Source organism: Trachurus trachurus (genome assembly GCF_905171665.1).
Source record: "Trachurus trachurus genome assembly, chromosome: 9".
NCBI classification, from domain to species: domain Eukaryota; kingdom Metazoa; phylum Chordata; class Actinopteri; order Carangiformes; family Carangidae; genus Trachurus; species Trachurus trachurus.
The window spans coordinates 28,910,659-29,039,783 of record NC_139895.1 but is presented as its reverse complement, the minus strand read 5'-3'; the positions used below and the strand labels follow the sequence as shown (position 1 = coordinate 29,039,783).

The window sequence follows — 129,125 nt, the reverse complement described above, 5'->3', positions numbered from 1 at the left end:
TAATGTCACAAGTAAAATCTCTCACCTGTACCTTGAATAAGACAATTAAAAAATAAAATTATAATACTTTGAAAAGTGTATATTATTATTATTATTATTATTATTATTATTATTATTATTATTATTATTATTATTATTATTATTATTATTATATAGTATAATTTTTTTTTTACGGGATTAAAGTGAGTTAAATGTAGGCTAAAAATGTAGATTACACGTTCTACGTTGTCTAAAGTTACTGATTGGTCACGTGTTTCCGCCGTGGGTCACACACTCGTTATAAATTGTACCTGCAGATGCTCCTCTTGTTCGATTGCTCATGCCTGCATCATCTCTTCACCTGACGTTCTCAGTAGGCTAATTGCCGCCAACATGTCAATATTGACTCCAATAGTGTTATTTTATTATAAGAAACCAAATGAACTTCAACACACCACCACCACCATCCGCCATATTGGCAGTGTACCCTGGTGAAAAAAAAGTGTACTTTATTGTATTTCAAGTATATTCGTATTTTGAATAGTATATTGAAAATGTAATTATACAAATTGTACTTTATATAAATATATAAAAATTACACTAACATCACACTTTCACGCTAACACTTTTAACACACTTGAAAATAATTATACTATATTACACTTTATAGAAATATTAAACTAAAATATACTTAAAGTGAAATTTATGTGTAATTTCTAAAGTGTACTTATTTGAAATTTGTTTTCACACATACTTTTGATATATTTTAAAATGTATGCTAAAATTGTCATTGTAAAATACAATGATAACATATTTTGAAAGTATACATTTTAATATCAACACTGTAATATTAAGTTTGAGTGTATTTTAAGTTACATTTGAGTTTAATTATAAAGTGAAGTTATTTATGCTTGTAGCCTACTTCAGGACATTTTGGAAAGTGGTATTAGCCTATGCACCTAAACCCGTTTATTAAATTTTGTGCTGTGTGTTTGGCAAAAAAAAAAAAAGATAGGCTACAACCTTACACGCATGAAATCACATGAAACAATACACTTAATTAACACTTAACAATCATCCACAAGAGCGTTGTAGAGTTGTTGGATTGTGTGTTTGATAGTCTCCGTAGCGGTAGCTGAGCAGCTCATGTCTCTGCCCCGCCGATCTAAAAACAGCTTGTAGGTTACCGTCAATTACAGTAAAAGTAACGAACCCTATCCCTAAGACTAGGGATTAACGGGCAAATCTGCCAAAATGTTGAAATATCCCTTTAAGCACATTGTTTTAATGTTATAATGTCTGTTGTAACCAAGGTTAAAAGTCTGTATTAAAAATTAGTTGATTGCATATTAAAACAGCTGAATTCATATTTAAAAAGTTAATTAATAAATACTAAGTTATGTTAATAATTAAAAACAGATACTTACCTATAAAAAGAAATTGAACAGTGATAAAATATTTTTGTATACGTTTATTTTGAAAGAGATTGGCTGGAGATGAGCTGTCAGCCAATCGGGAAGAAGCTCCCGCCCCTTGACCTGCTCAGAACAAGGTTCACTTCCTCCGGAGCCGTTGTCAGGAGAGCGAGCAGCCCCGCATCGAGCACGACACTTAGCTTGTGAAGAGGAGTCGGAGACACTAGTAAAAGTTGATAAAAGTGATTAAAAACTACGGGATAACTCCGGTGACGCCCTGGACCTGTGAGAGTGAAGCTAGAGGGACCCGACATCTCCACCAAGAAGAAAACGCATCGGTGAGAAATCGTTTTTTCCATGCTAAATGCTAACCGCCAGTGCTAATCAGTGCTAATACCAGAGACCTTATAGTAAGGGCATTTTAGCAGATATTTGACCAATCTGGGAACTAAATCCTTACCAAGAAATTTCTTCACAGTTGTCTTTAGGAACATGCGTAGTATGACGTCTTAAAATGTTGAAATTCAACTCCCGTGGGAAACCCCCTAAAAGACGACTCAAAGTTGGGGTACCCGTAACTGGATTTTTGAACATTCCAAAATGTTAAATTTGGCCTTGAGTAACTTGTGAGGGGTCAAACTAGGGGTTTTTCATGATTCTGAGTTGATCGCAAACATTAGTTTTACACCCAAAACACTCCTTGGTGGAGAAAAAAACAGCCACACCCACTTTTCTTGTTCATCGGAACCCCCATCACCACCACCAATAGAATGTATTGCAGAGAAGCCATTCCTTATCATTGCAGAGGTTGTGTTACATAATACTACTAAATACTCAATATAACTTTCTACCCTTTTTTCTATTTTTTTTTTCTATTATATTTCTACAGACCCTCCAGGATTTTGTGGTGTCGCTAAATTTATTAAAAAAGTTATTATAGATGTAATTTATTATGCAGATCGGTAGCAAGCAGCGAGAGAGAAAAGACAGTGGACATGCACTAGATTTCACATACCAGCAACAACTGAAACAAGTTTGTTCGAAATGAAGATGGGAAAAGTACAAAAAATACACAGTGGTGCTACATTGATTGCAAACATGGTAATGTTAATCTGCACACACACTGAGCATCAATCTCCATCGAGCATCCAGGCTCTAAGAGGTCGTTTTTGAAGAATGGAAAAAGATGTTGCAGTGTGTCACAAACTTGTTCATTCCAGCTTGGGCCTATTGCTTGGTCATGGCCGTGGTAGTTGTTGTAGTGTATTATGGGATTTGTAATGTGAGTAATGTGAATGCTATATTGGTGGGCCATTATTAACATAATAGGGCCATATAAAAGTGTCGCAGGACAGATCTGGCCCCGAGGTTTTTGACATGACATTGACGTGTGTGCTAGATTAATGTCCAACAATGTAAAACGGTAGAATATAAGTTATATTAAATATTCAGTAGTAATAGAAGTTTTTTTGTGACATTAAAGAAAACCTCTGTCATACACAGGAATAGCTGATCTCTAATGTATTCTATTGAGTATAGTAGATCACCTTTATTATAATAGCCTAAACCGTTCTGCAAAAATCCTTGCGAATAGGCCTACGCCATGTTTTCCTAGCTTGATAGCTAATGGAGTAGTCAGCTAGCATTTAGGAAAATAAAATGGTCAGAGATGGTCATCAGATTCAGTCGCACATAGGAGTTGGCTAACTAACCATATTATTTACTGTTATTTACCAACTAACAGCCATTTTGGTAAGACTTTGACGCCTATCTCTATAATGCATTATAACCATACTTATAATGAGTTATAATGTGGTTATAGCATTGTATAACTATAATTATAAACATTCATAAATTATCACAAGGCTTTATAACAATAATCATAACACACTATAAAACATTTTATAATGACTTATAAGGTCAGGTATAATAATACGTTATAATTGTTAGTAACTGGCTGACAATGCCCACGTCGATAATACATCGTAAATATAGTTATAATGTGTTATAATTGGCTTATAAAAGTGTATAACCATCATTATAAATACTCATAAATGATCATAAGGCTTTATAACAATAAGCATAACACATCATAGAGCATTTTATAATGGCTTAAGGTCAAGTATTACAATAGAGTTATAATGGTCTATAATATGTTATGCTTATTGTTATAAAGCCTTATGGTAATTTATGAGTGTTTATTATGATAGTTATACACAACTATAAGCCAATTGTAACACATTATAACTATATTTTAATGCATTATCAATGTGGGCATTGTCAGTGAGTTCCTAATAGTTATAATATATTAATACCTGACCTTATAAGACAAGATAAAATGCTTTATAGTGTGTTATGATTATTGTTATAAAGCATTATAATCATTTATGAGTGTTTATAACCATAGTTATACAGTGCTATAACTGCATTATAACTTTTATTATTATAACCCATTATAAGTATGACAATAATGCATTATAGAGATAGGCATCAAATAAAGTGTTACCACAATTTTTAAGTTTCTTATGCATGTTATCAACGCAATGACATGACATATTTCAAGTTCTTATGCTCTCACATAAGGTGTAAAAAGTGTCTGTCAATGATCTAAGGTTGTATATGGCTTCAACATGTCTAGCACTAGCTAACTCCAAAATTCCTCACTTTTAATGCTAACCAACTACAACTACCACTAAACAATACTTAGGCCGATTTACCATGGCAATAAATAAAAAGTAGAAGAAAGCAACCTTTTAATGTACATGTACCCAATAGTGAGAAGTGTGTGTCTGTGTGTAGGCTATGTGTATGTTTCCGTTTTTACTGGTATGTGAAATCTGGTGTGCACCTCATGTCTTTCCTTCTCTCTCGCTCCCGATCCGCATACAACTTAATGTTATAACTAGTTATAACTAGTAATAAAAACACAGACATGCAAAAAAACGTAATGGAAACACTGTGGCCACAGCGGTCTATGATAGCAAATTTGCAGAAAAGTTGCAGTGGTAAGGCCAAAGAATTCATGATTGAATTTGCATTAAAGTAACATTGCGGAGTTTTTCGGCCTTAAAATAATGTTTCCAGACTCATTGCAATGGTAGAAAAATGGTTAATAGGATGAATGGTGCTGCCGCTGCAGCCTGAGCCGGGTCGCGTCGGCTGAAACTGCACTATGGAACTTCCCTGCACCAACATTCTATTGGTGGTGGTGATGGGGGTTCCGATGAACAAGAAAAGTGGGTGTGGCTGTTTTTTTCTCCACCAAGGAGTGTTTTGGGTGTAAAACTAATGTTTGCAATCAACTCAGAATCATGAAAAACCCCTAGTTTGACCCCTCACAAGTTACTCAAGGCCAAATTTAACATTTCGGAATGTTCAAAAATCCAGTTACGGGTACCCCAACTTTGAGTCGTTTTTTAGGGGGTTTCCCACGGGAGTTGAATTTCAACATTTTAAGACGTCATACTACGCATGTTCCTAAAGACAACTGTGAAGAAATTTCTTGGTAAGGATTTAGTTCCCAGATTTTCATATGTTGCCCTTACTATTACCCACTCGTGTGAATCACTAGCGTTAAAGCTAGCACTAGCTTCATTTTGAAGGTGCAATATGAGACGTTTTGAGAATTTGTTGCACACTGAACTGTAAAATCTGATGATTTAGCATAGTATCTGCGTTTTTAGCACGCCGAGTCACTATTTTATGCTAAGACATGGCAGAAGGTGCACACTGTACGTCTTCTTACTGGTATTAATGTTATATTTGCATGCTTATTACTATGTGAAGACGTTATTTTTATATTATTGATGTGGAGAAGTTATTTTAATAACTTAATCTCTGATATTTTGAGAATGTTGCTATGATATTATTGGGTGTGGTGTCACATTACAATGTTTATTCAGTTAGAAATATTCTCTGTGAATTGAGTGGATTTAACATGATTTATATATTGTATTTCATGATTGAGAGTTGAGAGAATTAAGAGAATGTTCTGACATTACTCATCATAGGTCAGGTTTTCCTGTTGGATCCTTTGAACCTTGGACCTACCCGGATGTTGGAGCCTGGATCGAGACGTTTGATGGCGAACCACAGCCTGGAGGACAACTAGAGATATGGTGCCCGCAAAGAATCAAGAACCTGGATCCTTTCATCACTTCATTACACACACACACACATATCCAACACATTCAACCATGCGGTAGGATAGATCCTCTTCACTTCCTCAGTGGACTGAACATTTCATACTGGGAGTGACTGAAAAAAGAGGTGACTTGAACTTTCAAACATAGCTGCAATTTTTTTTTTTTTTATGTTCCTACTTACCTGGGTAAGAATTGTGTTACACTGTGTATGTACATGTGTTTTGCTTATCCTTCTTTAAAGGACAATTCCAGGCAAATTCAACTTGAGGGTGTATGTTCTTATCATTTTAAGTCTAAAAGAAGGAATGTGAAGATTTTCAGTTTAACGTCTCCTGTTTTGCGGTAGCTGCGTCTGTCCCCGCATCGCCACGGCAGCAATGAATGGGAGTGGATGCAAGTTCCGCTGGTTAGGCTGTTTACATCCCTCAAAGCCGCAATTTTTTTCCACAGACAGCGTCAGATGGTTACTCAAACATGCACTGAGAAGTTTCTTTACTTCAAGCAAGCCGACATGCTTGTAAAACTAGATCTAAATTCAAAGTCTCACGCGAGACCCTGTTGCCGTGCTCGGTGCATTCAGGGGTAGTCAGAAAGCTACCGTTTGTGTCATAAACACAGGAATATCAACTCTTGACTTGCTTCAAGTAAAAAACACGTATCGGCGCATGTTTGAGTCGCCACCTGACGCTGTCTGTTGAAAAAAATGTACACTTCAAGCAAGTAAAGAGTCGATATTCCTGTGTTTATGACACAAAAGGTAGCTCCTACTGCACCTGAATGCACCGAGCACGGCAGCAGGGTCTCGCACAAGACTTTGAATTAGATCTAGTTTTACAAGCATGTCGGCTTGCTTGAAGTAAATAAACTTCTCGGTACATGTTTGAGTCGCCATCTGACGCTGTCTGTGGAAAAAAATGCGGCTTTGAGGGATGTAAACAGGCTAACCAGCGGAACTTGCATCCACTCCCATTCATTGCTGCCGTAGCGATGCGGGGACAGACCAAGCTACCGCAAAACAGGAGCGATTAAACTGAAAATCTTCACATTCCTTCTTTTAGACCCAAAATGATAGGAACATACACCCCCAAGTTGAATTCACCTGGAATTGTCCTTAAAGGTTTATTTGTAATGTTTAGGTCTGCTGCCTGAAATAAACCTATTTCTATTTTCTATTTCCTATGTACGAAAGAAGCAATATTTGAAAATGTGTTATTAAAGTTTTCCTTTGAAAATGTTTAAAAGCCATATGTAAATGTTTATACATTTAGAGATAGTACAAGTTTCTGTATTATTTGCAATGTATTATTATAATTTGGATGTGGTTTAAATACATTAAAGTAGGTTTTTTTACCTGGAAGTAGTCCCACAAGTCTTTCAGCCTTTAGTATACTTGTAACACATTTGCATGAAGGTAGAAAGTAGTATACCAAAAGTATAATTAAGTATATATTTTAATACACTAACATCTAATTTTTAATGTACTTATAATACAAACAAAGTACACTTTAATTTAACTAATTAGGCATATATTAGTACATGAAATGTCATGTACTTAAAGTGCACTAAATATACTTTAAGTTGTTCCACTTTAGTACACAAAAGTACACTAAATACACTTTAAGTTGAGCTTTTCTACAACTTAATTACAACTTAAATATACTTAACACAAAATTAGTTGTTCCAATTTAGCACTCTTCAAGTTAACTAATCTTAAACACACTTGAAATATAATGATGATTAGTGCGGCTTGAAGTACACAAAAGTATGCTAAATTTTAGTACACTTAGTACATTAATTTTTCACCAGGGTATCTCAGCAGCAGCTGTCCAAGAAATGCCATACACCTGGCCCAGGTGATCTTCAGAGTGTACAGAGGTGAGCTACAAGCTGGGCCTAAATGTGTGTGTTGGTCTTTTACATTGTTGTTAATCGTAGTGGTGCTGTGCAGAAACGAGGGGAACGCGCCAGAATGGGCCTTGTATAGGCTAATATAATAGTCCTCAGTTTTGAAGTTAGGTATAGAGAAAACTGGCCTACACCAGCGGCCACTGGCGTTATCTGATCTGAAGCTGAAGAGGGAATCCTTCCTTGTGTTTGGTTAGATCACCCTCTATTGGTCAAAATATTCCTCTGAGCTCAGCTGCACTGTAGATCAATGCACAGCTAGTTCTGACCTTCTGAAGTCCAAAGCCAGGTTCTGTTCAGGTATAGACATGTATTATATAGACAGGTTGTGGCTTGGCCAAATGTATAATAGTAAATGCGAGAATACCCAGGGTGCTGCCCATGGGTGCCTATGTCCAGCTAATGAGCAATGTGGCTTAAAAAAAAACAAAAAAAAACAAACAAATGTAACCACTGTAAGTAAACCTTTAACTAGATAGTCCCAGTCACATTTTAACTGATCTGTGTCCATCAGGACCCATCACATCCATCCAGAGAGGCTGCTGCTGGAAAACACTATACAGGAGTTCCATTTGGTGCATATGCTTAAATGTGATGTTGTTTGTTGTTCATAGCTGCAGTTTAGATTTCACTTGAACTTTTGTCAGACACAAAATCAGAGAGCAGAGACATGGAAGTGGCTGATGAGACAGAGACAGACCAAGAGACAACCTATTGTTCCAATCCTGACACTCACTCTCTCGTGAGCAGAACAGCAGCTTCACTTCATCTTATCATCAAAGATTGCCAGCTACTCTCACATGGAGGGAGGTGGATCACTTGATTTATTAGTGGTGCTCTACACACAGCCTGTGTAGTGAGCGTGTACCACCCTCAAGGGCCCTCTGGCGGCCACAAGGGCCCAAAGCAGGAGCTTAGTTTGCTCACATCTCAGGCTGGTTCTAATGTTCAGCACTATCAAAAGTTTAAGGGGTATAATGAGAGAGATGTGTTTATGAAATCACAACACAGATGTGGAAAAATATGTTCACTAAGAGGCTAATGACTAGGGACGTGTTGTAGAGACCACAAAGAGCCACTGGAGGGCAGTACAAGACCAGAGCCACCCTGCTACTGACAATATGACCTGACAGCTGCTGGCTGACAACTCAGAGACACAAAATCATATTAATTGGCTGGAAAGTAAATTTATTTTGATGGTTATTATCATGTTTGGTGGCTCAGGTGGAAACAGAGAACAGTCGTAGATATTCTATCTGTAGCTCATGGGTGAATTTGTGTTTTAGTGAGAGAAAGGAGCTGATGATGATGATGATGATGATGATGATGATGATGATGATGATGATGATGATGATGATGATGATGATGATGATGGTGGTGGTGGTGATCAGAGCTGTCCCTCTTCTCAGACTGTGCTGTCCTCTGCATCACTGGATCCTGTGTAGAAAAAACTGACTGCAGTGTGTGTGCAGTCGTTGAATAATGATGTTTGTTTTTAACTTTGTAAAACGTTGTTGCATGCCGTGCGTGTTGCTGACATGTGACACAAACATAGAATTGCAGTGAACAGAATAGATCGCTGTCATGGATCAGCACCGTTAACTGATACCTTGTCTAGCTATATGTGGGCCGATATCTGATCTTAAAGGAGACATATCATGCCCCTTTTCCACAAATTAAAATAGTTCCCAGGTGTCTTAAAGACATGTCTGTGACATGCTTTGGTCAAAATACCCCAAGGATCAAACATCACAGCTCTTTTCATCCTCTCAAAACAGCCCTGTTCAGAACGGCTGGTTTCAGTGCCTGTCCCTTTAAATGCAAATGAACCACTGCTTGCCCCGCCCCTTCTACCGGTCCCAGGTAGGGGTGGTATTATGCAAAACTAGTTACATCACTGAAAAACAACTGATGGAACAGCTCATAAAACCACATGGATTTCAACCTAGGGACCCTGAAAATTACAGATTTCTTTTGTCAGTTCTCACATTTTGGGGGCCGGAAGGCAAGACAAACACCCAGATATACTAGATTAAAAAGCCTTCAAAAAGTGATATTTCCATAATATGTCCCCTTTAATATCGGACCGGTGCATCCCTAAATTAAAGGAGTTTGTGACAGTGATCATAGAGACAAGAAATATGTGGCTTTTGATCTAATTTGTGAAGCAAATTAGCAGTCAGCATTGTTTTATCATTTCATTCCACTAAATGGAGACATTGCAGGTGTGCACCCCTTAATTTCCACAGAAAACCAGTGTTACATGCCACATTCTTTGAGAAGTCTCCTGTAGGATCAAACAAGACATTCAGATGTGACTCCTACTCTTAGGTCTCTGTGTGATTGATTAGTGATTGGCTGCACCACCAGAGTCAGTAATGATTGTGTTAAAGGGCATCGTGGGTAATTCAGTGCTCCTGCAGGTGGATATGATTAAGTGGAGTCTTGTATAGGAGTAAAAATATTTAGCCCTGTGTTCCAGTGTTTCTCAGTGTTGAGAGATTAGCAGGTGAAGTGCCATTGATAGACCAGGATAAAACACTGATCTTTTATTGATCTGGAGAAATTCAGATTGAACTCGTCCGCAGCAGCAACAGTCAGGTGACAGGTAAACCCAGACGACGCCTCCTGAGCCATAGGACAAAGTCATTATACTGCTCAGAATAAAAAAAGGCTAAATAAATTATTGAAGAGTTGCTACCCTTGCACCGAGAAGCAACTAATTAGCTTGTCATCATTAGTGAGAGGTGGTCAGTGTGACAGTTGCGAGGCCATTGATTGCACCCGGCGATTTGGTCGACAATCCCTGGAGGTTAATCATTGACAGGATGGAGGGGTCAGCCTCTCCATGGCTCGAGGCGCACGGGGTCGGTCGATAACCCTTCATCTGGAACTCCCTGAGAATTTGTCTCGAGAGCCGCTGCTCCTCAAATCACCGATAGCTTCAACTTTATGAAGAGATTAGAGACACGGAGGGCCCTTGGAGGATGAGGAGGCAGCAGAGTCAGGTGAGCAGCACGCTCTCTGAAAACCACCGAGACAATGGAGACAATGGATTATATGACATTATTAAACAGTGCTACCGCAGAGGGACAGGAGCCATGTTAGATATGTTGATGAACATGCATATGGACTAGAGACATTGGGAATAGATAAATAGATATATACATAAATGCATAATTAAATGATGAAATGCATTAAATAAGTCTATTCTAGTGATGAAATATGGTACTTGTTCTTGTTCTTGTACTTGTTACTGTGTTCCTGCAAATTATTTTACTGTAGTAATTTATTCCTTTCTAGAAATGTTTTTAATCATCATCATCATCATCATTCATCAACCTTTATTTAACCAGGCAAAATTGCTAAGAAGGCATTCATATTTAGGCAATGGCCTGGTAATTGTGGTTATAAGTATTTCTACATTGATTTTATTTATTAATTCTTGTAGGCTATGTAATTGTTTTTGTGACCACATGTTAATTAAGTGAGCCGTCCTTTCTCAGTCTAAAGCCAGACTGCTTATGGTGGTGTGATTGATTGGATGGATCTGCTGCTACTGCTAACATGACTGGTACACAGGAGCTTTTTCTGTCACTGTCACTGCCAGCTCGGTTCTGACTTCAGCTTTACTGTAGCTAATTCATGTTGGTTTATAGTAGGCCTACTCCTCATTTAAAGTAGACAAACAGAGATTAACTCTGTTGTCATAACAAAACCCACCTCTTCTCCTTGGCTTTCAACTTTGCTTGAATGTGTGCATTTCTATTGTGTATGTGTGTGTGTGGAACTGGAGCATGAATGTGTGTTTGTGCATGTCGGAATTGTTTTAATTCTGTTTTAATTGCTTTGTCTGATCAGGCCTGTACAGCACTCTGTGGTTGTTTTTAAATGTGCTATACAAACTGACAAGACTGGTCTCAGAACCCAAATGCACAACTCAAAACTCAGTTTCAAAATGAACAGTCTTTTTTTTTTGGACAAGGTGCGAACAAAACAGAACCAGACCAGCAAGGGAACACAAGACACCTGAAACGAGAGGAGAGGTACAGTACATTTCAAAATAAAACAGGAAACCACAAGACAACGTAGACAAAAGAAAACAGCCTTAACATGACTGGAGTCTCTGCACATGACACAAATACACTTGACTTGACTCTATATTATAGTTGGTGTGGTGGCGGTTTAGTTCATCTGTGAGTTTGTTTTCATGTCGAAATCCAGTAGTTTTAACTGGTTCAATATGAGCAATATTTAAAATCCACCTGTGCCCAACCTGCACTGACCCCTGTGGATAAAGGTGGTTTAGTAACCTTATTCAGATCACACCTAGCATTAATACATTACTATGTCATCAAGGATTCATCTTGAACCACCATATCCAGTACTGTACCAGGTGATAGTTGTGGTGTAGCAGCACACTGACCTGCATGTTGTCTCTACGTCCTCACTGTGTTTATTGAGCAAACACCTTTACATTATCCTCTTCAAAGCTGACGTCAGTCACCTGAACAGGTTTGTCTGGGGTTTGGAACCACAAACATTTAAAACTGTCCATTTGATTCACTACTTACTTCAGTGTGTGATGTGCTGTACTGATCTACAGCAGAGAATGGAGGCAGGTCATGATGAGTGAGGATGCACCTTCCTCCTCAAGTCTACAGGCCCCGTGTTTTTATGTTTCCAAGTAACTGATCAATATCACACTGATCATTATTGAACTCACATCTGCTCTGCTTTTTCCTCCCCCTGTCCGCCCCCCTCCCCCAGGAAAGCTGAGCGTGGGACTGAACCCTTGCTGTGTTGGAGGTGGTGGCGTCTGCAGAATGGAGAGTGAGCGGACAGAAACCACACCACAGTGAGTGTAAAGACAAACTGCCACAGCTTCATGTGATGCACAGTATTCATTGACTGATTTACTTTGTTTGTATATTGTCTTTCAGTGTCTCGTTTTAACATGCTTTACACGCTTTACATAACATCATAACAACGTCCTCTACCCAAAAAACTCCATAGAAAACCCTTTTAACATGGAAAAATTTGGAGAAACCTCAGGGTGAGCAACAGAGGAGGGATCCCTCACCCAGGACGGGCAGACGTGCAATAGATGTTGTATATAGTTTATAACATAGAATATGCAAAAAACATGGAAATGATTAACAAGAATGAAGGCAGCTTCTGGTGGGAGGGAGGCAGGGAGGGCAGGCCAGCTCAATGGGAGGACTGGATGGTAGACTGGTTCATGGGAAGGGAGGGCAGGCCGGTTTAACAGCAGAGGAAAGGAGGTGATGAAGGCGGCGGTTGGTGGAACTCTGGAGAAATCTGTGGAAACAGAGAGAGTGTGAGACACCAAGGCCAAACTACAAGGTGCAACAGGTAATGACAGTTAAAAATGTAGGAGAGGAGAGGAGAGGAGAGGAGAGGAGAGGAGAGGAGAGGAGAGGAGAGGAGAGGAGAGGGCTACATGTAACCTGATGTGTCCCCCATCAATCTAAAACCATGGCAGCGTAACTATAAAATGGTTCAGGGCTACCTGGACCAGCCCTAACTAAAAGCATAATTCGCACAAGTATGAGAAATAGAAATGATATTTAGAAATAGATATAATTAGAACTGTCAAGAGTTTCTTTTGTATTGCAGTCATGAGATCATTTATAATGTATCTTGCGGAATCTTCTTATCAGGACAATGTTAGGTTCAGATTAGCCAGATAACTAGAGTTAAACCTAGGTGTGCTGAACTGGCTTTGTTGTACTGTACAGTCCTCTGCCTCAGCAGGGGCTGGAGCTCAGCTGCTCCTGTGCAGTCCTCTGGACAGCCACTAGGGGACGATGTTCTACAGCACACTGTGTCATAACCATGTTCACCTGCTACAGGACAACTGTAAAGTTAAAACACTCTGTAAAGACACACATGAACTTATAGCGCATTCCTGCATTAGTCAGGTGTTCTCTGGTTGACAGTGGCTGATAACCAGCCTCAGGTGAGACTGGTGAAGGTCCTGTATCTGTCACAGGGCTCAATCAGAACAGCAGAGGACACTCCTGACTTCACTAAAAGATTTTCTCATCATGTTCAGATTCTGACTAAGATGAAGCAACAACATTGGTCCTTGGCTGAGACCAGAATGAACATGGTCCAACTCAAAGAAACCCCTGATAAATACACATGCTGATTTTAAAAATGGATGATTTAAATACAGCTCTTAGGTTTTTTCATGGAGTCACAGAGAGGATAATATCTTGAGATATTGTTCTCCACAGACACGTATTAAAGACAATATATAGTATATCTATGTTTTTCATTTGTTGTGTAATGTACAGAACAGGAGGATACACAGTGAAAAAGAGACAGCTGTAACCAAACAACGGACAACTCATACTCATACTCAAAGTCAAAGTCTTTCTTTCTTTCTTTCTTTCTTTCTTTCTTTCTTTCTTTCTTTCTTTCTTTCTTTCTTTCTTTCTTTCCCTCCCTTCTCCTAGTAACACACTCTCTTCGGTAAATGACAACAACATTGAGTCATAATTGGAGAGCCATTGTTGTGAATTTATTTCACTCTGTGTTTAATATGATTTAATGGAGCTACCAAACAGTGGAAGCAGTCTGTAAGCAGTAAGCAGTGGAGCAGGTGGACGTTGTTATGGTGGAGCCGCTTGCAGTGAAGGTGGTGTTTCTGTTGTCCCAGGTCCAGATCATACGCTGACATGAGTGCAGCAGGAGACCTTGGTGTAAGCACTGAGGACTACATCTGTGTACAGTTCTTCTCAGCTGCTTAGATAGATTGAACATTCTCACAGCTCCTAATGCAGCTCTCTGAACAGTGGACCTTTTGTAGATGTCTATTGTATGCACATGGTTCACTACTGAAGATGTTTTCTCATTGTGTTGTGTGCTGTGATGCATTTCTCATCTGACTGTGACAGCTCATAAAAGTCGTACACACAGTGTACACACAGTGTACACACACACACACACACACACATTTCCATAGTGACAATACTGATCTGCTAAGATGTTCACAGTGCAGTAAACACCAGTGCAGTCGAAAAATGTCACTGTTGTATGTGTTGAAAATTGTTGTATATTAACATTTTTTACTTAGTAAGATTTTTTTTTAAAAAGAAAAAAAAGAAAGAAAGACAGAAAAAGAAAATCCGGTGTTGGAGTTGTGAGGCTCTGTTGTGAGAATTGTGAGAATGATTGTTGTGATGTGTGAATTGTATCAAACCAAGTGAGAAGAATTGTAATGAGAAGTGAAGTGAACCCTAAAGATCTAGTTAGACATGTGAGGGTGTGAGAGTTGTTAGGAGCCGAGTGGGGCTCGCTGAAGAGAGATTCTTGAAAACAGAGGGGGACGGTCTGGACTGACACTGTCCTGTGTTACAGGTCTGGTGAGGACAGACCTCGGTCACTGAGAAGGCTGAATGGTGAAGTTCAAGTAGATGGTGCAGACCCTGAAGTGTCTGCATGGCATGTGACCTTTTATTACTGATGAACACAAAGACCTGTAGGTTATATATTTATCACACCACACTCAAACACAGCTGGTGCAATGAGCAGCGACTTTATATGAACAGTTGATTTGATGTTATTTTTAATGATATTTTTACATTAGTGATGAATAAATAAACGTGAAAGAATATAGCCTACATATGACAGTGTAAACCTAATCCACAAAGAAATAAAACATCAGGATGTCATGTAAAAAGAATTAGGCTAGAATCAAAACAGCTAAATTGTCATTGTATATAGATATAGATGGGCACTCGAATATCAAATACCATGTTATAAATTAATTAGCCTAATTTAATGAGATAAAGTGTCGCAAATGAGCAGATCGCTGACGGAGGGGTGGTGGTCTCCATGGAGCCGGGTCTCCGCTCTCAGCTGCTCCGTATTGACGCGGGCAGCGGCAGCAGGGGGCTGATCTCTGCCTCCAGAGGTCATCCTCTCCACTGTTACCACTTGTTGCCAAAAGCAGCTCGAGGCTCCGCCGTTCAACACCAAACACACTTCAGCTACTAACTCAGACCGCTGCCCGGACCTGGATGCTGCATGCGGAGAGACCCTGACCCAGGACTGAAACAAGACTCTGATCCCTCTGAGAAATCATCTCGCGCGCCCGACGGACAGAAGCATGGTTGATAACACGAGTATAGCAACTAAATCTGCGTTGGTAAGCGACCACCACTTCTTATTTCTCCCGGACTGGGCTGACTGTGTGTGAGCGCTTGGCTCTACTTGTGTTACACACTCAGTGTGTGTGTGTGTGTAAGTGTGTCAGAGTGTGTGTAGGGACAGTTTAACTGTTATATGTGCTTGGTAGAAGTTTTCACCTCTGCCTGTGTGTTGTGTGAGCTGTTTCAGAACCAGAGTCAGACTCAGGTACCGACCCTGGGTCAGTGTGTGTGTGCGCGTGTGTGATCAGGAGCACAGGTAGACATTGTATGTTTTCATGGTAAAGTGCCGGTGAGTGGTTACCGACCGTCCTGTGTCCTCCCCCCGCAGCAAGGCTCCTTCTCGTCCGCCGGCAGCCTTCCCCTCCCGGCTCCCTCCGCCTCCTCCCACAGCCCGTTCCCGGGCGCCCTGACCCACCCGGTCGGCAGCGGCGGCATGAAGCTGGAGGCGGTCATGGAGAACCTGCAGCGGCAGCAGGCAGCCCGGCTGGCTCTGGAGGAGAAGCTCCGGCAGGCGGAGAAAGAGAAGGACCTGAGGTCCATGGTGGAGTCCCAGATCCACCAACAAGCCTTGGCGTTCCGCCACTACCACGCGGCGATGCGCGGCGCCCTGGCCGCCGGAGTGGCCGCCTCGTCCCCCGTGGCGCCGCTGCCACACATGGAGGTCCGCAGGCTGGACGGGGACGGGGCCGGGGCCGGGGGCGCCTCCAGACCGGGCAGCGAGAAGGAGCGGGACGAGGACGCAGAGGACGCGGAGGAGCAGGAGGTCCTGGACGAAGAGGAGGAGGATGAGGACGACGTCGGGCTGAACCACTACCAGCACCGACAGTCCTCTCTCCAGGGAGCCTGTCTGTCTCCGCAGGGCGGCCCCATGCACCTCATGAGCCGGGTCCCGGCGGCTCCGGCCCGCCGCGCCGAGTCTCCGTCTGCGCAGCCCCAGTCCCAGCACCACGAGTGGACGTACGAGGAGCAGTTCAAACAGGTAGGACCCACTGACCACATGAAGCTGATGCTAATTAGACTGAGGTTTTATAAAGGCTATATATTTTTTAATGTTCTAATTCATGATGTGGGTAATCAGAGTATTAAATAAAAACTTTAAAACTGTCACCTTATTAAAATCCCTCTGACATCCATCCCTCTGGATGGTAAATCCACTGTAGAGGGTCTGGATTAAAACCCAGGTCACAAACATTTTAGTGGAATGAGAAAAGTGTATGTAAAGACATCAACAATAAGAACAGTTGTCACTGTCAGGGTGTTTGGTTAGGTTATAATGCAGTATGATTTTGGTTGAAACTCTCTCAGAAGGTGAAAGGTCACACGGTTCAATTATTTATTAATTATAATTAAAGGTTGATAATTGATCTGTGAAGCCTGAGCGATTTGTTAACTATTAATAAAGCCTTTATAAAGTTTAGGTTTAGGTTCTACTGAAGGCTGCTCCTCATGGTTAATGTTCCTGGTGACTGACGGTCAGTTATGTCCGTCTGTCCGTTTCCCGCCGGCAGCGGCAGATCTATACTCTCTGATGCTCCATGTCATCTCTTATTTATGATGGATCATTTACAGACTTCCCTAAATGTGATGTGTACATTAGTGACTGCATTAGCGCTGCACATTAAAGCAACCCAATGCATGGAAATGCAATTTAAATAGGGGCTGAAACCAATAGCCTCAGTGCAGAGACAGTAATGTGTGGAGGATGGTGAGACGAGTCTGTAGAGCGTCCAGCTCTGTCTTGATTAGAGGTGTATTAATAATTATTCTTGCTGTAACGTCAGTGTGTATCTCATCAGTTCTCCTTGTTCAGCCTCAGACAGATTTAAAACACTCCTCTTACCGTCATTATGAAGATTTCCCTGAAATCTGAAAACACTTTTATTTTCATTACGGCTGGCTTCCTGTGGCCGAGCTGCGTGCTCCGTGTAAAATCAGCCTGTATGCTTCAAAGATTCCTCAGGATGTGCCATTATTGTGGGGGTCATTTGTATGTAGTCATTCAGTGTAATGGTCATGGGACAATAAAAGGATGCTTATGGCTGCTAGGCAGACAGAGTGGAGCCAGCATACTAAGCATGCCCAAAGCTGCAAAACAAAACCACATTTGAAGGCAGTAAATGCATCTTTGGAAATAGGAACAAGATGTGGGCTAAATATAAAAAGGCCCCAGTGAGGCGGACCTGGTTTAATCTGATCTCAACCAAAAAAGGGACCGGTCTGTGTTTACAGTGGCTCCTGAAGAACTTCTGTGAGGCTCACAGATGTGAGAGTCAGAGCTGGAGGAAGCTAAAAATAGATTTAACCTGCTTTTTGTTTTTTTTTTATTTTACATCAAGTGTTTGTTTGACACATGAGTCAGGTATTGAGCGACAGGCTGCAGCGTTCAGTGGAACCTGAAGAACACCAGAGTGTTAAGAAATAACATAAAAGAAATTCCTGTGGTGACAGAAAAAGATGCTGAGAGGAGACGACACAAAGACCTGAGGCTCGGGGAGGGAGGGGGGGAGCGGCTGTATGGAGTTTTGGCAGCAGATCAGGAAATGCAGGAAACTGGACCTGGTGGTATTCCCGCCTGGCTCACACCCAAAAATCCTGGGATCTCCCTGTCTGGCAGCGTGTGTGTGTGTGCAGCTGGGAGTCGGCTTTGTGCCAGACGATTACGACAGAAAGAAAACGGTGCGTTACACACTCACGCCGTGTTTCCTCTCTCTGAAACACGCGTTATTTACAGGCGTGCTGGCAGGGATGTGTGAGCCTGCATGCGTCTGAAGGACACTCAGCCGTTCCCACTCGGCCTGCTCTGCGTTTTATCTGCGGCTGCTGAGTCGTCCACATTTCTGCAGCAAGTCTCTTTTTTTTTTTTTTTTTTTTTTTACAGCCGCCGTCTGATGTTTAAAAGGCCGCTGGTGAAAATACTTTGAACTTTTTTAGTGTTGTCACATTCTGTCGGTTGATTTTCAGCTGACAAAGACTATAGAAAACTGTGGAAAACAAATCAAATAAACAGAGGGGATTCTGGACTGATCCTGAAATATCCAATAACCCTTTCTAGGCGTCACATCACGGTTATTTTCTGAATGATTATAGTAATGATCATTTCATCAGTGCAACACAACATGCACCTTTCCTTTTAAAAGGACCCGTGTGCAGGTTTAAACACAAATGTCAGCGTCCGACGCTCCACACCAGACTGTAGCCTGGAGCTATACAACATGTTGGACTGTGTCAGAGGTGGAGGGATCAATCCTCAACTCATCCCGAGTCCAAGACACAAAGACACACACCATGTTAATGTGTGACAGTCAGAAACATTACACAACATGTCTCCAAACACACACTCTGCATCAGAGTTCAGTATCAGTTATAATAGGAGACCGTATCAAAAGTCCACAGGGTGTTTAATGAAGAACTGTTTCCATCAGATTCCTTTAGAATCGGATGATATTTTATTTTTTAAATCTTTTGCTTAGAGGGAACCACCTGCGGTCAGAGTCACAATCTGGACTCAAGTGATTGGACCAGTGTGTGTGTGTGTGTGTGTGTGTGTGTGTGTGTGTGTGTGTGTGTGTGTGTGTGTGTTTAATCACTTAATTATTATAGGAATGATTTTCCACAACATGAACTTGATGAATTTCCCACAGTAAAGCTCTGTGACCCTGTTCTATCTGACCGTGTGTTTCTGGAAGCTTCCTGAGTTTGAACAGGAGGTGACTTGTCACAGTCTGTTGCAGCTCTTTGAAAACTGGCTCTGGTGCTGAAATGTAACCAAGCAGCTTTGTGTTACTGCTGGAAATCTTCAGGGACAGAGACATGACGCCCCCCTCCTCCTCCCTCCCTCCTTCCCTCCTTGAGCGAATAATTTCACAAACATATCGGAGTGTGTGTGTGTGCTGTGCTGCTGTGCTGTGCGTGTTTGTGGAGCCGCTCCTTCTCGTGGATTGTGCCTCTTCCAGCTTGTTTTTCTAACAACTATAGAAAAGTGTCGGAGGAGGAGCTGCGGCTCTGCTGGTGTATGATTTCGCCCCCTCCCCCTGCCACTCAAATCATCCACACTGCAAAAATATCCATCTCCACACATCATGCAGCGCAGCGGCGTGCTCTGTAACACATGTTGGTGAAGCACTGACGCAAAGTAAAATGAAAATCACCGAATGTGAATTCAGATTTTACCAGTGCAGCAGATTTATTGAGTTCAGATGTTAAGAACAGAGTGATGTTGTTGTTTTTTCTAGTTTTTTTTTCCCAAATGAAACATCAAAATCAAAATTTTGCTCCTCTTCATCAGTGAGACTGTGAGGCCGAGGCTGACCATGATATCTGAGCCATTTGTTTTTAATAATAATGAAAATGATCAATGATGATGATAAGAGCACTGCTCTGACTTTTAATCATTTTTAACATGCAAACACACATTTCCTTTCATGTTTCTGTTCCTATTGAAATCCATATCAAACATTGATCTTTGATATCACAGAGAAATGAATGGAAGTGAAATCACACATATACCACCAGGTTCTGTTGGCTGTAAAATGCTCTGTACAGTAAAGTGCAACTAAACCTCTGAATATCTACTCAGTGTTTTTCAGCCGTTTATTCAAAGGTCCCTCTTGAAAAACAATCAGCCCTCTAATCTGACCCCTCCCCCTCCACCCCTGCACCACCCACTTTAATGTGACCATAAAACTAAGGCGGGGAGACCCGGGCTGGAAAACACACACACACACACACACATGCCGCTGCAGCACAACTCCCGTGTCAACAGTGTGTCAGCGACGTGAAGCCATGAAGCTTCTGTAAAACATGATGAAGAACTCTTCTTAAAAAAAATATTTATCTACTTATTTTTTGATCAGCCAGCACAGTGAGCTGGAGCAGTGCGTGGGGCCCCGGCCCCCCCGCTAGGATCTGTGGCTCCTCGTATTCATCTAACAGCTGCAGCACACTTTAAAATCTGCTCCGTCACTGGAAATGTTTTAATGGCATTCCTGGATTCTTTCAGTGTGTGCCATTACAGTTATATGGAGGGAGGGGGTGGAGGGTGGGGGACTGTAGGGGGAAAAACAGATGAAATGATAGAGGAAAGACCTGAAGTGTGTGTGTGTATAAGACCTGGGTGCTCTGTACAGTAGTTTTATAATACCTCACCTGGATTAATAAGCAGGTAATGCATCGACCCCAGACAGTTTATTGTTTCTGATCAGCTCAGCTCTACGTGACGTCACCACAGGTCTGTGTGTGTGACGGTGTCTCTTCACACACCAGCCTGGCTGCACACTCTCCCAAACTCACCCCATCATTCAGCTTTTAGTTGTTCATGTATTTGTACCTTCATCACGATGTCGACTTAACCTTCGTTTTGTGTCAGCTTTCTGTTACCTTCTCTTGTGTGAGGGTCGGTTTTGACCCGTGTCTTAAATCAGCTGTAAAAACATTTTTTTTCATCCAATTTGTTTTTCATCTTGGTTACATTGTTAGGCTTCCTTATCCATGAAGATGTTGGTTTTGATATTTTTGGTGTGGGCCCCATTGGCTTTTTTGTCTTAAAGCAGAAGTAAGCGGAATGTTTGTGTTAATATAAGTCTTAAATAGTTATATCTTCCGATGGCAATCACTTAGAAGTGTTTGGTCTGAAACACGCGTCTGTCAGTCACTCTGCTCTGCTGTAAGCGGAGGAGAAAACTTTCCTTGTATCCTACAACCTTTATCCAATGAGGAGAGAGAACGGCATAAAGGGGCGGTCCTCTCTGTGTGTGCAGCCAAAGGATGCGCGTGAATGTGGTGACGTAGGGACGAGGGCGGGGACTGCTAACTCCATCGGCTGACCTGAAGTTAGCCAAAACGACCGGTTCGCTTACTTCTGCTTTAAATTAAACTTTCCTCTTGTCAGCTTTCTGCTACCATCTCCTGTGTTGGGTCAGTTTTGACCCGAGTCTTAAATCAGCTGTAAAACACAGTAAAAACAATGAATTATCATTCCATTTGTTTCTCATCTCTTGGTCATGTTGTTAGGCTTCCTGATCCATGAAAAGGTTGGTTTTGCACTTATGATTTTAGTTTTAACTCAATTTTTTGTTTTTATCGTCATGTGTCAAAACCGACCCTAACAACATAAAATAATTTTAACCAGAGCATTTTTGAATTTTGTGAGAAGAATGTTTTTGTTTTATTTTGTTTAAATATAGGTTCCTGACAAAGTCAAAAAGCCTTGATGCAATAAATACATGTGTGGTACTTTTTTATGCATTTAAAACCTAAAAACGGGTCGCTGCTGACCCTAACACAAGAGGAAGGTTAACCAGGTCCTGATGGTGTGGCCGACGCAACATCTGCCAAAAGCAATCACAATCCGATCTTCTCTGCATGTGGTTCGGCCCCTCAGCTGCAGCAGGAGGACAGGCTCACGGAGTCATTTGACTAACATTTGATTTTATTATAAACACCGATTTTTAATGCTTTAGTTCCAGAGTTCTTTTTTTTAAGTGGTTGGAAGTTAAAGGAAATCTCTGGTCAGTAATTGCTTTTGCTTTAACATCAGTGATAGATTAAATTATCTCATTATCTCGCTGTTGTTTTCTGTCTAACACAGAAACGTGCTTGTTTTGCTGTTGTGGCATTTGAAAGGATAAATCCATAGTTGGAGATGTTCACAGTGTGATAGTTTGAGACGGATGAAATCATTTCAACATCTTTCAGCAGCGTTTACAGCATCTTTAGTTCCTTCTTCTCTCCCTCCCACTCTCACACACACACACACCGGCCCCTAAGACACACCCACAGCCTGGTTCCTCTGCGGAGCCCCATGATGACAGTGCGATGGCACCGGCTCTTCTCCCCCTGTGTGTGTGTCTGTGTCTGTGTGCAGGGAGCTGGCATGCAGTGAAAACTGGGCTCGGCACAATTGCTCCATTGAGAAATAGCTGTTTTTACTGCAGAAGGCTCCTCTCTTTTCATTAAAACAGAGGCAGGGTCAGCTTGTTCAAACACCTTCCCCACCCTCAATGTGGGTGTTACTTTTTAATCGCAGCAGCCTGGAATTTCTGCAGCTGCTTGCAAAAAGCCCCCCCACCCCTCCCCTTCTATTTACGAGATTTGACTGTTGGGCAAACATTGCCTCACCGCTGCTTCTCCGACCCGCTTTTTCCACAGTGGTGGGGCCCCCAGGGTTACCATGACAATGTGTTATCTTTGCATTAAATACACGTGTGTGCTAGTATGTAGCTTTGTTGTAAATGTGTTGTAAGACAATATAATGATGCAGGACTTCATGGCAGCAGTTATGGGCCCCCGAGAGGCCCTTAAAGGTGGAGTTATTGACCTGGGAGCGGGCCCTCTGTGAGGGGATGATGTCAGAAAAATTAAAGGGCATAAATTAATGGGAGGATGTGATGAAATGTTTCAAGCTTTATGTCAGCGCTGAAATTTAGCCTTGTTGTAGCTCTGCCCCTCCTCCACGCCTTGGGGCTTGTGTGTGCTATAGGTTAGAGAGCAGAGCTTTAGATGTATTCATTCTACATCATCCATACAGCCATTGTTTCCCATATTCATTTTAGTGATGAAAGTCAACCTGCAGAGACTTGTAATGCCTGATTTTTGTTTTTACCACAAGCATCTCCGTCGGGGGGTTCAACGTACGGCCTACGGGCCAAAACCAGCCCTCTAGAGAGTCCAATCTGGCCCGTGGGATGAATTTGCCAAGTGTGAAAATTACATAAAATGCAGAAGAGGCATAATATTGTTGAAATTGCACGTATTTTTATCAAGAAATTTCAAGTTGTTCATAAAGGATAGATCATTAACTGTAAAAATCTTAGTGTACTGTTTTGAACTAAAACGTAGGGGGGAAAAAATAGAGTTCTCGTTATTTCTAGGTTACAATGCTGTTATTTCACTGGTCCGGCCCACCTCAGTTCAAATCAGAGATCAAATTGTTGCTGTATGTGGCCACCAAACTGAAATGAGTTGGACACCCCTGATCAGCGTTGTCAGGAAACTAAAGAAATGAACCAACAGTCATCTGAAGGGTCTACCATCAGAACCGGGGAGCCAGTATCTACAGTCCACAAACTAGGAGGCCGTCCACACGAATATGGATTCTTTGAATCCCTATAAGTATTTTATCTTTTTGGCCTCTTGTCCAGATGGATATGGTGTTTTCAGGGGGTGAAAACTGTATTTTTTGGAAATGGCGCTACAGTCTATGGACATAACGTGACAACAACAACAATGGCCGACTAGCTACTGTCGGGTCGCTCAGACACTGCTGAATCTTGCCCGTAAAATCATCACCGATCGTCATATTTGCACTGACACGACTCTCAGTCGACATTTAATCCACTTATAATGTTTGGAGTTTAAAGTGGGGAACTCTCTGTATTCTTCTCTCTTTTCTTGTGTTTCTGTTACATGCTCCACACAGGCCTGGAGTATGTTTTCAGTGAAGCTGCGTTTTCGTGTGGATAGGGCCTCGGTTAGATCGTGGTTCCTTTAATTAAGGTTCCACTTTCCTGTAAAGGCCCCTGTGTCCCTGGAAAGTAGTAGCAGTATCAGGGTTAGTGTGGGGATGCACTGTAGAAAGGAAGAAACATAAATTGTGCATCCTCCTTTTCCTGCTGGTCCCACACTCTGTCTGCTCTCTCGCTGTAGCTACATCATCCATTTTACCACATGCAGCTGAGTTAAGCAGATGTTTTTTGTACTTTATTTATTGTCATGCTGCACTTCTCTGAAGATACCTGGCGCCCCCCTCAGAGAAGTGCAGCTCACAGGCGTGAAGTTGGTAAAACATGCATCCAGACAGCCAATTGTTCAGTCGTCCAGTCCCTTCCTCTGCAGTGTTATCAGTGTGGTGTTTTCCTGTGACTGAAGCCTGAACACACTGCACACAGATCAGAGCCGGCCTCAGAGGCCACAGATAACAAACCTAGGGGGCAGAAAATCCACTGAATCTTCAATATATGTGACCTTCAGCCTCATTTGCATTCACTATAATGACCATTCAGCATTTTTCTGACCCAGTGTATGTAATGAAACGCTGTACAGTCAATGGCTGCGCATTTGCATGTGCCACCTGGGTAGCTGCCGTGTGCTAACAAGATTGAGTAATCATTGATAGGCAAACGCCAAGCTAGCAGATTAGACACCTGCCATAAAAGTCTGTGTTTTTGTGTCAAGGTCTCTGCGGTGTAGTGAGAGGATCTGTCAGTGCTGCTGAATTGTTTCTTGTGTAATGAGTCCTGTGAGGCGTTCACTGCCGCCCTGTCACAGTGGTAGAGCTTACAACATGTGTATATGTTTGTAAAAGACAGATGATAATTGTGATGCACACACGTTCACATTATCAGACAATATCTGATGCGATATCCATCCAACATTTACTGATTGACACGAGCTCTTTGAGGAAAGAGGAAATTGAATGATAATTATATTGATTATTGTAATATTTTTCACATTATTGATTGCACACGCCTGAAACACAAACTACAATAATATAATGATATAGTTTTGTTTTAAAAATGTGATAAAATTGTAAAATCATATATCTGGACTGGACTGTATTGAGATATTTATTTATTTATTCACCCAAGCCCAGTATTAAAGGGATAGTTCAACATTTTGGCAAATTTGCCCATTGCCATAATTCCTATAGTCATAGCAGTAGGTTCGTTACCTTTAATTGTCGGTGCAAGCAGTCGAACTGCTCAGAGCTACGCTACGGAGGCTAATGGGATTTCTTAATTTCCCTCATCAAACTCATCAGATACACAATGCAACCACTCCAAAACGCTCTGGTGGACAAGTTGTGACCTGCACATTCACCACGCTTTGAGATAATAAGGGAACATTACGAGACAGAGTTGTTTTAGAGGCAAATGCAGAGACTGCTTGCCGAAAAACTGCCCCTGACAGGAATGCGCATCAGCTGTTTTGCATGAATTTACCTCAAAAACGCAGCTTGCGGCTCGGCTTGGCCCGGCCGTTTTAAAAATAGCTCGCACCGACAAATAAAGGTAGCGAACCTAGGTTTGGGGCCAATTTGCCAAAATGTTGAACTATCCCTTTAAGAGTATTTCAGTGGTCATTATTACAGTAAGTCCAACATGACATGCAGCTGGTGAGATTTAACTCCACAGCTCTTGGCTTTGTTGAAAAATGATCCCTGTCGCAACAAATGGAGGCAAAGACAGCCTGTTGTTGAGTAAGGTTGTGTATTTATTTTTGTAAAGAGTGTTATGGTTGCTTTGACTGGTTTGGACCATGCCTATGATACAGTAGGATACAGTATGTGGTAGAATTTAGATACTTGCATCACTATCTGTGTCCCAGCTCTGGGTCTCATCCTTACATGACTCTGGTGTGACTCTGACCCATTTCAAAGACTCCATCAAATGTGTCCATCTTTTCCTGGTCCATCTTATCCCAAGACTGACTGAACCGTACTGTACACACACACACACACACACACACACACACACACACACACACACACACACACACACACACACACACACACACACACACACATTGTGTACTTGCCATTGTATTTCTTTTTTATATTACGGTATGTATGTATTTATTGCACTGTGTGGGCTGAGCACCCCATAATTTCATTGTACCCTGTACAATGACAATAAAGCCTATTCTATTCTATTCTGAATCTTGGGACATGTTAGGGCACAGAGGGTCCACCTGGATCCTTCACACATGAAAGGAAGGAGGACACATTTGAAGGAGCCTTCAATGGCACCACCATGGAGCACTTAGTCTTCCAACAGCCTCTGGAGGATGAGACACCGGGTCACAGCAGATGACTGCATGACATTAGTTTGTGTTGTTTGTTGAGAAGTGTCCAGATAAAGTGCAGTGTTCACACGGATCAAGCAGGCTGGATTCGGGGTCAAGTGGACAGATCCAGGCCCGGCCCCTGAGACTCTGGATGAGGCTCTCCAAGTCTGGATCAAGCCTCGGACCTTGAGCTTACACTGAGGTTTTCTGTTTTCTGAGCTCACTTGAAACCCAGGAAGGATTGAAATGTGAACTGAATGTATTTTCGAAGGAGGGAGGGGGTGTTCATGCAAAAGAGGTGACTGGCTGACAGAAACAGATACACACACCAGTACCATCTGTTGTACCTCCTGTCATAGATTAATGTGTTTGTGCAGGTGTGTGTGTGTGCACATAATGCATGCCATTCCATTACAGTCCTATTCAAGCCTGAGGGGCCTCTCTGTATCAGTGCTCCGACACACACTCACATGTTAGATAGTGAAGCAAGTGTGTGTGTATGTGTGTGTATGTGTATGTGTGTGTGTCCCTCTGAAGCGGCTCCAGATTGAGGATAATCTGGATCTGCTCAGGTCAATGGGCCACAGAGATCAGGTGTAAGTTAATTAACCTCTGTGTTAATCCTGCTCACTGAGCTTTTCATAAAGCCTCAACACAGTTTAACAGATGCATCTGGTAAAACAGGAGCAGAACCAGTAAATGCTGACGTCATATAGCTTCTTTACATATGGAGCAGGTTTTTTTTGTATTTTATAGTATACTATAGTATAGTATAGTAAATCATGATGATGTTTCAGACATTTTAAACTTTCTTAAATGAATAGAAACTTTGATTTTCAAAACTTTGTAGTGAGCTGCTGCCGCTGTGAGCTCACCTCTTTTGTGACATCAGAGCTCACCTGAGAGGTGTGCCTCTGATCCTTTCATATGGAGAGAGTAGAATATTTCTCCAGCTGGTGTGAAAGAAGACATCCTGACGTGTTTGGACTGATCACTGAACTTTCCAATAAGATGGGTTCAACTGTCACTGATAAGTCAGTTCCTCTTTAAAGGGACCTGATGTCTGAATTCACACATGAACAAATGTAAATATAAAATCAGCTGATGTGAAGATGTTTCCACTTCTGTGACATGTGAAACCTTCATACTATAAATACTGTTGGAGCGTCTCTGCTGCTGCTGCAGCTGCTCAGCACAGTGATGCACTGATGAGTGTCTGTGTGTCTCTCTGTATCATCATGACCAATGTCGAACCTGACAGCTCGTAGATGGTCGCTGTAACAGAAGAGGAGTTAAAGCGGGAAGATCATCCGAGATGGGTCAAAATGATAGTGTAAATAAAGATGGACGCCGCCCGTGTGGTGTCACCCACAGGTTCCAGAAATGCAGTCTAGAAGCTCAGAGACTAAAAATGGGCAAAGAGACCCTTAATTCTACACAACATTAGCCACAAATTATATAAGAATAAAATATAAAGAAATGCAATCTCCTCTACAATCTATCAGGCCAGGCCAGCACCAGGCTGTAAACATGCTATGTTATATGTCATTATTTTAATCTCTTATTGTCTTTGTATAATTATCCAGTTGGACTGATTCTCCCTATATCACAGGTCACTAAGAGTCTACACCCAGACATAATGAGAATTATTATATTTTGTGTTTGTACTATTCTATTCTTCTGTTCTTTTCCAGCTGTTACAGCACTGGTCACATGACACTAGTCAGCCAATCACTGTGACTTAAGTCAGAGATGACATCTGAGAAATAAGTGTGGGAAGTAGGATATAAAAGGACTGTACATGGGTCCAGCAGAAAGATGTGCTTAAGACACATTTAACAGATGTCCACCCAAACAATCCAGTATGGCTTCAAATGTAAACTTCATGTAAAGTATTTCCAGTGCTTTATCTTCACATCAAAACAGCACCTTCCCTTGGCACTACACTTTTCTCAATGGCTGAACTGAATATTTTATGCACAATAGCACCTTACACCTACACCTAGACTGCAGGTAATACTGTACGTCTATGCACAACTACCTCACACAACCTCACATCACATAACCCTAACTATCTTTTTAGCAATGAAGACGAAAAATGAAAAGTCAAGCTTCACTCTGTATAGTATTTTGTAAAATGAATCGCTCTGAATTTGCAGTAGTTATGACTTATTACAGCAGTTCCAGTAATCAATACTAAACCCCTGTCTGAAACTTTTTCCCACTGGACACAAATGTTTTGAATTGAACTCCCTGCATGTCATTCATGTGACATCACAGTGCCTGTGTGTTGATTGTGCTGCTGCCTCCAGCATCAGACTGAGATAATCAAGTGTCTCCTTTAAATGTCTTCAGTCAGGCCGAGGCAGCGGGCCGGCACAGAGGAAGCTGGGAAATTCAAGTGGCGGTGGCAGTTCAGAGCCTCTGATTCAGGAGGTCAGTAACTCCACCCCCTCCTCCTCCCCATCACTAATCACCATCTACCCCCCCCCCCCCTGCATACACACACAGACCTGCTATCTCCCTCCTCCCTCCCTTCACTCATTGGGCTGTGAGTGACAGGGTGACATCTACCTAACAATAGCTGCTGGTCATGTTTCCTGCTCTCCTCTCGCACCGCTGCAGCCCGGTGGAAAGACAATACGCTCTCTGGCTGATAGAGAAGTGTGAGGTGACACTCTACTGAGAGAGCTTCCCCACTCGCTCCACTAATCAAGAGAAGCCATGAAGTGGAGGCAGGGGCTCGGTGTCAGGTTGCAGGTCACTTACCAAGGTGCAGGAGCCACCTCCACAGTACCACACCACAATTTAATGACCCTAAATCAGGATGATACACCCACACTATCATAGTGAATCATATGCACACTGATGCTGTTTAAACCAGGGCTAATAGCAGACGACCAGGTCAGTCAGAGAGGAGCTGCTGGACAGAGTGGAGCATTTGGCTGCTGAAGAGCCAGATGTTTCCTTCAACAGCTGGTGGAGACCAAACACAAAGCTAAAGGAGAAGGAACACTGATGCTTGTGCTGATGCCGGTTATGCAGATTTAAGGCGGCACTACAGGCAAAAACACTGTTTTTTCATGCACTGATCAATTTTGAAATTTAGGGCTGTTATTCTTCCTTAACACATCTTCTTTCACATCTTCTTATGTCAGTAGATTTCTCCTAAATTCACCAAAAGTTAGCATGCTACTGTGACATACTGTGCTGTGCCTGTTGTCTGACCCATGTCATGTCAGGTATCGTTGTAAAGCTCTCTCTCTCCCGAACAAGTATGTAGGCTCCAAAAATCATCATTTCCTCCGTATCCGCAACCAATCAAAGTACGATTTACATTAACAATCTATGGAGTTTTACAGCCTACAAGTCTTTAACGGCTGTTTTTCCTCAGACTCTGATCTAGAAATCTCCACTTCAGCAGCACTTACAGACACCAAACCTTCCAGTTTTATTCCTGTCTATATTCTGAAGGTTTTTACAGAGGGGTTTGTTGATATATCATTCAAAGCCTGATTTAGACAACATTTTAATCCTAAAAACATGGCGAAATTTGATTTTTTTTTTTAGGACTGGTGACAGTATTTTCTCATTTATAGAGTATAAACAACAGTTTTGAAAGGGGCTTTATCCATTGTTCAGATTTCGGTTCTGGAAATGTATCCAAAGTAGCGCATATTTCATTATATTGCTTCATTTACATATTTAAACATAACATTTGACATTATTTGTAATACAAAAAATATATGAATGTAAGTGATAACCTTGAGAAGTCTCATGGTGATATCTGTTAGTTAAAATGTTTACCCTATTCACCTGCAGTGTCTCCCCTTAAAGATTTTCACTGATTTTATTTTTCACCTCAAAGTTTGAGTAACCTAATAAGATTCAGTTAATACGTATTTAGACATTTATATAAAAACCTATTAACCTACATGGATTCAGCTGATCTCCTTGTGTTTGGAATATTTCACCACTGACACAATGACCAGTTAATGTGCAAGTGGCTGCTGAACAGCCGGTGAGGTCCTGTCAGGGACCAGGTTAGCTCCTCTCGGCACAGTGAAAGAAATTTGCCATTTCCATTTTACAGGGAAATCAGTGAGAGCCCATTTGCATAATCCTGGAGATGTGGGTCAGTTTAGGTGGTTCACCTGGTCCGGAGCCATGTGAAACGATGACACAGTAACTCTCCCTCAGTGGATTGTGGTGTGATTTCTGTTTCTTATCGTCCAGCTGTTGACAAATGAATGAAATTTAGTAGAACAGCTGTCAAGTGGCGGGGTGAGACACAGTTCTCACAGAGTATTTGACCCAGTGACCATGACACATGGTGGATCTACAGTAATAAGCAGGAGATCCACACTACTGCAGACACATCTGATCTGCTGTCATATGACATATGAGTGTAGCATGGTGGTCTGACTGGGGGTCACACCTGTTACCTGCTGATCACAGCTAATGGTGATGCCACAGCTGGATTTGCCTTCAATGGTGCAGTGGTGCTATGACTGTAAATACAGTGAGACACGGTCGACACTGAGAGAGTAAAAGTCTGGATACATTAAGCCATTTTTTAATAATCTGATAAAGTACAATAATTTAGTAACAATGAAAAAACAAGACAAAAATTTGAATGTAAATGAGCATTTACTGAACACTTGCCTGGGACTAGATCTGTACTCTGTCTGCAGTACACTTTCAATGTCCACTGGTAGAAAAGAAAACTTGAGAAAGAACAAAAAATGGTAAACATAAATAAATTAGACATAAACAGTATCAATAATTAGTAATTATACTGTCAAACACTGTTGGACACAGGATGCCTGGCTCTGCTGTACATGTTTTGTTTCATCGTCCTCATGAGCATGCTTACCAGCCGGTGCCAATTATTGATCTATCACTAATATCGATAATCCTTTTTGGGATTTGGAGCGCTCCATATGTTTTGGTGCTCTCTGTTTCTGGGCTTGAGGAGGAACAGCTCCATGTTGTGTTTGTGGAGTGGACTATAACCATCTCAGTTCGATTCTTTTTTGCATATTAAAACACGACAACATTTGGACAGCGTCAGGGAGATAAAGTGATGAACGTGCAGAACTGGGAGCATCGACGGTTCCAGCTTGAGAACCTCGTTTCCAGATGAGGAGCAGGAGGAAATGAGATGTGACGGATGCAGAGTAATTAGCAGCAGGTGTTAATGGGAGCCTGCAGTCAATTATCCGCTCTGTCCGTCAAGTAGAGTTTCATCCCAGGTGGTGCAATGGACAGTGAAGTGGTTCAGACATGTTGACAAAACAGGACTTCCTGTTAGCTGAAAGTGCTAACTGCTAACTGCTAATGAGCTGGATGAAGCCCTGAGCTGCAGGCCACTCCCCCTGGACTTCACTTTTCTTTTTTCTGATTCGAAGCTCTTCGGTTTCTCTCTGTTGACGTGGTCAGTGTGTTGGATTCTGACTAGTCTGGGGCCGTTGGCTCGCTGTTTTGATCAGCAGCCGGAACCAGGGCGAGAGAGACAGACCTTTCCATCAAAATAAAAGTACCAAGCTAATAAAATGCGGTGAAACTTTTTAATTTAAGGGATATAATTTACAAGAAAATCCCAGAGCCATTAAGTTAACCTTTTTCTTTTATTGTATTTCATTGTATTACAAGTTATTGTCTATTTTATAAGTTTTGTGTTGGTGAACATTTTTACTTTGGTGAATTTGGTGATTTCCGGATCCGCTAGAAGACTGGAACCAGAATTCGGAGTAAACAGAAACCAGGCTCTTCTCCTCTCTGAAGAGCCTGGTGACGCAAGGCTAAAATCATGACTCAAGAGACTGGAGCAGCATCCTGCCAGTTGCGGTTTGTTGTTGCTGGTGAAACGTCCTGAAGATGAGCCCAGCTTTGTCTCCGAGAAGAGATCTGAAGGCAGCGATGAGGGGACAGCTCTGAGACTGTACATCGGTGTGTCCTCTGGTTTATGGAGACAGCCCAGTGGAATTCCACAGCCTGTTGACACATGGAAATTGGCTACGTGGTTCTTTGTCCAGGCTTGTTACACACACCTCAGCACACACACTAACTGACTGCAGAGATCAACGGTGGACAATGGCAAGAAAAAAAAGAAAAAGAAAGAAGGACGCCGGGTGATAAATACCAGACGACACATTTACTAAGTCGCTTTAATTGTGACTGAGAGAAGTTCAGCCAGAAGCCTGCTCTCTCTTAACAGGGTCAGGGAAACAATCAGTAAATTCAAGCTTAAGTGCAGCTGCAATCAATACAAACCAGATATAGTTCCTAATGTGCTTATGGATTCCTCGGTGTGAAAAAAGGAAACAGTTGTACTTCCTGTCTTTGTTTCTTTCCTTTTGTTGAGAAAACACTTTGTACAAACAGAGGAAGGCTCGCAGCGCTGCAGGAGGAGCCCTAATTTATGGAGAGCCTGGCAGGGGCCATGGGGAAATAAGCTGCTGACTTTGATTCACCCTAATGGTCCTTATTAATAATGTCTGAAATGAATCCAGGTTTATGGGTTTAAAAGAGGAGAGGCAGGAGCAGACGGGTTTCATTGTCCCTCAAACAGACACAGGGTGAGTTTCAAAAAACATATTAAAATCATGTGTAAAAGAAGCCCTGATGGATTGGTTTACCATCCCACGTCCTGACAGATGTCTCTGTGTTGTCAGAAAAGGACGTGGAAAAAATTATTCAACGTCGCTCACATGGGAATGAAAAATCAATACTGACCCGGTTGAAAAAAGCCCAAGGAGACTTGTATTATTTGTGAGGGAGTCAGCAGCAGGAAAAAGAAAACATTCTTGTTTTGTTTGTCAAGCAGACACCATGTGATTGTGTGAGGAAGGATGTTGGTGGACACAGATCACCTTCAGGGAGCCATCTCCAACTCACACTTTACATGGGTCCAAAAATCCTATTTATAATCAGATTAATAGGTCAATCAGATTCAAAATGTCTCATGTAAACACCTTAGTGGATCCAACTCACCAGGATCTGATTAAATTTCCATCGGACTGAAGGAGGTAGTCTATGCCGATTGATAATCAGCTTGATGCCGCATATAAACGGCTGAATCACTGTCACCGTATCACTGCTGTCTCCACCGAGCAGCAGTACGGCAGTATATACAGTAATCGGCTTCAGCTGGGGCCATGTGTACGCGGAGTGAATGTGGAACGCTTTATTTAGCGCTCATGTATACGGATTGAATAAAATTAATTTAATCTGATTGTTTTCAATCAGATTGAGGAAAACACTGCATGTAAACGCAGCTACTGTGTTATGATATGAAGCTGATGCCAGTCTCCTTCAGTGTGAAGTCACAGGGTGGGACACTGGGTCGGTTATCTTCTTAGTTAGTCCAAAAATCTCATTTGAAAATCTGCTCCCACTTTAGTCTCTTTTATACATTGCAAAAGTCTTGATAGAGACAAAATTAAAATTCAGCAGATTACTGTACAGAGAAAGCAAATCCATGCTGTTGCCATGGCTGAGGTCAGATGGTAGAGCTCTATTCTGTAGTGTTTTACTTAAAGTCTTGATTCACTGATGTTGTGCTTTTAAGATCCAAAAACCATCTGGGTGTAGTTTTACATCTCCTCTCTCAGGCTTCTCTGTAACAACAGCTCAGTGAGCCAATCAGAAGAGAGTAGGCTCCCAATCTCTCTTCTGATTGATTTTGATCGATAGACCTGCTTTATAATCAAAACAGACACGGACATCTACCTTTATACTATAGGACCTTTAAATTATGCACTGTCAACACACTGTGGATATGCACTGTCCCTTTGTCACAGGACAAACACATTAAACTCACAAACCTGAACCAAACTAACCTTTATCAGGGAGGAGTGATGGGGTTATTAATAAGAAATATCATCCTAGAATTCTACATGTCCAGTTAGATGCTGCTCACTCTTCAGTCCAATGACACAGTGTCTCATGATGTGTGGCAACACCTGACCGTGACTGAGTGAACCAGAATGAAAACAGAATAACATTCACACAGTAACACTGACCTGTTACTGCATGAGCCAAGAAAATGAAATATCACACATCAAGTGTTCTGTTTTATGAGTCACATTGACAGTCTGCAGGGTGAACCGACAAAATCAGTCTTACACTTTTATAAGCAATGACAATAATAGTGAGTCAGGTCAGATCATGAAGTATGATCACGCTGTATGACCCTGAAGAATCTGAGCTTATCACACACACTGTTCTTGTTTGTTGAAGGAACAGCTGATCTTTATTGTGTCCAACATGGAAGGGGTGTGTGTGTTTGTGTGTGTGTGCAGTCACACAGACTCGGTGTCTCTGGAGGAATGTGGCCGTAGCTGTAATGTGATCCTCTTTAATCGACGTGCACTCCTGTGAAATCTGACAGGAGCCTGCTGACACTCTGTGAAGGCCTTTGACCTACTTGCCCATCAGAACGCTGCTTAGCGCTCTTACATACCTAAGTTGGTCAGAGATCACCGGGGGGGATCAACATCAGATTAAAACCTCAGATTAGCAATTGAGCGCATGAGGCTGTGGCGATTTATGTAAAGGAGGTGGTGAGCAGAAAGCTGCTACTGCTGCTACACATGACCCAAAAAGTTATCCTCCTAACCTGCAGAAGGAATCTATAATAGAAGTAGTATGTGAGAAACTTTGTTTTTTATGTTGCCCATATGGTTATCATCACCTGATGGCAGTTTATCAATTTGCTGCTCTAATCCCACATCCCATTTCAAAAATACCAAAGCTACACAGGCTGCTTCCTGTTCCAGCTCAGGTCCCACTCACAGTGTTTGTATCGACACTGGTTCAACACGTGGTCAGCTTCACATTCACACTGAGCTGAAAAACCTACAGCTGTTTTTGTTCTTCATTAATGGGTCAATCATTTTTAAATACTTATCAGACTTGTTTGATTATTTCCCTTTTTGATTAACTAATCAGTTCATTGACTGACTAATCAGTTAACATATTGACTAATCAATTTAGCTCTAATCTTTATTGTGTCTGTTTTAAAACTGCAAAGCATGCACCTCATATAATGTTGGCAGCTGCATGGTGCAACAGGAAGTGATACAACAAAGAGTAGAGGTGATGTTTTATTTTATTAGTCAATAAATCTCTGATTATTTCCAGGAAGTTTCCTGCAGAGAACAATGACTTGGTTCTAATTAGAGTAAACAGACTTTTGAGACTTAATTTAGCCAGACTGACCTATGGCTAACATTACCATAACACCCGTAGAAGAAATGTCAGTTCAGAATCAAAATGTATTCCTTTAAAACCAGTGTTAACTCTGATGTTTTCCTTTTACTGACGTATTTTTCTTGTGCTGAAGTTAGCATGCTAACCAGCTAGCCCCAGATCATGACTAAAGACAGGATCCAGTGTTGGGCCCATTTATGAGTGTCTGGAACAATGAATGGACATGTAGTGTAACATAACTGACGAACAGTCAGTACGTTTACATGCAGAGCTTAATCGAGCTATGCTCAAAATTCGATTTTGGCGTCAAGTCGGACTTCTGTCCTTGTCTCAATATACATGCAACTGAGAAAATCGAATAACTGACGGGGTCCGCCCCCTCATGCGCCGTCACCTGTTGTTTCAGCGGGTTAATACGCCGCCTGTCCTGTTGACTTTTCTGTCACCTCGTAAAAAACTGAATATAAACAACTTAGTAAGCTTATTAATAAATTCTCAACTGCAGTTCCCGACCAGACGCGCCAGTCTGGGCTGGATGCGCGGAGAATAGGATACGGGCTTCCTTTCTCTCTCTCTCTCTCTCTCTTTTTTAATAAAACACTCGCGGTCGCGCTGTGTGAAATGCATTGAATTGGCGCTGACTTTGGGTTTTTTTCTTTACTTTGCTGGGTTCGGGCGGCTTCTCTGCTCCACTTGGTGCCGTCTCTACGGTTGTGGAGCATGCGCACATGCATTGTCCAGTTATACTCCGACTAAGGTGTATACATGACGGAGAAAATCGAATTCCAATCGCATTATCTGGGTGTCTTAATCGGAGTTCTCCAACTCCGATTTCAGTCGGACTAAGGTGTTTACATGCACTTCAGTTCTCCAGTTATAGTCGGATTAAGGCAATAATTCGGTTTTTTCAAGTGTCATGTAAACGTACTGAGTGATTTTGCGTCTCGGACGCTCCCCAACAGAAAGGCTGGCATGTTAAAAATGTTTATTTCTTTGCCTAGTCTGAATCTCCTACGACGTGAACCTTGATGTCGACCAATAGGATGACAGAGCGCTCTGATGCATTATTTACACTGAACATGTGCTTCATTCAACTTCACCCTTTTTTCCTAATGGTTTTGAGAGGAACACCTCTTTTAACAGTTCTCTTCACCAGACTCAGGACTGGCTCCAACATCGTTTCTTCTTCCTTTTCTATTTTGTGTCTGAGAGCTAAAGCCTGCTAAAATCACACACAATGCTACAGTAGCCATGATGGACAGTTTGTTGAATCACCCCCCGATGGCCTATGAACTGGTGCAGGGTCGTGCTCAGTTGTGATTGATGATTGGTCGGGGTGACACTGGTAGTGTTGCCAGTCTCCCGACCGAAGCAAGCAAGAATTTATTCCACTGTGATTGTTTAATCTGACTTGTTGACCATCGTGACAGACAAAAAAAATGGTGTAGTCTGAACCCAGCCTAACTGTAGTCAGGAGCTCAGAGGACATACAGTATTATAACCTCTAGTTTTATAAACACAACAACGGCTGCAGCTCAGTCAAGTGACAGTCACCAGCACCATGCTCAGCAGCAGAGAAGACATACAAATAATGACAGTGACGTAAATTTCCCAGAAGTCTTAATGTTTAGCAGAACATGCAAAGATGAAAAAATCAGTGTGCTCATTGCTGAAATTTAGAGTTGGAACTTTTGAAATAGTTGAGATACTGAGAGAGGGCGAGCTAGCAGCTAATCTGGTAGAGAACCTGAAGAGTCAGTTTCAGTCTGAGTAAAGTTGAAGCGACAGCTGTGACATTAAAAAACAAACACTAAAAGTGTCAACATGTACAGTAGGGGGTTAACATTTCCAATAATATATCAAAATGAATGAAAACCTGTATTTTAATGGAGCTCTTCAAGTAAACTCACATACTTTCTATTGTAACTTGCGTTTAAAGTTTTTAAGGTAATAATGTAATGATGTACCAAATTATGAGGAAATTAGTAATGTGTCATTTAAAAGTTTAATCTCCTTACAAATCACATTCCCATCAGAGCTTCAGGCTCAAGTCCTGTTGATGAGTACATGCTGAGCCTGCTGAGCCACGCCGTCACTCTGCTGCTGCTCAGGTTTTAATTAGATTACCATAACCTAATTCATCTAATAGATGGATGCAAATCAGTCCATTAATCAAGTGACACAGGAAGTTGCTGGCCCGAAGATATTATTTTTCCTATATTATAAAAAAAAATAGTAATACATTGGTTCATAACATGGTCATGAGGAGAAGCAAATGGCTCCGCTGGGTTCTCAGAAGAACCACGTTAAGTGTGGAACTCTAAAAATGAGAGAGGGGAAAAGTGGATGTGGATAAGCAGGATGGGGGATGGGTTCAGCTGAGAGGGGGGAGGAGAGGGGAGGGGGGAGGGGGGGAATGGTGAATTTATGGCTCAAAGTGCCACATCATCACACAGAGCTGGTATTTCCTGCCAGGACTCCAGGCTGCTCAGACCAGCGCCATGTAAGCAGATGGCTGAGATACTACAAATCTGTACAATACACACACATGCGCGCACACACACACACTGTTAATAATGTTCAACAGTTTAATGAACCACAACTATGTCTGTCACACACATGCGCACATGGGGTGACATGCATACGTATCAGTGTTCAGTGTCCAGTGTCCAGTATATCATTAAAACTTGTTTAACAGAGGTCATATTTCAGTATGATGCTGGTTTCAATTGTTTTGTTTTTTAAATAATATAGTATTGATCTGGATTCTTTGGTTTCACAGGTTGAACACCTTAAACTGGAGTTGCCTAACTGTTGTGTTATATGGACATGAGCTTAAACAGCCACAGAAATGCACACTGGATGTTTTCATTGGGACTTTTTCTGCTGTAAGAAGTAGATCCACTAACACTGTGCACACTTTTGATAAATGTAATTAATTAATTAATGCTACAAAAACAACCTTCATGTTGGTTGTGTTCATTGTCATGGACACAGCAGAGCGACACTGAGCCAAAGAAACTGGACTAACAAGACTGAAAATAGACCTAAGGCTGTTTCAGCTTGTATGTGGTCACTGTCATTGAGTGTGATGTGTGTTCCCACTGAAGCTCTTCCACCCACTTGTGTTACTGTGGTCAGATGTGCTGATAAATGAAGAAATGAGGTCTGCTCTGTTTCCTCATTCCTGTTCTGATCTGTTGAGCTGTGGCTCCACACTGACACGAAGCAAGGACATAACAATTATTCAACATGATCCACTCATGTTCCTTTAAGGAACAGACTGGACCTCATTCAGTTGCAGGGATATTAAGCTACAACAGTGTTTTACTGCAAGGACAGCTGATCATTACTGTTGGTCACACTGTCTGTTAAAGCTCCCCTGTTGTAAAGTAATACATCTTCATGTGTAGTTTGAATTCTAAAGCAGGTCTTATAAAGCTTTATATTGATACTGTGAAAGTATTAAAGCCACAGAGAAATGCACATCCTGCAAGGTGGGATAGTGGATCCAGGTGGGCGAGACTCTTTTTTGCTGTGACATCACAAAATTACAGATGTCCTAATAGCTGGTTTTAATCTTTAAACTATATGGGACCTTTAAATTATGTGCTCTAAACAGACAGGCTTTTTTTCTTTTTCTTTTTTGGTTTGGTTTATTTATTTCATTCATCATCAAAGGGAGCAGAAAGAAGCAAACTTATTTAATCTACCCCTTTTTCCAAGAAATTCTCAATTTGACATTGTACATATTGTAGGTATCTATAGCTGCAGACCAGCCAGCAGCTCACAATCCTGGTAATGTCACCAGGAAAGACACGGCCAGATGTTGCCATGCAAAGATTTTATATACATACATAAACATGCACTTTCACTCGTTCATATCTATATTCATATGCAGACATATACATATATATTTATGTACACACATGCGCACATGCGTGTACATACATATACATAATCTGTGTTCAGTGTCCTTAAAACTTGCTTAACAGAGGTTGTATTTCTGTATCATACAAATTAATTGTTTTTTTTTTAATGATATAGTATCTGATCTGGATTCTTTGGTTTCACAGGTTGAACATGGTAAACTGGAGCTTCCTAGCTATCAGTTGTTGTGTTATATATGTATCATATGAGCTTAAACTGATGCAGAAAGTTTCAGCACAAGTGAACAGCCACAGAAATGCACATGTTAAATGTTAGCCAGGCTCAGGATCAGGATCGGCTCGGTGCTGGGGCTCCTGTGTGCTCTCTGGGGAGATGTTTGTTGACTGCCCTATAAAAACAAAGGTATCATGGGAATGGCAGCCATTTGGAGTTGGCTTTTCAGGTCCTATAAAAGGACAGCACACACGGGGACGAGCTGTTGATTCGTCAAAGCTAGCCCACTCTACTGCTGAGGTTAATGAGACACACACACACACACATGCACACACACACAGCAGCCACATAGTCTGCATCCTTCTGCTGCAGGAAGTGGGGGGGTGGGGGTGGGGGGGAGTGGGTGAGGGTGGGGGGTTGCGTTACTTTGCTCTCAGCTAGCTCTGTGTGTTTGCTAATATTGACCAGAGGCTCTTTGTGTTTGTTTGTGTGTGTGCACGCATGTGTGTGTATTTACCACAGCCATCCCCTACAGTTCACATTACAGTACGTAGCCGATGATAGACGGGAGGTGTTTGTCCTCCATCTGCACAGACGGAGGATTCCTCAGTTCAGTGTGAAGTGTTGTGGACGGATCTCATCAGCTCATTGGCTGACAGCGTTCCTCCCTGGGTCGTCCTCCAGCCTTTGTCATATTGTTATGGAATGTCATCTAAATTAATGTTGAATACACATACATAAACAAATCATCATTAAATGAATAAATTATGGAATACATGTTGAAATATATAAGTACATGTAAATATAAGTGAGTCAATAAATAGATAGCCAGTTGAATGAATAAATAAATAAATTGTTTTTATTTCAGTAATAGCTTTTCTATTTATTTTTATTATACCACATTTATTCATAGTCAGGAGACTATTACTTCCACAGACACATTTATTTCTCATTTGTTTTATACATTTATAAAGCCTAGTAATTTATTGACTGGTTGATGTACTTACTGTATTGATATTACATTTATTTCTCCATTTATGACCTAATTTATTTCATAACAGTATTTATTCATGTATGTACATAAATAGACTTGGGGTATTAAAAATTGCATTGTTGTGTACACTGGAATAGGTGACAAAACACACACTCAAACACTCCCTTATACACGCAGTCAGTCACATGTTCCTCACTACCCCCCCCCCCCCCCCCCCCCCCGGTCACTGTGACATGCCATCAGCCTAAACTGACATGTCACTGTCCCACCACCTCACTTTGTCGTACTGCCACTTACTGCTGCCACACTGGTTCTTCGCCACCTCCAAAATAAAGTGGTGATATCACAGATACACACACACACACGCACACACAAACACACAAACACTCATGGTTTACAGAGAACAATAAGTCCCTCCTCTGTCCATGTGAAATCCTCTTTATAGAACACCAACAGCAACCGTGGCCGGGCTAAATTGTTATCAATGACTGAGGCTGGGAGGGAAATATTAACACGCACACATGATGTTGTTAGTGGAAAGTGGAGAGAGCAAGGGTTTTCAACAGGGAGGGATTATAGATGATCTGATCCAGTTCGTTGAACTATTTAGACTCACAGACAAATGTCTAATTTAGTTGAAAGTTTCCTGTGATTAGGTGGAGTTTCATAAAACAAACCACAACAGAAAAAAAAACTTTCAGTTGGGTATAGGAAAGAGTTTTGGAAGAGTTTTAGGTTTAATTTAGAGAACTTTCATCATTAATGACAGTTAAGGTTGTGGAATGGATAAAGGAAACGATGTTGCCTGCCGGTTTCAAACAGGAAGTGAACAGTGGTCTTAGAGCTGTATTTGTTAACTCATCCATCCTCCTGACTTTGAGTTTGTTGCTCTCCATACGAAGTAACCTGACTTCCCATCATAATTGCTATGACCACTGGAGATTACCTCATTATGACAGGTTACTATAAATTGCAATAATCTGCTTAGGAGCTTGCAGATCTTTCTTGTTATGCAGCAGCTTCAGCTGTTTGCCGTGCGGTGTGTGTGTGTTTGGAGCTCCTCCACGGTTCCTCAGGGAGGGGAGGCAGCTCTTCTGGTCCCTGTGGCGTGCTGCCTACAGTATGCATCCTCCAGCTTCTGTGTGTCTGCCCGGGCCGACGTCACGCCGCACTCTGCCTGACCCTTCTCGCAGCACTTACACTGCCGACGTCTTTGGCAGAGCTTGCATTGGCCCGGGTCCAGCTGGCTGAGTCCCACGCAGATGTCTGAAAGCATGGGAGAGTGAAATTTACACACTCAGGAACATGCTTCTGTTTGTGGTTAGCGAGTGTGTGTGTGTTTTAGTGTGTGTCTGCATCCACACTTGTTAGGACCAGTTGGTATTTTAGCCCTTCTTTATGAGGTTAGCTTTATAGTTTTCAGATATCAGATATTGGATAAGAATAGGACATTACCTGTCCTGTTTTGATGTTTTTATTTCTGCTTTCATTTGATTGTCTAAATGTGTCATTGGAGAATGAGTCATTGGAACGACAGCAAGAAGTTATTTTTGTGCTGCTGATCAGATGCAACGGACAAAGAAAAGGAAATCCAGAAAAACAGGACCTTGTCAAAACTATGATTTTGAAAAGACGCCAGCCTGTCCTTAGTGGAAATAACACCTTTACTCATCCAGGTAAAGTGGGTTGAACCTTCATATTCAAAGGCCAGAGGCCCCACTGAAACACCAAACATTCAGAGATCAGGCTCTTCAGGGTCGGGTCATTGGTGGAGAAAGAATGAGGCCCTTATTATCTTCCCTCCATCTGGTGATGAGGATATGAGCTCCCACTCATTCAGGTGAAGTGCTGTAATGTGCTGAGACCGCCCGCAGAAGAGACATGTTGAGACTTGGTTAGCATGTGCACAGTGTGGGAGACGGCCAGGACGTGTCAGGAGCAGTGGACCGTGGATCAAATCCAGTTCTGCTGATTCATTCTGGTTCTTATCAAATCCTGACTCAGGTTCTTCGTGTTATGTGAGCAAGACAGGAAAAGATAAAAATGTGTTGAGTAATAGCACATTTTTTTGTGTTGATTCAATTCAACTATAGAGGAAGCCACGTGTGAGAGATGGTCCAGACTCTGATCTGAACTGTCGCTGCAGAGCAACAACAACATAAAACCTTTTATCTGTTGACCTGGAGGTTTGATAGATCCACTGCTTCTCTGTGACATTCTCGTTGCGATGGAGTGGTAGGTCATATAAAGTCCTTATCTGATGGGAGGGCTGTTGACGAGACAGTAGGTCATTATCCCACTGAGACGTCAGTGGAGGGAAACCAGGCGTGTGAGGCAGGTTTGTGCGACTGATTAAAGCAGCAGAGGATTTGGGTGTTAGCCTTTGTCTGGCTGTCTAGGTGTGGTTCTGAGGGTGGGGGTTGATGTCACAGGCTCATCCACATCGATGCAAGTCTCAGGTTTAGCACCCACGACGGTTTATGGCTGCACAGTTGCCCCTCCCCTCATTCCAGTGGCCTCAGTTTTAGGTAGCCATTTGGCTGATGAAGGCAATAATACACTGAGAAACACAGAGCCTTTAATTAGCTTCCATGGCTCTTTGAAATGGCTTCCTCCCCACTAACATGTTTTCCACAGTCAGAGACAGATTCCAGGCTCTCTACAGAAGACTCAGGCTTCAGTGACGTGGTTTAAAGCTAGGGACAGAGAAAGCATGAAACTTACTCTTCTAGATTCTTCAGGGGTATTCTCATTGATGGCTAATTACCCCCTCTCTACATGCCTGTGCACGACCAGGAGGCATGTTCACATCTGAACAAAGGCACAAGATTTAGTGGGTGTAGTGCTCAGTGGGCTCAAACTGGGGCCAAAAGGATGTTGTGAGCTTGTAAACATGATGCGTAGTGATGCTTGTTGTCAACATTTGTGAACCTGGAAAAGAAATCCGATTGGACAGCGACCATATTGAGGTCTTAGGTCCTTTACATTTACAGGGTTTGATTATATTTGATGATGATGTAGGATAGGATGGGATTGTCTACTAACTGCAAGGCTGATGATATATCAACATATTGAATCCCATATATCCCATAGTATTTAGAGGAACTAAACACATTAAGCCGTGTCTCCTTAATGCGTCAGTTCATTACTGGAGCACATGTTCTAGAACTGACAAACTGGTTTCCATCTTCCGTAGGCAGCAGAGGCAAGATCAACTTCAACAAACTGACTAGTAGTATATCGTAGAAACAAGCCTATAGTTCATCTGTTCAAACTGTTCTTTACAACCCATCATTACTGCTGCCATAGTGATTATGACAGCGGCAAACCAGGAAGTCAGTTAACAAAGTATTCATAGACCACACATATAATAAGTCTTTTTTTTTTTCCACCAAAACCTAAGGTTTTAAGGCCCTTGGTTGTTGTCAGAGTTTATATCTGTTGGACGGTGCTGAAGCCCAGTGCTTTTTAAAAATTAAACCCTCAGGCTCTTTTTCAGTGTTTGCACAATAAATGTTTGGATGTGTTGGACCACAAATGATCCACCTGTTGGAGCCTTTGTTGGCCATTAAAAGAAGGAAACTTTTCTCAGCCACCTTTAAAGGAGCCCTTGCATTACTGTGGCATTATTGGTCTTCAAACACTGACCCTTGAATTGAGACACAGCCACTGTGGGAAAGTAAGAAGAAAGTAAGGAAAGAAGTTGTCGCAGGGTGTAAATCTAGTGGAGCACACACACACACACACACACACACACACACACACACAGTGGACACCTGGTTGGTTTCCTCTGATCTGTCATTAGGGCTGAAAACTGTCCAGTCAATCCGATTAGAGGGCAGTGAGGAGCTGAGCGTTCGGGTCCTAAGAACAGAAGGTGGTCGTATATCAGTAACTCAATATGAGTAACTTTACATGAAGGGCATACATTTATTATACAAGATATAAAAAGACAAAGAAAATGTAAAAAAAAAAAAAAAAAAAGAAGACCAAGACTGAAGCTAATTGGGCCTGGTTGTAATTATACAGGACTATGAATGTCTAAACCAACATATTGTTAGCTTCCAGATCATGTTGCTTTGTGAGCCTAAACAAGCTAATGTTAGCCTACTAGAGAAAGCTAATTTCACAATACAAGCTAACATTAGCTTAAAGGGATAGTTCAACATTTTGGCAAATTTGAATGGCGGAGCGCAGCCGTGACTTGCTCAGAGCTACACTACGGAGGCGATTGGGATTTCTTGGTTTCCCTCATCAAACTCATCAAATAGCCTACACAATCCAACAACTCCAAAACGCTTTCGTGGACAAGTTGTGACCTGCACATTCACCACGCTAAGAGATAATAACAGAACGTTACAAGACGGAGTTGTTTTCAAGGCAAATTCAGAGACTGCTTGCCAAAAAACTGCCCCTGAAGCAATGCGCATCAGCGGTTTTGCATGAATTTACCTCTAAAACAAATCTCGTAACGTTTCGTTATTGTCTCATAGCGTGGTGAATGTGCAGGTCACAACTCTTCCACAAGAGCATTTTGGAGTTTTTGGATTGTGTATTTGATGAGTTTAATAAGGGAAACCAAGAAATCCCACTAGCCTCCGTAGCGCAGCTCTGCACCACTGTTCTAAAAGTAGCTTACAGCAACAAATAAAGGTAACGAACCTACTGCTATGACTATAGCGATTACGGCAATGGGCCAATTTGCCAAAATGTTGAACTATCCCTTTAAACAAGCAAACCATATTAAACAAAGTGATTAGTCCAAAACAAGCTGCTAGCCTTAATACACCAATGTCAGCTGAAACAAGCTCACATTACTAAGCTAATCTTAGCCTTAACACTTTTACACAGTAAAACAAACATTATCCTAAATTAGGTGACAGTTAGTCAGGTAGATAGGGGGACTGTTCGTTTGACTGGTTCTCTTCAGACCTCCTGCAGGTCCACTGAACTGATCCAAAGTCCTGGAGCTACAGGGGTTTAATTACATTTGCATCTTTCTCTTGAGTGGACATGCAGGTTTACAAAGTTAATCACAGAGGTCAAGCAGGAGAGGGAGACCAGGGACCAGAGACTGGAGCTAGTCCACATGATGTTGTTAATTAAAAGTAGAAGTCATGTTTCATCACTGTACATTAAACCAAGCCTTAAACCACACTGTTAAACATTATACAATGAATGGTTCCATGTCAACAAACACACTCTCACACACAGGGAGGGATGTCGTATCACTCACTCGGGTCAGCAGCTCCTCTTTGGATACACATTGTATAGGAAAGCAGATCTCAGTTCAGTTGTGAGGTCTGGGGAGTCAGATGCTGCCAGGAGCCTTCATCTCCACCTCTACCTGTAAATAGAGATAAATAAAATGAAATCACGAGTGAGTAAAGTTTAGTTTTATTTTGTATTGAACAGTGAGTTCAGATGAATTACAGTGTACACAGTGTGTTTCTTGAGAAGATGATTGCGGTGCTGTTTTGTTTACCTGATATTTATGTGATTTAAGGTGGTATTTATGATGAGGTCAGAGACTAAATGACGTTAACGAAAAAAGCAAAAACAATCTTAGACGCCACATTGATGATGGTGATGCATGTTGGAGATATAGGCTATGGAGAGTAGAGTGTGATGTGTAATTACAAAGACTATTTAGAGATTTTCGAGGTAGATATAATGACATTCATCCGACAGGGTTTTCGGTGTATCTGTGCCAGCAGCAGAGGAACCCAGTCTGCTGTTCTCAATCACTGCCCACTTCCTCTGGCAGCCTCACAGAGTCTCACAATCATTGCTGACTTGATGTAAAGGTTAATCCAGGTCTATAAAGATGTTGTTGAAGGTGACTCAGCGTGATGGAGCTCCTGTCTCCACACACAGAACACGCACCTCAGGAGATTCTGTGCGAGTTGAGCAACATTTCATGGCGGCTCAGTGAGTCTCAGGTGGTGAAACAGTGATGATAGTGACTCATTATCAAATGGTGAAGATTAGCTCAATCAGTCTGTGGTGTTTCTACATCATGTCTGTCCTGTCCTGTTCATGTCTGAGTTACTAAAAGGTGGCACGAGTGCTTTCATTGAATAACAGGCTGTACATTGAAGCTCCATATTTCCCTTGTCTCCTGAATTTTACTTGAGGTGTTGATCCATTAGAATTTTATTTTTGGGGTTTTGAGAACAAAAAAGCATCTCAGGTGAACTTGATGGTGGGTCTAGGTGGGTGTGGCTTGGTGACTGTTTTGTTGTGACATCACAAACTTCCAGAGGATTTGGGCGGCTGGTTTTACAGATCACTGTCTGAGTACAGGCTCTGCACATGTCTCTGTGGACTGAGGCAGTGTCAATATGGAACCTAGATCTGCTTTATAAACTACACATGGGCATTTGCCTTTGGACTGCGTGGACCTTTAACCTTTAAAATCAAATGTGAAAGACAGGTTTAATGTTTAATTTGTTTGTGTGGAATCTTAAAAACAGGTTTCACAGTGGTCTCTCAGCTCTGAGCAGCTTCAGCTGGTCAGCAGGTTGTTATCCGTCCAGTGTCTCAGTTCCATCACTGCAGGACCTCCCGTCTATGGGATATCCTGATGGCCAAACCCCCACCCTGAGCAACAAGACCTGTTTTAAGACCACTTGCTGTCCTATTTAGTGAAGTGACAACTGTGCGTGATGAAGCTGTCATCCTGCTGTAATGAAACCATCACTGACTGACTCTCTCTCTCTCTCCCTCTCTCTCCCATGTTGCATCATGATGCTGTGGCTGTTGGACTTTGTTTAACCTGTCAGGTAAGCAAATACCTTTCATCCTCATGTTTTTTACCGAGTGTTGACCCAGAGCGACAGCCTGTCACCTGCGTCTTCACCGAACATCTATCAACACTACTTTACATCAGATCACATGATGCTAGATTAGATTAGATTGATTCAAACTGATTAGATTAGATTAGATTAGATTGGGTCTCTCAGGGAAACTGCATCATTATAGAATAATACAGCAAATAACCCTCAATCAGACCTATGAAACCATTAATGGAGCTTTCACTGAGGTTCCACTGTCCGTCACTCTGACACACTGGTAACTGTGATGTGCAGTTATAGGTTCAGTTGTACAGTTGGACAGAAAAACATCTGATCAGAGCAGGCACTGTTGCTTAGAATACAGAAAATAGAGGTGCACACAAACATAATCCTCCGAGTCCTTGCCTCATTACTCTCCCATTTTCTCATATAGCCTACATATTTTATGTTTTCTAAATCTTCTACCCAAATATAAAAAAAAGTTGTTTGAAATGATTCATATTTGTACTTTGTTTTTAATTCTTTATTCAGACCATTACACACACTCACCCCCACAAACTGAAACACACAGACTTCTATCAACACATTCTTTTTTATTATAACAAGCCCCACCAACCCGCCCCTCTCTCTGTATTTTGCCTAGAAGCAAATTATGTGTTGCTGAAAATTCTGTGTGCATTTTTATATTTCCATCGTCCTACATTGTTCAGAATCCCAATGGCTCATTTTAATAGTTGCTTTAATAGTCATAGACTGTAAATAAAGATGGACAGCCTCCATGACATCAGCCTCAGGTTTCTGTATAGGTGATGTGAAGCATGGCCATCTTCCCAGTATGTGAACATGTCTATTTCTGATGTTGAGCTGGTCAAACCAGCTCTAGCACAAATACACAACTAGCACTAAGTTTATCTTGGTGGAAAAGGGGTACATGGGGGCGGAGCCACTGTTGGAGCCACACCCTAGTGGTTGATAGAGGACCTGCAGTTTTTGTCACCAGTGTGGTTTCATTTTTCAGCTCCAGAGGCCAAGGCCCAGTTTGACGTCATGCTACAGAGTGTAACATTAAACTCTACGCAAAGAAATGACTTCAAATGACAGACAGGATGTTTATGTGGTGGTTGACATTCTTTTACAACGACAGTTCTAATAGTAAAGGTCTATCTTCTGTTACCTGAGATTTTCTTCAGGTAGCAGATATCATCACCTGGACTGTGACAGGAGCTGCTCTTTGAATCCTAATAAGTTACAATTAACATCCGCTCAGGTTTCACTGACCTACAGTATCACATGCTTCCTGTTTAGCTTTAACTTTTTTAAGCGTCCTCACTGCTGGTGAGGAATTAATTAATCAAGCCTGAGAAAGAAAAACAGGTTTATAGACAGACCATTAAGCAACTGCCTAACAGCAGCTGTTTAATATCACAGGTCTAACGGCCGCTTGTCCGACACTGAGTAACACCTCAGCTCTGAGCAGCATTTAGAGGAGATGATGGGCTCTGTTGTAGCTCTGGAAGTAGTTGCAGCAGCAGATATAGTATGTACAGTAATGGCTCTCTGCCGTAGTATGAGATCACAAAATGTTGTAGTGAGACGGAGGAGTAAATGATTTATTGTTGTAAATATTGCAATATCAAGGAATGCCTTGTGAAAAGTCTGATAAAGTACACTGATGCTCTATCTCAAAGTAGGACTTGATGTCATGTGAACTTATATTTAGTCCAAATCTCAACAACTCTGGGATGAATGCTCCCAGGTAGGTTCACTCATAATCATGCTGGTAATCCTCTGACTGGCCAACATTTGAATTTGTCCAAGACACAGTACCTACCAACCTTATGTCATTCCAATCAGTGTGTCTGGAACTAACTGGTAAAAAGGAACATGCTAACACATTAAGTGTGCGAGCATGGAAAACATTACCTGCTACATGTTAACCTCATAAATGAACATGTCTAATTTCTAACTGCTCTCCTGATACCAGTTCTTACAGCAGCATATCACTGCTCTTGTTTTCTGTACCTAAATCACTATCACCATTATAATGCAGCTCTATTATAAGGCAGCTGTCGGTGAGGAAGAGCTCAACAAAACAAATCACAAGGTTAGATGTTTCATGTTACGTTATAAAGAGTGTATCTGTAATTGTCTATATCCAGAAGGCATGATAAAGTTATAGGACACTTGCTACTAGCCATTTTGAGTATGAATATTGTGCTATTGAAGTCAGACCTGATTTTTGTTGGTCATTCACTTTCCTCTGCCTCAACATTGCAATGCACCAACAATGCGCTTGACCACCCTTCATTTCAAGATCAACACACCCATTGGTGCACAAATTTGTATTTTTTATTTAAACATTGTGTGCACTGAATGGGAAAATGTCAGCTGTGTTGGGATGAAACTTGACAAAGATCCTTGTAGTTGACTTTTGATGTTAAAGGGGCCCACAGTCTTGTTGATCCTTTGCCCCACTGTTTTACATTTACTCATTAAAGAAATGAAGTGAGGAGTAAAAGCTAGTGAGTCATGTTAGGGTGTTAGGAATGGAGGTGCTGAGTCTTCAAGAGATTCTTGCTCTGTTAGATTTTGGCTACTTGTTCTGTCATAATAGTACCAAAGTTATATACGTATACACATAGTTGGGTGTCATTGCACGCCTGTGGACAAACAATGACATATGGACTTTGTTGCTTGCCTGATACATTGAAGGAAAACCCCATGAGTAGGACTCAAATCAGGAATGCACTTAGCCATGATATGCCCATATCAGAGTGTTTGGACAGCAGGATGGAAGAGACGTATCTGGTTAGACATGAGGGTTCGAAGAATTTCCATTGTTCCACCTCCTTGCTTGGACAGACAGGAAGTACGAGATCATGTGTGAGAGTTTTCCGATTTGATCCAGGTCTCGGTGGGCACCAGTAGCTTCAGGAAGAGTTATTCAACTTCTGCCAGGTCTAGGCTATTATTACTGTTGGTAACACCCAGAGTCAGGCACGTCAGATACAGTCAAACATTTCTTTCTTGTTCAGAATGAACAGTTCTATTTATTTCTATTTATGGTAAAAAAAAAAAAAAAAAAAGAGTAGAGCATCAACTCCTACAAGTCCTACAAGAAAGAAAATCCAGATAAACCAAGATGTGAAACCGAGTTAAGATAATTACAGGAGGTGCTTTACATGTTCCAACACAGACGGCCAAAACTATTTGAATAAATAGACAATTCAGATGACACTGATTAATGAATTGGTTGGGGGTTGTATGGAGGGCAGTTTGCAGTAGGGTGGAGTTGGTGGTGCTGTGATGGGGGAGAATAACCACCACTGATTAGAGGCTGGAGATCCAGTGAATTGAGTGTGACCTCAGTGTGTCAGCAGATCATGTAACATGGAGCAGTTTCCAGCCAGCCTGTGTCACATTGTGTGGGACACACACAGCCTGCTGCTCATTGAGAGTTCATGCTGAGCCTGCAGTTATGCTCTGAGCCCTGTCTCTCGTCACCACTGTTTGTGGAGGGAAGGGGCCATGTCTTTGACATTTCTGGCTTTCATTGTGATCTTCTTTATCCCCACCACCCCCCAGTCACTGTCAGTGTCTGTCCTTAGTTTTTCTCTGGATTAGTTTGGCTCTTTTGTGTACTCTTTTGTATTTTTCAATCATGATGTAAGTGTTTTTTCTCCCCAACTAAAATATGAACATAAATAATGGACATAATTAGCAAATTTCCAAAAAGTTAGCAAAAAAAAAAGTTAATGAATTTTCTTCTACAAAGGTTCTGGTAATTTCTCAAACAGTAAGCAAAGGAGGAAAGTGCACGCACATCCAACTAGTAGACAGGTGCAGGACAAAAAACCTTCACACCTTCAGATGACCTGAAGAAGACCCATAGGTGGTCGAAACGTTGTCGATTAATAATAAAAAATTGGGACCTTTATTTAGCAGTGTGCAGACATTTTTTCTTTTGCTTTTTAATTTCTCAAACAGTACTGTAGCACATTCTATTTTAAAAGTCATATTTTGGCTGTTTAAGTAGGAATGTTCTGTGTTCATTTGATATTGATGACAGTGAGACAGCCCAAAATATGTAGTTTTGGAAAGGAAAATAGCTGTTAACACATTTACCCTTCTTCCAATCTTCATGAACTTTGTTAGATAGTTTCAGTTCATCAGCACCTAAAAATTTGGCGCACAGAATTTCTCAAAATTTGTTAAATGTGATCTTGAAGCAAGTATTAAAGGTAGAGTCTGGAAGTTTTTGCTCAAAATTTACGCTAGACTTATACAAATGAAAACCGGCTTAATCATCACCTATGGGCTTCTAGTCCTGTCTGGTGGTGACTGTGTCTGCAGGTCTTTTGCTTTGTTTAGCCTAGTTGTGCACGGGACGCTTCTGGGTGGAGAGTCGTGTTTTCTCTCCAGCCAATGACAGAGCTCAGGGGAAGTTCCATGCAGCCCGAGTAGGAGGGCTGCTAGCCCCACTAGCTGTCCCAGATTCTAGCGGGTGCTAGCGGTGGATGCTATACCCACCGCTAACACCCCCTAGCTTGATGCTAACTTCCCTTAGTGGTGGCGGCTAGCATCCGCCGTTAGCACCCGCAGCTAGCACCACAACGGCCCTCCTACTCGTTGCAGCATAATTCTCGAGGCCGGGTATTGGTCCGCCGCTCCAGCTCTTCACTCGGACTGTAGCCTATTTCCTTTTCTTTGCGGTCCTGACAACTGCTGCTTATTGCTGTCGGGGGCAGGAGGCTACACAGTTGAGCCCGGCAGGAGGGGCCCAGTTTGAATGTTTTGTTTAGCCTACAAACTGCAACGAACAAAACCCCAGACTCTCCTTTAACTAAAATAAGAAGTTCCATATTGATCGGTCAATGTGGGCGTGGCCTATTCATCATTTCATGCCAACTCATGCCTTTGTCTAACTTGCTATAGAGACAACAAACTTGGGTCTATAACTGGATTTGTGATGTTGGTGCAATGATTAATTTCTCCTGTGGTGATTGCCTAATACTGTAGGCTATAACAAATTACAAAGCACAAACAATAAGGACCAGCAGATTATCAATTGCTGTTTCTTTGTACTGAATCTCACATCCTGTTTTTCTCATTGTGAAATATTAGCATGACATTTTTAGTTTCACTGACAGACACTTAACAATCACAAAGTTTATGCAGAGGCAACTTAAACTACTAAGTAGGCTACCTGCATAAAAAGGATCTCCATAAAAAGTAAGGAATACAGACCATTTTTATCCAGCTGTCATCAGTGACAGCTAATAGTAGGCTATGATTCATTATTGAAATCTGATACAACCACAGTTTTTCTGAAGTTCTGAAATAATACTTTTTCCACTGCTGTGTCTCATGCATGTTTCATTCTTAAATTAGTGTCTGCACACACACTCATCACTCTCTCTCACATACTGCTGTTAATCAGTTGTTTTTAGCCTCTCCAGTAAATCAGAAAAAAAGAGTAGGTCTCTTATCAGTTCAAACTGTTCATACCTGAACCAAGAGTTCAGTTATATTCAGGTGTTTGAAGGTTATGACATCTTTATTTAGGATTTTCTGTTACACTTACAGTATTCAAAATTTCCTGTTAAACCGTTATAGTTGCTAGTTAAAGCATTAAACCAGCAGCAGAGGACTGACCCACTGATCCGGGCATTAAGAAGGAAACAGTAGTTAGTGTTTTATCAGGCAGGATTAAGCTCTAACTGGGAGGTTGAAGTGGAGGCACTGAGACATGGCAGTTCAGAACTGGGGGCACTGAGCTGTGAAATGGGACAGGAAGGGGCTGAGGTGGGACTGAGGGATTTGTACCACACCTGTTTGGGCACTTTGGCTATTGAATCTATTTTTAATGACAATGCAGGACGTGGTGGTTTTCATGTGGGGATAATTAGGACAGCAGCCTTGAGAGCTCAAGAACATAGTCAGCGTGGGACAGAGGCCAGGATCCAGGCAGACACAGAGGGGAAGAGAAAACTGTCCTGTGGTGGGACCGCTCCCAGTTTACAGTCAAGCACATCAACGGAGTTGTTTTCAGGATTTGATCAGTGTGTGAGATAAAAGCTTAGCTGCTGTCAGTAGCTCAGTCTTGCTGTATCTTATCAGTTACCATCATTAGTTACCATGTTCAAATGAATTAATCTTAACCCTGAAGATTGTTGACTGTCACTAATTCATGTAGGCTATATAGATTTTTTAAGAAAACAATAGTGTAGTCCAAACTTGACAGCAGGAGGAGACGCTCTTGTACCGTAGCACTGTCAACTTTTTCAGTAACTGGACCCAAAAATGCAGATGTGAAAAAACTGGTACAATGGAACAAAAAGGATTTTATGAAACTAATGGACAGGAACACGCAGGAAAAACTCAGGAACACAGGGCTTGGACATAGGATATCAACAGAAGTGAGACACATAAGGTGGAACATTGGAAGACAAGACATGGAGCTTCAAAATAAAACAGGACATGAACAGGGAACATGAGACGGACCATGACAAGAACGTTCATGCACAGAGGATGAACCCTTATATTTTTTAAGACCATGATTTTTCCTCTGGCGCCACCTTCAGGACAGCCCACAAGTGTTACTCTCACCCCAGTCATGTTCATGGACTTCTTTAAATCAGAGCCATGACATTCACATGTTCCCTGACATCAACCTTCTCACTGACTTCCAGCACCCCACGCTTATGTTACAAACAAACCACCACTCTCTGTTCCGCATCGTGGGGGTGGTCTCGGTCCGCTTTCAACCGAGCGGTTTATTTCTGGTGTGAACCCCACCCGCACTAATAACAGGAAGTGCACCATTTTATGCATAATTTTACTCATTCTTAAGGAGATGCATGGATTCTGTAAACAAGAGCTACTTTTAGGATGAGTTAACTTTTATGATTTTGACATGTTTGTGATTATGAACTTGACCACTGACACTGGTCCCGCTCGTATGACAAAAGAACAAAAGTGGTGGAGGCTCTCTCGTTGTCTTGTTGTGATATGATATGATTGCAGAGCGTCTTAGGAGAATGTGTTATGACATTATTTACTGCCTGAAGTCTCACAAGCCGTTCGTATGAAGTCTGCTGATATGTATTACGGATCAGCACCAACATGAAAATAAGCAGATGATGCTCCATGATGTAATTGCGAGGGATTTGCAGTCACCCGCCTAAACTAGCTATATGACCAATAACCAAACATTGACTTTTTTTTTTTTTTTTACAATTTTTGGCCTTTCTGAACGCAAACCAGACCAATTGAAAATTTGCAACAGTGTATCATCCTCGCATTGGTTTGAATCAAATAACGGACCTTTAGGTGCCCTCAGTCTCAGTTTACTAACAGCTGGAGCTCCACTGTTTTCTCCCCCTAAACACGTCCTCATTTGTCCCTGTAGGCTTCCATAGTCGAAGGTTGATCCCAGCTCATATTTGTCCTCACTAACTCTGGGCCGATAGCCAACACTCTTACTGTACCTTGCTTGTTTCTCTCATCATGTTGTTTGCTCCACTGTATCAGGTAGCATTATGAGTGTGTGTGCGCTGTGTGTATGTGTGTCCTGAAGGGTCCATGGTAAAATAACACTTAGAGCTGCCAATATGTGGTCAGCCTTTGCCACTTAATCCTGAGGAGGCACCCAGTGCCTCTTATATAATAGCTTCCACATCTTCTCTTATTGCGTGTGTTCTGGTCTATGGGGACTTTCACTTAATACCGCAACTTGTTGCCTACCAACAACACATAAATGTTCTTTCATAAAACCTTAACGTTTGAAAGAAGTACAGAGCTGAAACCTAATACTTAATTAAGCAATATATCACGACAGGCCGTGGTATATGCTCATTATACCACGGCTAAGGGGCGTTGTTCGGCCCGACGCGAAGCGGAGGGACGACAACCCCCTTGGAGTGGTATAATGAGCATATACCACGGACTGGAGTGATATATTGCTTTTATAAAACGGTTACGAATAAAGGCAATATAAAAGAGGGATACGCAATCAATTTCATGTAGTTTTATTCAACCAGAAATACATATTATCCAATAAAATAGCCTCACTGTGAAAAAATAGTCCCACCTCTCCAGACGTTAGCTCCAAGTAGCTCTGCAGCTCGTCTTTTCCTCCGCATTTTTTCAGGTGAAAGTCACTGCTCAGTCCCCTCTACCATTGTTAACCCTCCCCGGAGGTGAAAGTTAACCTTAAACATGTCAATTCAACTACTTTAGTCCGTTTTTTAACATCGTAAAAACATCAGCTGTCTTTTGCTACGGACGGCAACAATCCGTTGTCATGGATACATGACAACAGCTTCCATTCATACCAGTCATACGTGCCTGACGCGGAGTGATAGCCTGCGCTGTGATAAGGTTTTAGAATAGCCAATCAGATCGCCGGATTTCACCTTTCCGTTTTATAATTTTGTTTAATCCTCAGCCTCTCTGCAGTGCTCTCCTATAACTTCACATTTCAGATTCATTTCCTATACACACATGGTCTTGGGACAAGTTGGGCCATGAAGTATCTACCTGTTGGAATCTTTGCTGTCCAAGACATGAAGGATGCATTTGAAGGAGCCTTTGAAATAGGACAGTGTAGTTGAGCTGCTGTGAGTCAGTCTGCCTCTGAAAGATGAGACTCTGACCTGGGACACAGCTCGTTGTCAGTTGTGGTTTCAGTAATATACGTTACTTTATGTAATAACTGTTCTTTAGTAGTTGTCATAGTTACTGCTGGAGTCCATCTCTCCCAGGTGGAAGGTGGAAGTGTGTAAACACACACAGGCTGTTTACTGATGTGATGTAGCAGCTTAGAGTGTGACTGATTCAGGGTCTTTAGGATTTAGGATGGTGGTCTAATCATGAATTTGTATCTCATGAGTTCATTAGATCAAAACCATGACATTCATTCCTCATCACATTGAGAATCAGCTGAACGTTCAAGTTACAAATGTAGGTCAGTGTTACAAGTGTAGTTAGTGTGTGGAGACTCACAGGTTACAGGTATAATTAAGTGTGTGTGTGTGTGTATAGACTCATGGGATACAGGTGTAGCTCACTTATAGACTCATGGGATACAGGTATAGTATAGTGCAGCGGCGTCAAACATATGGCCTGCGGGCCAAAACCAGCCCAGCAGAGGGTCCAATCAGGCCCACAGGATCAATTGCCAAGTGTGAAAATTTCATAGAAGACAGAAGAAGCAACATATTGTTGAAATTGCACATATTTTTACCAAGAAATTTCAGGTTGTTGTTTTGTAAAAGGATAGTTCATTAACTGTAAACATCTTAATAATAAAACAAAGGGGAAAATTAAGTGTAGACTTACAGATGTAGTTGAGTGTGTAGACTCACAAGTGTAGTTGAATGTGTGTGAGTGTGTGTATAATGGGTGCAGATCCTTGGAGGACAGGGGGGACAGTTTCTGAAAAACATGAATTGTCTCCCCCAATTAAATTACACTAAATTATTCAAAATTGAACAAATGTATTTTCAGATTTCACATTCTTCACAATTTAGATTCACATCTAAAAAGAAATGATTGAAATGGTGGAACAAATAATGTTTGACAAATGTATGTCTGACTCCACATTCCATCTCTGGTCTCCTCCACTACGATCCAAATGAATGGGTAGTTTCTTACACAGACGCTGATGACATCAGCAAGCTTTAAAAAAAACAAAAAAAAAACAACCCCCTCAATCTTAGGGCTTCATATTTTGATTTTCATCCATATCAATTAATCATGCATGAAGTAGTCCCATACACTGGGAGAAAAGGAAGATGGTGAGAAGTATTGGGGATCTGGAGGTGAAAGATAAGAACGTGAGTAGACATTACATTCCCCCCCCCCCCCCCCCCCCCCGGAATCGTGACATCAGATCTGCACCCCTGTGTAGACTTTAGTTGAATGTGTGTAGACTCACAGGTTACAGGTGTATTTGAGTGTGGGTGAGTGTGTGTGTAGACGTCCAGGCTTAGTAATAGTGTGTGTAGTCTCTTCCCTCAGCTGACCCTAGTGACTGACAGGCCAGTCACAGCCTCCAGGTTCACCTGAACCCAGCGTCCTTCAGCCTGCCCCAGCCTGTCTGTTCATTCACTTCACACACACATGCTGGGGGTTGGCGGTTGGGGTGGGGGTTATCGTATAGTGTTCAAACAAACAGGAATGCTGTGTAGTGACTTTTCCTCTTTGCTGCAGAGAACCATAACAAACGCAGTGTGTAGATGATAACAGAAGGAAGGTGAAGAGTTATCAGACATCTCTGCTCATTCCATCCATACATGAGTCTGTGCAGTGCATGAAGATTATAGACAGTGGATACATATCGTACTGTATGTTCTGATCGGACATGTTGATGTGTCTGGGTGATGAACAAAATATTCTCAAGATTTCAGAAATTAATTTCCTTGGAAAAAAAAAATTCATAACAACCTAATGTGAAGACATAAACTATGATGTTCAATGCAGTGTAGAGACACATCTTAATAATGGTAGAGCAATTTGGAGTATGCTGTTTCTTCAGTGATCTTTTTTTTTATAATTCATGTAAGTGGCTGTACTGTAGAGCTGGTTACCGTGTGTGTGTGCGTGCGTGCGTGCGTGCGTGCGTGTGAACTATGTGTTATTGCACATGCTTATCATTTCCCCTACGTCTGTGCCTCTGCACTCTGAGGCCTCATCATTGATCCTGCAGCATTGTCGTCCTCAGTGCATCTATGCACTTAACATTTTTGCCATCACTTGCTGTTCCTTTACCTTTCAATATTCCCTCCGCCGCCGACCGCCTGCAGCGCAGCACTCACTGCTCCCCTTCCTCAACACACACACGCATGCACGTGCGCACACACACTGCCCACCCCCCCTCCCCCTCCTCCCCTGTGTCCTCCTGAGTGCTGACCTGCACTGCTCCTTTAATATTGGTGACAGCTAATACACTTCTAAATGATCAGTTATTATCTCAGGGGCCTCGTCCACAGGGCCCCACTGATTCCAAAGGTCATGCCTCTGTCTTTCAGTATTGATCATTTGGGCCTGTTAACATGGCTATGGGCCTCACTCAGAGTGAACATTGCCACTAACATATTTCCATCAGCTGTATCTGGCTGCAGAGGCCCATTTAAAAGCCTCTTTGACTCTGTCGCTGCCCTAGTGAATAGAGAGGATGAGGAGCATAATGGATCTGCCAATATGGAAATCTGTGCTACTAAAATATACAGAGGAGTCAAGACCACAGGCCGGAGGAGACCAGGAGATGTCCAGCTGAGACATTATATGAGCTGATCTCAGTCTGCACATTTACAGTGTTTCCAGATCAACAACATCAGACTGAGATCTACACTGAGGTCTACACCACAGTCACAATAGATTTACTATTATTAATCATTTGTTTCATACACAGAATTATAAAGTTACAGAGCAGTGGTGCAGGTGGTGGAGAAGAAGAGGACAAAGGAAAACCAAACTGCACCATTACAATACCCATGGAATAATGACAAAAATAACAATTCTAAGTGTATATTCTGTCCGTCCATATATTTACTTATTCTTGTACTGTTCCTATACTACATAGGCCTATTCACACATAGACCCATAAGTCCATTCAGGGTCAGTCAGGTTAACCTTTAACCAGGGTCCAGTGACAGCTGGGGAAGATGTGGAAATACATATATAATCTATCTGATAATAAATAACCAATCCATGAAAGACTAACACGAGACTGAAAGTCATAGTGTATTTGTCATAAATGTGTTGAGGGGGGAGTTTTATCTAAGGTTTTTATTCAAGTTTTAATGTGAGGCTGAAACACTGAAATGACAGTACCTGCAGTTCCTCTAATGACCACTAGAGTCTGGCTGATGCAGTGAGTCAGTCCCATGAACACCCATGTTAAAGGGGACATATTATGGAAATATCACTTTAACATATTGGATGTTTGTCTTGCCTTCTGTCCCCCAAAATGTGAGAATTGACAAAAAAAAATCTGTAATTTTCAGGCTCCCTATGTTGAAATCCACGTGGTTTTATGAGCTGTTCCCTCAGTTGTCTTCCAGTGATGTAACTAGGATTCCAATTTGCATAATACCACCCCTACCTAGAAGGGGTGGGGCGGAGCAAGCAGTGGCTGATTTGCATTTAAAGGGACAGGCACTGAAACCAGCCGTTCTGAACAGGGCTGTTTCGAGAGGATGAAAAGAGCTTATTTTGACCAAAGCATGTCACAGATATGTCTTTAAGACACCTGGGAACTATTTTAATTTGTGGAAAGGGGGCATAATATGTCTCCTTTAAAAGGATAGCGTATTTTAGAGATACAGCACATTGCACGGCCTGCCTGCATGGGGGAATACTGAGTGAGTTGGTTAGCTACAGATATCTATAGATATTTTTTTCAACCAGTTGATGCAACGTAAAAAATAACAAAATAAATAAAAAGTATATAACATACACTTAAACTGGTATATTATTTTGAGATGGGGCTTCCCAGTTAGTTTGGGTCTGTTCACAGCTGTTGATCTCCTGTGTCTCTGTCTAGCACTATGAGCTGCTATGGCTAACTGGGGCTATGGCTAACTCGTAGTGTTGACACATTTTCACAGGGTTAGTTGTCATTAGCTGTCAGCTTTGACTATAACGGACCAATGAATGAGCAGCAGAGTCAGAGACACATGTGTGAGAGAGTGTGAAAGGCGTTGGTTTGTGATTCCACATTTCTCTGTGTTTTCATTAACATCATCTCATCGTCCGCCTGCGTTCAGGAGAACACTGCCAAAATGATTAACTGGCTCTCCCTTTCTTTTTCAGTTGTATGAACTGGACGACGATGAAAAGCGCAAAGAGTTTCTCGATGACCTTTTCAGTTTCATGCAGAAACGAGGTAAGTGAGCTCCACCTTGAATAACAGCACCTTACTGATGGGACCTCAGTGTGGATCCTTGTGGTCGCTTGTGGTCCCCCCCCTCAGACTCCTCAGACCCCCTCACTGTACAACCAATCATGAGTTTTTAATTGGCTGCTCACGGAGCGACGGTGTGAGGGTTCTGCCTGCAGCTGCTGGTTTTACTGGAGGAGCAGGTCCGTGTTGAGAGCCTGGCATAATGTGAGGAAGTTAATCACCCTGCAGAGAATAAAAGGCTCTGCCAGTCACAAAGACACGGGCTATTTTAGGAGCACAAGGTCACTGCTTTGTTTTTGTTGTTCTGCATTCCTGGTTCAGTACAACGTGTTTTATAGATATGTTTGTTTCAAGTCCTCACCTGCCGGACCCCGACTCCCTAAACAAAGAGTTTCATTTCTCTTCAGTGACAACTTGAAACATTTATTTGGATTATTTTCAAATCACCTGTTATTTCCATGTGTAACCATGCCAGGTTCAGATCTAAATATAGCTCCTGTTTTCATCAGGCTGAGTACACAAAAAAATATTGTGTATATATTTATATAGTATGTACGCAGTTGCCCAAGTTGGAATTTTTTTTTTTACCCCTTGATTGAAATGAGTGTGACAAATTGATTTATTCTTGATAGATAAAGTGTATATATTTTTCTCAAAACTTTATTGAACACAATCTCTTCTAAACACAATCAACCTTTATAATACAAATAAAAAGAGGAATGTGTCTGAAAACAAAATTAACTCAACTTTATGGACAACCATAAGATTTTTTTCAGGCTTCACTTGTTGATTAAAGGGACAACGAGGAGCTTTGGAAAAGCGAAGCGTTTTCACACTACATTTATGAGCCTCCGCGCGCACCGTACATTTCTTTGACCAGGCGCAAGACGGACTCATGTTTTCATTCATCAATAATTAAAGTCAGAGGTTCAAAGAGGTTCACATACCACCGTAGTTCCGACCATAAACGGCGATGCGGCTGCATTATTCTGATGATTCGCAACGAAGGAAACACTGGTCGGCTCGACCAGCACTTCCGCCACCACTAATAATAACAAAATAACGATAGAGACAGAACAATATATTTATCGAAAATGGGCCCATTAACAAGTGTGGGTAGCGGAGATTCATCCACATTAACGTGAGATTTTTTTATAACCGAATAGAAACTCCTCGTTGTCCCTTTAAAAGACAAAACACAAAATTGTTAAGATTTAACCCAAGACAGCTGGGAGGGAATGTTATTAAGTTATTAGCTGATAAATTAAGTACATAATTATGTAAATATAGAGCGTTGTTATTAGTTATGAGAATTTCGCCTTCACCTGAGAAAGTATACAGTCACCTGCTGAAAATATTTCACAGTGCCTTTTCCTCATAATACACACATTTGAATTTTTAATCAATTTTATTCAAATAATTTTTTTTCACAGTAAATGCTAATTATATATTTTCCTATTTAAATCCAGCTGCAGTCACACTGTATTTTGGTGAAAAAAAAATGACACAAATTAGGGCTGAACAATTTATTAAAGTGTTTGAACACAGGAGCCGCAGTCGTTTCTTGATGAAGGTAAAATGTGTGATGAGCATCCCGTTAAAAGCTGAAGTCCTCTGACCAGAGTCCAGCTGCTGTGACAGCTGCAGGAAAGCGCACGCTGATGAAGTAATGATGTAGCTGGGCGGTCACTTGGGTTTTGGAGACAGTATGGATTGTTGTTGGAGCGTTCAATTAGAGATTGATTTTGGACTTAGTGTAGGGAGACATTGTCAGTGTGAAGCAGATCAGCTGCAGCCTATCTCCACCGCTGCTCCCTGACAAGTGTGATCAGAGAGGGCCGCTCCAAATATCTGATCAATGTTTCTAGAAAACATCACTGTCGCTCTCTGACACAATGTCACATATACACACCAACACCTTCATGTACATACACACACTTTTGTACATGTAGAAACACTGTCATATACATACACACACATCAGTTGCAACCATCATATACGTATTTACACACACCATCATACACATATGCTATTGGTTACATATCCAAACACCTTACGCACACACACACACACACACACACACACACACACACACACACACTTTTATAGACACATTGTCATACACACACACACACACCGTACACAGGTCAGGTACGCACACTATTACATACATACACACAAACCATAATATACATATACACACACGCGTCACACACCATCATATACATTTACATACACCATCATACACATGTAGGAACCATCATATATACACACACACACACACACACCAACCATTGTATACACATATACACACCATTTTGTTCATACTTGTATGTTGGCTCTATAAACATTTTTTATATCCTCAGATAAATTTTATTCTAACCTTTCACAATAAGAGTTTTCTTATCTGACCCCAGATCAGCAGAATGACATGGTTTATGTGTGTCTGCCACAGAGAAGCTGTAGTAAAACTGATTCATATGTGATCTGCAGTGTAGAGGGACGGTCAGTGTGTGTGTGTGTGTGTGTGTGTGTGTGTGTGTGTGTGTGTGTGTGTGTGTGTGTGTGTGTGGTGATGGGTCAGAAACACAAAGTAAAGGTAGTAAACAGTAATAGGAGGGTGAGGTGCTGCAGCATCGTGTGTGTGTGTGTGTGTTTGGGTTAATCATTCAGTTGCATAGCGGCATAGAAATGTTTCATGTTTATTTATTAACTGTAACTATGACAACATTGAAATAGTATGAGAGTCTAGTCTTTGTCACGGATACAAACAGCAGGATATGATGAAAAGTTGTTGGCCTTAAGTTCAGCGAGCAAACCCACACACAAGGCTCTGTGCTGCTGTGGTCAGGTTTCATGATGGGTCAACTGGCCATTTCACCATGGCAACCATAGAAACTATAGGCGAATCTTCTTTAGCACAGAGAACAGCTCAAACATCAGCTTCTTCTTCAACTTTGATCATCTGCTATGGGAAAAGAGCATCATTGTTGCTAACGGTGTTCCTCTGTCACAAAGGGTGTAACCATGGCATCAGCCCACTCAGTCCAGCAGGGTGATGGTCGGAGATCTCACTGGGCTCTCTGTGGTGGAGCCGCCATGACAGCCTCATCATGCCTGAGAGCAGCTCCACTTCAGGGTTTTCCTGCACAGGTCCTGTAGAAACATGCTCCGTGTTTATAGCCTACACAACTCATTTAAACAGAGTAGGGGAGAAGATTAGTCACTTTTCATATTCAGGATCACTACATTATAGTTTTGTTGCTAACTAATATCTGCATGTGTTTCATGTTGTGCATCCCTACAAACAAACAGAATTAGTGTAAATATAACTGTTGTTTAAAATAAGTGGTGTCGTGGCACAACTTACCCTGTGTATGGGGTAAGTTGAGCCACCCCCCTCCTTCCTTTCCATCCAACTCCCACCTCCCCCTTTACTCAATACTCTACCTGTCCAGATTGCAGGTGAACACAAATAGCTGGGTCATGGTCATTCATTTTTTATCCACATGTGTACGTGTTCCCCCCTTTGGTCAGACAGAACTATGGTTACAAGTAATAGCCGCTTTTCAATTAGAAGCTGGGTCTATTTCTATATTTCTGCAAGTTCTTGTGAATGAACAAAACCTTTACTTTTTTAAATAGTTTTGAACCATTTGATTAAATCATATATTTTCCATCTTTGGTGAGCATAAGATTTGTTCAAAATGAATTAAAGCCTGTCCCATAGCCTAGATGCCTGTCTACGGGTCAGTTCAGCTTATAGCGACGAGTCGCTGAAATTCACTTTCGAGAGTGAAAAATGTTTTTTTGCACATGTGGTCCTCATACCTTCACAGACTCCATGAAATGATGCCTTCCTCCTAATATTTGGTCATGTGCTCAATTTTTCTTATGGTTTCCTAGCAGCAAGGGGTGTATCAACTAACGTTCTCCGCTAATGTATTGGGGGGATTTCTGTGATTGTGATAACTTTCACTACACTATTACCACTACAACACTTTGATGAGCCGACAGAATGTGTTTAAGATTGACCAGCGTCAACCAAAGAAGTGGCTAAAATTAAATTGAATATCAAAGAGAAAGTTGGCATCATTTCATGAGAAAATGCTGCTAAAGAGGACCATAAAATGAAATATAGTCATAATCATGCCGCCCCAAGGACAACATGTGTTGAGCCAGATGCCTGTGAGTCACGGTGTATGAGACCGACGCGTGTTCAGTGGAGGTAGACTGGTTCATTAGTGTGGCTGGTTAGACATCAGCCAGATGAGACGTGTGCGTAGAACAGACCCACTTACCACAGATGTGTTTACAGTAACTGATCCAGCAATGATCACATGATCCCTGGAGCTGCAGGGAGGTGTCGGATCAGAAGCAGCACATCAGTTCAACTTGTGTTCCTGTGAGAGTTCCTGTGTGATCCAGCAGTAAGCCTCTCAGTGGGTCAGCCCAGGACACGCACAGGTTTCCTCTGTGTCGGTCGGAACTCAGTCAAGACAGATGTGGAGGTAGACAGCTGCAGGGGTCTACATGCACAGACCTGTCCCACACATTCACAGCAGAAAACAAGATGGCTGCAGTGAGAAGACACTTTACGTTTATTGTATTTGTTTCAACAAATATTCCTATTTTTGAAAATAGTGTCTTAATATTAAGATTACAGTTGCACTTAAAACCTTATTTCAAGAAAAGAAGAGATTATACATTTATAAAGTCGTATTATAAGAATTAAAAATGTTATATTTGAAGAGGAAAAAACATCATTTGTAGGAATATTACCAGCAATGAAACAGGTGAAAGGACAGGAAGCTGAACTCTGAAGGGTCAGAGCCACCTGGAGCCTCCAAGCAGACAATGGCTGTGATGGCCTTCTTTGTGTGCTGATAAATACCCAGGGTGATTTACCGTTGCCCCGGGGGTTGTGGTTATTAATTGATTATTATCTCTGAGGACTACCATCAGCACTTTTTCTAAACGAGTCAACTTTTGTCTGCACCTAATTGCTTAAAGAACACTATAGTAGGTGAAAAGGCTGCTGGAAAAAGGCTGCTGGAGAGTTACCTTAAAAAATGACCGAGAGTTCGATCGCTGTGACACTAAAAACTCCTCCTGACTCTGCTGCTGCCTCCTCTCAGCTAACCTGACACTGAGCAGGGACTCTGAGTTCATGTCTGGGAACGTACATGTGTGTGTGTGTGTCTATAAACATTGGGTGTGTCTTTCATTATGAAATGTTTGATTCTCTTCATTATAAATGAATTTCTGTTAAGGGGAGGACGGGGGCAGTGAGGCCATGACAGTGAAACTAAGGCCCTGTTTACACGATGAAAAGGGCAAAATATTTCATCCACTATGCCTTTCGTTTTAGACGGCGACGGCGTTTAGGGGGCTTGAAAACGCAAAATAGTGAAACCACCCTCCAGAGTGGAAATCTTAAAAACGTTCCGCCGTAAAGGGTGAAAACGGAGGGCAGCGTTACGATGGCCGGCGTACAGCCTGCCGGAAATCAAGAAGAGGAACAAATTCTGGGGTGTACGCAGGCGTGCAGACTTGGTGGTGTTGTGTGTTGTGTGGCACACTGCCACCTAGGCGCCTGGTGTGCATACAACATCCACAGACTTTTGTCACCATATGCACGCAGATTTCCATTCCAAAAATGCTTGTCTAAACGCGAAATAAAAAGTGAGAACGCAACGCCACTTTTGCGTTTTCTGTTCAGATCGTTTTTGTGTAAACGTAGCCTAAATGAGTGAATAGAAGCTACATAACCAGGGGAATTATCTAACTTCCTGTCTGCACCATCAGCTGCACATTCTGTTTGTCATTTATCCGTTGATCAGAAAGCAGTCACATGACTTGTGGTCTTGTTTACACTCATTCAGTAAGGGAGAAAGAGAGAGAGAGCAGAGAATAAAAATCCTTCACCTGTGAAATCATTGTTATCATATGGCCTAATTATAGCTACACTGTAACCATATTCAGTCCTAGTCCATGTGACCTCCACTGTCTCAGACATACAGTATGTTTCATGTCTGTGTCTCAGACACTGTGCAGTGAAGGTATGAACTGAATGTACCTGTTTATTCAGTCATGTTGATAGATGAGTATCTGTTAGTGTGGTCAGACTTTATCTAGTGCAGCGATGGTCTGACTATTATGAAAGTGTAATATTGTCATCAGCAGATGTTTACCCCAGTCCCCCCCTGACATCAGACACTTCAATTTATACAACTCTCATCTTTTTATTTCATCCTCACAAAGCAGCTGCAGCTTCTCAACACTTTCCTCTTCTTATCTTTCTTATTCAGGAGCTGTTGTACTGTTCTCCTGCTGCTATACCAGGGAGAAAGACCCTGACAAACAGGGATATTTAAAAAGACTGTTGTTATACTGGATCTCCATTCATTGCATTCAATGCATTTTTGATTGTACAGTAACACACACAAGAGAAACTGTCAGTATAAAAGCCATGTGGTTACACTGCATTCTTCAGTTGGCAGATACACAGTGAGCATCAGTGAAACCAAGTGATAGTCAGCCCCCTGCTTCACATTAACAGGTTGAACAGGTTAACTAACAGGTGTGTTTCTTTTCATGGGCGCATCACCAGACTTTTATTATAAATAATAATCATAATTATAATAATTTTCTCCTCCAGTCCCTAAACCATTCTGTCATGGCCCCCTGCATCTTTAATCATGGCGGTGATGTTTGACACTCTTCTCTTCCTCTTCCTCCTCGTCTTCGTCGGGCAGAAGCAGATAAACAGTTGGTTTCCCCTGTGATGCTGCATTAATCGTTCATTTCATGGGTTAAAAGAGCAAAGTCAATGAGGAGGAGAAATTCTCATCCCATTATCGGCTCAGCGCAAAGTGAACACGTCAGCGATGAAGCCAAGCATAGAGATGATTACTGCGCTACTAGAGCCCCTTATGCTCCACATTGTTCCAATTACAACCTCCTCCCCTCTCAGCGGCTGAGGGATGAACCGAGTACGACTGTTAGCGCTGAATGCCACCGTGCAAAGTGGATTTCTTCCACCTTGTCCTCCATTACTCATTGTCATAATGATACATGGCTTGATTAGATAGTTTGTGCTGACAAAGGGTCCATCCTCACTCTTTTATTCCTGATATCTCTTTCAGGGAATCACAGAGACAAATACATCACCCTGAGTATTGAACCCACATAAATCTTGTTTTAAGAGGCTTGTCTCTGCTCAGATTCTGTCAGACAAAGGCTCAGACTTTTATTTATTACCCCGATCCTTGTTTGGTTGGCTATTGTGTCTTCACTATAATAATAGTTTTATAGATCAGCACAGATACACATTATAATCTGTGGTAATAAAGATAAGCTGTAAGGAGGAGGATGGAGGTGAGGAAAAACGCTGCTGCTGCTGCTTCAGGCATAAAAGTGGCTCCAGAAAAAGAAAAGAAATAAATGTGAAGTCAAACAGTTTTCACCAAACCTCTGACCAAACACACACCTCAAAACAGTTTTTACCTTCTGTCCAGTTGTGCCTATCACTTTTTTTTCTCTTCTTTTTTTTGTTCTACCATTTTGTGTTAATGCAGAAGGAATGAAATCTCCCAATGGTCTGGATTTTTTTGTCAGATTTTTTCATTCTTTCAATTTTAGATCTTTAAATATATCAATACTACTGTAGATACTTGCCACTTGAAACCAATGAAAACTACATGTTTTAATTCCTTGTTCTTTACAGTATTAAATCATACAATTTAGGGTAAAATGTCTTTCAGTGTTTCATGTTTTATACCAGATGATGTCATTGGTCCATTTTTGGTCAAGAGAATGACACAATGTTAGCATAGGTGTGATCAAGAAAAAATAGAAGCACTGGAAATATAGAAAATGGTAATTTTTTAGGTTGTTTACCTACAAAAGCATTGTGCAACCAAACTGGCATTTGGAGGGTTAAAAGATTGGAATAGATGTTTTATACTTTTGACAAGAACTGATGTTAGTGAAAAACCTTATGCAGTAAAAGTAGCAAATAATATAAAAATTCAAAAAATTTACAGTCTGTTCGTGGACGTTTTTGGCCACGAACAGACACAGCACTGATCATGTGAAATGATATTAGATTTAACCTTATTGTGTTGCTCCACTGCAAATGAAAGGAATAAAGACATGATTGCTTCTGGGAGAAGTGCAGGGTGCCTTTATTTTATTGGCCATGACTGTATATGCATGTATAAATGAAGAAATTACCAATAGAGAACATGGTCTTTTACAGATGCCCACACTTCTTGTGAATTGACCGTTCTTCCTCTTCCTCTTCCTCCTCTACCTCTCAGATCATTTTCCTCCATTGTTTCATTCAGATTTCAGCCTTCAGCAGCCTGTGACCTCTGACCTGGTTTTTGTTGGTTTCCTCACATCATCGGCGAAAAATGTGAAAAGTTTTACTTGTGGTGTGATGACACCTGTGTTCACCATTATGCATCAAGAGTGTGTCACGGTGCACAATGAGTGAAATTATATTTAGAGTTGTATCAAAAAGGTGACATGAGGGAAAAAAAAACAGCTTGTGTCTAACAACTGAATAGTTTTGCCAAAACAGTGATTGATTTAATAAATGGGTTCAGACGATTGAGGGTTTGGTTCAGACAAAGGAATTTAGTGTTTTAGCAATTCAGTTGTTTAAGTGAAACTGGTCTGGTCTGTCTGCTGTGTGTGCTGGCTGTGTGTTTTGAAGTGGTTTGTTGCAGGTCCAGATCCGTGCTGGACTCCACAGACCACCTCCTCAAACTGTAGATCACACATGTCAAACTCAAGGCCAGATCCGGCCCACCATACAATTTTTATGTTGCCTGCAAGAAAATGTCATACTTTCTATTATTAATGGCCCGCCGGTATAGCGCACACACTACTCACATTACAAATCCCATAATACACTGCAACAGATCGACACGGGCCAAGCTGCTGCTCTGTTTTTTTTTTTGTTTTTTTTTTTAACGCATATCTTTATTGATTTTTGAACTTGGACATTTGTCCAAAAATATTTTGTTACTTCTTTCAAGTCTTTAAACAACTTCCCTCCCTCCTCCCAACCCTGAACTTGGAGCCATCAATTTAAGAAAAAAATGATACTTTAAGCTGCTGCTCTGTTGACAACAAATGGTCACAGAAGTGGTCTCACTGATCACAGCTCAGCTCGGCTCAGGACCGAACCCCCAACACACATGAATCTGCAAACAAGAAAAGATGCTGAGGATCTGGCATAAGAGAGAAAACCAGGCTAAACTTAAATGTTTGGTTCTGTTGTTTTATTTTACAACCTTTTCTGAAATTACTGCAGTTTTCACCAGCTTGGTCATATCTGATATATTCTCATTTTGCTTGAAGGCCCCGTTCAAAACAAAGTTGTTGTTTTTTTCATTTAGAGACCCCAAGGAGTTTGCTTTTGGTTATAATAGAGTCTTGTATTAATGTGGATGAATCTGCGTTAGTTATTTTGATATTATTATTTAGTGGTCAACTCGCCCAGCATTTCCTAGTTTCGGTTTCCCGGGCGCTGCCCGGCAGGTCATGGGAATAACACCGCTGGATTGGTAGTTGGCATCGTTTATGGTCGGAACTACGACGGCGTCTGATCATCTTCGAACCTCCGACTTTCGTTCTTGATTAATAATGAAAGCGAAAACATTTTGCCAAATGGCTCATGGGAAATGTAGTGTGAATACACTTCGCTTTCCGAAACTCCTCGTTGTCCCTTTAATATTATTTTCATTGAGAAAATGTACAGTATGCTGACCTTTTCAAATTCATATTTCTCATTTAAACAATCTGTTCAACAGTCTGTTCAAAAAATGTCATTACTGTTTGTGTTTGGCATATCTAATACTTCGTGTTTTAAATTTTGGCCCCTTGTGTGATGGAGTTTGATCCCCCTGCTGTAGATTGAGGTTTCCCTGCTTCAGGTGCAGTAGGACCAATGACTCCTGTATCAGTAATCTGCAGCTTTACTGCAGGATGACTTTTTAGTTGTATTCAGCTGCATGTGATGATGAAGGTGACATTTATTAACATGTATTGGAGCCCACAGTGACAAACTTCTGTTCAGAGGAACTTTCCTGTGTGATTCCTTCAGACCAGCTCTCCCCCCTCCATCACCCGCTCTGCTCGTTTTTCAGTCTCTGCCGCAAATCCTCCACCTCAGAGCGACGGCGAGCTGCACGGCCTCAGACTTACTGCTGCTGTTTGTCTTGTGAGCGGAGGGGAACATCAATCCTTTGTTTTAATAGTGTCTCATTCGTTCAAATGCCAGCACCACAAAATGAAGCCGTAATTACTGCCCTTAATTGATGTGGTTTTACCACCTCAGACGATACTTCAGAGCCCTGCTCCCCCCGCGCTCTATAGGCCCCGCTGCTGTTGTTTGCACTATATTTCTGCAGCTATTGATCGCTATTATGGTAAATCCGATGGGCACAATGGAACTCTATCAGCAAAATGCAGGTTAATTATCTCAGGGTCAACCACTTTGCAATCCTCACAAAGAGCCGGCCGTTCTCTCTTTATTGCCTCACATTAAATTGCAAATACAAATTATTATCTGAGCTCCTTTATTTTGCTAATCAGGGGAGGGTTGACAGTCATTAATGGAAGATGACCTCCCATTTTCCACAGAGTCTTATTAGTGAAGTTTTAAACAAGTCGAGACTGATTTATCGGTAGCTCTTGACTTTTTCTTTGTCATGTAATGTCTGGTGTGGATGAGCAGCTGTCACACTCATCCAGTCCAGTGCTTTGTCTCTGCATTCAAATAAAACCTCTGTAATGAAGGGAACAGCGTCCAGCGGCTTCACAGCTGAGACATCAGGAACTTCTCTGTGAAAGTTATATTTCCTGCTGTTAACGGAGCTGTCAGACATTTGACTGGCTCCAGATAAATTGGCCTTATGAGGAGGTGCAGCAGCCTATTGATGAGAGGAACCAAAGTTAATGGAATTGATTGTGGATATTGTTTGCTTTCTGCAGGGACTCCAGTGAATCGGATTCCTATCATGGCCAAGCAGGTGTTGGATCTCTACATGCTCTACAAGCTCGTCACAGAAAAAGGCGGCTTAGTGGAAGTCATCAATAAGAAAATATGGCGTGAGATCACCAAAGGCCTTAACCTCCCTACCTCCATTACCAGTGCAGCTTTCACTCTCCGAACACAGTGAGTACAACGCAGATGACTGATAACTGCTCTCTAACACCGGGGCTGTGTCCAACATGACTGAGATCCTGATGTTACAGAGGAAATACTGAATTTTAGGTTGTTGCTTTAATTGTTGTAGTGAAATGAATCCACTGGGATTAAAATAAGATTTATTTTCCTTAAAGGACGTGTGAGTCATCATACATGTGCTCTTTAGCTGCTCTGATTCATGCTATAATTATAGTGTCGTGTGTGACCCGACAGTTAAACTCAGCTCACGTCTTTAAAGGGCAAAGTGGAAAATCATCATCTCATTAATCATTATCATTTAACAAGCATTTGTCTATTGGCTAAAATAAATGTTAACGTTGTTGTATCAATAAGAGAATTATGACTTGGTTACGGCACCTGTTTGAACGTCTGCACACCAATTTTTTTTCTTTTTTGGATATTTGGATTTGTTCCTCTGATATTTTATATATTAGCTATTTAATTATATATTCTTTTAATTGTTATGTAATTTTTTTATTTTTTGCCTATAATAATATATAACACAATAAAAACACCATGAGTCTGTTTTGTCAGTTTAAATCTAATTGAGCTGAGACAGTGAAGTCACCGTTCATATCATTGGTGTGTATTTTGTTTTTAGTGTGCGCCAAATGCCCACGTCACTTTTTAGCAATAAGAGATGTGCTGTACCAGAGCTTTGCTGTCATGGCTACAAAAATAATAATAATACTGATATACAGTAATAATAATGCTGCAGTTTAAAGTCATCTTGGTTTATTCTGTTTTCCCAGCTCCCACTCTGCCGATGTATTGATTAATGATTGATTGGTCACTTGGTACAAGAGTGGAACAAAAAGCCAAGTGAATGACGAGCTCCTCTCCCCTGCAGGTATATGAAGTACCTCTATCCGTATGAATGTGAAAAGAGAGGACTGAGCTCCCCCAGCGAGCTCCAGGCAGCTATCGACAGCAACCGGCGGGAAGGCCGTCGGCAGAGCTACGGCTCGGCCATCTTCAGCTACTCCCCTGTCAGCACCCCCACCCTCCTGTCGTCACCAAAGCTCCAGATGTCCCACCTGCCTACGCTCACTCACAACAGCGGCCATATCTCCCATGTGCCTGTGATCAAGAAAGGTACAGTACGACCACACACTAAATGACAGAAAAGATTGAACAGACAAGAAAACAAAACAGGAAGTTTCTGTTTCCTGATTGGCTGCCACATCTCCAGCTCATCAGCACAACATGTCACGCTCATCACTGTTCTGATTTTTTTTTTTGATATGAAACCTAACCTGTATGATTGTTAGCTTTATCAGATGAAGCAGTGTCACACAGCTGATTGACTCTCGGTACAAGTTCAGTACAAAATATTCACTGTGTGAATGATGTCAGATATCACTGTCAATGAACCACAGATCTGCAGCTCCTGTGTCTAATAAATTCCCCACATTACAAAAAAAGCACTGATACTGAGATGAATAAAACTAATGTGAAATCTGAAACAAAAAAGTCTAATCAAAATAAAATAAAAACCAACACTAACCAGTATATAAGGCCTGCGAATGGAGTGATCATGTGAGTGAAGTGATCAGAGTCTGATGCTGAAAACTGCAGCTGTGCAAACAATGCATCATGCTAAATATATCATGTGATTATTTCTGAACATATGGAATAAGACGGAACAACTTTTGTAGAATTCCCACCCATAACAAACAGATTCTTTTTCTGTCCCTCTGGAAGATGATTCATTTCCTCTTACATGGACACTGTGAAAGAAAAGACTGCACGTGATGTATTACACAAATAACAACATCTATTTGAGAAACTGTTGCACGATTACCGAGCCGCGTAAGGAGAAGTCATCGTGTTTGCATGTCACAAATTGATTTCACAAGCGCTGACCATTTCCATCCATTCATACTCATGTAACTTGCGGGCTGGTGCGGGTGCCCCACACACACACACACACACACACACACACACACACACAAAGAGGAAACATCTTGCAGGACTTCCTCATATCAGAGCCACTGATTTCCGAGACAGTCTAATGCAGCACAGAAATTCCAGCGGCTCTTTAATGGTGCGCTCTCAAGGAGAGAGAGCAGCTGAGCGACTGTGTAGCGTGACACCAACACATCACAGTTATTTTAATGCTGTTTCTCTGCAAGGTCACAGCATGAAATAACATCCAGCATTCCAGTTAACACACCGAGCGACAGGCATCTCCCAGCATCCTCCGGGCCCAGCACCAGACACTGAGTGGACGCCATAACTCCCAGGTGTCTGGTGCTGTGGGCCCCAAAGTGAACTACAACTGTGGCCCCTGTCAGCCAGACCACCACCAAGCGTTTACTGTACACATTATACTTAAATAAATCTGCACGGACTTAAAGAGCTAAGCTGACTCCTCCTGTAAGGAAACAGTGTTTTAATGGTGTGTGTCAATGTATTTTCCATCATATGGGAAAAACCTTTATAAAAAATAATGATAATAATAGTAATAGTAATATAATACTAATTAAAAGTGATTAAGGTGAGACACTACAAGTGAATAGGGTAAAAACAAACAGATCTCACCATCTGAATCTGAAACTTCCTAAGTTTATCACTCAAATTAAGACAATTATTTTTTGTATTACAAATTTTGTCAAATTGTATGTTTAAATATGTAAATGAGGCCATATCTAATTAATTATGCACTTATTTGCATACATTTCCAGAACAGAAATCTGAACAATGGATAAAGAAAGCCCCTTTCAAAATTCTTGTTGTATTTTGTTGACATATTAGAGCCATTTTTACAGAGGGGATTTTGGATGTATTTTTATCACTCTGTAAATGAGAAAATACTGTCACCAGCCCTAAAAAATTTTTTTTCCATGTTTTTAGGAATAAAATGTTGTATAAATCAGGCTGTGAATGATATATCAACCATCCCCTTTGTAAAAACCTTCAGAATATAGACAGGGATAAAACTGGAAGGTTTGGTGTCTGTAAGTGCTGCTGAAGTGGAGATTTCTACTGTAGCTCAGAGTTTGAGGAAAAACAGCCTTTAAAGACTTGTACAGTAAAATTCCACAGATTGTCATTGTCAATCGTACTTTTATAGTTTGTTGTTGAGAAAATTACGATTTTTGGAGCCTACATCATTGTTCAGGAGAGAGAGAGCTTTACAATGATACCTGACATGACATGGGTCATGGACTAACTTTTGAATTTAGGAGAAATCTACAGATGAAAAAAGACAAAATGAAGTAAAATAAAAACCTCAATGTGGATTTTCCACCATTTCTTTCCACTATTCTGAAAGAAGACGTGTTAAGGAAACAAATTATCCCAAAATCTCAAAATTGATCAGTGCACCAAAAAACTATGTTTTGCCTGTAGTGTCTGGCCTTAAAAGCTTTGTGAATGAAAACAGGTATACTGTAGCAGCTAATTAATTCAATTTTCAATTTTCTGAAATAATCCATCCAGCTAAATAATGTTCACCTCCTGAAACTAAATTTGCAAGAAAATTATTATTATTGCATTATTACATTGTGTTAAACCTGTTTTTTCACATTAAAAAAGAGACTTCAGCAAAAGTAATGTGAGATACAGTATAGAATACAATGGAAACTGTACCACACAGCTCTGTGTCACTCTCTGAGGACAAAGGAGACAGAGATTATAATAAATTATGGTGAAATTAATTCTATTTCCTGTGAATATCTTTGATGGTCGTGTTTTTGTGGAGCAGATGTATCTAATCTTCTCCCTCTCTGCAGAGGACACCATGATGTCCGGCTGCCTGCCCAGCCGGATGGGACTCACCATGTCTCCCAGCAGCCACCACGCCGCGGCCGTGGCTGCCCAGGCGGCGGCGGCGGCCCAGGCGGCGGCGGCGGCTCAGGCGGCGGCGGCCATGCAGGCGGCGGCTCTGGAGCAGCTCAGAGAGAAGCTGGAGAGCGGGGAACCACCGGAGAAGAAGATGATGATGGTGGCGGAGGAGCAGCAGCGGATCATGCAGCACGCGCTGCAGCAGAACCTGCTGGCCATGGCCACCCAGCTGCCCCTCAACATCAAGCTCAACAACAGAGGTGAGACACACACACACACACACACACAGTGTGGTAGCTCATTTACAATCCATAGTAGGATCCATGGTGACTGCATTTTAGTCTAGTACTGAGTCATTCCTTCAGTTCTCCACCACAAGTGTTGTTTGCAGTGAATCTTAAGGATGCATCAGCTGGAAAAGAAGCAGCCTTTGAAATGGGCCGGTCTGGTCACAGCTCCAGCCTCTGAAGGATGTTGCCCCTGAACTAGGACACAGCTGATAAATGTCTGTGATCAGGTTTAAAGTCTTCAGTAGGAAGCAGTGAGAGCCACAGAGGTCAGAGGCAGACACAGTCACCTAGCTTTAGTGTTTTCACGGGATCCGTTAAAATGCAGAATGTTATGCTTTTACTTTGAAAGTCTGCAAAGGTCAAACATCAGTATTTATTGTAACGCTGAGTCTGATTAGAATCTTTTACGATCAGGAGTGAGATGTGATGAGAGTGAGATGACGGTGTGAGGCCGGCCCGCTGTCAGAAGCAGCTAATGGCTCTCGCAGACAGCCCCAACCACTAATGTGCACATAGTTCATCATATCACATGTGTAATTTGCGGCTCAGCTCCACAGATGTTATGAAGAAATAGTTCCCGTGGACCGCAGGCTGCAGCCAGCGCATGGCTGACACACCATAAGTCACATGTGACTTAATGATAGAGGCTAAAGGAAGAATGAGGGGCCTATCTGCTGGAGTGTGATATCATCTCTGTCTGCATCACTGCCTCTCTCATATTAGTCATAATAGCAGGCTTTGCACTTGATACGTGATGGAGAAATGAGTGAGAATCTCTCACAGGTTAATTCCCGCACACTGGTCGTCTGGCTGTAGCTCTGTCATTTAAAGATTACATCCAAACACTGTTATTTGTCTCCACCCAGATGAGTGTGTGTTTACAGACGGTTTGATATCAGCGTGTGTGTTTGCGTCTTGCTGCTCTCTGCTCTTAAGACATTTCTGTCACATTTATTCAGCCGAGTTCTCCAACTGTGTGCTGCGATAGGATTCATCCATAACAGACGTGTACAAATGGCTGTAACATCTTTTGACAGTTCTCTGTGGCCAGACCTCTTTAATAAAGCTCTCCTTATCCTGTCACTCTCTGAATTATCACCAATACTCCACCGGGCGCTGCTCCTGCTCCTTCTGTTCCCTTTCTAAATGCTCATATCGAGTTTTTCTCTCTGCTCCTCTCTTGACAGATGATAGACAAGAGACCGCATTGAACCTGTCTACCAACGGCATTAGCAGCATCAACATGTCAATAGAAATAAATGGAGTTGTCTACACAGGTAAATAGAGGGGCCGTTTGCTGATGTAATTGCAGGCAGGAAATTCAATAAGTTATAGCAGCACCCTGGTGCTTAGTCCTCCACGCAATTTGATGTCTTTGCTATAAAATCCATCGTAATGAAGTGGCAGTCCAATAGAGTTAAAAAAGTTAAATATCTCAAAATTGGGCCTGTGGATTTGAGGTCGATGGGGCTTATTGTCTTATGTGCCTGCCTAGAGTGTGTGTGTACGTGTGTCTGTATGTGTGTGCATGTGCATGTGGGCATGTGCATGTGTGTGTCTGTGCATGCATGCGTGTGCGTGTGTCTATAAATGGAGGCAGCTTGTGTATTGCAGTAATTACAGCCACTCTGCTTCAACATGGACCAGTTGTGTCAGGGTCTGAGCTTCATGTCTGAGTCGGCTTGATCCAGCTCATCCTGACACAGACTGACATCATATTAATACGAGTGTCTCTGGATCATCCACATAAATCTGCAGGTCTTTAAGTCAAATTCTACAGCAGCAGAATCAGATGTTTGATCAGCTAAGTCAAGTCAAGTCAGTGTTATTTAATCATAGCTTTGTATTCAAGGCTTTTATCTGTACGAAACAGGAGACTCCTCAAAGGAGATCTCTGCTCCAGAGACACTCACCAACCGAAACTTGAACATGTCTTAAAAGGATAGTTCAACATTTTTACCTTTTAATTGTCGGTGCAAGCTATTTTTAGAACGGCGGAGCAGAGTCGCCAGCTGCTCGGATCTACACTACGGTGGACGGAAATGCTACGGAATGGAATTTCTTGGTTTCCTCATCAAATACACAATCCAACAACTCCAAAACGCTCTGGACCTGTACATTCACCACGCTATGAGATAATAACAGAACGTTACGAGACAAAGTTGTTTTTGAGGTAAATTCATACAAACCGCTGATGCACGTTCCCGTCGAGGGCAGTTTTTCGGCAAGCAGTCTCTGCATTTGCCTTGAAAACAACTCTGTCTTGTAACGTTCCGTTATTATCTCATAGCGTGGTGAATGTGCAAGTCACAACTTGTCCACCGGAGCGTTTTAGAGTTGTTGGATTGTGTATTTGATGAGTTTGATGAGGGAAACCAAGAAATCCCATGAGCCTCCGTAGCGTAGCTCTGAGTAGCTCACGGTTCTGCTCCACCGTTCTAAAAATAGCTTGCACCGACAATTAAAGGTAACGAACCTACTGCTATGACCATAGGGATTATGGCAATGGGCCAATTTGCCAAAATGTTGAACTATCCCTTTAAACACGTTCTAAGTGCATTTACACTTTAAATCAAACAGAATGGTTTATCTTAGAAACAGAGTGGCTACCTGTGAGGTCTTTTGTTTGTAATGGTGGAGGTTAAAACACAGATCTGACCCCAGGACAGTGGAGCTGACTCAGGCCTGTTTGCTCCTCAGGTGTCCTGTTTGCTCGCCAGTCGGCCATAGCGGGGATGACGGGGCACCGCGGGAAACACGGCAGCTGTCAGACTCAGGGAAAGGCCAGTCCCACGCAGTTCCAGCCTTCCTGCTCCTCCTCCTCATCCTCCTCCTCTTCCTCGCTCGACGGACACAGAAACTCCTCCCCCTGAGTTTCTGTCCGTCCTTCACTTCCTCACCTCCTCCTCCTCCTCCTCCTCCTCGTCCCACCCCACCGGGGAGGCGATCCATCCTCTCCTCAAAGACACGGCAGTTGGAGATTCCACCATCAGCCCATCTCCAGCGGCTCCTGTAGGTGGCTTTCCATCCAGTCAGATTCCTCGTAGGTCGCCTAGCAACAGATTGAAAAGCAGCAAATTTGTTATTACAGACTAAAAACTTTTGCCCCCCTCCCCACCACGCCCCTCCTCCTCCTCCTCCTCCTCCTCCTCCTCCTGCTCTGAATCAGTAGTGTGTCTCCAGGACAGTTAACCTCTGTGTCTTGCCATTGTCTTTCACGTCCTCAGAGACACTTGTTCAGATTCATGTTGCTCATCGACTGATGGTTCGACCTGGACGAAGCCAAACAAAGATGTTTGTAAAAAATCTCTGCTCACAGCTGATACCAAAGAACCGAACACTGATCCTTCACACCTGATGATCAGAGCAGCAGCACAACAAGAGAGCACACGTTAGCTTAGCATCAGAGACTTTCAGCTACATCGGGTGTTCCACTGGACAGGTAGATCATAACAGAGTGACGTGTGCGTCCATTCACAGCAGAGAGAAGCCGGAGATCAGCAAGCAATCAGGCAAATGGAAGCAGAAAAACAAGGTTAACACATAGCTCTGTCCTCGAATTACTAACATGTCCAAAATGTTTTATCAAGGCCGGATTTACTTGTCTCTCACACGTCCTCTCAAACCAGTCAGAAACCAATCAGCCCAGTATAATCCTGTCCCAGGTCTCCTGTGTGTCACTTCTTAACCATAGTATCAACTCATATGCATTAAAACTATATTTTAAGGCAGAGTCCAGAAAAGACCAGGGGCCACTTGATGATGATCATGATATTCAGTGGTTCACAGTACCAAAGATTATAATTCATCAATGTAGTCAGAGTGGTTGACACACAAAGGACCTGGGCTCCTGGGAGACCAGTCTGCTCAGTCCAGTTGGAAACACAACCTGAAAAACCTAAAGTGCACACGCAGAAAGTTCACCAAAGATTTATTACTCGCAGCGTGGTCACAGAGCCACTGTTCATTCAGCTGCAGATGTTGTATCATAAAAACTGAATGGAGCCATTTATTCATGACCCTTTTCTTTCAGATGATGTCACATGCCAAAAAAACAAAGAGAAAAAAAAACAAAGGAAGGGGGGAAAAAAAGCAAACAACATCTCTTTTATCACAGTGGTCTGTGGAGATTTTTTTTAATGCAGTACCAAAGTTGACCACTGGGGCATATTTGCAGCAGCACAGATGTTACTTTGCATTCTGGGAAATATAAACACCACGTTCACACAGTTATTAATGTGCATTCAGGACACTGCTGTTTTTTATATGTTTTGCTAGCGCGCTAGTCAGACATATCATCTACAGCTGTGTGAGTTAGCGTTAGCTGAAACAATCGGTTCCTAAATGCACAGTAACCAATCCAATGTGTTCACTGTGTCACAGAGTGTCTCCCACTGTGGACAGCAGAGATGACATTATTTTAGTCTTTATCAGGTTTTCTATTTCTTCTTTTTTTTTTTTTTTTTTTTGCTATGATCACAGAATAAGTGAACAGTGAAGTGAAAGTCATATTAATTATAGGATAAATTATTTGCGGCGTAGACATAACAAAATATAAAAAGAAAACATAAATGATTTTAAAAAAGAAGCTTGTTAGTCAAGTTGCCGATGATGAGGGGGGAGGAGAGCTTCCTCATGATGATATAACAAGAGAGACAATGACTGTGATGATGAGCGTGGCTCCGGCGCTTTCCTCACTCTGTAGGGTAAACACTGTAATCCGCATGGTTACTCCACTGATGCGGTTGTGGTCAGAAATACTTACACAACCTGTGCTGAGGCCAAGTGTGGCGCCACAGCAGCAGGAGGCCGAGGCCGCGGCGCTGCACACAGTAGCTATCCCTGATGTGTGTTGACATTAAGACGACAGAAGCACAACGCTGGTGCAACGCAGGACAGCAGAGTAGAGCACTTGAGGCCTGTCGGCAGCAGGAGACATCATCAGTGGTTTTATATTGTGAATATGATCCAGGTTTCTTTTTTTTATTTATGCACTTGCTTCTCTTTCATTTCTCTTTATTTTCTGCTTTCATAAAGGTATAAAACTATTTTCTTTATTGTGAAGGGAAATGGTAAACAGTTTGAAGATATTCGGGGTTTTACTGAGTCTGTTAGAGCTTTTAATTGCAGATTTTATTTATTATGTTTTATATTTGATCCTGCTAACGTTGCATTCAGCTCCACCACTTTGTTTGCAACCCCTGTCTAAGAGTCTCCTTGAATGCAGATACCTCACCAATCTACCTGTATATAATCATAGTAAAGTATGAAAACAAGATATACCTCATAAATTTCATTTATTTTTTATTGTACAGCCACTTGAAATCAATGTTTTACTTCAACAAGATCACTGGATTTTTTTTTCTCTTTTTCATTTTTTTGTATGATTATACCAAAGAAGGGAATATTTTATTGACACACATCTACCTCATTTGTTATAGACTGTGCCAACGAGCATGTCCATGATCTTAATTGTCAGTGTATCCATGGTGTTTCATATCCATGTGTTTGTGTGGATACCGACGCTTTTCAGTCAAAAGAAAAAAACAGTAGATGATTCTAGAGAATTAACAAAAGCAACATGTTCAAAGTGCTTTTTATGTTGGGTGTTGTGCCGGCGCAACAGAGCAGCCTGTAGTGGGACACTGTCAGGCAGAGCTGATCCGGTCTGCATGAGAACCTGAGCACAGAGACGAAGACGGGGACTCGCACCAGTTCTGATGTTGGTCCTGTTGAGGACTGAGGCATCAGATGTCAGTGTGGGGCTTATTTTTACTAGCAGAGTTTAAGAACACAGACCAACAGGCTGGCTCCACAGGGTGTCAGTAGCTCCACCACTGATGAAGAGTAGTAGGCGTCTTCCTCACTGTGCAGCAGTCCTGATGCAGACTGTCCAGTTGACTGCGGTGACGGTGGCTCCCAGCTGATTACTGGTGACACAGTAGAGCTGATAATATATTGTGTGACTGTATGTATCCATGGTGATGTTGAAATTCTACAAACACAATCGTGCAGCAGAGGACAATCCTCAGCCAATCAGACGAAGCTGACTCCTCGGCTGGTGAAGGTGGTTCGTGCTTTTTAATTCTCGTGTTTACTTGAAATGCTCTGCAGCAATCAGACGATACACAATAGATACAGATCCACCAGTCCCTCACACACACACACACACACTCACACGCACACACACTCACGCACTCAGTCCGTGGCATCATGTCAGAGTTCATGGAGCTGGACCTGGCAAACCTCCATCATTTGGAGATTTGAGAGAATTTCATTATAATCTGTGTTGGAAGCGTCAACACGTTCCTCCACCTGAACAGAGCTGTGATGTGGGAGAGGTTGAGAAACATCTTGGAGGGTTGTTTTTTTTTAATAATGAGAAGTCAAAGTTAAAAACCTGTGAAAATTGTCAATTACATCCAGAGACGTAGTGCTGCAAACTGAGTGAACCTGTAACAGCTGATTGTGTTGAGTTCACTTTTGCCTGTCTCCAAGTGTTGTTTCTTTAACTTTGAACATCAATGTTCACCAGACTGTTTTTATATACAGTTTGGGGAGACACTGACAAAAATGCCCCCACCATCACCACACCCCTCAGCATTATGGTCTTTACATAAATATAGAATAGAATATACTTGTCTTGGACATCCAGCAGTCTGGATGGATCTGCTCCTCCCGCTTCACAGCTCCAGCTGACTTTCCAACCAGGTCTCACATGAGGGCCAGGTTCTGCAGACCCCCTCTCGTGGCTCCAGTCACAATTAATATTTGTGATAAAGAATCATACTGAGGAGCAGCCAGAGACCAGCCAGGACCATCTGTCATGGTCCAGGATCAGGATCAGGACTTTCAGTCACTCAGAGGCTCAGAATGTTGAAATGAGAAGAGAGGTGTCTGTCCTCCATCCCAGTCAGTACAAACACAAAGTCTTGGATCTATGATTTAGTGAGAGGGACTTTTCAGTTTTGTGTCTGATGTCACTCAGCAGATCATCGACCACTTGACTTTGTGTCTCTAAAGCTCTGACTGTAACAAATCTGTGCGACTGAAACGTCTGAGCCTGTTCTGCAGGGCCGTCACACGTAGTAGGATGCTCCAGGATCAGGGCTCATTCAGGACCTGGACCTCCCAGTCAAACCCCCAAACCCCCGTACACAGTGCTGAACAATGCCAATCAGTGGACAGGTCGGATGACGGTGACTGTCCTCAGCAGAGAGTTTGTGAAGCTGTGCTCTGCATGCAGACCAACTCCTCCTGACCGATGTAACCCAATAACATGTTGTTTACTTTAGCTTTAGCTGTGCTGTAGTTTTTAGACACTAACCGCTTTACTCGCTGTGTATAAGGCTTTCAATGTTTCTTTCATTTCCCTTATGTTCATCTTGGAGGAATCCAGTTGCATTATGGGAAAGCTGGATTGTGGTGCTCAGGGGTTGAAATATACAAAAAGAGGTGAAAGAGATTTTCCTGTTTTCCCATTTGACTTGTAGTGTATTTAGAAATAAAATCATGCTTTTAACTTCAGCGAGGTGTCTGTGTCGTTCCTGCCGTCAGTGACAGCTCCCTCCAGACAAAGCATCTTCATCACTGCAGCTGGTCAAACTGCTTTATGTTGGGAGATATTTATTTTTATAAAACATTTTGGTTAACACTTAACACTGCAGTGCACCAGACTAGTTCAAATAAAAAACTGGCAGAGGGAGTCTGACTCTGGGGATATTCTAATCTGGCTAAACTGGGTTTATCATGCAGCACATTCACATCCTTGATCCAGACCACCTGCTCTTCCCTGGCACGAACCACAAACACATTCAGCAGCAGTTCTCAAACTGAGGGCAGTAGATTATTTTTACTAACTCCATCCATAAGTAACATAAAAACAGTATGTGACATTCATGCTCATGGGTTTCAAACAGTTAATAAAACACCTAAACACAAAAATGTACCCTGGCCCCTGAGGGTTTGACACAGCGATGTCTCAATATGTGGCTCCGCCTCCATAACAAATGGTTGATATGAAGTAGCTACACCTCAGAATCATTTACAGTAAAAACAGGTTTATAGTTATTTTTTATATCAAAATAATTAAAATGAGCTGCTTTTAAAGAAGGTTATTTACAATGTAAACTTTAAATTATTTTGTTTTTTATTGTTTAAGTTGGATATTTAAATTATTTTATCTGTCTCTATATACAATGGCATGCAAAAGTTTGGGCACCCCTGGTCAAAATGTCTGTAAATGTGAACAGTTCAGCAAGTGGAAGATGAAATGATCTCCGAAAGGCATAAAGTTACAGATGACATATTCCCTTTACATTTTAAACAATCTAATTTTTCCCCATCTTTTACATTTTCAAAATAACAGAAAAGGAAAAGGGTCCGCAGCAAAGGTTTGGGCCCCCTGCATAGTTACCGTAGGAGGAGGGGTCTGTGGAGACCAGAACCAGAGACCAGCAGACAGATCAGAACAGTTAGCACAGTTGTCCCCAGCATCTAGGGACAAAGGATGGAAATTAGCTGATTGCTACAATCCTGCGTATTTACAAGAAAGTGTCTATTAATATGTATTGTCCCCTAATTTTTTTTTATCAAAATAAATAAATTCAAATTTGTGTTCATGTTGAAAGGATTGATTTCTTAGGTTTGTGAAGTATGAAACCTTGAATCTGTGTTCCAGAGACTGTCATTGGTTCAGTGCAGTTCAAGTTAGAAACACTCAGCCATTCATTGGAGCTCTAAAATTAAAAAATTAAAAATAAACACATCCTCAGAGAAAGTGTAGGTAATGATCATAGGTAGGATAGTATAGTATAGTATAGTATAGTATGTTGGTTCATTTGTTTGAGTCCTGTTCAATCCCATAGGCTGAGCTTGACATAAACACAGACTGTCAGAGTTTCTCTTTCCAGAAACTATAAAACACAATTATAAAAAAAAAAGACGTTTGCTTTCTTTAAAAAAGTGACGAGTGGGAAACTGAAAAGTCCAATTCAGCAAACACACACACTTGAACTAATGCAGTTTGGTTGAGTGCAGCATTAAGCAGGTGAAATGGGGTAAAGATTGGTTAATTAAGGCTGAGAATCCTCGTGTAATTAGGAGCAGCAAAGATTAGTGGGCGTCGATGCAGCGACGAGGATTTGCCAGTAATAGACTTATTATTGGGGTTGGCTGAATGTTACTTTATACTTCTGAATAAACAAAAACAAATTAGAAGCAGTTGTCCAATAATGGGTTATCTTGTCAATGGCTGACAGAAATCCATGCCCCTTTAACACAGTGTTAATTTTATGCACCACTGACAAGCACAGTGCAAATCAATAGCACTACTATAAAATAAGGTGAAGCATCAATCTGCGGTGACGTGGTGGATGGAGGCGGATGGAGCTGTGAGCAGACAGACTGAAAGATGTCAGCAGGCTTTCTGGAAGAATCTGCTCCAAACGTAATGAAGCCTGAGCACGGAGTGTGACGTCCAGACAGACTGACACAGCACAGAGGCGCCCAGGGCTGACCTGCTCTGTCAGAGAGTAATCAGATTACTTTCCCTGCAGACATTACGCACCAAATTTCTGCAGCAGGCCAAGTAAGCTGCGCTCACTGACCAACACAGGTTGACACTGTTGTCAAATGATCTAATCCAGCCAAGAGCTGACAGCTGCTGACTTCCTGTAACAACTTGATGCACGTTACAAACACAATAACCCTCATAAGTGAAACTGATCAGCAGCCCCGAGTAACCGTGACAAAGATCAGCCACCATGTTCTGTCCAGTGACCTTACTCTATGCTCTCTGGTCAGTGATCAGTGTGCCAGTGAGGAGAAATGAAAGTAGGCTACTGTTTTGTTCTGATTTTTAGCCATATGCATTCATAGGTTTACTTAACCCTGAAGTCTTATCTTAAGCTGGGGACACACTACATGATTTTCACAGTTGTTGCTGACTTAGAAAAGACTTGGAGTGGCTTCACACTAACCGACTGGCTTCAGCAGATTTTTAATGATGACTGGGATCACACACTTAAAGGGATAGTTCAACATTTTGGCAAATTGGCCCATTACCATAATCCCTATAGTCTCAGCAGTAGGTTTGTTATAATTGTTGGTGCAAGCTGTTTTTAGATCAGTAGAGCAGAGCTGCGAACTGCTCAGAGCTATGGAGGCTAATGGAATTTCTCGGTTTACTTCATCAAACTCATCAAATACACAATCCAACAACTCCAAAACGCTGTTGTGACCTGCACATTCACCACACTATGAGATAATAACGGAGTTGTTTTCAAGGTAAATTCATGCAAATCCGCTGATGCGCGTTCCCGTCGGGGGCAGTTTTCGGCAAGCAGCATTTGATGAGTTTGATGAGGGAAACCAAGAAATTCCATAAGCCTCCGTAGCGTAGCTCTGAACAGCTCACGGCTCTGTTACGCCGTTCTAAAAATAGCTCCCACCGACAATTAAAGGTAACGAACCTACTGCTATGACTATAGGGATTGTGTCAATTTGCCAAAATGTTGAACTATCCCTTTAAAGACTGTGGGCGGTATCACAGACTACACATTTGCCAAACCAACTGAAGCCCCCTGAACATACCAAACTCTCATGCACACTCTCGCAGGAGTGTCAGTTTGAGGAGTATAGTCAAACATGGACGTCATATGGCTCACTGCTGCTGCTGTTTGCGCAGCTATCTGCTGTGAGAAATCCATTAAAAAGAAAAAATGGGTATGAATCATGACATAAACAGTCTACCCCCGACCGTCCAATTCAAACATGTTTGAATTGGGGTGAGTCAGGCGGTGTCTGTTTGCCTCACACACTTGCCAATTTGAGCCTGTACCCCATCACACACTAACAGTTTTCTGCGCTAAATCACCATGCTGACTGTACCCAACCACTTGCCGACTGGTGCAGACAAGACTCGACTGGGAATTGTGGGAAAACTGGGCAAAAAATCATGTAGTGTGACCCCAGCTTTAAAGGGACAACGAGGAGTTTTGGAAAAGCGAAGCATTTTCACACTACATTTATGAGCTTCCGCGCGCACCGTAAAATTCTTTTGACCGCCGCAAGACAGACTCATATTTTTATTCATCAATAATTAAAGTCAGAGGTTCAAAGACGATCACATACCGTCATAGTTCCGACCATAAACGGCGATTCAGCTGCGTTACTCTCATGACTCGTTGCGAAACCGAAAGTAAAGAAACGCTGGTCGGCTTGACCAGCATCTCCGCCACCACTAACGATAGAGACAGAACGATATATTTATCAAAAATGGGCCCATTAACAAGTGTGGGTAGCGGAGATTCATCCACATTAACGTGAGACTTTTTTTATAACCGAATAGAAACTCCTCGTTGTCCCTTTAACTGGGTAAATACAGGATGAGGCTGTGATCACATCTCACACCTCACATGTCTCCAGGTTAGTTTTCTGTCGAGTGGGTGCTCTGCACATGTATGTGGGCAAACCAGAGAAGACTGAGGTCATGAAACAGAGCTAGGGTCACCTCTGAGATGTCCTTCCATCCTCCAGCTGAGCTGACAGCACCTCTTCAGTCCAACACCTCCAACCACTGTTCTCATCTGGAGTGAAGCACAATGCTGAGAAAACAAATGGAAAACTCTGAGAGGTTTAGAGGGTCAGGGTTTCTCCAAGTGACCTCCAGCATGAACGCTCTGGATCCTCTCTAGTCAGAAGACTTAGTTCACACTTAACAACAGGAATAAAGTGTCTTCAAGGAGAGGGCTCAGTGTGACAGAGGTGGATCAAGAGCTTACACTGCTGTAAATGTTGCACCTTGTAAGAAGATTCACAAGATCTATAATCTATCATTTCATTTCAGGGGTATTTCCTCTTCTCTCTGCCTCTCTTCTGATTGACTGTTTTTATGATTGATCCAATAAAACATAGAGCAGATATCAAATCCTTCATGGTTGGATAGTGGATTGAGGTGATCCTAACAGCTGGTTTTAAGGTTTGGTGTCTGAATACAGGCTGAATACAGCATAGAACCTGGACCTGCTTTATAATCAAAATACACATGGACAACATCCACCCATATGGGACCATCAAGTCTTTTTCTTCTTTTTTTTAAAGTATATTTTTGGGCTTTTATGCCTTTAATTGATTGGACAGCTGTAGACACAGGAAGAGGGGAGACAGAGTGAGGGGGAATGACATGCAGCAAAGAGCCACCGGTGGAATCAACTGGGGCCGCCGCAGCTAGGACTATAGCTTCTGCATATGGGGCTAAACCAATGTGTCAGTAGGGTTGCCAGGTCTGTGGTTTGGGCAACTTTTTAAATGTAAAATTGTCCTCAGGTTGGGCTTGGGCAGACCTATTGCATTCTCCCCTTTTCTCTCTCCCCAGTCATCCTGTTATGTCTGTCTTATTGTATGTATTGTATGCTGTATGTGTACGGATGGGTTGATTGCTGTAATTTTGCTGTACTTCTGTATAGTGACAGTAAAGGCTGATTCTGATACAGATGATATGAATAATGCTTATAAATAAATATTCATATTTTAAATAACAATATTTATACCCAAATCCTGTCAAACTGACTCTGGGCCAGATCAGCATATACCCACATATGTCACCTGCATGCCCCACAGACACCAAAATAATAAACCAATGCTGTATGACGTCACTGCAGCACATAACCAATGGTACCACCTGTGCCCAGAGCCCCCACCTGCCTGAAACAAGGTAGAACAGTAAATACGTAGCCTACTTACGTATGTATTTACTGTAAATATATGAATAAAATATTGTGAATGTCTGAGCTGAAGTAAGGTATTTCATATTATATTTTAAGTTCTGATAATAAATTACATAAGGCCTTTTTAGTGCCTATAGGTGAGACAGCTGTTTGAGGAAAATTGCCTTTAATGTTTATGGTGTTTTTTTCTACATTTTATAGTACATTTTGCAATTATAGCAATGCTGTTGGACTTCAAAAGCAACATATTTTTATGCATATTTTGAATTCTGGTATCGGGCTTCACAGAGCAGGGGCAGGAGTGGGGGTGGGGGGTTGTTTTGTGAAGTCATCTTTTAGGAAAATGAAGTCAACTGTCTTGAGAACTCACCATCCGTGTTAAGCTGTTCTACTGTCAGATCAGTACACAGAGACCCAAAACAGAAGAAAATAACTGCGGCAGTCGGAAATAAATAACATTAACAGTACACATGTGTGTATTCATAGGTTGCAGTGACGTCACGTCGAAGGGACCGCCGCCATATTTGTGTCCGATTTGACAGGTCTCCTCATATGACAGCATGCAAACCGCAGGATGGAAATGACAGTTTCTTGACAAAATGACAGGGTTTCATACATCCTGTCTGGGTTTATATCTCTATAACAACAGACAAACTCTATATTATCCCACTTATTACACAGTTTATGAATTAATTAATTAATTTGAGACGTAATGTTGATCAAAGTCCTTAGTCCGGTCACTTCGCCGCTGTTTGCTCCTCATCCTCCTCCCGGTCGACTCGTGTGTAGTTGTTTTCAACGAGCTTTTGATAATCAATCAGTAGATTGATGAATTATCATAAATGTTACGATGTGCGCATTTATGTAGACCTGTCTGTCATAAGAGATTACGATACGGGCACTAGTGTCACGGACTCGCGGTGGCACAGACACAGCTGGTCACAGCTGTGACACTGCACTGGCCCGTCCGCTCTGTCCGCTCTGATCGCAGGTTTGGTTCCAGCAGCGGTGAGGGAGGCAGAGAGCCTCCACTCTCCCTCTAACAAGCTACAAGTCATTTTTCTAACATCACAATTAGTCTGAAGCTGGTAAAAATGAAACACAAGGTAAAAGTCCTTGATAGTTCTTCTGCCCTGCTCCGCTGATCAGAGCGGCGTCCCTAGCAACGGCCCGTTTTCCTTAGCAACGGTCTGTTATACAGAAATAAAAGACCCTAAATGCAGAATCAGTGCGGAATTAATAAGAAAGTAATCAAAGTGCAGAATTCAATATATCCATGTTATTAAAAAAAAAGTGAATCCCCTCTTTTTGTGAGACTTGTCACAGCCCATGCTGCCACTGATAGACTGCCTGCAGTCAACTATTTATTCCGCCTATAACTTTACGTCTTTTGGGATGGAAAAAAACTGCAGTCCGGGTTTTTTTTGGCGACTGCTATCACAGTCAACAGCACAATATAATCCTGGCATCTTTCAAATAACGTCAATTTTCGGTCTCTTGCTGATTTCCTCCTACTACTCCACTTGTTCTGGTAACGTAACATGCTGTGATCTGTGCCCAGATCGCCCTGATTCGGACACAAATATGGCGGCGCAGAAACACAGTGACGTCATGTGAATCTAATGAATATGTGTGTGTGTGTGTGTGTGTGTGTGTGTGTGTGTGTGTGTGTGTGTGTGTGTGTGTGTGTGTGTGTGTGTGTGTGTGTGTGTGTGTGTGTGTGTGTGTGTGTGTAAAGGTACAGGAATGCTGTCAGTCCAGAGGCTGAAGGCCGTGACAATCACCCGCAGCCTAAAAATGATTGTGTTCTGTCATACAATACTGAGCGCATTGTGAGCGGCTGAATGCAGCATTTCACCAGCAGCTTTGTGTGATATGAAATTCTGCGTAGCAGGTCGTGGCTAAATGAAGCCGCCTGAGGAGAAAAAAGGAGAATACATTCCTCCTCATCATCCACATAGTTTTAAAAGTCAGTTAAGTAGCAGTTTATTGAGACATTGTAGCAGGACTTCACACATCTGTCATGGACTGGATCGGTTGCTGAGCAACAACTCGGCACAGCCACAGTTCAGGAGCAGATCGGGTTTCAGGTCTATCTGCTGCCCTCACTGTTGAACATGAGGCTCAGATCTAATTTATCAGAGTGATCCAAAAAGACAAAAGCAAAGAATCACTTCAAAGGAAACCTGATCGTCTCATTCCTGCTCCCCTCAGAACAAACCAACATTCAGCCCCTCCCACTGCAGGGGTCCACTAACAGTTCCTCTAATATTAAACATTATCTAAATGTTTAAGATGTTGTGCACATTTGACAGTTAATTAGTTCATTTTAAACTAAACTGACAGTTCGTTTTAAAATAGAATCTCCCTTTACCTCCATTACCATTGATCACAGACATAAGTTACATTTAAAACTCACACAAAACAATGTTGAGAGTATATTCTATCACTAGACAATGTGTCATATTGTGCTGAGAGTTTAAAAAAACAGGTGCAGTTAAGGTATACTGTATGGAAACACCCCTGTGGCACAATTTGTATAAAAATGTGTGTTTTTTCCATCATAAAACGAACTGTTTACAGTGGCAGCAGATGTGTCTGTTCTGTCTGTACTGCAGCAACATACTGTTGATGCTGGACCATGTCTATGGAGAGATATCATGTGTGCTATAGAAGGTGAGCGGTGTTCACTCTCACCAGTGTTAATGCAACTCATGTTCATGTTCATCATTTGTGAACTGATTCATTCAGTTCAGTGTTTACAAAAACTATGAACATCTTCAATGCTTCATTGAAGATGTTCATTCAGACAACTGCTAATGGTTGTCTCTGTCACTGTCCCACTTTTCCTTCTATTGAGGTTAGCATGCTTAACTAGTCAGTCCCAGTCTGCCTCTTCCCTTACAGTTAGCAACTCACAGTGAGAAAACTTCTGAAAAGGTTTTATGTCATTTTTGTTTTGACCATGCTTGTAAATAAAGATGGACGTGGCACAATGACATCACCCACAGGTTTCTGCAGAGCTTTCTTGATGCTAAGAGCGAGCTGCTCAGAGTCTGATTCCACCCCTAACTCCCATGGGTGGAGCTGAAACTTCCGTCCTTGTTGGTTTGTGACAAAATAGTCACACACCTGTCACTGACTCACCCCTGTACTGTTGTCACAAAGTAAGAATTTAGCTGTAGAGACAAAACCCTTTTATTTCAGACATTTGAACTTTCTCTGGTTCTCAGTTCTTCAGAGTTGACTTCAGGTTGCTGCTTGGTTTGAATGGGCTTCCTAGGAATGATCCAAAACAGTGGAGAGGAATATGATTGAGACTGACTTTTTCTAAAGCACTTTCAGGACTAATGTAATGATGGTTAATTTCAAATTGAGATGAGTTTACAGTTATTGTCTGAATACTTGTGTTAAATCTGTTATTTAAACTTTTTCTTGTCTTCATTTTAGAATTGAGTTAAGACTTAGAAAGAACTACAACATAACAAAATGTAACAAAAGTGAAAGGATGTAAAGACTCTCTGAGTGAACTGTAGGCCGCAAATGAAAGTGTGTCGTCTAGTCAAAATTAAAGTTGTATCAGTGGATTTAACATTTTTATTTCCTACTTTGCATTACAAATCTGAAGAGGAGCTCTCGCCACAACACCTGATATAAGTGATTGTTTGAGCGTAAGCACTTTCGTGTGCACCTGCCAGCCTATGTCCACTGGACTGGAGGATATGGAACATTTAATATGCAAATAAGTGAAAAACACACAAAGAGGCAACTGGAGCCTGGTAATGATGAATGTTTCTGCAGCTACAGTGCAGACAGCCTCACAAACACAGCTGTGGCTCTGCTTTGCCTGACAAATAAACCCCAGTCATGGTTGCTGCTACTCCACAACACAAAGAGCAGCACAATGACAGCAGGCAAACACTCGTCTTAATCAAGACTCTGTCTCTGCCTCTTGCTGGAGCTGAGGCTAATGCAGACAACAGGTATTAACAAACTGCAGTGGTTTGTTTTATGGGACCAGAGGGCAGAATAACGACGGTCATGGAGAGTTAATTAACTCTGGATACACAGTGATTGGTGATGAAGCTGAGTCGGGGTGATTCACTGACCGCCTCTGGTCGAAGGCTTCAAGGCCTCTGTGCTGGGTGTGGTCAGATGTTCTCTGCTACATCTGTACCTGCACCCACAGGTGACAACGTCAAGGTGTACTAACAAACATCAGACTGAATGTCTCCATCACTGATGAGCAAAAAACAAAGCCTCAGCTTAATATATTATTCAAAAAAAGAGTGCATTTAGCAGCTGAAGGAGCAAGAAGAGAGAGAGAGCACAACTGACATTCATCATGTGATCCTAACACCACTCCACTGAACTATCGAACACATAAAAAACAATATAGCACATATATGTAAGACTCTGTCAGACTTCAAACATAAGCAATAAGAAATAATGTAAAGCAGATGTTAGCAGAATGTTTGTGTTAATATAAGTCTTAAATAGTTCTATCTTCCGACAGCAATCACTTACATAGAGTGTTTGGTCCGAAACATGGGTCTGTCAGTCACTCTGCTCTGCTGTAAGCCGAGAAGAAAACTTTCCTTGTATCCTACAACCTTTATCCAATGAGGAGAGAGAACGGCATGAAGGGCTGTGTGTGCAGCCAAGGGATGCACGTGAATGTGGTGACGTCGGGACGAGGACCAATAGATCCATGACGAGGGCGGGGACTGCTAACGCCATCGGTTGACAAGAAGTTAGCCAAAACGACCGGATCGCTTACTTCTGCTTTAAGTTTCATTTTAAAACTGGAGATCAAGCTGCAGTTTGTGATGTCATCTGGCAACGCGTTCCACTGAGTTGTTGCTCTTACAGACCAAGCTGCCCAAAGCTATAGTACTGTGAAAGGATTGACTATTATTGACTCACTCTACTGAGCGGAAAGAGTCTTATAGTGGAGGTGGGGCAAAACCATGTACAGTTAGATCTTATATACAGTAGGCCTACCAGGCAAAAATTTGAGAATTGGAGTTGGAGTTAACAGTGAAACATACTGGCCCCAGGAAATAGCCATATCCTCTAAAGCCCCAAAAAGCTTCTACCTTGACCTGCTCAGATTAAAGTATCACAACCTCAAATAGTGTTACAGCTTCACTTCAGGTCCAACTGGTCAGGAGCTGGGGCGGGTCCGGAGTATTTTCTGGTGGGGGGCACAGGGGATAACAACAGTGAATCTGGGGGGCCACCCAAAAGTAACAAAAATGAAGGCTGCCACTGATCGTTCTCTTCAATATTTATATTGTACAGTTACAGACTGTTTACAGTATGTCTTCATCTTGCTTTCATTGGCAGCATTAATGCCTATGACCTTTTCATTTTCTGTTGTCATTGTCAACACTAAGATTATAATGAATCAAATATCAACTCTATGTTATAAACAAAAAGCAGAGTAAGAATAACATAATAATTTCTTACTTATACTCTTACCCAGTAGTTAGAGCTCAGCTCTATACAATAAACATCTCAGTGTTTTGTGTAACAGTCAATGTATACAGAATAACCAGATCAAGCATGACTCAAATGGTAAAATTGAGAACAATAACAATCTTACACCATTTTCTTTATTTACTAGACAGAACACTGGGATGTTTGCTGTACAAGGTTGAGCCTTTAATAGTCAGAGGTTAGTGCTTATAGTTCTGCACAGAGAACATAGGTGTGGTTAGGAGCTTTCATTAAAAAAAATAAAATAAAAAAAAGAGCTTTCATAGTGACATTACCACAAGTCAATGACCATTGGGGGGGCACACAGGGTGGCCAACCAGGGTGCCACCATGGAAGACCCGCCCCTGGTCAGGAGGACTACTCACCTGTACAATTGTGTAACAAACAATGTGATGTTGAAATCAAACTTCCTCGTGGCCCAGGAGCGCTACATCATAGAAACTCAGCAGTGTTTCAGAAACTAAAAGACTCACCCTGGGCCTGTGTGTGTTCTGGGCTCACTTAAACTCCAGGTCTGACTGTATTTCTATGCCAAAGACACACATCTTTGAAAATCTTGATGAAAAGTTCTACATTAACTCAAAATAGTTCCTCTGTGAAAGACTTGGTTGTTATGTGCTTATACGCAGTCTCAAATAGCTTGGTGTGATTTCCTCTCACAGTTAGAATCACAGCCCCAATTGATTGCTGTAATAGAAACTGACCTACAGGCTGTCTAAGTGTTGCAATTACAGCACGGTGCAGAACAGCAGGCCACACACACCTGAGCACATGTAAAATAAACAAAGAGACACAGGAAGTACAACCACTCCGCCCAACGTGTGTTAAGTAATGAACGTACTGTAATGTTGGCTAACTGCTTTCGTTCATGCCTGTTCACTTAGAGGGGCTGTGTGGACGACAGAGGCTGACAGGGTAACAAGGCTCCCAGACAGATGTGAGAGGAAAGCTCCCAGAGGAGGAGTTCCTTCTGCAGCAGCTCAACACCTAACAAGGCTCCATCCACCTCACTGAGACCAGGAGCTGCTGCTTCATTCCACCAATAATTGGGATTTTGCTCCATCTGCCATCCACTGTCAGTCAGAGCCGTGCTGTACTTAATAAAGGCTCGCTGCTGCTCTGCTCCGTGTGGACGTGTACCTTCTCCCTCTGTCTCTGTGAGAACCTATTAGAGCTGGAGAGGCACTTTGTGTGGTTGTGTGTGTGTAGGTGTGTGTGTGTGTGTGTGTGTGTGTGTGTGTGTGTGTGTGTGTGTGTGTGTGTGTGTGTGTGTGTGTGTGTGTGTGTGTGTGTGTGTGTGTGTGTGTGTGTGTGTGTGTGTGTGTGTGTGTGTGTGTGTGTGTGTGTGTGTGTTGATCAAATTAAGGGCAATTGGCTCATCCTCACTTCTTCAACATGCTGGCTTCAGATTTTGGACTTTACTAAAGGGACACAGCTAAAGGTGGGATCAGGCTGATGATTGGGCTGTATGTGTGTTTGTGTGCGGTTATAATCATTGAGAGAATATTTTCATTACAGTATACAAACTTAACAAATATGTGTTGGTTCTGTCCCAAACTATAGGTGAGAGCAGCTGGTGGAGGAGGAGGAGCTTGTGGTGGATCATCATGTCTCAGCTTCATGAAGAAAAATTTGCTTCCAATACCAAAAAGAAAGAGATGAAAAGACAGGATGACAATAAGTGAGGATTCATGGGAATACAATTTATAACAAAAGATAAATTAAATGCTCTCCAATGATAAGAATTCAAACACACATGATTTGTCCACATGTTTGGTGACAACTGACCCTTTCCTCTGGCGCCACCATCAGGTCTTTCCATTTCTTTTTTTCCCCACTTGTACAGCTGTTTATTTCCTAGTTGGTGTGAAAAGGTATAAATCAAATATACTATAAATTACACAGCTGCAGCGGTTCAGTTGTATGTGTTCTAAGTTATTAAGTATAAATTGAATGCATTTATCTATAAAAATAAAAATAAAAAGAGGCCTGCAGCACATTTCACATAACTTTATATCAATACAATCAGTTAAAACACAATCATGATTCATATACATATGCCACCAGACAGGCAACACAAGGCCGCTTCATGCTTCCTAAACCAAACACCAACTTTCTGAAGCACACAATAGAATACAGATCAATGAAAGCATGGAACTCCTTACCACTGCCAATAACTAAACTCACACACAAACTAACATTCAAAAAGCAAATAAAAAAATATCTTGGAATTTCATATCTGTAAAGTAACATACGCACACATACACATGCACACACACATACACATAAAGGGTCTTATGTAGCGTAATAGAATCTCTTGTTGTCATCTTCATTCGTTTTACCCTCTTATTCTATTCTTTTTATTTTATTTTATTTTATTTTATTTTATTTTATTTTATAACTGCTGTACATCGGAGTTGTCTTACACAGGTTCTTTGATGTGGATGATAATCTGATGGTACAGATTTAATGTAAGATTTTGTTGACTTGTCTTTATGTTGTGATTGCAGATTTATGTTTAAATGTATTGGTTTTAACTGTGGACCCCAGGAAGACTAGCGGCGTTCTAGAGCGCAGCTAATGGGGATCCTAACAAATAAAACAAATAAAAAAAGGTACAAACAATGCATCTCACTGTATGTCTGCACTGCGTTGAATTTTCAGGGCTGATGTGGCCTGTGGTGGTGGTGGAGTGGGAGTGGGGAGGCTAGTGTGACTGGTTATGGGGCCAAAATCCCTGATTGTGTTACAAGTTAGGCTATATATACACCCTCTGTATTTCTAGATATTCAACTTCATTGTCTTTTTATTTTAAAGATATTTTTTGGAGCATTTTTTGTCTTTATTTGATAGGACGGGGTACAGAGACAGGAAAGCAGGGAGGGAGACTAAGACATGCACAAAGGTATCGCCTTGGTCGGGAGTTAAACCAGCGATCAGCGCTTCAGGCGTACCCCCAAATCAGCCCTACTGCCTCCAGTTTTAACTGTGCTATTGACTTCATCGATAGTCGTAAAACAAGGAAATCAGTTTGTGTGTTTCTGGTGAGATAATAATGTGCTTAACACAAAACAGAGATGTTTTTATTCCTAGAAAATACATCAATAAATAGTTCTGATTTCTTTCTTTTCTCCAACAAGTGTCTCAATGAGAGGTTGTTGGGGATGTAAAACGTTGTCATGGTGACATGAAAGCTCATCTACTCCACCTTTACAGCCTTGTTGTGTTAAGACTTTCACTCTATACAACCTGTTGTCAACTACCAGTTGCTGATTGTATTCAGTTTTCATCAGTGAAGATGATGCTACTGAGCAAAAGCTGTCAGCTGTTTGTCACTGTTTTTTTTCTCTGTAATAATCCAAAAGGCGATGGAGACATAATGTACTTTGTAGTTTGGCCTTGGTGTCTCGCACTCTCTCTGTGTTTCCACATAGATCTCTCTCCAGAGCTCCATCCCTCTGCACCAACCACATCACCTCCTTTCCCCTGCTGTTGAACTGGCCTGCACTCCCAGCTCATGAACCGGTCTACCATCCACTACTTCCATTACGCTGTCTTGCCCTCCCTGTATACGGCCCAGCCTGCCTCCATCAGATCTTGTTACTGACCGATTCCATTAGCGGTAGCAACAAGCCGTGCTGCGCAGCGGTCGGAGATGACATCATCCAGGTCAGAGGTCAGTAGGTCAACCTACAGACCCTGGATGTTGATAACAGCTAACCCCGGACTCAGAGGGGAATAGCACTAGCCTATCATAACAAAATATTGGTGAAATGAACGAGTTTCGCGGCGGATAATGTGTTATTTAGAGGCTGCAGGTGTACTCGCATTATATGGATATATGCGGCTCTCGGCTGGATCTAATTTTGTCAGAACGACTTGTAATGACACCAAAGTTATCTGGGTGAGTAAATGATCGTATTTGATGCTAGAAAATTAAATAAGGTCCAGATTGTAAAAACGGCAATTCCCCTTTAACAGCCAAGAAAATCAACCCCACCCTTCAGTTTTCTCCCAGAGGCTTCACCTCCAAAAATTCATGGATATCACAACCAGACAACAAAGTCACCAAACAGAGCGTGTGGAGGTGGTGTGGTGTTGAGGTGCAGTGAATCTGACCTCAGACTCGACCATGGCTCTCCCCAAATGAAGCAATGAAACTTTGACAGCTCATGAAACAGAACAGGGTGAGGGGGGAGGGGGGAGTGGGAGCGAGGGGGTCAAGTGGAGCCTGCAGCTCACCAAGTCATTGAAGTTAGTCAGCCATGACAGTGATCACATTATATAAAAAGCACATTCTTCTGACTGTTTTTGTTTCCAGTGGCTGCTGGTTGACAGGCAGCCAACAAACACCTGGGAGGGGGGGGGGGGGGGCGCAGACCCCAGCTTCACTGCAGCCTTCGCACACTCCAGGTCTGATTTCCCAAGCTGACTTTCCCCCTATTTTGCCTCTGCTCTCCCCAGATCTCCTGCCCTGGTTGTCACCTGAGCTGACACGTTGAGGGGACATTGATTTATTGGGCCCCTGACCAGAGATTAAAAACAGTTGACAGGGGGGTCATTGAGGGGATTTCACAGTGTTGAAGAAAAGTGATGTAGAGCTGAGAATCAGGTTCACACCTTCTGAGTTGTTGAAGATCATCTGGACACATCAGGAGATGAAGAGATGAAGTCTTTCTGATGTCTTGGAAGAATCTGCTCCAAACGATGTCTGTTCAGTTAATTGCAAATATAGAAAAGATCATCTACACAGACAGGAGTCCCAGCTCCCACTTGATTACAGAGGTTTGGTGTTTCTTGGTTGTCTGGGAGATGTTGTTTTTTTTGTAATGAACATTTTTATTGAAGTTTAACACACAAATAATACAGAAAGGGAGCGATCCATTCACTATCAGGGAGCCATCAAGGCCAGAAATGTACTCCCTCAGTTTTTTTTTTTTTTTTAATGAATGAGTTAAGTATAAAAACAAAAACAAAACAAATGAAACGACAAAACAAAACGAACAGAACCATAGACCACCACACTGATACTTCTCAATAGATAAGCACAATAGATATGCACAAGATTGACAGCACTGCATTATCAAGGCGATGTTTTGATGATTGTTTGATCATGAGGTTCGTCGTTTCTGCGTCAGTCAGTCCTGTGATGCAGTAACCGACTTTGGCAACAGTGATAGCAAACCGTGATGAGTTTCCTCACTCAGTGTTTCATGACCAAACCAGATTCTCGCAAACTCAGGTTGCTGCAACGGGATGGAAGTGACACAACCTGGAATCAGTGCAGCGCGGTCCGATACGTCTGTGATGATGACATCACTTCCCTGAACTCATTCACCTTGTGCAAACATTAGATATAAGAGGGAGCTGGTCTGAGACAGACAGATACCACAGGTCTGTCCTCTGAGCTGCTGCCAGACTGCAGCAGACCACACACACCACACACACTAAAGACGATTAACACACACCAACTGTGCAATTTCCTCTTTTTTTTTTACACATTTAATGTCTGTGTGTACAAATACTGTTTATTTCTATATTATATTGTTTATTTGTAATTTATCTTTTAATGTTTAGTATTTGGTGTGTACTCTGTCTGTTTTGCTACTGTGACACTGCAGAAGGACCGTCTCCTCTAATCTCATCTCATTCTCATCTCATCTGTCAGCTGAACATGGCTCCGTTTGCCATGGTCACATGACAACCACTAAAGTAGCCATTAGAAGTTCAGATGAACCAGTTTAAGTAGTATATGAGTATTAGTAGTAGAGTATGGACTCCTTACAGTTATTGTATAGTAATGTTTAGTGCTTACACCAAGCTTCTCTACTGCACTGAAGCTTCAGTGATGTCCCTCCCTCATTGTTCTTAAGGTATATTTTGTATATTTTTTCACCTTTAACCAATAGCACAGAGAGAGAGACACAGGAAATGAGAGGCAGAGAGAAGGGGAATGACATGCAGCAAAGGGCCACCTAAATTGGGATTGGATACAGGGCCGGCTGCAGCCAGGACGCCTGCTCTACCAACTGAGCTAAACGACACCCCGTGCTCCTCTTAAAAGTGTCTGACAGACCAGTCAGCGTGAATCTGCCCTAATCCTTTCAATCGTATTTAGAACATAGAGAAGCTGTAGAGTTGGAGGCTCCTCCCTCAGCTCACAGTCGGGGTTCTAGAGGCAGACATCCTCTCTACATTTCAGATCAGGCTTCAACTGTCCTCTCTGCTGGGAGGACTCCCATGATGCATCATGGTCCACCCACCCTGAGCTCTGGTTTCTTCCTGGAGGTTTTTTCCTCCCCCTGTGCTCAGAACTGTTGGGTTTCTCGACAAATTATTCTCAGGCCGTACCTGTGAAGCATCTTGAGATAACGCTGGGTATGATTTTTCATTGTCACATCAAACAGTACTGATTACAGTCATGGTCAAGTTGAACTGTTTGGGGACCAAAAGACAGGAAAAGAGCTATTGGGCTCATGAATATGATGAAACATTATCTATATAGCACTTTTCTGAACACAGTTACAAAATGCTTTACAATTGAGATTGTGAAAAATATCAGAATCAGGTTTATTGCTAGGTACAGTATGTTTACACATACAAAGTATTTGTTTTGGTATTCATTTGGTGTTTAGATAAATATGAATTCAATCAATTTCTTTAACAATACGCTAGAACAGAAGTGATGTGATCATGCAGTTTAGTCCTGATTAACAGTCTAGCAGCTGGGGTCTGGGTAGTACAGTCTATAGACATGACTGTGTTTTCTGGCTGACACTGTTACAGTGAGCAAGGCCTGAGGAGATAAGAGCAGGTACAATCAGATCAGATCATCAAATTTAAAATCAGACTCATTTTTGTAATATTTCTAGGGGGATTGTGTAGCTTGGTGATGTGACTCTTGAAGGACAAGCTGCTGTCAAACACAACGCTTCTTGCAAAAGTCTTAACAAATTGTGACAGGTGACCAGTGAAAACAGCTGTGTATGTTCAGTGACTTGCTGGAGACCAATGATGATAACTTCAGTTTTGTTGGAGCTGAGTTGTAGTGAGTTGATCGACATCAATTAAATAGGAACACAAAACCTGCTGATAGATAAGAATGATGAAAACGAGTCAAGAGCAAGGCCGGCTCCTCAGTCTGTCTGAAAGAATGCTGGTCTATTGTACTAAAAGCTCACTTATGTACATCAAGCTGCACAAGGATGGAGCTCAAGCTGGTGTCAGCATTTATCAAACAGACTGTCTCAGTATTGTGATGTTTGAGCTTGATGTCTGTGCCAATTGAAAAATTTCAAAGATATTGTTGTTCCATTGAAAAAAGCAGCACTGAGACAATTTTCTCCGATTTTAGAAATAAAAGGCACTTTAGAAATTGGCTGGTAATGGTCAAGAGAGAGCTGTTAAAACTGAAAAACTGGTAAGGAACAATCCAGTACTTCAGATTAAATTGTTGTCAAGGGTTTGGCTTCCACAAAGCCAAGGAAGATATTTTATGTCCACAGACCTTTAATAGGATCATCAGTGTTCCAACACTAAAATGACTGGATACGTAAATTTGAGCTTTTTTCAACCATATGTAACATAAAGAAGGAAACCCACAGCAGCTGTTGTCAGAGCCAGGCAGTTTTAATAAGTCTTATGAAGACCAAATCACACATATAACTGACAGCAGCACTGATCATCGGGTAAAAGTCACTACAGAGCTCTAAAGTCTAAATATCATTTTTCTGACAAAACTGTACAATTCATAGATACAGTGTGTATAAAATACAAAACGGTGAAAAGGCCATGATGTGTGGTGGTTTCTCTTTGAGAGAACATTTTAAAAACAGTGGCAGAGCCTGAGGGAGAAAGAGGTTGTCTCCATCTGCAGGTCGATGTGAGCGTGGTCACTGAAGTCCATCATGTCTTCATACAGGAGGCCAACTTTTGGCAACATCTTGATGCATGGATTCAGGAATCCACTGACAGTATGCAGACAGCAGAACTGTAGGAGGGGGAGACGTGAGAAAACAACATTACTACCTGGCACAAAGTCTCATCAGATCACACTCACACAGGTGATACCAAGAACTTTAAATGCTCACATTTCTGGTCAGTGTTCCAGACGGAGAGGAGGGTTTCTCTGCTGTCCACTCTCTGTGACACCAGCTGCCCCAGCACCGCCTCCGTCCTGGGCTGCAGCCTGAAGCAGCAGAGACACAACAGTGGAGACAAGTCCCTCTGTGAGACAACTTCATCTGCTACATGGAGAAAAATGGGAAATAGTGTGTGTCTGTGTGTACCAACTTACTTTGCCCATGTTTTCATCATGATGGAGGGGTTTGAGAGAAGGTGAGCACTGTGTTTCTTTAATTTAGGACAAACCTGTAAAGCAGACAAAGACACATCACTACAAAATACCTGTGTTCCTGTAAACTGTTTTCTGGTCTGCATACAACATCTACTGCATGTCTGTCTGTCCTGTCTCCTCTGTCTCTCACCCTGAGCTTTCTCTTCTTTATTCCCTGTTAAAGAGGAACTATGCAGGATTTTTACCTAAATTAAAGCCACTATAAAGAACTTGTAACTGGATATGCATAAGCCATTGGTGGGAAGATAAGCTATTTCTAAATAGTGTAACTCTACACCTTTGGGAGGCAGTGGTCGGGTCGGTACACCGGATGAAACGATTTACGGCACTCAGACCGGAGACGGCAAGCACGGGCCAGATAAACATCTTTAAGATGGAAATTAGCTTTAGAGCTAAATCTGGCATATTTACATATTGTATGTTCATGAATATGCAGAGTCCCGTTACAAATAAACAAATAAATGAAATGAAATGAAATGACAATATGCACTAGAGCTCATGGGAAATGTAGTCTTCATTCCGGCAAAACACTACTGCTTTTGTCCACAGGGGTCGCCAAAAACAATACATAATGATAGTTCTTTGGAGATGCTTTAAACAGCTTTGGAGTCCTAGTGCTGGTTAAATAAATGACTTGTGACTTGTAACTTGTTCCAGGGAGAATCTAGGCTCTCTGCCTTCCACCTAGGGTCTCTTGGCTGAAAACCAACCTTGGGCCTCCGACCCGGTGTCCCAGCTCTCGTCTCTGCTGCACCGTAACGCGTAATCTCTTGTTTATGACAGGATAAGACTACACAAATATACACATCGTAATATCATATATGATGAATAACATTATCCACCGCTCCATGGATTGATTTCTCGTGGGCTTTGTTGAAAACAAATGCACATGGAGGAGAGGAGGGTTAGCAACACAGAGGAGACGAGACTGGACTTGCATAGTTCCCCTTTAAGGGTTTTCTTGGGAGTTTTCCCTTAGTGGATGTGAGGGTCTAAGGCCAGATGATGATGATGTTATGATGCTGTGATTCTGAGCTCTAGCAGTGGTTGGATTGGACAGAACGATATGGTTCCAGTGTTGGTGTCAGGCGCTGCAGTACTGTACCTCTCCCTCCAGAAGAAACTTGGCCAACAGTTTGTAGCGCTCCAGGCCGCCGGGATACTCCATCTCCACCGCTGGGAGCTGCCAGGCCACACGGACTGCAGGAGAACACACAGGAGTCAAACACGCGTGGTTCAGCAGGAACACAGTGCTGGTGCTCGGCTGTGGACAACTTACAGAAGGTGCTCGAACGGTGACATCTGACGGAGCCGGTGGTGGAGCAGAACCACGGTGAGGGTGACTCCAGAGGGGGGCCGAAATGACAGTACTGGGGCAGAAGCTGGGGGACCCACTCTGCTTCCACCGCTGACACACCTGACACACACAGGAGGGAAGAGCAAATACCATCACATATACCTGCCAACAGTGGGCTGTGAAAAAGAGGGGGATTTTCTGGGGTCACGGTTTGACGGGTCTACTCACAACATATAACCCCCCCCCCCCTACAAATTAAAGGTCCAGTGTGTAAAATTGGGGGAATACCGTGATATCCAGTGTTCAGATTCTAGTTTACAGCGCTTACTCACTCGCTCACACTCACCCCTCCCGCTAAGAGAAAACCCTGAAATAAGCGGCATTTTAAAAATCAAACATTACTAAAAATGCAAGATGGCCAGAAAAAAGAGAGAATAAGTCAGTAAAAGACGAGAGTAGCAGTAGGCCTAGTAAAAAAAAGTGTGATAAATACGCAATCGCGGGATTACATGACGATCAAGACGGCAATCCCATCTTTTTTTATTTTAGAAAGCGTCTATACTGCCAGAAAAAAACAAGAGCAGTAAAAAAAAAAAATGCTGCACAACGACCGCACGATGATCGAAACTGTCGCATGTCGCCATAAGAGACATGGGTCCTGTCTCCTTTTACCAGGAACTTCTGCAGTGGACACACGGCTAATGTAGTATTTCAGTTACTAACTCTGTTACATTTTGGGGAAAGTAACTAGTAACTATAACTAATTACTTTTTTAAAGTAACATGCCCAACACTGATCATATCACTATGAAATCGGGAGAACAGCGGGAGAAATGACCAATCAGGAGCAGGGCAGCAGAAAGGGTTAAAAACCGGGAGACTCTCGGGTAAATCAGGAGTGTCTGCAGGTCTGCCACCAGCCTGCAACTGTTGCAATGATAAGGTCAGACACTTGTTGGGATCTTTTACCTCTCATGTACATCTTGGTGGTCTCCATGATCTCCTGGTAGACCACAAACTCTGGCAGCGTTTTGAACAGTGCGGATGAGGGATGAATGAACACGGGCTCGTCCATGAGAGGCGTCTGTGAACACAGGCAGACAGAGGTGAGGAGGTGAAGCAGAGCCACAGACAGTCAAGTCTCTTCTCTTCTCCTCCCACTCACCTTGTATCCGTTCTTCCACTTTGGGCCCAGTACTTCTTCTGCCTGAACGCGCCGTGCGAGGTGGTCCCCGAGTCCGGCCAAAACGATCTGCCGGAGGCAAACCACCTGGTGCTCCGTCGGTGGCGTCATCTTGGGGTCTACAAACACTCCCACCTCCGGACACACTGCGTTCACTGGGAGGAGAGAACAGGTGTGATGTTCTGTTGCGTTGCTGCAGCAGGTGTGTGTCGGCGTTTCTGTGTTTCCTACCTGCGTTGGTAAGCTGTCCTCGGAGCCTCCTGATCTCCACCATGGCTTTATACCTGAGGCCGTTGTCCTCACAGAACTTGGGGGTACAGCCGGCGAATTCGCAAGCACCCACTGCACCTGCAGACACATATATACAGAAATACTGTAAACCCCTCTTCACATAATACAATATATAATACATCACTAAGTTTTTGCTGATGCATCTTACTGTTAAACCCCTGTGAAATAAAATATGATAATAGACCTTTATGTGCCTGAATCAATGCTTTTCAGTTAATGTATTTAAATTAACAGCCTCCTAATGTAATTTAACACATAGTCTGTGTATAACCTGCATTAGAGTCAGATCAGATACAATATAGAGTTTTATGGTTCAGTGCTGTTCAGTCAAATCTGTAAACGTACCCAGCATGACCATGAGGTCCCCCAGCAGGAGTGAGGCTCCTTGCCCAGCCCACAACCTCCTCATCTGGGTGAGCCGGGCTCGACGCTGGGTGAGCTTGGAGCTCTCATCTTCATCACCTGCAGGTCTGAGGAGAGAAGAAGATGTGGTTGTGTTTCCATCATGTGTGGCAGCAGAATGAATTTACATGAATCTACATTAATATAGAAACAAGTTATTTGTATTTCAAGATGAATATAAGTCCACAATTTCAAAATAAAAAATCTGGCATTACTTACCAAGTACATAAGTAAGGCTATGGTTAATGGAGCTCGCTGTCAGGTTGCATTATGCAAAATTAGTTAAAATAATATATTAATATAACCAATGTTATAATATAATTAATCTTTATCAAAAATCTCTCTTGATCATTCTTGCATCTCTGCAACATATTTGCGGTCTTTTCCAGAGTATTCTGGTGTATTCCTGTTTAAATACTTGAGGGTCTCCATCAATCCTTCTCTCAACACATTAACTATAATAAAGTCTTAGAAAACTTATATTATAAGTCTGAGGTGTACTCCCTATCTACTTCCTGTCAGTCCAGAGCTTCTCTTTTCAGATTGATGTACACCATGTGTTATTTGACCAATGACAGCATCTCTACCTCCACCAAGTGGCTGCTGGAAGAATTGGTTCTCATCACCTTTTCATGGGACGGGAAAGAAAAACTCAAGGGTTTCCATGTTGCAAATACATAAACTCTGCTCTGATACCTGCTTCATACAGTGAAGAACAACTTCATATTCATCTATAAACAAATATCAACAGAGACAGCATTTATCTTCACCTGTCGAGGTCTTCGAAGATCTCCCGGACAGTCATGGCTGCTACCACGGCGATGACGTACGGCAGGCAGTCCTGCTGCTTCCCCAGAGCTAACATTTTAGCGTAACGTGGCGCCACAGGGAATGAAGCCATCGCTCTGCCCAGGGGGCTGATGGGACAGCTCAGCCTGGCCCGCTCCAACTCCTTCGCCCTGATTATGAAAAAAAAGTCAAAGTCTTATTAGCTGAGAGCATTTACAGAGGCAGCAATGAAGGTCGGCCCCAGGAATATCTGACACATTTCTGTTATTCTCACTGGGCTGATGAAGAATTATAAGCTCTATAACTGAGCTGTGTGTAAGAACCGATGTAACCCAAGAGCTGAAGTTACCTCCCGGTGCAGAGCGGCTCCTTCAGGGCTCCCAGAGAGATCAACAGCTGCTCGGCTGCAACAAGAGCCTCGGCGGAGGGAGACGTGGGGAAGGGGAAGTTGACCACCTGCACAAACAGAAAATATGAAGCTTTATATTAACACGGCAGCAGTTCACCCAGAAGCTGCTGCTGGTCACGTTGTACCGACCTTATCTATGTTGAGGTCCTTCATCTGTAGAACCAGGTCCTCCACAGGCCTGCGAGTGATCTCTGCCTCCGAGAACAGACTGAAGTCTCCAAACACTGCAGACGAGTACAACCTGCACAAACACACAGACACTTAAAAACAGACCTGCAAACTCCTGAGGGTGAAAAGGGTGACAAGGTCCGAAACCAAAGTAGGGGGGTAGGAGGTTTTGTGATTTTAAGATGCAAATTACACTATTTGGAGCGTTTTGACACTAGAATTTCTTTGTGCAAATGTTTTTGGATTTTTGACCGTTCATCACAAAACATGACATTTCAAGATATCACCTTGTGCTCTAAGAAATTATAACCAACTATAACTATTTTCTGACATTGTGTTGTGTTTTTTACTTGTTTCATGTCAGGTTTAATGTTTTGTGCCACTGTGCTCAGAGATATCAGCTGAGTTAAGATTTAAAAAAGTTTCATTTCATTTAATTTTACATTTCCTGAGACATTCAACACCGCAGTCTGGTTCAAAATGAGTCCAGCCGACTTCACTGTGTGTGGCATTATGAATGCAGCCATAAGATACACACTCAGATTTGTTGACACCAAAACTGTCGGGAGCGTCCTGACGGCCGAAAGTAATTCATTTACCATGGACGCTGGCGTCAACAGGAGCGTCAGCAGCAGCGAACATTGCAATGCAAGCATGGAGGAATATTACAGGGTTTTTGTGTAGTTTTATGGACATTTTTGTGTCGGCCCCTATTAGTCTCAAATACAGTTTTCGTTGGACTACGAACCGGCCTCCAGGGTCTCCAGATGCACTTTGAGGAATAAAAAACTACTCTGGAGTATTCATCAGCATGAGGGGAGTCACTAATGACTGAATTTCATTTTTTGGTGAACTATTCCTTTAACAGCTCTAGTGGCCGGCAGCCAAGAGGGCAGGACTTTCAAGCTGTGCAGATGTGTCCATTCAGGCTCTCTCAGTTATTCTCTCCTGCTGTAAGAATAGCCTTTAAAGACGCTTTTGGTGTGAACCTATCACTCCCCTCCGCTTTTTGAAAAACTCCTTGGTTCTGCACGATTCCGTCGAAAGGTGACTAGTTTGCAGGTATGTAAAAAAGGAGAATCATCCCTGAGCTAAGAACACAGGTGTAATTGCGCTGTGACACAGATTCGAGTCCCGACCTGTAGCAGTGTCCCGGCTCCGTTCGTCCCGCCCTACCGGCCCTCTGATTGGCGGAGGCCTGCGAGGTCCACGAGACTTTGAAGGACGACACTCCCGTCACCCGGTCGTAGAAACGTTTCTTCACCCGACCGCAGTCCACCACGTACTTGATGCCGGGGATGGTCAGGGACGTCTCGGCCACGTTGGTGGCGATGACACACAGGCGAGTCCCGGGAGGAGGGGGCCTGAACACCTGCGCTCCAGAAACACACACATTATCTGACTAACGCTCAAACCCCAGGTCTTCTCCTGCAGCATGACTTGTGGATGTGATCTGACCTTCGCCTGCTGCTCCGGGGCCAACAGCGAGTACAGTGGGAGGACGTAGAGAGGGATGGACGGGTCGGCCTTCTCCTCTACAGAGATGAAACACAGCAGCAGCACAATGTGAGAGAACGCTCGACTCAACATGCGACGGAACCTGAAGAATTTTGGATGTGGAGCAGCTCGCCTTCGTTGCTGGGATCGTCTCCGATGTCGACGTCAGAGCCTTCGTCCTCCTCGTCTCCGATCCCCGCCTCCCTGTCCTCGTCGCCCTCGTCGACCGGCAGGGCCGAGTAGTTATCCAGGTCGATCCTGGGCAGAGACTGGAGACAGAGGTCATCTCTTCAACATGTGCGCACAGGAAAGAATCTGAACAGCAACACATTAACACACTACAGTGGACTCACAACAGTCTTCTTGTGTTTGGCCTTTTTAAACTTCCTCATGGCCTCGGAGCTGTCCGCTGCTTCTCCGTCACCTGAGCATGAAAACAAGTCAATATACAAAACCTCTGTGTGGAGACGTGTCAGACTGCAGAGAGACACACAGCTGTGCGTTCCACTCACCAGTGGTTGTGTTTCCCTTCCTGAAGGGGAAAGCTTTCCTCAGCCTCCTGCACAGATTGTGAACCTCTGCCTGACCGGTCAGAAACACCAGGATCCCACCTGCAGACACAGACATGGTGTCAGGGCAGTAGTGTGTGTGTGTGTGTGTGTGTGTGTGTGTGTGTGTGTGTGTGTGTGTGTGTGTGTGTGTGTGTGTTCTTCATGCATCCTACTAGAGCTGCAACAATTCATCGATTAATCGAACAATAATCGATTATTAAATTAACTGTCAACTATTCAGATAATCTAATAATCGGCTGGAATAGTTTTTTCAGAAAAAAAGTCAAGATTCTGATTCCAGCTTCTTAAATGTGAATATTTCTGTTTTTTTGTTCCTTTATGACAATAAACTGAGTCTCTCTTTGGTTTGTGGACAAAACAAGACCTTTCAGGACGTCATCATGTGGTTTGGGAAACTCTGATTGGTCAATAAAATTTAAAAATATGTTGAAAAATGTCAAACAACTAATCGAGTAGGTAGTCATTTACATAATCGGCAGATTAATCGATAATAAAAAATAATCGTTAGTTGCAACCCTACATCGTAATACTAATATAGCAACAAACACATCCACTAGGGGTGTAAGAAAATATTGATACACTGAAATAACGTAATACTTCATTTTGTAATACTGTATCCATATTCAGAAGGTATATCAAGTTGTATCAAGGTGTATCAAGTTTTTAGTAACAGTTTAGTAACATGTGACTGTGTGGGCACCTGGAGGCAGCATCCGGTGGATCTTGCAGGTCTTGTGAAAAGCCTCTCCGGTGTAATCGTCCAGCGGGGTGCGTTTGTTGAAATGGATAGTGACGGGGAACTGGCGGGCGTCCACCTTGATGACGGGCGGAGGCGTCCGGAACAGCTTCTGGTTGTCTGTGAAGTCTTCCACCCGCAGAGTAGCCGACATGACCAGCAGCTTCATGGGCAGGCCTTTCTGCAGAGGGACGGGGGACAGATGTCAAACTACTGGCTCAGCAGACAGAGAGAGAGACTGATGAAAACACAACTGTGGGAGTCAGCGGTCACACCACACACAGCAGCCGTGTCTCTGACCTTGTTTCTGAGAGGGACAATACGGGACAACAGTCCAATGAGGATGTCGGTGTACACGCTCCTCTCGTGGGCTTCATCGATGATTATCACGCTGTACCTCTGCAGCAGGAAATCCTTAGAGACGGGACAGACAGAAGCAGTCAAACACTCACACTCATTCAGTGCACTGTGTGTTTCATACACATCTACGTATTACTGGTGTGAAGAAACACTTCAGTTGTGGCTTGGGACAATCTCATCCTTCTATTTAACTAGTTCATCTCATGAGCTATAACAAGGTTGCAAACAAACGCTGCCTCAGCAGCTTGTCAACACTGTTTAATCTTTCACAAAACACTTATAGGGATAGTGTTTTGGCAAATAGGCCCATTGCCATAATCCTTATAGTCATAGCAGTAGGTTTTTCAGCAAACAGTCTCTGCATTTACCTCTAAAACAACTCTGTCTCGTAACGTTCTGTTATTATCTCATAGCGTGGTGAACGTGCAGGTCACAACTTGTCCACCAGAGCGTTTTGGAGTTGTTGGATTGTGTATTTGATGAGTTTGATGAGGGAAACCAAGAAATCCCATTAGCCTCCGTAGCATAGCTCTGAGCAGCTCATGGCTCTGCTCTGCTGTTCTAAAAATAGCTTGCACCGTCAATTAAAGGTAACGAACCTACTGCTATGACTATAGCGATTATGGCAATGGGTCAATTTGCCAAAATGTTGAACTATCCCTTTAAAACATTAAAGTAGGTTCAATATGAAATGTAAATATGGTATCTTTTAAAACTAAATGAGGGATGTGTAACCTTTTTATCATTTATCACAGGACAATGAAAAGGAGTACTGTCTGGACTTCATTTCTTTTTTCTTTTATTCAGATTTTTTTCTTTCTATTTCTCTTTTAAAATGTGATTCATCCTGTACGCTGTTGGACCTGAGTATCGTACTTCATTCCATCATATTTTTAACACGTTGAATGAAAATAAACTGAACAATCTAACCCCGCTTTCACCATCAAGAGGTAAAAACAGTTGAGATAACTGCAATTAAACTGTGGGTGCAGCCTTAACTTTTCTCCCTACAATGCACCACATTGGTTCTAATATGAAGCAAACTGTCTGGAATTTGCGCTTGAAAATGTTGGGAAATCCCATAAACCTCATCTAGACCTGAATGCAACAGTTGTTACCTGAGAAACATGAGTGGGTCTGATAATGTCATGTTTACTGTGCTCTAACTGGACCCAGGTCAGGACTGTACCTTCTGGATCTCCTTCAGTAAAACACCGTCCGTCATGAACTTGATTTTGGTCTCGTCGGTCACATTCCCCTCGTATCGAATCTGGTACGACACCACCCTGAGCACGGGATCCACCACAGATGAATATTTACAACATGTTATCATGAGCAGCATTAACAGTCTGTACATGTTCTCTGACCAGCGGAGCGTAGTTACCGTGTGGACAGGTTCATCTCTTTGGCCACTCTGTGGGACATGCTGACGGCCGCCACTCTCCTCGGCTCTGTGATGCCAATGATCCCGCTGCCGCTGCAGGAACGGGTACGAAGAGGACACAAGCACACACAAACATGAAGCTCGTTTCTAAGTCAACATCCATGCCCGCAGACTGTAAACACAATTATTCTTTTGGGGAAAATATTTATATTTAAGACCCAATCAAAAAGAGACTTGAATTTGGATTCTTTTTCAAATAAAGTGTGAAGTCAATTTCTTTTAGAAAAAATGATCACAACAAATCAAGACAAGATAGAACTGCATAACAAAAAATGGAAGAGGAGTAAATGTATATTGAGTAGTAACTGTAAATCTAATTGTCATATGACTAATTTTCAGAACCAAACAGGACAGAAAAGGAAAAAGGGAAAGATAAAAAAAAATAATAAAAAAGTTCTTTCTTTTTTTTTCCTTTTGGTTCTGCTTGTTTTGTGTCATCAGGTTTTGTTTTGTTTGTCTGTTTTTATTCAGTGTGTATGTCAATGTATGTCACATTTTGTATGTCATTGATTGTTTCCATTAAATAAGAAAATTAAATAAAATCAATAAATGAATAAAAACATTCAGTGAGGCGTTTAAGGACCGTCTGATGACGAGGATGGACCTACCTGGCATAGCCGGCTTCGTACAGAAACTGGGGGACTTGAGTGGTCTTTCCACTTCCTGTCTCTCCACAGATGACCACACAGGGGTTTTCTCTGACCGCCTCCATGATGACCTGCTCCTCTGCCAGCACAGGCAGCTTCAGACGCGCCTCCTGCAGCAGCACAGAGAAACACACTTGAAGCACTCACAAACCAAAAACACTCGGACTCTAAACAAACGTGAGAGACACACACCTGTATGTCAGGTAACCTGTCCACAGGGATGAAGACGGCCGGCTGCGACGCCTTCTGTTTTGAACTCTCCTCATCTGAAACCTTCTTCTCACTCTGTCCATCCTGTTTGGTTTTCTGCTCTTCTTCCTTCTTCACTTCCTGTTTGTTCTCCGTTTCCTGACAGGGAGAGGTGGCGTCGTTGGCTTCACCCGTCTTCTTCACTTCCTCCTCCTCCTCCTCATTATCCTCATCAGAGGACGTGTCCAGGTCACTACTTTCCTCTGCCTTCTGTTCCTCTTCATCCTCCTCCTCCTCCTCTTTCCATTTTCTTTTGTAGGCTCCACTGACACTGCTGATCTTTGGACCCGAGTCTCCGTCTTTTGTTTCATCCAACATCCTGAAAATCACACAAAAACATTAAACCACTGAGCCCGTCTTCACCTCACCTCCTCCTCTGACCCCATGCAGTGTATTTGTGCACTCACTGTTTAGTCTGGTACAGTTTGTCTCCTGTTCCCAGTTTGGATGTGGTGTAGAGCAGCTTCAGCTCAGACTCTGGAAGCTGCACCTCAGCCAGTTTGGTCAGGATGTCTGCTCTCTGGACGGGACAGGTGGACACAGAAGAGCATTGTGCTATACTTATATCACACTGGACCATGTGGTCTTGTTGGCAGACTCAACATTTTATAGCATATCTGATAACCTTGTGAGTTACAGTGAATAATAACTCAGTGACAGTTTGAGCATCTTATACCAGTACAAAAATGATGTTTTCAGTGCTGGTCAATCTTTTTTTTTTCTCACTTTACCACCGTTATTTTTCCGATTTTTGATTTTTACATCATGTAAATAAATGTAGTTTTTTTTGCATAACAACATTCTCCATGGATATGGGTATTCTGCTCATTCTCCATAATCAACCTTTAAATTCTTGTTATAGTTGTGTTATACTGTATTGCAGGTGCAGTCTGCTTAGAGAAAACATTTATTCCTGGAGCTGCAGGGTCTAGTTTCCATCTGCAGCGTGGCCCTGTCACTCACCTGAGCTTTCTTCTCCTTTCGTTCCAGCACTTTCTGCAGCTCTTTCCTCTGCTTCTTGGTCAGGGGCCTTTTGGTAGAAACCGGCGTCACTGAGCCTTTCTTCTTCTTGGCTTTGCTGGCTGGGAGCACCAGCGCATTGCTCTGATCCACACCTTTGAGTCTGTCTGCACCTGATGAACACATAGTGTTCAGAGCTTGAACCAAAGGAAACCTGGCTCTACTGCATATTCTTACTCTACAAGAACAATAATCACCCTTTAACAGAAAGGCCCTCAGCACTAATCCATCAAAGCAATATTTTTTTCCTACATAGACTTTTTGTCTAGTCGTTACACCTGGAGGGCCCCAAATCAAACATATTCCATTCATTATTGGATCTTCTAAATCCTAATCCGTATATTCTTTTCAGTTTCACATGTGCCTGTGACCCCAGTGAGGATAAGATAGATACTTTTATTACAGACTCTGGGTCCAGTTAAAAACAAGATATAAGATAAGCGATATAGAAGATTAATGAAAAAAGCAGGTCTGGTGTAACAACACTGGTCAGAACTGGGTGACAACATCAGTGAACATGCCCTTTTTTGTATTTAGCCTACATATTTAAATATAGGTCTTGGAAAAAAGACTCTAAACACTCCTTGTTATTCTGGCCCACCCTTGACAGATATAAGTGGTTTTAGATCTAGATCTAGACCCGGTCTGATGTGGTCTAGATGTGGAGTCAGCAGTCACAGACATAAAGGTGGCTCTCAGACGGGCTGACATCTGGACCTGGGATGTCTAACAACACTGAGACAACACTGTCGTCCTAATAATTGGAAGTGTATTGATACATATGGATGAATGCGGTCTCACCTTGCAGCTCCACCACCACCTGCGGCTGGTCCTCCTCAGCAGCCGGCGGACTGTCACTCTGCTGCCGGCTCCTCCAGTTGTGTCTCTTCCTCAGTTTCCCCATTTTAAACTGTCGTCTGGTAAAATACATACATCAAGAATCAACACGGATAGGACAAAATATCATGTTAGGACTTCAAAACACCATGAATAACACTGACACCTTGCCGGAGCAACGAGGAGCCAACTCGCTTGAAATTACCGGAAGCTTTCCGGTGCGTGGCGTCATTTACACAACCGATTCAACCGTAATGAGTTTTATAAAACACCAACCTTTTCTTCTTTTACTGGGTCAAACAGCAGTGAAAACCTCCACACGTTGGGAGTTTCAGCCCTACACCAGCTTCACGTGTAAACACAGTACACCGCGGAAATCGTTCCCCCCCGAAACGTGGTCCTCGAAGAAAGGTTCCGCTCTCCAGAACAACGACTCAGAGCGAAAGAGCCACATCAGCTGATATTTACTGCTGTTGTACTTTGTTCATTGTTGAACACAAATAAAGATAAAAAAAGAAAAAAAAAAAACGAACTGATATTTCCTTTTAAAATGTGTTTTATTGAAAAAGGTGCATTTCAATTTTCAATGTGTTTATTCATTTAAATTCATAATGCAATGAAACTGATAAACAGTGTTGGGTAGTAACGCGTTATTAGTAACGCCGTTACGTAACGCCGTTACTTTTTTCAGTAACTAATAACGTAACGCGTTGTTTTTTTTAAATCAGTAACTCCGTTCCCGTTACCAAACGCTGCGTTACTCCGTTCCTTTGGGTGAGGTTTTACAGCGGCACACACAATTCCTATAACATTTCAGCAAGTTTCATTGAATTGAAAGAAAGACAGAGCACAGACACTAAGCACTAGTTGGTGGCCGCCCTCTAGCGTCCCACACGTAATCAAACACACTACATGAAGAGGACTGGGCAGGTCAGAGCGATTCTCTGAGCAGGGCATGACGGCGAGCTAAGGTAACTTTGCTAACGCAGCATCCGAGACCGAAGCTGTGTCTCAGTTCAGGCTGCAGCCCCTGAACTGGGACACAGCTTGAGTCACAGCGCGCACACACCAGCACCCACTCCACCCGAGCAGCAGCGGTTAGAGTCCGACAGACGGACTCGAATTATGACGCCTGAAACGCTAAACAGCTGATCGCTCTGGGTAAACACAGCTGATCGATCGATAAAAAAATACCGCTGGAGTGAATTTACTTCCGTCACTGAAAACAGTCTTAAACGTAACTGCTGACATCATGCAGCAATGCAGCATGATGATGATGGTAAAATTTTACAGATAAAAACCATAGACTGTAAAAAGAAGATAAAAACACGTGTTTCTTCATCAGCATCAGTAGGCTACAGAACTGAAATGAGGCTAGAGGGGAATTCAATCAACCTTTATTTAATGGGAGCATTGGGAAAAAAAACCTTTTAAAGTAACGAAAAAGTTACTTTCTCAGTAACGCATTACTTTTTGGTTTAAGTAACTGAGTTACTAACTGAGTTACTTTTTTATGAAGTAACTAGTAACTGTAACTAGTTACTATTTTTCAGTAACTAGCACAACACTGCTGATAAACATTGGTTGTTAACAAAGAAATACACAGAGAACCATACAGTATTGTCATGCACTGAGTACATTTGAATGAAATCTTTCACATGCGTTTTGTGTAGTTCCAAATTAAACAAACATAAAAATGGACCAATTGGAATTTTTTTTTTGTCTGAAATGTAGGAAATGGTATATAAAAAAAACACCTGAAAAACAGGAGCAAAGCTATCACACATATTAATAATAATAATAATAAAAAATAATAATTCTCATTTACTCTTCAGCTGAGATTTTCTTACTTGCATACATCCACAAATAAAACATCTCAAGTGCTGATTATGTGTGAGGGAGTTTGAAGTGTTACTTTCATTATGAGCATATGATGAATGAATACTGACATGTAGCCTACAGTAGTAGCCTATTTCAGCCACATGGTACTGGTCAAGTTACAAATGGTCTGTGTTGTTTCTCCCTGTAATCATTAGGCCTATGTGACTTTTGATAGACTATAACTAAAATGGACTTTAGCAGACTACGACCCCAACTGCCAATACTGATATTAGCTACTATAGTATGATATGAACAAGAACCTTAAGGTTTGAAATGTAAAAGATGTGTTCATGGTAATCTAGAAAATATTGTTCACCACAGTCCACTGACATGTTTATTCTTCTATTATATTTAGGTAACAACTTTTTGTAACTAAACTAAGTGAAAACTCTACAGGAAACAGAGGAAGACGGTTTTCAAACTGGGTCAGTGATAACACTTGTTGAAGATACGCTCTCTTTGTGCACAACTACAGACAACACAGACAGCACAGTTCCTCTCTTTTTACTTCATGGAATCGCCTCTCCAGTGATTACTGTAATAAGGGACGTGCATGTGTGAAAAATTAAAGGAAGACGGTAGTGGTCCAGGAGCTTCTGAGTGAAAACTTCTCTTGGTGATTAGTTGGTTGTTATGTGGTGATGTGAATGAGTCACATTATTTTCAGTCTTATCAAACCTTTCCACATATGTGCTGTTGGGAGGACCTGTATTTGTTTTTCTCCTTGTTTACTCAGGGTTTCCTTTCATTTGTCACCTGCTTGGGCATAAAATGAACTTTGAAATTCCGGTCTGAAACACTTCTTTTGGTCTCACAGTCCCATTCCATCTCAAATGCTGTTATCCTTTAAAGGTGTGAACTCCGACTCCATCAGACCTTCCCCGGCGGTGAAGCTCTCCTCTGTGGTTCTCCTGGCCTCTTTGGTCATCCTCTCAAACCGCTTCAGGAACACGATGAGAGCCACAAGCAGAGCTGCCTGCACCAGCACAAACACAAACAGACACACCTCCGAGACCAGAGCCAGGTCACAGTACCAGTAGTGGCAGGAGCTGAGGATCTCCTCCTCGGTTAAATACGCCACCAGCCGTCCTCTCAAGCTGGGAGGGGAGCTGCAGTTGACGCCCAGTTGTGGCGTAAGGCTGGAGCGTTGCCGCAGCAGCCAGCCTCGCAGGTAGAGGACGCCACAGTCACACACCCACGAGTTCCCGTGAAGGGAGACGGAGCGGAGGGAGGTCAAATCATCCAGGAGCCCCTCAGGGAGGGAGGTCAGCATGTTGTTGTGGAGACGCAGCTCGGTGGTCCCGGCAGGGAAACTGGTGGGCAGGTCAGAGGTGGTGAGAAGCTTGTTGCTGCAGTCCACCCGACTGCCTCCACACACGCAGAGCGGGGGGCACGCTGATGACCCTTGACCTCCAGACAGCAGGAGCACACACAAGAGCAGAAACCCCTTCATGGTTGCCAATCGCTGGAGAGGAGAGGAGAGGAGAGGAGAGGAGAGGAGAGGAGAGGAGAGGAGAGGAGAGGAGAGGAGAGGAGAAGAGATGAAGAGGACAGAGGAGAGGAGAGGAGAGGAGAGGAGAGGAGAGGAGAGGAGAGGAGAGGAGAGGAGAGGAAATGAAGAGGAGAAGAGATGAAGAGGACAGAGGAGAGGAGATGAAGAGGATAGAGGAGAGGAGAGGAGAGGAGAGGAGAGGAGAGGAGAGGAGAGGAGAGGAGAGGAGAGGAGAGGAGAGGAGAGGAGAGGAGAAGAGATGAAGAGGACAGAGGAGAGGAGAGGAGAGGAGAGGAGAGGAGAGGAGAGGAGAGGAGAGGAGAGGAGAGGAGAGGAGAGGAGAGGAAATGAAGAGGAGAAGAGATGAAGAGGACAGAGGAGAGGAGATGAAGAGGATAGAGGAGAGGAGAGGAGAGGAGAGGAGAGGAGAGGAGAGGAATAGTATCAATTGAAGACCTTAATAGTAAAAGGACTAGTCAGCTGTAATATTCAGGCATATGACCAGTCACAGAAATTAAGGATTGCACTGTACATAAATCAGCATAAACCCTTTTATTCCAAACTGTGGACCACAATAACAAACATAGCAAAGATATACATTATGCTCTGACAATGACAGTGGTTCCTTTGTTATCTGTGTGGATTAAGAGGCTCACAGTAATTACCATCTCTGTGAAACATTAGGGTCTTAAATCATATGTCAGAGAGGCTGTACTTTGTGGTGCTGTGGTAGCTGAGTGTGTGTTTAAGTGACCAGATCACTGTACAATTCTTCTGCTCACTCTCACTATAAAAAGTACAATAATAGTTGACACTGTTTTATGACTTAAATTCACAATTTCCAGAAACATTTTTCTGAATAATAAAATATCTGTTGTTACATGTGATGAACTACTGAATTAACCAGGACTACTTTATAGTTCACCTCTAGTTTAGTACCAAACACTATAATAAAACATACTGATACAAAAATACAATAAAATTGATCTATTTTACAGCACGTACAGTGTCGTTCTTCTGGATGTTTCCAGTGCACTCTCAAAACTTCTGCTTTCCTTGCAGTCTACTGCTTTCTAATTTGTTTAGGAGCAGGAACTAAGGTCAAAGGTCATCCTGATTTAATGTGAATAATAGTACGAGAGCTACAAAGCAGAAAAGTGAGAATAAGGTCAGACGAGAGGGTCTTACCTTCAGTGCTGCGCGTCTTCACTAGAAGACTGTGTTTCCTACTGGTGCTTTGAAAGATTGTGTGTGTGCGTGAGTGTGTGTGTGTGTGTGTGTGTGTGTGTGTGTGTGTGTGTGTGTGTGTGTGTGTGTGTGTGTGTGTGTGTGTGTGTGTGTGTGTGTGCGTGTGTGTGTGTTACTGCCAGCTGGCACCGACTGATAAAGACCACTGTCAAAAATTGAACACACACAGATGCCTACTGCACACGCATGTACAGTACACATGCGTAAAGGGAAAGTGTGTCAGTAACTCTTTAGTTGGTGGGCTCTGAACTTCCTGTTCATTTTCTAGAAATTTTAATGAAAAAAAAATAGATCATGCAGAATAACACATTTCAGAATATTATGATTATTAAAACATAATCTGCTTGGCCTATAATATAATATTGATAACCAAAAAGTAACGTAAGATGGCAAATAAATGTAGTAAATAGATAAAAGAGTGCAGTACTGGCCTCTAAACATTTCAGTAAACTACAAGTACCACAAATGTGTACTTTTGTGACCCTCACCCCCAACAGCGCACCACCACACTTATATTTCTGTTCAGATGTCTGGGTCTTAGATGTGACTGGCAGAGAGAGGCTGCCGTGCAGCGCAGAGGAAGAATGTCTGTAGGAGATAAACATGAATCAGCAGATAATGTTCATGCAGCTGCTCCAGCTCTGAGTTCTCCCGGTCAGACCCTGACATCCGGAAGTGACAGAGGATGTCGAGTTGCGCTCACGGGAACTTCGAGTACGACATCATCATGTTCATAGAAGACAGAAAGGCCGGACTGACGAGAAACAAGGTTTATTTGTCACACCTTTATATATAAATGGGGCACAGGCTGAGCTCACAGCCTTCAGGCAAAATATGTACTGTTTCTCAGCATCAGCGGAGTCGACACGCACACTCAAACACACACACACACGCTCAAGCAGTCTTAACACACATCTTCACTGGCATAAGTCACTTCCAAGGAGAGAGGTTTGAAACAGAAGCAAAAACACAGCATTGGTTCCTCATTATTGAGCTATTTTCACCATCTCATAGTGGCAACAAAGCACACTGTGAGTGTGTGTGTGTGCGTGCGTGACTGTGACTATGAGCAATGGCATGCACCAATCCTCTCACAATGTCAAAGGCTCTCCATTCACAGTTAGCCACTGGCAATAAGTGCATTTTCAGCTCAGCCAGCACATGTAAAAATGCTGGAAGAGAACAGTTTGACTTGCCATATGTAAAAACAAGTTAACATGAAGGGACTGATGAGGATCAGAGAGCAAACAAACAGGAGCTAAAGCTGGCTTTGAGTAAGGAGGAAAGTCACTGTGGCCTTTGTCAAACAAATGGGACTTTTATGGACGGATACCTGGAGATATCAAAGGGAATTTCATGAAATACATACACTCACACACTCAAACACACACACACACACACACACACACATCATAAAAAACAATATCCATGTTCAAATCTTAACATTACCAAGAACCTAAATTCCTTTGCAAAACATCTCATAGCACATAATATGTTCATACCCTGACAGAATATCCAAAAAAGTCTAGCAATGCATTTATAAATTAGAGACACTGAGTAGTAATTTAAATTACACATTAATGATATAGTATATGTTATGACTGTTAAACCACGGCTGGATGAGGGGGGTGGGGGTTTCAAAGTGGGCGAACGGATAGTTTCAAAGAAAAAAAAAACCCTCTGACGAAACAACCCTCCAGACAAACTATACAAAGCACCAAAGATGAAATGTACTGTATAGCCAGAGTTGCCACTAAAACATGATATCCATTGTTCAAAAGCTGGAAGGTGTCACTGTCGTTCAGAGGAGAAACAGCAGGTGGCGTCGGAGCGCAGCTCAGCTCCAGTGGACCTCACTGGTCCTTCTCATGCATCTGCTGCTGCATCTTATTCAGCATCTCCTGCATCCTCTTCAGCTGCAGGCACAGAGGAGGGTTAGGGGGTTAAACTCATGTCCATCAGTCCTGACTGGTTCAGACATAGACATACACATAATAATAATAAACAGGTTATGAGGTGTGTGTACTACAAGGGTCTTATACTATTATGCACTTATTATTTTACAACATGCACCTGCAACCTTGCTGCTCTTGTGTCAGGTGGGTGGGTGATCTAAGTGAGGAGCTGTACGCTGCTGTGTCTGTGCTGCAGATACAGCAGTGTCTTTGTTCAGCTGCAAAAGGTTCCTTCCCCCAAACACAGCGTCACAGTGCAGTGAACTGTAAAGGTGCCAGTGGGCAGGTTTTTAGACAGTCAGACCTGCCGCTTCCTCTGAGTTTACCCCTGACTCCACTCATTTAAACACACACACATGAGAGTTTGAGCGACATAGAGAAGGGGTGAATTAATTCTGTGTAAAGGCAAGATTGTTTTAGATAGAACACACAGATAGAACCAGCAGACATTTGTGAAGACTTAAGTAACCTTACTAAACATTCCTTCATTCAGTAATATTATATTATTATTATTATTATCACCTCCTCGTCTTTCATTTTGATTAGCTTCTCAGTTTCCACATCTGGAGTGGACAGCGGCAGGATGGGAATTGGACTCTCAATCCGGTTGTCCTGAGCCAGTTTACTGAGAGAAGAAGAGGAAGAAGAAGAGGAGGGGTGGGGGTGAAACAGACAACTCTGTACTGGAATCTGTAAGCATCAGATCTCAAATGTTTACAAAAGCTGACGTCAGCATGTTGAGGTGTGATCACACGTATACCTGGTCATCTCCTGTATGCACTGTGCTCTGTAGTTTTCATAGTGGACGTCGCAGGTCACGTCTTTCAGGTCGTGCATGTGTGAGCGAATCAGCATGTTCCTCAGTTTCACAAAGTCACAGTGGGACTGGTTCTCCACTGAGCAGGAGGAGGAACAGGATCAGTTTATATCATGACAATCAACCTGTCTGTGATTTCACACACACACATGAACATGAACATACCTTCAACAATGCCCCAGGGGTACAGCCTCCCTCTGACCCTCTGCCCTCTGGCCTCCACCACTGTGTTACTGCCGATCACAGCAAACGGGGTGCACTCCTGCACACACAGGCATGAGGGAGGGCTGTTATTGTTATTGGAACACTTATCTACTCAGAAAAGAGCTGAGGAAGCACGCTGCGCTGCGCTGCGCCCTGATACACACTCACACAAGGACAATGCAGGTAAACACTGTTTGTCTGCAGTTTATTCTGACTGCGCTGATTTTCCCAGCCGGTCAGTGGATTCATGCTACAAGCCCTCATCATCATCACCTGAGATGTTGCTATGCTTCTATTCTGGTGGGCCCAGCATTAAAGGGATAGTTCAACATTTTGCAAATTGGCCCATTACCATAATCCCTATAGTCTCAGCAGTAGCTTTGTTACCTATAATTGTTGGTGCAAGCTATTTTTAGAGCGGCGGAGCAGAGCCGCAAGCTGCCCAGAGCTACGCTACGGAGGCTAATGGGATTTCTTAGTTTCCCTCATCAAACTCATCAAAAACACAATCCAACAACTTCAAAACGCTCTGGTGGACAAGTTGCGACCTGCACATTAACGGAACGTTATGAGACAGAGTTGTTTTAGAGGTAAATTCATGCAAAACCGCTGATGCGATTCCCGTCGCTTTTTTTTGGCAAGCAAGCAGTCTCTGCATTTGCCTGGAAAACAACTGTCCCTTAAATTAAAAGCAACCTGACCCACAGGTTGAGGGGTGTTGAGGGGTTAAGAGTGCAAATGTGTTAATGGGTCAGTTCATCCAAATTATACAGGGACACATTCTCTCCTTTGCCCAAATGGCAAATACCTGCATAGATGTTCCTAGGTTTATGTGACCAGGGTTTGAGATTTCGTCATCTAAATCAATACAGTTGACGAAAATAATTTCAGTACAGAGTAAATTATTTTTGAAAAACTCTTTGATTTTTGCTCAGCATAATGCATTGAATGGCTCAATAGGGTTCATTATGTCTATGACTGCAATAATGATGTTTGGCTTTCTTATATTAAAAAAATGGGAAGAATCGCCGCACACACAGCTCCAAGTGCAAGTTTAACAAAAGAAAGTAGAAAAGAAAATAGAGCTGAGTGTGCAGCATTTTTTCCTGCTCCATCACCGGCCCTACTCTCTTCTTCCTGCTGGCTTTCTTATATCACATCAGCTAACACACATTACACCAACATCTAGGGACACTTCTGAAGAAGGCAGAAGAACACGGTCCAAACATGTCAAGGTATGAAAAGAGTCACATGTCTGCCTGGTCAGCTCTGTCGCAACGATGAAGCACTGTCAACAGTGTCAGCAATTTTCTGTTTTATTTACAAAACAGATAATCCAACGGTCGTACCTACTTCAAGCAGCGTTTTTACCAAGGTTCCATCTTTATGTTCCGCGCAAAACTGTTTTCCATCACACAGCAGAAGTTTTCATTGTTCACTGTTGTGCAATTAACACAGACTTTCTGTCCTGGCTTCAACTGAGGTCATCCAGCAGCACACATGTTAACACACCAGAGGTACGACAAAGGTGATTTGGAACATACTGAGGCCTTTCTTCTGGATAATCCTCAGAGCTCACTGTGAACAGTTTTCACAACAGCTGCTTTCTACCAAAGGTTAAATCCCAGTGAAAGTGGCTCACAGTGAAGCCTGTGGATTATCCACTGTAATGGGAACATTGTTTCTGCAAAGACACGTTTCTGATACTCTGTTTGTATTAGGTGGAGGTGAAATATTTAGAGGCAGATACCTGAATCTCTTTGCACAAAAAAATCACAGGATATAAAGATGATTCAAAAATACTTCCTGAATCAGGAAATGATCTTAAAGGGATAGTTCAATATTTTGGCAAATTGGCCTATTGCCATAATCGCTATAGTCATAGCAGTAGGTTCGTTTTTGTTTTATTTTGTATTAAAACAACCGTATTTGTCGGTGTAAGCTATTTTTAGAACGGCGAGCTGCTCAGAGCTACGCTACGGAGGATAATGGAATTTCTTGGTTTCCCTCATCAAACTCATCAAATACACAATCCAACAACTCCAAAACGCTCTGGTTGAGTTGTTTTCGAGGTAAATTCATGCAAAACCGCTGATGCACGTTCCTGTCAGGGGCAGTTTTTCGGCCAGCAGTCTCTGCGTTTGCCTCGAAAACAACTCTGTCTTGTAACGTTCCGTTATTATCTCATAGCGTGGTGAATGTGCAGGTCACAACTTGTCCACCAGAGCGTTTTGGAGTTGTTGGATTGTGTATTTGATGAGTTTGATCAGGGAAACCAGGAAATCCCATTAGCCTCCGTAGCGTAGCTCTGAGCAGCCTGCCGCTCCGCGCCGCCGTTCTAAAAATAGCTTGCACCGACAAATAAAGGTAACGTACCTACTGCTATGACTATAGGGATTATGGCAACGGGCCAATTTGCCAAAATGTTGAACTATCCCTTTAATATTAAAATGTAAGATACCTGAGTGTTCAAACTCACCTTCAGCTCTTTGTCCAGTTGTTTGAACTCTTCATCCTCATCTGAGTCACATTCTGGGAACTGGTACACTTTGATCCCAAACTTGTCTATTTCATCTCGTATCTAGACGTGAACACACACAAAGACAAACCACAGTGATCAGACTGCACACAGTCGACACCTCGGGTTCACACTGCCGAGCCCCAGCTCTGAAACTCACTCGGTCTTTGAGCTTCTTTATCTCGTTGGGCGTGAGGCAGTCAGCTTTTGCAATGAGCGGAATTATGTTCACTTTTTCGTGCAGAGCCTTCATGAACTCGACATCCACCGGACGGAGCCTGCAGACAAAAAAAAAAACAGAGTGAGCAGGAGAGGGAAGTTATGTAAGATGTACAAATCAAAGCACTTTGAATTGTTGACTTGACTTGTGTGTGTGTAAGAGAGAGAGAGAGAGAGAGAGAGAGAGAGAGTGTGTGTGTGTGTGTGTGTTATTACCCGTGCCCAAAAGGAGGGATGAAGTAGAGGCAGCAGTGCACTCTGTTGTCCTGGATGTTCTTTCTGTTCAGCCCGCTCTCATCCCTGAAGTATTGCTCAAACTGCTGATCTATGTAGTCCGTGATCGGCTTCCAGCTACAACACACACATGCAAGAACACACACACGGACTATATTAGCAGCTCCTCCAGGCACTGGGAATTCATCCGAGCAGCCTGAACCAGGCCCAACACAACAGCAGCAGGTCCTCCAGCTCACCACTCGTTGTTGTTGACGGCGTCTCCGAAGCCCGGAGTGTCCACGATGGTCAGTTTGAGCTTGACTCCTTTCTCCTCGATGTCTACAGTGTGTTTGATTATCTCCACTGTCTGGTTGATGCGCTCTGAAGAGAAGGAGGGGCAACATCAGTGACAGGTAGAAAATGAGGTGGAGCAGCAGGTTAGGCATGATACCGAACCAGACAGAGAATGGTGCAAACTGAGCCCTGATGCCTTCACTGTCTTTAATGGGATAGTTCAACATTTTGGCAAATTGGCCCATTGCCATAATCCCTATTTGTCATAGCAGTAGGTTCATTACCTTTAATTTTTGGTGCAAGCTATTTTTAGAACGGCGGAGCAGAGTCGCGAGCTGCTCAGAGCTACGCTACGGAGGCTCATTTCTTGGTTTCCCTCAACAAACTCATCAAACACACAATTCAACAACTCCAAAACGCTCTCGTGGACAAGTTGTGACCTGCACATTCGAAAACAACTCTGTCTCGTAACGTTCCGTTATTATCTCATAGTGTGGTGAATGTGCAGGTCACAACTTGTCCACCAGAGCGTTTTGGAGTTGTTGGATTGTGTATTTGATGAGTTTGATGAGGGAAATCCGTAGCGTAGCTCTGTGCAGCTCGCAGCTCTGCTCCGCCGTTCTAAAAACAGCTTGCACCGAAAATTAAAGGTAACAAACCTACTCCTAAGAATATAGGGATTATGGCAAAGGGCCAATTTGCCAAAATGTTGAACTATCCCTTTAACATGGTAAGGTAAACAGTCTGTTAATTAAACAGTGGTACTGGAAGTTGAAGTGAATAGATCAATGTCATTGATCAGCCCTATTATCAGATATCTGATCTTAACATTGGATCGGTGCATCCCTTATTCAAACAGGACTAAATGGGACATTTGACAGAGGCTATTTTCGGTGATGGATTAATACTCATTTGTTCTTCCCTGTTCAAACTCTAATAATAACTTTAATAACTGTACTAGTATCAAATAAAATCTAATAAGAATATGACATTGAATTGTACCAAGATAAACACATGGTAAAAATAGCAGAATAAATGTTTGACTGAATGGCAGAGTAACTCTAAAACACATGCAGTTATTTTGCATGAAAACAGACGTAGGTCCCTACAGTCACAGGCTCACACATCAGTTAGATCTTAACATCTGACATTAATGTGAGATTAGTGAGGAGAATGAGTAAGAAGTGAGCAGAGAACTGAGGATTTACTAGTCTGTCTTGTATATCTGGTTTTACTTTTCTTTGTAACTATGATAAAGAAAGTGCTTTATGCATTTATGAAGTATTGTTATTATTACACACTATTTTTGATATACACTAAATCATATTTATAATGAACAAACATGTAACCCAGGTGTGTTTTTAACAGTTTATGGTCAACAATGGATCTCGCTCAGTACCAATTCAGGAAATATCTAACATCAGCAGACTTGTGGACTACAGGATCTTCATCTTAAATCAGACACTTAACCAGATTTCCTCAGTGCAGCTACACAGCTGATTGACAGTCCAGTCTGTGTTACATTAATACCAGATCTCACAGTGCTTGTGACAGAGCAGTGCATTCACTGTGACAGATAGAGAGATAATAAAGAGCAAGACGACTCACCCTCAGCGTTCAGTAGCTTTCTGTCTTTGTACAGGTCTGTGAGGAACAGGCTGTTGACCAAGGTGGACTTTCCCATACCAGACTCTCCTGTAACACAGACAGGCCAAGACTCTGAGACCTAACAGCAATGAATGCATCATTTTGTGTTGAAGCTGTTCTAGAGAGGTCGATTCAGCCTCGTGGTGATTTTAGAGGCTGCAGCTTCTGATGCTGTTGGATCAAAATGATTCTAATGAGTTATTTGTTATCCACATCAGTGGAAATGAACATAAAGACCACAATCTAAAACCACAGTCAGTTCTAACCTGCCACCATCAGCGTGAAGTCGAAGCCTTTCTTCACAGACTTCCTGTGGACCTGGTTGGGCAGGGTGGCGAAACCCACATATTGTTTCTCCTGGGGCAGAAAAAGACACAAGGAAGACAGAGGAGGAGGTGTTCAGTGTGGATTAATAATGTGAGACAAGAAATAACTCATAGCTATTGCTTAAATTTCTGATTGCAGGAATTTCACTTGTAACTTCATGTAGCACATGCTCACATTTCAAAAAACAAGAGATGATCTGACATGTTCTTTGATGATTTTAACAATTAATTTCAATCCAACAAGAAAGGCTACTGATTAATTTGACTAATTGGATAACCGGTTTGTTTCCGTTCTTCCATAAAGCATCAAAAACAAGCAGCCCAAAAACAGACGCCGAATAATGAAATAACTGTGAGAGGAGCTCTGAAGACGAAACGGATCTGGCAGCGTCTGATGTTGTAAAATTACCACAACAGACGGACTGGGTCTATAATACAGAAAATCTACAACTGCATGGAAAAACACGTGCACAGCAGCATTCCTCTGTGTGCGGCTGAGAATAACCAGCGTCTCAGATTTTCCAGTAAATCTCTCGGAGGAGCAGACGCACAAGAGAACCACAGGATACCAGGCTCTCGCTGTGTCGGACAGTAGCTCTCAGTCCAGCAGGTTTCCTCTGCTGCATCTGGCACAACGTCATCTTCACCATACAGTACTACGTGCTGACATGTGTAGATATAAATACACACTGGAGGCCCGCAGAGAGACACACACACACAGACACAGAAGCTGCATTCAACAGACCTGAAAAGCTCTTTTTTTTTTAAAACTCTGCAAAGACACAAGTCAAACACACAGTCAGCGTCCTCATACACTGTCATAACTTGTCACAGGCATTTCCGACAGCCCCCTAGGGTGAGGATTGCATTTATAAAAACACACACACACACACATGCACACACACACAAACCACAGGTGGTGCAATCAGTGCATGACAGACATACTTGCCAAACTGCCAGAGGAGTGAAAATGAAGAAAGCTGCATATAAATCAATGAGTAATCTTTAAAAAAAAATGAAAAAAAACCACTTGGAGCAAAGAGAGATCATCTGAGCAGTAAATCTCTCACTGTGGAGAAACATCACATGAGCAAACTGGGCTCAGACGTCTCCACACAAAGACAGACAGCACCAAAAAGTGAGTGGCAGTGGGTGTAGTACAGGTGTGAGGGCTTGTTCTTCATGCACTTAACTAATCCTTAACTCCGATTGTAACTTTTCCACTTGTAAATGGTGTTTTAATGAGTGAATACTGTCCCACTCAGTCACACATTCCCTCCCCATACATCCAGCTTTGTTACCTTCTGTCTAGCCGTTCTCACTCGTGGGCACAGCAGTCGTTCCACCAGTTTTTCTTGCAGCATGATGGCATCCATCCTAAACCGCCCCAACACTGACGGACCGAAATAGCCACAGGCCTCCGAAAGTGAAAAAAACAACCCGGCAGAAAACTGGATCCAGCAGTTTTCAATCCTGGAGAAAACCCTGATAAACTTGAGACGTCTTTCCCCAGTTTGTCTCTGACACTCCTTCTTCCCTGTTTCTGCTCTTTAAATATGTGCCCTTTGTTCCTCCTCCTTTCTTTCGCCTGATTCCCTTTCCTTTCCTTCTTTCCTTCCTCTCTGTCTTTCCTTATTTCTTTCTTTCCGCTGCCCTGTGGCGGTCCGACTCTCCCTGTTCAGACAGGTACGGAGGAATTCTCAGTGAGCGGGAGGGAAACAGAGAGAGAGAGAGAGTAAGAGAGAGGTGGTAATTTGAGGGAGGAAACAAGGCAGGGATGGAAGAAGTGAAAGTCTAAAAGAAACTCATTCATTCAGTCTGTATTCCCTCCCCCAGCTCAGACGGCTGAAAAATAAATCTCTGTGCTGAGAGGAACGACCACTAGGGACGGACAGAATGTAGATGCTGTTGACCTCTGTGAGAAAAGATATGAAACAATGGAGAACTGGTCTGAACTTGACTCCGATAACGGCTGCAGACCAAACAACAGATGAAGAAATAACACAACAAGCGCCGGCCTGTGCAGTGACATCATCGGGTTATTGAGTAAATCAACTTGTCGGTCCAAGTTCAGAGAGTGTTGTGC

At 42.3% G+C, this 129,125-nt stretch overlaps 4 protein-coding genes across 4 annotated transcripts; 1 reads left to right on the top strand and 3 right to left on the bottom strand.

Moving 5' to 3' along the window:
* Positions 1–15,578: 15,578 nt before the first annotated feature.
* On the top strand, positions 15,579–78,609 carry arid3c (AT rich interactive domain 3C (BRIGHT-like); the record flags this gene model as incomplete). The annotated part of the gene is made up of 8 exons (XM_083978825.1): positions 15,579–15,623; positions 15,956–16,606; positions 60,340–60,412; positions 71,441–71,624; positions 72,508–72,752; positions 75,395–75,706; positions 76,924–77,013; positions 78,437–78,609. Exons 1-8 carry the CDS (start codon positions 15,585–15,587, stop codon positions 78,607–78,609), a joined length of 1,767 nt encoding a protein of 588 aa, XP_083834951.1. The 5' UTR covers positions 15,579–15,584.
* Positions 78,610–101,590: 22,981 nt separating this feature from the next.
* On the bottom strand, positions 101,591–114,582 carry dhx37 (DEAH (Asp-Glu-Ala-His) box polypeptide 37). The gene is made up of 27 exons (XM_083979891.1): positions 114,499–114,582; positions 114,187–114,302; positions 113,329–113,498; positions 112,773–112,885; positions 112,309–112,684; positions 112,078–112,226; positions 111,410–111,502; positions 111,215–111,311; positions 109,966–110,079; positions 109,630–109,846; positions 108,870–108,968; positions 108,711–108,781; positions 108,491–108,626; positions 108,319–108,395; positions 108,000–108,232; positions 106,822–106,933; positions 106,633–106,739; positions 106,265–106,453; positions 105,438–105,562; positions 105,033–105,149; positions 104,784–104,956; positions 104,588–104,702; positions 103,602–103,739; positions 103,428–103,522; positions 102,263–102,336; positions 102,057–102,154; positions 101,591–101,956 (listed from the first exon to the last, which is right to left on the bottom strand). Exons 2-27 carry the CDS (start codon positions 114,287–114,289, stop codon positions 101,880–101,882), a joined length of 3,468 nt encoding a protein of 1,155 aa, XP_083836017.1. The 5' UTR covers positions 114,290–114,302; positions 114,499–114,582; the 3' UTR covers positions 101,591–101,879.
* A 1,972-nt stretch (positions 114,583–116,554) lies between these two features.
* On the bottom strand, positions 116,555–117,556 carry gp1bb (glycoprotein Ib platelet subunit beta; the record flags this gene model as incomplete). The annotated part of the gene is made up of 1 exon (XM_083978681.1): positions 116,555–117,556. The coding sequence occupies one exon, from the start codon at positions 117,554–117,556 to the stop codon at positions 116,933–116,935; it is 624 nt and encodes a 207-aa protein (XP_083834807.1). The 3' UTR covers positions 116,555–116,932.
* A 2,981-nt stretch (positions 117,557–120,537) lies between these two features.
* Positions 120,538–128,415, bottom strand: septin5a (septin 5a; the record flags this gene model as incomplete). The annotated part of the gene is made up of 11 exons (XM_083978744.1): positions 120,538–120,759; positions 121,321–121,423; positions 121,559–121,694; positions 121,781–121,877; positions 124,299–124,400; positions 124,498–124,615; positions 124,773–124,907; positions 125,030–125,153; positions 126,675–126,761; positions 126,980–127,070; positions 128,341–128,415. 11 exons carry the CDS (start codon positions 128,413–128,415, stop codon positions 120,697–120,699), a joined length of 1,131 nt encoding a protein of 376 aa, XP_083834870.1. The 3' UTR covers positions 120,538–120,696.
* Between the last annotated feature and the right edge of the window lie 710 nt (positions 128,416–129,125).

Coding starts and splice junctions, on each gene's coding strand:
- dhx37 (XM_083979891.1), bottom strand. CDS start 114,289: ATGGGGAAACTGAGGAAGAGACACAACTGGAGGAGCCGGCAGCAGAGT. Junction 108,627..108,710: donor CCAAACACAAGAAGACTGTT/GTGAGTCCACTG, acceptor CTCTGTCTCCAG/TCTCTGCCCAGGATCGACCT. Junction 102,337..103,427: donor AGTTTCTTCTGGAGGGAGAG/GTACAGTACTGC, acceptor TCTGCTTTACAG/GTTTGTCCTAAATTAAAGAA.